General features: G+C 36.9%; 18 protein-coding genes, 2 long non-coding RNA genes, 1 other non-coding gene and 2 pseudogenes across 35 annotated transcripts; 15 read left to right on the top strand and 8 right to left on the bottom strand.

Annotated features, from left to right (window-relative positions):
* The first annotated feature begins 297 nt into the window (after nt 1-297).
* LOC113692385 (pyrophosphate-energized vacuolar membrane proton pump) lies at nt 298-6435 on the top strand. Its single transcript, XM_027210786.2, has 8 exons — nt 298-830; nt 2757-3331; nt 3412-3791; nt 4239-4325; nt 4414-4744; nt 5107-5517; nt 5765-5824; nt 5937-6435. The coding sequence occupies exons 1-8, from the start codon at nt 584-586 to the stop codon at nt 6141-6143; spliced, it is 2298 nt and encodes a 765-aa protein (XP_027066587.1). The 5' UTR covers nt 298-583; the 3' UTR covers nt 6144-6435.
* Nucleotides 6436-7454: 1019 nt separating this feature from the next.
* LOC140003848 (arogenate dehydrogenase 2, chloroplastic-like) lies at nt 7455-9753 on the top strand. The gene is made up of 2 exons (XM_072052528.1): nt 7455-8741; nt 9387-9753. The coding sequence occupies exon 1, from the start codon at nt 7586-7588 to the stop codon at nt 8723-8725; it is 1140 nt and encodes a 379-aa protein (XP_071908629.1). The 5' UTR covers nt 7455-7585; the 3' UTR covers nt 8726-8741; nt 9387-9753.
* A 1749-nt stretch (nt 9754-11502) lies between these two features.
* Nucleotides 11503-13529, bottom strand: LOC113692384 (protein LATERAL BRANCHING OXIDOREDUCTASE 1-like). The gene is made up of 4 exons (XM_027210783.2): nt 13202-13529; nt 12653-12900; nt 12180-12507; nt 11503-12051 (listed from the first exon to the last, which is right to left on the bottom strand). The coding sequence occupies exons 1-4, from the start codon at nt 13436-13438 to the stop codon at nt 11797-11799; spliced, it is 1068 nt and encodes a 355-aa protein (XP_027066584.1). The 5' UTR covers nt 13439-13529; the 3' UTR covers nt 11503-11796.
* Nucleotides 13530-18921: 5392 nt separating this feature from the next.
* LOC140008606 (uncharacterized mitochondrial protein AtMg00810-like) lies at nt 18922-19830 on the top strand. The gene has a single exon (XM_072053428.1). The coding sequence runs from the start codon at nt 18922-18924 to the stop codon at nt 19828-19830; it is 909 nt and encodes a 302-aa protein (XP_071909529.1).
* A 533-nt stretch (nt 19831-20363) lies between these two features.
* LOC140008397 (uncharacterized) lies at nt 20364-21744 on the top strand. Its single transcript, XR_011815784.1, has 3 exons — nt 20364-20695; nt 21293-21392; nt 21662-21744. It is a non-coding gene; the product is annotated as an uncharacterized lncRNA (long non-coding RNA).
* A 174-nt stretch (nt 21745-21918) lies between these two features.
* On the top strand, nt 21919-26877 carry LOC140004443 (probable anion transporter 6, chloroplastic). The gene is made up of 9 exons (XM_072051612.1): nt 21919-21995; nt 22521-22601; nt 22981-23042; nt 24353-24420; nt 24887-25002; nt 25751-25787; nt 25909-26004; nt 26451-26592; nt 26774-26877. Exons 1-9 carry the CDS (start codon nt 21991-21993, stop codon nt 26860-26862), a joined length of 696 nt encoding a protein of 231 aa, XP_071907713.1. The 5' UTR covers nt 21919-21990; the 3' UTR covers nt 26863-26877.
* On the top strand, nt 23501-24049 carry LOC113692865 (large ribosomal subunit protein eL43y-like; annotated as a pseudogene).
* Nucleotides 26878-27290: 413 nt separating the features above from the next.
* On the top strand, nt 27291-29524 carry LOC113692386 (uncharacterized). Its single transcript, XR_011815783.1, has 2 exons — nt 27291-29087; nt 29215-29524. It is a non-coding gene; the product is annotated as an uncharacterized protein (transcript).
* A 188-nt stretch (nt 29525-29712) lies between these two features.
* On the bottom strand, nt 29713-31748 carry LOC140008396 (protein LATERAL BRANCHING OXIDOREDUCTASE 1-like). Its single transcript, XM_072052526.1, has 4 exons — nt 31451-31748; nt 30902-31149; nt 30429-30756; nt 29713-30300 (listed from the first exon to the last, which is right to left on the bottom strand). Exons 1-4 carry the CDS (start codon nt 31685-31687, stop codon nt 30055-30057), a joined length of 1059 nt encoding a protein of 352 aa, XP_071908627.1. The 5' UTR covers nt 31688-31748; the 3' UTR covers nt 29713-30054.
* Nucleotides 31749-33029: 1281 nt separating this feature from the next.
* On the bottom strand, nt 33030-34921 carry LOC113697594 (protein LATERAL BRANCHING OXIDOREDUCTASE 1). Its single transcript, XM_027217276.2, has 4 exons — nt 34712-34921; nt 34352-34605; nt 33799-34129; nt 33030-33513 (listed from the first exon to the last, which is right to left on the bottom strand). Exons 1-4 carry the CDS (start codon nt 34904-34906, stop codon nt 33277-33279), a joined length of 1017 nt encoding a protein of 338 aa, XP_027073077.2. The 5' UTR covers nt 34907-34921; the 3' UTR covers nt 33030-33276.
* Nucleotides 34922-35304: 383 nt separating this feature from the next.
* LOC113692864 (probable anion transporter 6, chloroplastic) lies at nt 35305-43307 on the top strand. 2 transcript variants are annotated; one of them, XR_011815782.1, is made up of 15 exons: nt 35305-35859; nt 36141-36286; nt 36619-36718; nt 36988-37040; nt 37247-37321; nt 37847-37927; nt 38307-38368; nt 39687-39754; nt 40220-40335; nt 41083-41119; nt 41241-41336; nt 41783-41924; nt 42106-42158; nt 42732-42838; nt 42939-43030. XR_011815782.1 is itself a non-coding variant. In XM_072052525.1 (15 exons), the coding sequence occupies exons 1-15, from the start codon at nt 35446-35448 to the stop codon at nt 43038-43040; spliced, it is 1632 nt and encodes a 543-aa protein (XP_071908626.1). In that variant the 5' UTR covers nt 35307-35445; the 3' UTR covers nt 43041-43307. The 2 variants fall into 2 exon arrangements, 1 of the variants encoding a protein (XP_071908626.1); XM_072052525.1 differs by having other exon boundaries at nt 35307-35859; nt 42752-42838; nt 42939-43307.
* Nucleotides 38806-39383, top strand: LOC140008075 (large ribosomal subunit protein eL43y-like; annotated as a pseudogene).
* A 194-nt stretch (nt 43308-43501) lies between the features above and the next one.
* Nucleotides 43502-47397, bottom strand: LOC113692863 (heparanase-like protein 3). The gene is made up of 9 exons (XM_027211460.2): nt 46295-47397; nt 45735-45771; nt 45454-45634; nt 45214-45362; nt 44844-45074; nt 44579-44768; nt 44357-44482; nt 44128-44227; nt 43502-44049 (listed from the first exon to the last, which is right to left on the bottom strand). Exons 1-9 carry the CDS (start codon nt 46541-46543, stop codon nt 43681-43683), a joined length of 1632 nt encoding a protein of 543 aa, XP_027067261.1. The 5' UTR covers nt 46544-47397; the 3' UTR covers nt 43502-43680.
* A 15085-nt stretch (nt 47398-62482) lies between these two features.
* On the top strand, nt 62483-65750 carry LOC140004471 (triphosphate tunnel metalloenzyme 3-like). 3 transcript variants are annotated; one of them, XR_011815781.1, is made up of 3 exons: nt 62483-63717; nt 64832-64987; nt 65590-65750. XR_011815781.1 is itself a non-coding variant. In XM_027212166.2 (2 exons), the coding sequence occupies exon 1, from the start codon at nt 63104-63106 to the stop codon at nt 63710-63712; it is 609 nt and encodes a 202-aa protein (XP_027067967.1). In that variant the 5' UTR covers nt 62483-63103; the 3' UTR covers nt 63713-63717; nt 64643-64800. The 3 variants fall into 3 exon arrangements, 2 of the variants coding, with proteins under 2 accessions (XP_027067967.1, XP_071908623.1); XM_027212166.2 differs by lacking the exons at nt 64832-64987; nt 65590-65750 and adding an exon at nt 64643-64800; XM_072052522.1 differs by lacking the exon at nt 64832-64987 and having other exon boundaries at nt 62493-63717.
* Nucleotides 65751-67241: 1491 nt separating this feature from the next.
* Nucleotides 67242-68854, bottom strand: LOC140008395 (uncharacterized). The gene is made up of 2 exons (XM_072052524.1): nt 67923-68854; nt 67242-67832 (listed from the first exon to the last, which is right to left on the bottom strand). Exon 2 carries the CDS (start codon nt 67823-67825, stop codon nt 67502-67504), a length of 324 nt encoding a protein of 107 aa, XP_071908625.1. The 5' UTR covers nt 67826-67832; nt 67923-68854; the 3' UTR covers nt 67242-67501.
* Nucleotides 68855-69389: 535 nt separating this feature from the next.
* Nucleotides 69390-70663, top strand: LOC140007971 (uncharacterized). Its single transcript, XM_072051618.1, has 4 exons — nt 69390-69540; nt 69619-69685; nt 69955-70065; nt 70237-70663. The coding sequence occupies exons 1-4, from the start codon at nt 69447-69449 to the stop codon at nt 70439-70441; spliced, it is 477 nt and encodes a 158-aa protein (XP_071907719.1). The 5' UTR covers nt 69390-69446; the 3' UTR covers nt 70442-70663.
* Nucleotides 70664-77096: 6433 nt separating this feature from the next.
* Nucleotides 77097-80364, top strand: LOC113693611 (triphosphate tunnel metalloenzyme 3). Of its 2 annotated transcripts, XR_011815780.1 has the most exons (3): nt 77097-78331; nt 79257-79601; nt 80204-80364. XR_011815780.1 is itself a non-coding variant. In XM_027212165.2 (2 exons), the coding sequence occupies exon 1, from the start codon at nt 77718-77720 to the stop codon at nt 78324-78326; it is 609 nt and encodes a 202-aa protein (XP_027067966.1). In that variant the 5' UTR covers nt 77108-77717; the 3' UTR covers nt 78327-78331; nt 80204-80364. The 2 variants fall into 2 exon arrangements, 1 of the variants encoding a protein (XP_027067966.1); XM_027212165.2 differs by lacking the exon at nt 79257-79601 and having other exon boundaries at nt 77108-78331.
* A 1484-nt stretch (nt 80365-81848) lies between these two features.
* On the bottom strand, nt 81849-84223 carry LOC140008394 (uncharacterized). Its single transcript, XM_072052521.1, has 3 exons — nt 83910-84223; nt 82530-82588; nt 81849-82439 (listed from the first exon to the last, which is right to left on the bottom strand). The coding sequence occupies exons 1-3, from the start codon at nt 84027-84029 to the stop codon at nt 82109-82111; spliced, it is 510 nt and encodes a 169-aa protein (XP_071908622.1). The 5' UTR covers nt 84030-84223; the 3' UTR covers nt 81849-82108.
* Nucleotides 84224-95389: 11166 nt separating this feature from the next.
* On the top strand, nt 95390-101893 carry LOC113692666 (protein S-acyltransferase 24-like). Its single transcript, XM_072052520.1, has 13 exons — nt 95390-96017; nt 96570-96710; nt 96892-97004; nt 97632-97711; nt 97841-98004; nt 98864-99002; nt 99098-99197; nt 99566-99623; nt 99816-99893; nt 99977-100075; nt 100719-100797; nt 100934-101082; nt 101315-101893. Exons 1-13 carry the CDS (start codon nt 95727-95729, stop codon nt 101753-101755), a joined length of 1932 nt encoding a protein of 643 aa, XP_071908621.1. The 5' UTR covers nt 95390-95726; the 3' UTR covers nt 101756-101893.
* On the bottom strand, nt 100714-101506 carry LOC140008393 (uncharacterized). The gene is made up of 2 exons (XR_011815779.1): nt 101369-101506; nt 100714-101117 (listed from the first exon to the last, which is right to left on the bottom strand). It is a non-coding gene; the product is annotated as an uncharacterized lncRNA (long non-coding RNA).
* Nucleotides 101894-104566: 2673 nt separating the features above from the next.
* Nucleotides 104567-110807, top strand: LOC140008392 (uncharacterized). Of its 9 annotated transcripts, none has more exons than XM_072052514.1 (12): nt 104567-104966; nt 106277-106483; nt 106570-106698; nt 106785-106995; nt 107471-107617; nt 108139-108213; nt 108299-108370; nt 108812-108883; nt 109662-109733; nt 109828-109899; nt 110361-110432; nt 110594-110807. In XM_072052514.1, the coding sequence occupies exons 2-12, from the start codon at nt 106289-106291 to the stop codon at nt 110719-110721; spliced, it is 1245 nt and encodes a 414-aa protein (XP_071908615.1). In that variant the 5' UTR covers nt 104567-104966; nt 106277-106288; the 3' UTR covers nt 110722-110807. The 9 variants fall into 9 exon arrangements, 8 of the variants coding, with proteins under 8 accessions (XP_071908615.1, XP_071908616.1, XP_071908613.1 ...); XM_072052515.1 differs by having other exon boundaries at nt 106265-106483; XM_072052512.1 differs by having other exon boundaries at nt 104567-104985.
* Nucleotides 110808-114308: 3501 nt separating this feature from the next.
* LOC140004344 (triphosphate tunnel metalloenzyme 3-like) lies at nt 114309-117576 on the top strand. 3 transcript variants are annotated; one of them, XR_011815777.1, is made up of 3 exons: nt 114309-115543; nt 116658-116813; nt 117416-117576. XR_011815777.1 is itself a non-coding variant. In XM_072052509.1 (2 exons), exon 1 carries the CDS (start codon nt 114930-114932, stop codon nt 115536-115538), a length of 609 nt encoding a protein of 202 aa, XP_071908610.1. In that variant the 5' UTR covers nt 114309-114929; the 3' UTR covers nt 115539-115543; nt 116469-116627. The 3 variants fall into 3 exon arrangements, 2 of the variants coding, with proteins under 2 accessions (XP_071908610.1, XP_071908609.1); XM_072052509.1 differs by lacking the exons at nt 116658-116813; nt 117416-117576 and adding an exon at nt 116469-116627; XM_072052508.1 differs by lacking the exon at nt 116658-116813 and having other exon boundaries at nt 114320-115543.
* Nucleotides 117577-119062: 1486 nt separating this feature from the next.
* Nucleotides 119063-121437, bottom strand: LOC113691715 (uncharacterized). Its single transcript, XM_027209995.2, has 3 exons — nt 121124-121437; nt 119744-119802; nt 119063-119653 (listed from the first exon to the last, which is right to left on the bottom strand). Exons 1-3 carry the CDS (start codon nt 121241-121243, stop codon nt 119323-119325), a joined length of 510 nt encoding a protein of 169 aa, XP_027065796.2. The 5' UTR covers nt 121244-121437; the 3' UTR covers nt 119063-119322.
* Nucleotides 121438-121896: the final 459 nt, after the last annotated feature.

The following is a 121896-nucleotide window of genomic DNA, read 5'->3' as shown; positions in this document are numbered from 1 at the left end:
CCTTTGAAATTGTTCTTAAAACCAATCAAATCCATCGAAGGAAGTCATACTGTCTCGAAATAGCCAGATACATTCGTAAGAAGTTTGTTAATAATATTATTATTAGCTTTTGATTTATTAAAAAAAATCCTCCCAAGAAATCCAACCGTATGACGACCAAGAAAACCCCCCCCCCCCCCAAAAAAAAAAGGAAACAAAATCATACAACAGTAACAAAATGGGTATACGGAATATTCTTCGTCACACGATTTAGATTAATCTACGACGATATATCACGGAAAATGGTAAATCCATTTCATCCATTAGAATATCCAACAAAAAACCAGAACCACCTCCGCCATTCGGACCATATAAATACCGCTCCCCAATACTTAATCAAGCGCACAAACCGTTCGGTGCTTTGCGTCCAGCGTCCATTGGGCTACCGCAAATTTCGCCGTTAAAATTCATTCCTTCATTCTCCGATATCTTCTCGCCTTCTTCCTCCCTTTTTCTTTGTTTCAATTCCACGGCGTGAGACAGAGCTCATTTCCGTGGTTTAGGAATAAAAAATTTTTTAAAAAAAAGAAAAAAAAAACAGAGGATGGGGGCGGCGATATTGCCAGATCTTGCGACGGAGATTCTAATTCCGGTATGTGCCGTGATTGGTATCATCTTTGCGCTTGTCCAATGGCTTCTCGTATCCAAAGTTAAGCTCTCTCACGACAAGTTTGATGCTGGCGCCGACGGCAAAAATGGCTTCACTGAGGCTCTTATTGAGGAAGAGGAGGGCATCAATGGCGACAGCATCGTCCAGAAGTGCGCCGACATCCAAAACGCCATCTCGGAAGGTATAGCAACATAATCATTTCACTAACAATTCATGTATCTAGACTATCTCTTGTCACACACGTGTTTCATATAAAACATGCACAACCCGCATAAATATGAATACATACGCAATTTTATTGTGTAAAAGTAAGTGTTAAATTTTATTTATATACGTTGTAATGGATGTGCACGGTGAGGTGAGATTTGGATCTCTGACAGCTGATTTTATGGAAGTAATTTGGTGATCGCAGGTTTTTCTATGGTACCGGTATTTCTATTACAATTTTTTTGCCTTCTTTGAGCTTTCAATAAATTTAGAGGCAAAATTGGTTACGCATATGCCTGAAAATGATGATTTTTATTGGTGTAGTCTTCGATTCTAGTCTGAAAGTTAAAAAAAATTTACGTGCAACTATTTATTTTTTCGGTTTGCTTTTTCCCTGTAAAATATAAATTGTATAGGCTTCTGACCTGAATTCTTTGGAAGCTTGGGAACGTTCCAGTAGCTATAATATAATTAGCGGAAAAAAATGGAAAGAAAAAGGTTTTTTTTTTTCTCCCATTAAAAGGTTTGTATTTGTAATGTTTCGTTTCTTCCGCTTTTATGTTTTGCCTTAGAAAAAATATTTTATTTACATTTGCTGAGATTTGAAGATGTTCTGGGAAGGAAATTTTGAGCACTTATCTACTTTCTTTTTTTTTTTTTTCTTTATCTCCAATTATTTTTTTTCCTTTGGTTGATTTCAGATCCACCTTCATTCTTTTTTCTTTTCTAATTCTGGGGGTGTTAATAGTTGGTGCACTTGGTTGTGGTATATGTGGGGATGCCCAAAAAGATTCGTTTTCTTTCCTTAAATTTTATTGGTGGTTGACGCCATGATTGTCTGCTGGTTTGATGTCCATTTATTGGATAGATACGTGTGTGCAGACTTAGGCTTTAGTCTTTGGTCTTTTATTATTGTGTAAATTAAGTTTAGTGTGATGTTATTCTACCTAAGATTAATTAGTTGCGGAATGAAGTCAGTCAGTTCTTAATATCTCGGGCCCCTTTGGTAACTAAAGAACAAATTTTGCAACACTATTTCTTCCCATTAGTCTTTCCTGGTCAATGATTGTTGGTTTGATTATGTTTCTTATATCTAATTATTCGTGTTCATATTGGATTTTTATTGTTCTTGTTGTTAATATAAAACCATATTAAACGTCACCTTCATGCATGTCATTTATATCCGTAGCTAACTCCAAGTAGGAGTCAGATTTGTGGGCTGTCGTCTTTTCCTTTTTATAATGGATCTAGAAATGTAAAGTTTGATCTGAGCAGCTCCTTGGAAAAAGTTTGCCCCTATTTCACTTTCTTTGGTGCACCATGAGCATGGGGATAGTTGCATATGGAAAGTCTGAGGGAGAAAAAGTAACTCTGAAGATGTATGATGAAATAATAGTAGGCATTAGAAGATATGGCATTGCATGATATTCTGCTATTGTGCTTATCCTGGCATGAGCATGTCCTTTTCCAACTTAAGTGAATAATTTCAATCGGATGCATATATATGTTTTCTGGTATTATCTACTGTATAGTTCTTTAACATGTATCAATCAATGATCAAACAGCAGAATGTACTGTTCATTGCATTCTGTTGCCATCAAACTTTTAGAGGTTATATCTGAGCAAGGTTATCCTCATTCCTAGCTTATTGCATGAAAAATCTAGTGTATGTGCCCCTGTTTTCAAGTTTCAGCTTTTTTCCAGCATTTGAGTATGTGCCTCTGTTTTGTCCTTGCTGTATGGATGTTGTGATCAGGGATAATCCCTAGTAATCTGAGTTCTCCTTCTTCCAAGAGATTGTGCATGGATCTCACCCTTCGTCACCTTAAATCATTTATTGAGCTGTAACCTTTCTGGAGTATTTTACTTGTTCTGATTTTATTTTCTCTTCATCTGACAGGTGCAACCTCTTTTCTTTTTACCGAGTATCAGTATGTTGGTGTTTTCATGGTTGCTTTTGCCATTTTGATCTTCGTCTTCCTGGGCTCTGTGGAGGGGTTCAGCACAAAGAGCCAGGCTTGTACATATGACAGTTCCAAACTATGCAAGCCCGCTCTTGGAACTGCTGTCTTCAGTACCGTATCCTTCTTGCTTGGTGCTATCACATCTGTGCTTTCTGGGTTTCTTGGAATGAAAATCGCAACCTATGCAAATGCTAGAACCACCTTGGAGGCCAGAAAAGGAGTTGGTAAGGCTTTTATTACTGCATTCAGATCTGGTGCAGTGATGGGTTTCCTTCTTGCCGCAAATGGTCTTCTAGTATTGTTCATTGCCATCAACCTTTTCAAGTTGTACTATGGTGATGACTGGGAAGGTCTGTTTGAGGCTATAACTGGTTATGGTTTGGGTGGATCTTCAATGGCCCTTTTTGGAAGAGTTGGTGGAGGTATCTATACCAAAGCTGCTGATGTTGGAGCTGATCTGGTGGGTAAGGTGGAGAGGAACATTCCAGAGGATGACCCTCGGAATCCAGCGGTAGGTTATTTCTGATAAATGGCCCCTGGAATTTCATGAGCTTCTTTTCTTGTCCAGTGGTAACTTGCAGATCATTTCAGGTAATTGCTGACAACGTTGGTGACAATGTTGGGGATATTGCTGGAATGGGATCTGATCTCTTCGGATCTTATGCAGAATCATCCTGTGCTGCTCTTGTTGTTGCTTCAATTTCTTCTTTTGGAATCAATCATGATTTGACTGCAATGCTGTATCCTCTTCTGATCAGTTCCGTTGGTATTCTTGTTTGTTTGATCACCACTTTGTTTGCCACCGATTTCTTTGAAGTCAAGGCTGTGAAGGATATTGAGCCAGCATTGAAGAAGCAACTTATTATCTCCACAGCTTTGATGACTATCGGTATCGCAATTGTATCTTGGATTGCCCTCCCATCCTCCTTCACCATATTTAACTTTGGGGTCCAGAAGGAAGTTCAGAACTGGTAAGTTTGTCTCTCTTTGAGTTTTGAGAATTCTGGCTTTTACTATTTTGGATTATTTTTACTGCTAGTAGCTTTCCTTTTCTAGCTCGCTCACTCATTTTCTTAGCATTGTAAAGGACATTTTCAGTTGTCAAAACTGTTTATGTGGGGAGAAGACTCCACAAAAGCTTTAAAGTTTTGGTCTTGCTCATTCATTTGTTTGCTGTTTCCCTTTGTATTAAATTAATGAGATTTTATGTATTTCACTCAGCATTTATGTTTGTTGAGCACTCAGATTTGCTCGTTCTCAGTTCTCTTTTTGTTTTTTCTTCAAGTACTGGATTTTAAGTTATTTGCTTTTTGCATTCACATTTGTCAAGCACCCAATCACAATTCTTAAAGAAGGAAAAATAAATTAGAAATCTTCCAGAAGCAGCCTTCAATCTCTAATGTGATATAAATTTGCAGGCAACTATTCTTGTGTGTTGCTGTTGGTTTGTGGGCTGGTCTTATTATTGGCTTCATCACTGAGTACTACACCAGCAATGCTTACAGGTATCTATCCAGCATAGTAATGTTTAGGCTTCCTGTTTAGCTTGATATTTATATAGCCCTAAGTTGGTTGTTTTTTTCATCTTCTTAGCCCTGTGCAAGATGTTGCCGATTCCTGCCGCACTGGAGCTGCCACAAATGTTATTTTTGGCTTAGCATTGGGTTACAAATCTGTTATTATTCCAATTTTTGCCATAGCAATCAGCATTTTTGTGAGCTTTAGCTTTGCTGCGATGTACGGTATTGCAGTAGCAGCCCTTGGAATGCTAAGCACCATAGCTACTGGATTAGCCATAGACGCTTATGGACCCATCAGTGATAATGCTGGAGGCATTGCTGAAATGGCTGGTATGAGCCACAGAATCCGTGAGAGAACTGATGCCCTTGATGCTGCAGGCAATACCACTGCAGCCATTGGAAAGGTAAACGACACTCTTTTCTGTTGAGAACTTTCGATCTATAAATGGGTTATTTAATAAGGGGTTTGTTTGGATTGTGTTTTATTTTCCCAATTTTATCTGCTTACATCATCATTACAATTTCCAATACACCTTTTTATCTTCCCAATTATCTTTTTATCTCACACACATCACATCACAAAAAGTACTACAGTAAAAATATTCCAAATAAAACACAATCCAAAAGGCTATTAATGGATCCGTATAATTTTATTTAACCACTTATTTTCCATGGACTACCTGTTTTTCCCATTCTAGTCTTAGGCTTATGCATCAAAAAATTTTAAGATGACATGCTTGATCTGAATTCACTTCGTGTTTTGTAGGGTTTTGCAATTGGCTCTGCTGCTCTTGTTTCCCTTGCACTCTTTGGTGCTTTTGTTAGCAGGGCAGCGATTTCCACTGTGGATGTCCTGACACCCAAAGTTTTTATTGGTTTGATTGTGGGAGCAATGCTTCCTTACTGGTTTTCTGCCATGACAATGAAAAGTGTTGGGAGCGCAGCTCTGAAGATGGTTGAGGAAGTGCGCAGGCAATTTAATACCATACCTGGTCTCATGGAAGGTACTACCAAGCCTGACTATGCCACATGCGTTAAGATTTCTACAGATGCTTCTATCAAAGAGATGATTCCTCCTGGTGCTCTTGTCATGCTCACACCCCTCATTGTGGGGATCTTCTTTGGTGTGGAAACACTTTCTGGTGTTCTTGCTGGAGCTCTTGTATCTGGTGTACAGGTAATGTTAGAAATAATGGGTTTTATCATTTATGTACCTCTTAAGAGTATGCTGCAATATAGGACGTGCCTGCACTGAGGAATGTGCACTATAGAAGTTATTTCTCGCTGGTTATGAATTATCACAAGATAACTGCTTTAAATGGTGTGGTCCATCCATCTGGTTTTTGCCTCTTAATATTATAGCCCACTCCATCACCCATCTGCTTCTTCCATGGATGATTTGTTTCATGGTGTCTGGTATACAGATTGCTATTTCTGCATCTAATACTGGTGGTGCATGGGACAACGCCAAGAAGTATATTGAGGTAAATTTCCCGTATCGGATATCATTTTGTCGCTCTCTTTTTTTTTTAAAGTTTCATGCATGTATAGTATAGGTTCCTAATGCCATTGTTTGTAATGATTTTGCATTGATAGGCTGGTGTGTCCGATCATGCAAAAAGTCTGGGGCCTAAAGGATCTGATCCACACAAAGCAGCTGTGATTGGTGACACCGTTGGTGATCCTCTCAAGGACACATCTGGACCATCCCTCAACATTCTCATCAAACTAATGGCAGTCGAATCACTTGTTTTTGCTCCCTTCTTTGCCACTCACGGTGGCCTGCTGTTCAAGATCTTCTAGAATAGGAGCGCGAGCTTTACTACAGAGGATCTGCCTCTAATTATTGTCTGTCTGACGATCTTACCTGAAAGTCCCACTTCGTTGTCTTGCCCTCATCATCTTCTTCTTACTTTTGTCTTCCATTTTGGTAGTTTTCAAAATTGAAGAAATTTTTAAAGGCTTAGGTTTGCGGGCAGAAGTTTTTACTAGAGGTTTAATGGTGATGATGATGATAATTGTCAATCTCTGTGAAGAGCTGGGCCGGCATCAATATTCTTTTTCGAGTAAATGAACAGCTTAAATCTTTACTGCACATAGACTGCATTTATTTCTCTGTAGCGCAGTCGTGCTTAAGAGTCAGTCAGGATGCTTGATAACATTTGCACCACTGTCGGCAGCTTGTGAGATGTCATGATTGCACTCTCTACGGGAAAAAGACGGTGGGGTCTTGCGATTTGCTCTTCGTTGGTTGTGCCTTTTAGTATCCGACCGCTAATTACCCAACGTGTTTCACTCCTTGTTTTCATTTGATCGTGTTTGGCAAAATCTGTCCTACTCCCCGTCAAGCGTTTGATCCTCTTTTTTTTTTTTTTTCCTCCCCCCCCCCCCCCCGGCGGGGCTCCGCCTTCTCTTATTTATTCATTTCCCTGCTTAGAGAGAGGTACATACAAGCGTTGGTAAACCCACCTAACGCCGCCATGCCCGCGTGCAGTTATCAAAAGCATCGATTTCTTCCTCTCCTCCCATTCTGCATTAAGAGTCTGAACCGGCGCCAACTAACCGGGAATGCAAAGTTATGTTCCTTGAATCTCCGCCTCCCACCAACTAACGTACAAGAGTCATTCAAGGCACATTCCACCCTCCAACCAGAAACCAATGCCAGACACTCCTCCAAAGGCAATACACCTAATAGTATCAAAATTGAAGCAGTATGCATCAAAATCTACCCTTTTATTTCCATCGCTGAATAGCACGTGAAGATTGTTGAATTCACAAATTACTTCCAAACAAAAGAAAAGTATAATGGGATCATTCCGTGTTGTATTTTTGGGGGAGTGAGACTGTGTGTGGAGTCTTAATCGTTTACTCTTCCTCAGGGACACTTTTTTGAAACCCCAAAAACGAAAAAAAAAAAACAAAAAAAGTGTGTGAACTGTTAGGCATGAGGGACTGGATGATTAGTGGATCATTAATCCCAAGCACGTGCATCAGACAGACACCATCTCTGCGTATCCGGACAAAACTCTCTTCCCCCGCCCCCATATTTCTTTTTCTTCTTAGGCAGAACAAAACAAAACAAAACGCTGCCTGCAGAAACTAAAATCTACTAGTACTAAATTATGCGTACGTGTCCTTAACTTCCCATCCATTCAGGGTCGTCAACTTTATACAGCTGAGAACCCATGTCCTAATTTTGTTAATAGCTCATTGCCCCTGCCGCCTCCATTTCTGCACACGCCACCATGCTCTCCATTTCCCCTATACAGCCCACCTCCTCTCAATCCACAGCCCATTCCCCCCTCCTCCGCCAGCTTCCCCTCTCCCGTTCCCACCATTTGCATCACCGCCACAGCAGATTTTGTTTCCATTTACTCCAGCTCTCCCGCCGCCGCCACCCCTCGGCCCTTCTCATCCGTGCCCTCGACGCAGCTCAACCTTACGATTACGAAACCCGACTCTCCCGCCGCTTCTCTCAGTCCACGGCGCTCAAGATTGCCATCATTGGGTTCGGTAATTTCGGCCAGTTCCTTGCCAAAGCTTTCATCCGGCAAGGCCACACCGTACTGGCCAATTCCCGTTCCGACCACTCCTCCGTCGCCCAGTCTCTCGGGGCATCATTTTACGCCGACCCGCATGACCTCTGCGAACAACACCCTGACGTGATCTTGCTCTCCACTGCCGTCATCCACACCGAACAAGTTCTCAAAGCCCTCCCAATTCAAAGACTCAGACGCAATACCCTGTTCGTCGACGTTTTATCGGTCAAAGAGTTCCCCAAAAATATCTTCCTCCAGTACCTCCCTAGTCATTTCGATATCCTCTGTACTCATCCCATGTTTGGGCCAGAGAGCGGAAAGGATGGTTGGACGGGCCTCACATTTGTGTTTGATAAAGTTAGGATAGGGCCCCAGAAGTCTAGGGAGGCAAGGGTTGAGGATTTCTTGCAGATTTTTGAGAAGGAAGGGTGTAGGATGGTGGAAATGAGCTGCGCCGAGCACGATAAATATGCGGCTGGATCGCAGTTCATTACACATACAGTGGGAAGAGTTTTGGAGAAGTTGAGTTTGGAGACTACCCCTATTAATACTAAAGGGTATGAGAGATTGTTGGATTTGGTGGAGAATACGGCTAAGGATAGCTTTGATTTGTACTATGGGTTGTTTATGTACAATAAGAATTCCATGGAGCAGCTGGAGAGGTTAGATTTGGCATTTGAGAGTCTGAAGAAGGAGTTGTTTGGGCATTTGCATGAGGTTTTGAGGAAACAGTTGTTTGGGAAGGTGGAAGAAGGCGTGCAGGGGCCTGTGTTGTCGAAGCTGCCTAACAATGTGGCTGCGTTTCCACCTCCTAAAACGAATACTGTTGAAATTAATAACAACTAGGAGGAATTCTTTGCGGGTAGAATTTGCCATTTTTGGAAGTTGAACTTTTCATTATATCAATTATTCTTGATTATTTAGGGTGTCTGTTGCAGTTGAAGTTATGATCTTTCTATATGATAAACTGCTAGTTTTGCCACTTGTATTCTGTTCGTGACTTCTCGCTTTAGCGAACGATATTTCATCATAAAGTATCTAAATATGTGTATCTCGTAAGAATTTCAAGTAATTATGTTGCAATTTTATGTTCCCTTAACTGTCTGATGACGGGGTTGATGTTGCTACGTCGCGATGTATTTGCCACTTGTATTCTGTTCGTGTATTCTTGCTTTAGCAAACTACATTTATCTGAATATATTAATGTGTGTTTGATTGGGTTTCTGGGAATCTTGAAGATGGCAATTGCAAAGACTCGAATTCTACATTCACCCTTGCAAAGTAATCTTGCAGACTTATTATGCCACTGTTTTTGAAGGAGGAAATTGCACTTGCTATGTGCAAATGTATGTATGCACAAGTTTCACGTGCATCTGCCTCCTCCATGCCCGTGAGATTTGGATGACATTTGCTATATCTAGTACATTTAACATGAGTTAGTCTCAGTATGTTAGTCATCTTTTCAGTTGTTAATCAATGTTTGTTTGTCTTGACTATTGCATTGCAGATCCTGCCTTGTGTGTTTTCGATGCAATGGATGCAGTGGTCATCATTACATTCCAGTGGTGTGTGATGCCCTTGTATGCTACCTTCAACTAATCTTCCCACATAGTAGGCATACAGATTTTGCCCCATTTGTTGCACCTTCCACGTTCTGGGGGCTACATTCATGTTGGAGTTGTAGCGATGTTAGCTCCATTTGATTTTGTATCTTATTCGCCAATGGGAGTGGTTGTAGACTGTATGGAAATGAGAGTTGCTCATCATAGAGAGTATTTGAATAGAGTGCTTATTACTAGGTCCTGTATCGTCGGATTTTTAGAATTATGCTTTCTTCAACTGAATATGTAATTTTTCCAGGGCTTGTGGTTGGTGACTTGGTGCTAAGTATATGAGCTGTATTGGTGCTCTTTTCAGTTGGGGATTTGTCTTTAAAAAATTGTCTGCCGTGCTAGTATGGTGTTCTTTTCGACCCTCACTCGCATGTCATGTAGTTATCTATTAAAGCTGGTTTTGCTGTCCCAGGCAATGGACATAAAGATTGTTGTATTTTTGCTCGTCTATGTAGTAGTATGTAATCGTGGTGTGGTAGCCTTGTGATATAAATCCCACATTTGAAAGTTTGTGGAAGATGAAAAGGCATGTATTGCATCATTTGTGATTTTGCTGATGAATCATTCTGAGAACCAGCAATATTGGGTGGTCTGATTATTTTCGACTATTTTGAAATTGTGATTTAGATTTGTGATTGGTGTGAAAGTCAATAACTACCATGTGATGAAAGACATTTGTCTGACAAATTGGAATTGATTAAAAGAGGCAAATCGTAGATGCACTTTTTTTTTTCCTTCCTTTCCTCCACATATGTCTGCCTGCTAGTGACCTTGGTAACAAATGGTAGAAGTTTCTTTGGGTTGCTAGAGGATTGATTAAATTTGCTGAATCCATGGACTTGTTTGCGTACAGCTTTGGGCAGTATCCTTTGAATATACCTCAAATTACGGTATGCTTTTTTGTTCATCTAGTCTCCACTTGTGAAGTAACAGAGCCAAGGAGGTTTCTTCTTGGTGCTCCTGTTAACTGGTGTCAAGGTAGAACATCAAAAAGAAGCTTCAAGGAGCCATTCGGCTTAAAACTTTTCCAGGATCGTGAACTTGCAAACATCTGCGGGGTTCCTTGTGACATTATGCAAGAAAAATGAGAACTGTTCTGTCAAATAATCTCATGGGTCCTCTACGTGTATGCTCGGGTGTGTTTTTGATTGAGTTTCTGGGAATCTTGAAGATAGCAAATGCAAAGTCCCGAAGCCTGCCTGCATTCATCCTTAAATGGAATCTTGGAAATCTATTTTCATGCAACAGTTTTTGGAGGAGGAGATTTGCGCTTGCCATGTGCTTGTGTACGCCTGCATAAGTTTAGCATCCATCTGCCCGCGCAACGACAGAAGCCTGTAAGATTTTGTATGATTAATTTGCCGTTGCTGTGCCAGATACATTTAGTATGAGTTAGTCCTGGTTTGTTAGTCATCTTTTCAGTTGTTAATCCATTTATGTTTGTCTTGACTACTTCTATTGCAGATCATGCTTCGCGTCTTTCTCATGGGTATAGATCAGTCATCACATCACGATTGCATTCCGACATGATGCCCTTGTTGTATGCTACCTTCAACTATTCTCCCCACAATCCTGGAGACATACAGATTTTCCTCCTCCACCTGCAGCACCCTCCATGTTCAGTCATGCTATGTCCGCTTGATCTTAGAGAACGTCTTTGCAAGAAAATTTTGTTTCTTATTCGGCAATGGGAGTTTCCGCAGAATGTATCAAAATGCGAGGCACATATACTAGAGACTATAAATATAGAGTGCTTATTTCTACGTTCTCTATAGTTGCTCTTCACAAGTACTAATTTTTTCCAGGCCTTGTCGTTGCCTCAGTTGAAGACTCGATATGAAGCCTAGTAGTTTAACAAGACGATTTCTGCTCTCTCCTAGCTCCTATCTTCTAGGTAATTGTTGTTGCATTCCAAGCATTGCTGGCAAGCCCAACAGAGCATATGCTTTTCCTAGTTGTTGCTTATGCTCGAAAATCCAATATGATAGATAACAAGCCATTGTCTGTCAATGATAAAAGGAAAATGGATTCTTTTATATGACATGGAGAATAAACAGAAGGATGTCACACCTATTTAATTCCAGTTACAAAATGAGATTAGCAAATCCACAACCTCCTCGTCACCAAGATGTATAAGAACAGCATTAAAAAGAAGCAGCAACTGAAAAGAAATGATCAGACCAGGTCCACAACCTCTTCGTCCCCAAAATGTAGAAGAATAGCATTAACAACCAGCAACTCAACGTTGCATGACACTTGGTTCTCTGCACTTTTTCATGCCGCAAGTGCATGAAGGTTAGCTTTTTATGAGCTATATAGTTTAACAGCATCAATTGGCCTCTTGCCTTGCTGGTAGTACTTGAAGAAAATTTCAGGGTAGTCTTTCACTGTCTTGTATGTCTTGTATAATCTAGGATTTTTGTCATTGATGAGCTCCTCTACTGATCCAATCTCCTTTCCTACTTCTGGTGAACAGAACGTAGCCACGGAGATCCTCTCCTTCGCTGAGTTTGTCAAAGCCCTGTGCAACGGACTCTTGAAGATCCCATTGCTCATTACCTGCACTTATCCCCGTTGTCCATTGTGAAATGTTAATCAGAAACATCACCAAGCCACCAAAGTAGTCACTGAAGCTTGAATACGATGATTTAACTGTACAAATGCATAAAATAACATGTTGGCACTACCTCTATCTCATCACCGACATTAACTATAAGCGCATGAGGCCTGATTGGAACTCGAAACCACTGATTATCCTTGAGGAATTGAAGGCCTTCAACTTCTTCATCCTGCTGGAGTACGGTGATTGCTGAGCCATCGGCGTGTGGTTTCACTCCGTGAACAAGATCAGGCCTTGGACATGGGGGATAGAAGTTATATCTAGTATACATAACTGGCCTCTCTCCATATTGGTTCAGAAAACTGTTGTCTGGCAAGTTCAGTGCTTTTGCCATCGACTTGAGGAGAGTTTCAACTATCATTTTCACCCTTGTTGTATACTCCTCTAAAACTACCCTATTAGAAAAAGCAGCACCAACGAAAGCATCATGTCAATTCGATACTAGCATACTAGGTCATTTGGAAATGCAGGCATTTGCTGCAGACTGATTAAAAACATTGCTTTTGCCAAAAATTTAACTTAAAATTGAAAAATAATTACCTAAAGGATTTGGGATCTTCAGGCCAATATTGTAGCTTTCGGCCATCTTCTGGACTCACTAAAAGGTAAATTCTGTCTGTCCAATCCAGAGTTTGATTCTCATACAAAATCATGTCATTTCCATAACCTTCAATCTCACTTGCTGCTCTGGCATACTTCTGCTTGTCTTTCATAGGGAGCTTCAAGAATTGTCTGCCATTCTCTCGCAGTTCATCCAGCAAGCAAAATTCTATTCCATGGTTTATAACCTGAAACTCTATGCCATTCTTTCAGTATCAACAAAGAAATTCTCTTGACATCCATAAGAAAGGCAGAGGAGAAGGTGTAAACATATTCGCAAAAAGAGGCAGCAATTTGAATATGAAAAAGTTATTGCGCTATTTTCCATATACTTTCAACAGAATCAGGAGATGAAACTTTGCATATCAAAACTTCTGAGAGGCAGGCTAAAGGTGGCAAAAAAGACAAGCTTTGAACAAGCCAACTAAAAACAACAACAATATCCGAGATCAGTAAGTGCAGCAGGTTATTTTGACAATGAATTTGAACCTGAAAGCAACCCCATGAACTCAGAGCTGACTGAAGTTTTTCGAGTTCCTCATCTGTTGTAGCTGATGAAGATGACAAACGACTAAGATCAATAACTGGGATGTCCATCAACGGAAGAGAGGCTGTTATGAGCCCATAAGGAGTATCTTTGCATATAAATCTCTCTGGAATTTCATCACCATCCTCTGCCAATTCCTGAACCATCCTGTAGGGGTCAAGTTCTGAGTCTCCAGCCATGACGGTGCCGCTTGGTGCTTTGCAAAAGTTACAGATATGTATCAAAAGTATCTAAAGCCAAAGCCAGGCCTCTAATAAGGTGTATAATTTGGAAGGTAGAAATTTACATTTAAATTAGAAAAGGGCTAAAAGGTCAAATACTGATGTCAATTTTTAAATATGTAAAGATAGCAGGAAGTGAAATAATAAGTTTACAATCATGGCATGATTACCATACGATATATATATATATATATATATATTTATATATATATATATATATATATTTATCAATCGTCACTTTCATTTATAGTATTCTATATTATCATAATAAAAAAGAGAGATTCAACTGAATCTAAGAAATAGGGGAACTGTTAGGGACTGAATTACTATTAGATCAGACGAATACACTAAAATTTTTTAAGAAGCTACTTAATATGGCAATTAGTGGGATCGCCTCTCACCCCACCAAGTTTTAAATGATTTAATGGTGGCTAATAGCCACCAATCCAGAGGCTGGTGGTTAATTATCATATGACTCTCACACAGCTGAAATATGGTAGTATTTCTTTACTAGCAATACGTGTCAAACAGTATCTGGTTTAGCTTGGAGCGAGTAGAGAAATTGATCAACTCAAGATATCTTTTAACTGATTAATGAGCCCAGTTAATCTTAGCCACTAATTAACTATTGCAATATACAAGATTTACCAATATTCTAAGCATTGTTCTATGAAAGTTTTAGCTTAGTGTATGACACAGTTTTCGGTAGGGTTTATACTCCCTCCGCCCCACTTTGATAGTCCAGTTTTCCTTTTTTATCTGTCCCAAATTGTAATCCACTTTTCAATTGAAGAATGTAGTTGTATTTTAATTTTTCTAAAATACCCTTATTCAATGTAAGTTGTTATTATAAACCTACCCTATTTAATGAGTGTTGATTCTTTTTTTATCATCAATTCAAGTTTCCATAAAGTTGTACTCTAATTAATGTCAGGGAATTTTAGGAAAATAGTTACCTAAATTGATTGTTCCAACAAAGTTAACTATTTTTTCTTAAACTGTATGAAAAAAAAACAAAGATTATCAAAATGGGACGAGAGAGTATAATATTTCCTCGATTTCTGAAAATTGTGGATGAGTCGTCACATGGTGATGGAATGGCCCAAAATTTACACCTTGATCACCTTCCTGCACGGCCAAAGGCGAAGCGACTAGAGATGCTTCTTGTACTCTTCAAATGGCATATTTAGATGGAAAAAGCAGAAGCTAAGACCAAATAGAGCAGGCATTACTTTTCCCAGGAAAGGGCGGAGAGGTACCTCGAATCCATAATGTGAAAGATAAATGTTTATGGATTTGATCCCAGAAGTAGCTGAACATCAAATTTCCACTCATTCTACTAGAAACTAAACTTTTACAGTTACAATTGCTACCTCTCCTTTCTGAAAGCACTCACAGATTTATAGCACTATAATTTTTGACATTTCTATACAATCTTGCATGTTTCTCATCTAACAGTCCGTCGACCGGACCAATCTCCAAGTCCCGCTCTGCTTCGTTTCAGATGGACACTGATGTCCTCAGCTTTTCAGAGTTTGTCATTGCCCTCTGCACTGGACTTGTGATTATCCCGTTACTCATTATCTGCACACATGACATGACTCATAAGACAAAGAATTCAAATTACGCATCTTCTCTATTTTGCTGGTTTAGCTTGACATAAAGGACAGATACTGAGGGAAATAGATAGAGTTTGACGTATGAAGAAGTATAGAATTAAATTTCTGGAAAAACTATGGTCTACTTGGTTGTAGATGGAATCAGATTAAGCCTCGTCAAAACTGTCACATTGTCAATTACGAAAAGGATCAGAGCAAATTTTCGAGGAGTAAAGCTAAGAAAATGCACATGAAAACAGAGAGGAATAGCTACCTGCATTTGATCACCAATATGAACAGCTAAAGCATTAGATAGTGTGGGAACTTTGAACCACTGACTGTCCTTGAATATTTGGAGACTCCAACTTCATCATCTTGCAATAGTACAGTGACTCCAGATTTATCAGAATGAGGTTTGGGGCCAAGAACTTTATTTGGTCTCGGACAAGGTGGATAAAAATTCAATCTTGTAAGCAATAATGCACGTTCACCAAACTGATTCAGGAAGCTGTTTCATCCAAATTCAACAGCTTTAACTTCATTGAATATTCAAATATTCTCCCTGCAGCAAAACGCAATTTCCTTTAATTCAAGATGACTCAGAATTGAAACTGTAGGCATCACAAAGAAGAATCGAGTGAATTACTTCACAGCATAATAGTGGCAGATCAAAAGTAGGCGTCATCCTTCAACATTTGAATGTTAAAAAAGCACACAAGTGATAAACATGAATGAAGTAATACTAGTTGAGCATACTCTTGAGGGAAAATGATAATCTAAGTGAAGATAAAGCAAAAAAGAGAGTGTTCTTGTTGAATAGTATGATTTGTGGAACTGCTAACAGATTGCAGCAGTTAGTTTTCACTTTGCAATACGTATTCACTCTTGCTCTACCTTTTTCTGCCGTATTCACTCTTGCTCTACCTTTTTCTGCTCTAATACCCAACAAAGTGGTATCAGAGCTCTCATCTTGAGGGATCTGTGAGGATTGAGAGAGTTTAAACACTTACCCTTATTACAATGAATCCAGAATTTTCCTCTACTTATCAACTTGGACCTCCTATATTTGATGGAACAAACTATCAAATGTGGGCTGTCAGAATGGAAGCATATCTTGGTGGAAATGATTTGTGGGAGGCTGTAGAGGATGATTATGAAGTACTTCCTCTTCCAAACAATCCAACAGTTGCTCAAATGAAACACCATAATGAGAGGAGACAAAGGAAATCGAAAGCCAGAGCAAGTCTATATGCAGCTGTCACATCCACAATCTTTACCAGAATCATGACGTTGAAAATGGCACATGAGATCTGGAATTTCTTGAAGAATGAATATGAAGGAGATGAAAAAATCAAAGGGATGCGAGTGTTGAACTTGATTCGAGAATTTGAGATGCAAAAGATGAAAGATTCAAAAACTATCAAGGTCTATTCCGACAGACTCCTTGACATAGTCAATAAAGTAAGACTCCTTGGTACTGATTTTTCTGATTCTGGAATAGTTCAAAAAATTCTAGTTACAATCCCTGAAAAGTACGAGGCTACAATCGCGGCCTTGGAAAACTCAAAAGATATGTCGAGTATCACCTTGGCAGAGTTGTTAAATGCACTGCAGGCACAAGAACAAAGAAGGCTGATGAGGCAAGAAGGATCGGTGGAAGGTGCCTTTCAAGCCATATCACAATACAACAACAGGGGCAAGAACAAGAGCAACAACAAAAAGGTGCCTGGAAATAACAAATCTCAAGTTTATCCACTTTGCCCTTATTGCAAAAAAACCAATCATCCGCAGAAAAGGTGTTGGTGGAACCCAAATGTAAGATGTCACAAATGTGGTCAGTTAGGGCATGTGGAAAAGATATGCAAGTCTCAACAGCAACAAGAACAAGCCAAGGCTGCTGAGAATCAATCTCAGGAAGAGCAATTGTTTGCAGTTTCATGTTTTGCTACTAATAGCTCCATGGAAAGCTGGCTTATAGATAGTGGTTCTACAAACCACGTGACTTATGATCGAGAGCTTTTCAGAAAGCTTGATAAAACTACTACCACTAGAGTCCGGATTGGAAATGGAGCTTACCTTGCTGTAAAAGGCATAGGAACAGTGGCAATTGAAGGGTACACAGGTTTGAAATTAATTTCTGATGTTTTATATGTTCCAGAAATTGATCAAAATCTTTTGAGTATTGCTCAGTTGTTGGAAAAAGATTATAAGGTGCTATTTGAGGATAAAAGCTGCATAATTAAAGATCCAGAAGGAAGAGAAATGTTCAGAATTCAAATGAAGGGCAAAAGTTTTGTTTTGGATCTGATGAGAGAGGAGCAAGCGGCTGTACACAAAGAAATTAATGATGCAGCGCTTTGGCATAAGAGATTGGGCCATTTTCATCATGCTGCTCTGCTGTTCATGAAGAAAAACAACTTAGTAGAAGGTATGCCTGAGTTAGATGAAGAGCTTCCTACTTGTGCTGCTTGTCAATATGGGAAGCAATCAAGGCTTTCTTTTCCCCAAAGTACAACGTGGAGAGCTACACACAAGCTGCAATTAATACATACAGATGTTGGAGGACCTCAGAAAACACTATCTTTGAATGGTAGTAAGTTTTATATTCTCTTCATTGATGATTACACTAGAATGTGTTGGATTTATTGCATGAAATTCAAATCTGAGGTTGCTGACATCTTTTGGAAGTTTAAAGCTTGGGTTGAAAATCAAAGTAGTTGCAGCATACAGGTGATCAGGTCCGATAATGGAACTGAATTTACCTCAAAAAAATTCAACAAATTCTGTGAAGATGCAGGCATAGAGCACCAACTGACTGCCCCCTACACTCCCCAGCAAAATGGAGTGGTGGAGCGTAAAAATAGGACGCTTATGGAGATAACAAGATGCTTGTTACATGATAAAGGGCTGCCAAAGAAATTTTGGGCGGAAGCTATGAACACAGCAATTTTTATACTAAACAGATTGCCAACGAAAGCTCTACAGAAAAAGACGCCATTTGAAGCATGGCATGGCTACAAGCCAAAATTGCTTTATCTAAAGACCTTTGGTTGTTTGTGTTACTCTTATATTCCTCAGGTTAAAAGAGACAAGTTAGACAAGAAAGCAGAGTCGGGGATTTTTGTAGGCTATTGCTCATCTTCAAAGGCCTACAGAATCTACTCACCACAAAGCAACAAAATAATTGTGAGCAGGGATGTTAAATTCCTTGAGTCAGACAGCTGGAGTTGGAAAAATGAAGATAAATTTGAAATGCAGGTAGAGAATGATGATGTAGATGAAGAACCTGTTAGAGGAACCAGATTACTCTCTGATATTTATCAGAGATGTAATGTTGCTGTTATGGAGCCTGCAGGATTTAAAGAAGCTACAACTGATCAGAAATGGATAGTTGCAATGAAGGAGGAGCTCAAAATGATAGATAAAAATCAAACTTGGGAGTTGGTGGACAGACCTACACACAAAAAGGTGATAGGTGTCAAATGGGTTTATAGAACCAAATTAAATTCTGATGGTTCTATAAACAAGCACAAGGCAAGACTCGTCATTAAGGGATATGCTCAGATGTTTGGAGTAGATTTCTCCGAAACATTTGCTCCAGTTGCCAGATTGGATACCATACGAATGTTGTTGGCTCTTGCTGCACAAAAGGGCTGGCTTATACATCAATTAGATGTTAAGTCAGCTTTTCTAAATGGATACCTGGAGGAAGAAATCTTTGTGGAGCAACCTGAAGGATTTGCTGTTCAAGGAAAAGAAAATAAGGTGTATCGTCTAAAAAAGGCATTGTATGGTTTAAAACAAGCACCGAGGTCTTGGTACAGCAGAATTGATGCACACTTGATGAATTTAGGCTTTGAAAAAAGTTTGAGTGAATTTACCTTATATATCAAAAAGGTTGATGGTGAAATACTTGTGATATCTTTATATGTTGATGACCTTCTTGTTACAGGAAGCAGCAAGGAGTTGATTGATAAGTTCAAAAAGGAGATGGAAGATGTCTTTGAAATGACTGATATTGGTATGATGTCATTCTTTCTTGGTATGGAGATACAACAGAAGCAAAATGAAGTGTTTATATGCCAGCAAAAGTATGCAAAGGAGGTCCTGAAAAAAGTTAACATGGAAGGGTGCAAATCAACTGCGACTCCAATGAATCAAAAGGAGAAGTTTTGCAAAGAAGATGGAGCTGAAAAAGTTGATGAAGGGCTGTATAGAAGCTTAATAGGCTGTCTAATGTATTTGACTGCAACCAGGCCAGATATCATGCAGGCAGTGAGTCTGTTATCAAGATACATGCACTGTGCTAGTGAAATTCATTTTCAAGCAGCAAAAAGGATTTTGAGATACGTTAAAGGTACTGTTGATTATGGAATAAGGTTCAGTCAAGTTAAAAATTTCAATTTTCATGGTTTTTCTGATAGTGATTGGGCTGGATGTGCTGATGATATGAGGAGCACCTCAGGTTACTGTTTTACTTTTGGGTCTGGAATTTTTTCATGGTGTTCAAAGAAGCAGGATGTCATAGCTCAATCCACTGCAGAAGCAGAATATGTAGCTGCCGCTGCTGCTGTGAATCAAGCACTATGGATAAGAAAACTCATGACTGATCTACACATGAAACAGGAAGATTGCACTCAGATATTTGTTGACAATGAGGCTGCAATTTCTATTTCCAATAATCCAGTGTTCCATGGCAAAACGAAACATTTCAAGATAAAGCTTTATTTTTTGAGGGAAGTGCAAAAGTAGGGAGAAGTGCAGCTGATTTTCTGTAAAACAGAAGATCAAAGTGCTGATATCTTTACGAAGGCTCTTCCCAAGGAAAGATTTGAGTTCTTGAGGCAAAAACTTGGAGTATGCAGTTCCAAAACCAAGGAGGAGTGTTGAATAGTATGATTTGTGGAACTGCTAACAGATTGCAGCAGTTAGTTTTCACATTGCTATTTTTAGGCAATAGATAAGTCAAGTATGTGATATGATTCTGATTCTAGGATCTTATCTCTAGCAGATTTTTTTCTAGATTTTCTCTAATTCAATTTTCTTTATGCTATATAAAAGCATGGCTTATGCCTCAATAAAATTAGACTTCTGCAATACGTATTCACTCTTGCTCTACCTTTTTCTGCTCTAATACCCAACAGTTCTTAGTATATTAAAATGTCCACTTCCTGATTAAAAGGAAATGCGTGAAAATTCAGACAATTTGCCATTACAAAAGATCTGCAACAGTATAAATAAAGTCAAACCTGAAAACAGCCCCTTTAATTCTTCATCAGAAGATGGCTGATATCAATCGTTGGTATGGGAGCTGCTGGAAGAGAACGTTCCACTAACACAAATTGACTTTCTTTAACAAAGCAACGAGGTGGTGGCTCGTCACCATGAAGGAACATCTCCTGAACTGTCTTATGTGAAACCATCGCTCTCTTGACTGCACCATTGGCCATCTTACCAGTCTTCAAACTTCAGAAGTAGGAGCAAGTGCCATATACACCCGGATTTAATATCTTGTAGTGTAGAAGCAAACATATACAAGAGACATTCCATCAACTTTCTTGATCTGCACGAAGAAAGTGTGAACTAGCCGTACATGGAGCTTCATTTATCAACGAAAGTTAGGACCTCTTCAGCAATTTGCTACTTTTTTGTTTGTTTTTCTCCTGAAAGCTAGCTGCAACCAACCACATTTTCATTTTTAATTTTTTTTTTATCACCGGCGAGTCTTTTTTCACATATCTTTTTTCTTCCAACCTTCTTATTCTTCTAAAGGATCCGATCTGTAAATCACTTTCTTGTGGATCACAAAGTAAATCACTTCGTTGTTTTCGAGTTACGGGATTACCCCCTGACATTCATTTTTCATAATTTAGTACTTCCAACAAATTTTCACTCTAATGCAACCGAACTGTAAATTCATACAAAAATTTTTTAAAAAAAGGCTGTAAATTCATTCTTAATAAGTTAAAGAGGAAGCTGCACCTTTGACTTTGAGTAGCAGGCAAGAGGAAATTAAGGTGAAGATGTACTAGTATACTCAGATGTATTAAACTTAAAAGAAAGTTAATTTTTAAGGAGCTAGTTTTGAAAACTAAAATTGTGTTTTCAATTTGTTAAAGTCTCAAAGCTTCACGTCTGGAAGAGAGAGGTGAACTTTTGTCTAGCTGCTAGTGTCTTGTGATGCTGTACTGATTGGTAGGCATTCTCTTTGCAGAAAGGTACTTGAGGTTGGTGTTCTGGCCTGGTCATTGGCCACAGCTCTAGTTCCTTTTCTTGCTGGGTACATGCCTGGACTGGTTGCTTCCAGGATTTTGGTAATTCCATTTCCATATCTCCATTTTTGCTATAGTCTTCAAGTTATCACTTATACATAAATATGTGCTTGTGAAGCTACATGAGATATAATTTGAATAATCAACCAGGGCCGGTCATCATTTTGGTTATTTTGTAGCTATGGAAAATTTGTCTGCCTTTGGTATTATGTGCTGATTTTGTTAATTTTATTGAGTGCTCAGGTTAATTTCCTCCTGTTCTTTGTAGTTACCATCAACTCATTGATCTTTCATTGTCAATAATTACATAGGTTGGTATGGGAGAAGGTGTTTCACCATCAGCTGCTACCGATTTGATTGCCAGGCATGTATGACACTGAGCAGAGCTTAGAGGCATGCCTTTTTTATGGAGTTTGTTCATTAAGTTGTATCTTCTTTTGTATGATGATTAACTTTAGAAACTATGATGTCCTTTATGAGTTCTTCTGCCCTTTTCTGATATTGTTGCTTTGATGCATCTTATTATTAGTCTTGAGCATGATAATTCAAGTTCAATTCAAACTTTTGCAGGTCAATACCACTGGAAGAACGCTCACGGGCAGTATCATTTGTTTTTGGAGGCTTGAGTTTTGGAAGTGTTATGGGGTAACTTCCACGTAGAATATGATCATCATTGTGTTTAATGATATGTGTTCTGATATCAATATTCAATTCCTTTTTTTTCCTTGAAAAATATGGTATCTTTTCAGAATGAGGTTTATTGGTTCAATTACAGGGTTTTCAATGAACTTTTGTTAGATCCAGGCTGTGCCGCGAGTATACTACTTGCATGCTTCTTTCTTTATCTTGAAACCTTCTTCTTTGGCTTCCCCTTCCACACCCTAATCGAAAAGAAGAAAAGAGACTCTGAAACTATGAAAACAGTTTGCAGCCTCAACCTGTAGTTTAAGGTGGTCTTTGTTTCATCAATCTCTCTCAATTTCTCATATTAGAACTGCCTCCTTCAAATTCTTAATAGCCTGCTCATACATTCCTGAACCTGGACAGTTCTTCTGTTTCATGATGAGCCTGACTAGGAAATCTGTGACGCTGTCAGGCGTGTGCAAAAAATTTTTTTTTTTTTTTTTTTGGAATTTCTTGTCAGTAATTTTTACTTATGTGAACCTACAGGCTTCTTTTGGCTCCTCCATTAATCCAAAGTTATGGATGGGAGTCTGTGTTTATCATATTTGGCTTCCTTGGCATAGCCTGGTAAGTGGCAAGCATGGGTGATTATTATTTTCTTTTCTTCTGCGTAAGGATTAATGTAGGTTATTTTTTTATGTGTTGGTCTGCCATAATGATTAGGATTGCTGGTCATTACCATTCTAATACCCACTAGAATATTTCAACAAGTTATTTCTTTACATTATGAGCTCTTATTACTTAAAATTCCTTTTATTTGGGCGTGCACATTTTTGGAACTGAAAACTTTTTAGATCTTTTCTGTACCTAGTTGTTCAAATGCTCATACCATGACAACAATTCTGCTGTCCATGTTTTTGCTTCACTTTCTATATCTGTTGTTGGTTCATTAAACATTAGATTTCTTGTGTTATTTTTAGAGCAAAGTATCTAATCCCTGCTGCAGGTTCTTGGCATTTCAGTTTGTTAAGGATGGTGAACCTTCAGCAGGTGGTGCATCAACATCAGGTTAGCAAAATTTGCCTTTCTTCATCGTGCTTTCACAAAAGTTCTTCTTTCTTTCTGTAAATGACCTGGGTTGCCATAGTTTGAATGTAAAAATTCATTTTAGATTGAAGTTGACATTGCAATAATGTAGCTAATGTGTCCATCTCATGAAATTCAACGCTAAACAAAATGAACTAACCTGGACCACTGAAATTCATTAACCTCTTTCCCCAACCCCCCAACAAAAATTCCACAAAAAGAGAGAGAGAGAGAGAGAGAGAGGCTCAAATTTGTGAACCTCTAACGAAAATAGAATTGTAGAATTGTATCTGTAATGGGTCTTTTGACCCTGCAGTGGACCAAAACAAAAGTGTATTCCTTAAAGTTGCATGAAAGCTGTTAATACATTTCCACTTTCTGGTTTGTTATCTTCCGCCTTGTAGTAACAAAAGTGAGAGTTAACCGTGTAAAAAGGTTATTTACTGAGATATTGCTCTTCTTATTGGAATTCTAAAAGATACTGTTAATTCATTGGGCTTCCAAAAGTACAGGAATAGGTGACTTTCATTCTCCAGAAAATTTCTCCCTCCCTCTTCTTCGCTATCCTACAAACAATTCCCCTAGGACTATGATGGGAATCTGGGGGTTTTGCGCCTCCACCCTTCAACATCTCCTGCATGAAACATCCCAGCTTTTCAACACGAGTAAGAGAACCAAGAATGCAATGGTTGTTGGGAAATTTGATACCCTTAGTGGTGCTAGTCTGCAACGGCAAATTGAGAACATAGAAGTCTCTCAGCATAGCTTATACCTCTTCAAATTCTGTGGCAAGTATGGAGTAAAAAGGGAGGCTTTTGGAAATTTGGGGATGCAAAGACTGTGGGAAAGGTAAAGCCCAATACACGTTAAACACTTCTAGTGCTGTGACTGTCAGGAGTATCATCCAAAGGCTGAGGGAGCAGATTGGATGGATTCAGAAACCTGTAAAAGCTAATAATATTGTTTTAGATTCTAACAGAAAAAGGTAATATTCAAGTAAATAACCAGCATAAAGAGATAACTGCAAGAATCCTGTCTTGCTCAAAAAGCATGATGTAGCATTGCTTAGTTTCCATATTATGAGAGGTTCCCTGCTTAAAGTTATCTAATATTTGGTGATAATGTCTATATGTAAAAGCAACGGCACACACCATGGTGATTTAATGCTTGTATTGGCCATGCTTGACTATGATTCCATGTTGAATTTAACACTTAGCATCACTTTGTTTAAATCCACATATATGAATATGTATAACCATTGTGTCATATCGATAACAGTTTCCAATATCCAGGGCATCTATTCTTTTCCGAAAAGAATTCATGGATTGGGTCCTTGGAAGAATTGGAAGGATCACTGAAGGTATATAGCCTTTTGTCTTTTGCCACATCAACTGTAGGATCATTTTACCGTAGAAAATGTCTATATTGCATTCATACAAGTTGGACTACAATTTAGATATGATAAGGTTAGCATTATTTAGACTTGAAATGTTACAGTTATGGTTGAACACCATAGATTCAAGTCTTGAACTGGTTTGGCTTAACATTAAAGTTCTGGAGTTTCTCTTCCATAAGAGTTGCTCATTTCATTCTGGAATTAGATTGCTTGCTTACAGTGCGGCTTAGGACCAAGTTGCACACTAATCTTCTCCCCAGTAATCTTTCAAGTAAACTTTTCTTATTAAGAAACTTATGAGAAACGTATGCAGTGCCCCATAATGTTAATCGGTGTTGCAAGCAATGGTCTGGTGGGTTGATTTTAGTTTTTTTTTTTTTGGTTCTTGCTTACTTAATTAGCAATTTTTTTATATATACATATATTACAGGATGTCCCTTGGAAGGCCTTTTTCAAGAGTAAAGCTGTGTGGGCCATGATATATGCTCACTTTTGTGGAAGTTGGGGTCACTATACTTGTTTATCCTGGCTTCCAACTTATTTCAGGTATCTTTGAACTGGAATATTTCTGAAAAATGATCTCAGCATTTTTTTTTCCTTTGAAGACTTTTTTCATTGCTTTATGAGTGAAAGTCTTAGTCTACTTTCTAAAATACATAACAAATGCTAGTAAATGTGATCCCTCAAGCATAGGCTGTTATGTATACAAATAGTATATGACCAAAAAATCCAAGTGATATAAGACCAAGACTTTCAGTTGCTGGATGGGAAAAAGTAAATCTTTACATTGAAAAAGAGTGTTTCTGGAGCTGATACACTTTTTTTTGCTATCAATGAATGACATCAGTTGTTAAAACATAGGCTTGCAAGGTACAGCAACATGCAGCCAGAGAAAGTTGTTAAAACACAGAAAGTTGCCAATTTAAGCATAGGATTATGAACAACTAAAGAGTCTTGTGTAATCTTATCTTTCTTTCTTCAGATGGAGTAAACCCAGTATAGTTAAAGCTCCATTTGTCTCCTTTTTTAACGCTCTTTTATGTTTGAACTCAGAGACTTAAATTTTGAGAGTGACACAAAATAGATATCTAACAAAGTTGTTTCCAACTTGCCATGCACAAGCACTTGGTACATAACTTGTAAAAACCTTTTTATTTTCCTTGATGGCTATGTTCTTCGTTCTTCTTTCATTCGACTCATGAAACTCAAGAGTGTGCTACATTCGTTATTAGTTCGTCATCATTCTATGATTTATATTTGAAGAAACTGAATTGTCAGCTTGTGTAACCTGCAGTGAGGAGCTCAGTCTTAATCTGACAGAAGCTGCATGGGTGAGCTTATATGATCTTAGTATCACTGAATGCTTACTACAATGATGCGTTCTAGTTGTAGGATAGATATGCAAAGATAACATGTATTGAGGACCAAGTCATGCATAGGTATTTGTTTCAGGTTTCAGTCCTTCCTCCATTAGCTTCAATTTTTGTCACCAGCATAGCTGCTCAACTGGCTGACTACTTAATTACCAAAGGGGTTGACACCGCCAGGGTAAGTGCAACAATTTATATGTGCTTTTAGTTATGAATTTTGATGAATTATGGGCTTTACTATGTGTAAAAAGAAAGTACTATAGTATTTGGTTCCTGGGACAAGATTTTTACATCTTTTAGAATCCTGGTTTTTGCATGGCTGAACATGAAATTGCATGAAATCCTTGCATGGTATCTGTGTCTGTAGTGGTCCTTACTAAGTGAAGCTAAGAAGCAACGATATGCCGGCAGTGGGTCTTCTAGTTGATTGGAGAGGAAGATGAATACTAGTACGTAAATTCCTGAAAGAGTGGTGAAAAATTATCTTGCCTGTCTCATGGCATACAAGTAACAGGACTAGTTTAAGTGATTCTATCATTATCTCTGACAGAAGTCTACCAGGAGCAGTTAATTGACTTGCTGGTTCTTCTTTCTTGTTCATATATGCTTGTGTTATGCTAACAGGTGCGCAAAACTTGCCAAACAATTTCTTTCCTCTCTCCCACTTCTTGTATGATTCTTTCCTCTTTGGATTTGGGATTGCCTCCATGGGAGGTTGTAACAATTCTCACTGGAGGTTTAGCGCTTTCAAGTTTTGCATTATCAGGTATTTGATTGATTTCATTTTACTTAAGATTAGGTACTTAGAAAAGATACAGTCTTTTAAAATAATTGGAAAAGTGCTGATTTCTTATATATATATATTTTGTAAGTGAGAGGACTTGAACCCAAGAACTCTTACTTACAACCCTTCCCCCGGATTTCTTATATTCATTTCTGGCTTCTAGGTTTATACTGTACTCATCAAGACATTTCACCCGAGTATGCAAGCATACTTTTGGTAAGTGATGTAAACATACTTAAACGTAATTTTTGAGTGACCAAATACTGGTGAGGTTTGGCTGTTAGCTTCAATGCAATCAAGGAAAATACAATTTTCGTTTAGAAAATGTAGGAATAAAATTGAGCTGCAAATCTTGAATTTTTAAAGTTATTCTTTTGGCATGTCAGTTTACAACAGGAGTACCCTATTTCTTCTGTCTCCTGCCTCATTATTGACTTAACAAAGGTGTAACCATAGAGCGAAGCTAGCATCATGATTGCACTTTGTTCTCTGTTTAGTTGACTCTTATCAGTAATTATTCTGGAGTTATAAGATTTGTTTACACAACTTCTTTATTTGATTTTTGAAAAATTTCTTTTCCTTGGTTTTTTAACTGAACACTTTTGGTTCTGCCACCATTTCCACCTCTCACAAGATGTGTTGTAGTTACTTGAGTGTTCGAAATAAGATTTGAACTGATGACGGGGTTGATGTTGCTACGTCGCGATGTATTTGCCACTTGTATTCTGTTCGTGTATTCTTGCTTTAGCAAACTACATTTATCTGAATATATTAATGTGTGTTTGATTGGGTTTCTGGGAATCTTGAAGATGGCAATTGCAAAGACTCGAATTCTACATTCACCCTTACAAAGTAATCTTGCAGGAGGAAATTGCACTTGCTATGTGCAAATGTATGTATGCACAAGTTTCACGTGCATCTGCCTCCTCAATGCCCGTGAGATTTGGATGACATTTGCTATATCTAGTACATTTAACATGAGTTAGTCTCAGTATGTTAGTCATCTTTTCAGTTGTTAATCAATGTTTGTTTGTCTTGACTATTGCATTGCAGATCCTGCCTTGTGTGTTTTCGATGCAATGGATGCAGTGGTCATCATTACATTCCAGTGGTGTGTGATGCCCTTGTATGCTACCTTCAACTAATCTTCCCACATAGTAGGCATACAGATTTTGCCCCATTTGTTGCACCTTCCACGTTCTGGGGGCTACATTCATGTTGGAGTTGTAGCGATGTTAGCTCCATTTGATTTTGTATCTTATTCGCCAATGGGAGTGGTTGTAGACTGTATGGAAATGAGAGTTGCTCATCATAGAGAGTATTTGAATAGAGTGCTTATTACTAGGTCCTGTATCGTTGGATTTTTAGAATATGTAATTTTTCCAGGGCTTGTGGTTGGTGACTTGGTGTTAAGTATATGAGCTGTACACAAACAGAGCTATTTTCAGTTGGGGATTTGTCTTTAAAAAATTGTCTGCCGTGCTAGTATGGTGTTCTTTTCGACCCTCACTCGCATGTCATGTAGTTATCTATTAAATCTGGTTTTGCTGTCCCAGGCAATGGACATAAAGATTGTTGTATTTTTGCTCGTCTATGTAGTATGTAATCGTGGTATGGTAGCCTTGTGATATAAATCCCACATTTGAAAGTTTGTGGAAGATGAAAAGGCATGTATTGCATCATTTGTGATTTTGCTGATGAATCATTCTGAGAACCAGCAATATTGGGTGGTCTGATTATTTTCGACTATTTTGAAATTGTGATTTAGATTTGTGATTGGTGTGAAAGTCAATAACTACCATGTGATGAAAGACATTTGTCTGACAAATTGGAATTGATTAAAAGAGGCAAATCGTAGATGCACTTTTTTTTTTCCTTCCTTTCCTCCACATATGTCTGCCTGCTAGTGACCTTGGTAACAAATGGTAGAAGTTTCTTTGGGTTGCTAGAGGATTGATTAAATTTGCTGAATCCATGGACTTGTTTGCGTACAGCTTTGGGCAGTATCCTTTGGATATACCTCAAATTACGGTATGCTTTTTTGCTCATCTAGTCTCCACTTGTGAAGTAACAGAGCCAAGGAGGTTTCTTCTTGGTGCTCCTGTTAACTGGTGTCAAGGTAGAACATCAAAAAGAAGCTTCAAGGAGCCCTTCGGCTTAAAACTTTTCCAGGATCGTGAACTTGCAACTTCTGCGGGGTTCCTTGTGACATTATGCAAGAAAAATGAGAACTGTTCTGTCAAATAATCTCCTGGGTCCTCTACGTGTATGCTCGGGTGTGTTTTTGATTGAGTTTCTGGGAATCTTGAAGATAGCAAATGCAAAGTCCCGAAGCCTGCCTGCATTCATCCTTAAATGGAATCTTGGAAATCTATTTTCATGCAACAGTTTTTGGAGGAGGAGATTTGCGCTTGCCATGTGCTTGTGTACGCCTGCATAAGTTTAGCATCCATCTGCCCGCGCAACGACAGAAGCCTGTAAGATTTTGTATGATTAATTTGCCGTTGCTGTGCCAGATACATTTAGTATGAGTTAGTCCTGGTTTGTTAGTCATCTTTTCAGTTGTTAATCCATTTATGTTTGTCTTGACTACTTCTATTGCAGATCATGCTTCGCGTCTTTCTCATGGGTATAGATCAGTCATCACATCACGATTGCATTCCGACATGATGCCCTTGTTGTATGCTACCTTCAACTATTCTCCCCACAATCCTGGAGACATACAGATTTTCCTCCTCCACCTGCAGCACCCTCCATGTTCAGTCATGCTATGTCCGCTTGATCTTAGAGAACGTCTTTGCAAGAAAATTTTGTTTCTTATTCGGCAATGGGAGTTTCCGCAGAATGTATCAAAATGCGAGGCACATATACTAGAGACTATAAATATAGAGTGCTTATTTCTACGTTCTCTATAGTTGCTCTTCACAAGTACTAATTTTTTCCAGGCCTTGTCGTTGCCGCAGTTGAAGACTCGATATGAAGCCTAGTAGTTTAACAAGACGATTTCTGCTCTCTCCTAACTCCTATCTTCTAGGTAATTGTTGTTGCATTCCAAGCATTGCTGGCAAGCCCAACAGAGCATATGCTTTTCCTAGTTGTTGCTTATGCTCGAAAATCCAATATGATAGATAACATGCCATTGTCTGTCAATGACAAAAGGAAAATGGATTCTTTTATATGACATGGAGAATAAACAGAAGGATGTCACACCTATTTAATTCCAGTTGCAAAATGAGATTAGCAAATCCACAACCTCCTCGTCACCAAGATGTATAAGAACAGCATTAAAAAGAAGCAGCAACTGAAAAGAAATGACCAGACCAGGTCCACAACCTCTTCGTCCCCAAAATGTAGAAGAATAGCATTAACAACCAGCAACTCAACGTTGCATGACACTTGGTTCTCTGCACTTTTTCATGCCGCAAGTGCATGAAGGTTAGCTTTTTATGAGCTATATAGTTTAACAGCATCAATTGGCCTCTTGCCTTGCTGGTAGTACTTGAAGAAAAGTTCAGGGTAGTCTTTCACTGTCTTGTATAATCTAGGATTTTTGTCATTGATGAGCTCCTCTACTGGTCCAATCTCCATTCCTACTTCTGGTGAACAGAACGTAGCCACGGAGATCCTCTCCTTCGCTGAGTTTGTCAAAGCCCTGTGCAACGGACTCTTGAAGATCCCATTGCTCATTACCTGCACTTATCCCCGTTGTCCATTGGGAAATGTTAATCAGAAACATCACGAAGCCACCAAAGTAGTCACTGAAGCTTGAATACGATGATTTAACTGTACAAATGCATAAAATAACATGTTGGCACTACCTCTATCTGATCACCGACGTTAACTATAAGCGCATGAGGCCTGATTGGAACTCGAAACCACTGATTATCCTTGAGGAATTGAAGGCCTTCAACTTCTTCATCCTGCTGGAGTACGGTGATTGCTGAGCCATCGGCGTGTGGTTTCACTCCGTGAACAAGATCAGGCCTTGGACATGGGGGATAGAAGTTATATCTAGTATACATAACTGGCCTCTCTCCATATTGGTTCAGAAAACTGTTGTCTGGCAAGTTCAGTGCTTTTGCCATGGACTTGAGGAGAGTTTCAACTATCATTTTCACCCTTTTTGCATACTCCTCTAAAACTACCCTATTAGAAAAAGCAGCACCAACGAAAGCATCATGTCAATTCGATACTAGCATACTAGGTCATTTGGAAATGCAGGCATTTGCTGCAGACTGATTAAAAACATTGCTTTTGCCAAAAATTTAACTTAAAATTGAAAAATAATTACCTAAAGGATTTGGGATCTTCAGGCCAATATTGTAGCTTTCGGCCATCTTCTGGACTCACTAAAAGGTAAATCCTGTCTGTCCAATCCAGAGTTTGATTCTCATACAAAATCATGTCATTTCCATAACCTTCAATCTCATTTGCTGCTCTAGCATACTTCTGCTTGTCTTTCATAGGGAGCTTCAAGAATTGTCTGCCATTCTCTCGCAGTTCATCCAGCAAGCAAAATTCTATTCCATGGTTTATAACCTGAAACTCTATGCCATTCTTTCAGTATCAACAAAGAAATTCTCTTGACATCCATAAGAAAGGCAGAGGAGAAGGTGTAAACATATTCGCAAAAAGAGGCAGCAATTTGAATATGAAAAAGTTATTGCGCTATTTTCCATATACTTTCAACAGAATCAGGAGATGAAACTTTGCATATCAAAACTTCTGAGAGGCAGGCTAAAGGTGGCAAAAAAGACAAACTTTGAACAAGTCAACTGAAAACAACAACAATATCCGAGATCAGTAAGTGCAGCAGGTTATTTTGACAATGAATTTGAACCTGAAAGCAACCCCATGAACTCAGAGCTGACTGAAGTTTTTCGAGTTCCTCATCTGTTGTAGCTGATGAAGATGACAAACGACTAAGATCAATAACTGGGATGTCCATCAACGGAAGAGAGGCTGTTATGAGCCCATAAGGAGTATCTTTGCATATAAATCTCTCTGGAATTTCATCACCATCCTCTGCCAATTCCTGAACCATCCTGTAGGGGTCAAGTTCTGAGTCTCCAGCCATGACGGTGCCGCTCGGTGCTTTGCAAAAGTTACAGATATGTATCAAAAGTATCTAAAGCCAAAGCCGGGCTTCTAATAAGGTGTTTAATTTGGAAGGTAGAAATTTACATTTAAATTAGAAAAGGGCTAAAAAGTCAAATACTGATGTCAATTTTTAAATATGTAAAGATAGCAGGAAGTGAAATAATAAGTTTACAATCATGGCATGATTGCCGTACAATATTTTTTTTTTTTTTGATCCATCGTCACTTTCATCTATAGTATTCTATATTATCATAATCTAAAAGAGAGATCTAAGAGACAGGGGCTGGTAGGAACTGAACTACTATACTATTGGATCAGACAAATACACTAAAATCTTTTAAAAAGCTACTTAATGTAGCAATTGGTGGGATTGTCTCCCATCCCACCAAATTTTAAATGGCTTGATGGGGGCTACTGGCCACCAGACCAGAGGCTGATATCAATCGTTGGTATGGGAGCTGATGGAGGAGAACGTTCCACTAACACAAATTGACTTTCTTTAACAAAGCAACGAGGTGGTGGCTCGCCACCATGAAGGAACATCTCCTGAGCTGTCTTATGTGAAACCATCTCTCTCTTGACTGCACCATTGGCCATCTTACCAGTCTTCAAACTTCAGAAGTAGGAGCAAGTGCCATATACACCCGGATTTAATATCTTGTAGTGTAGAAGCAAACATATACAAGAGACAAAAAGCCATCCCATCAACTTTCTTGATCTGCACAAAGAATGTGTGAACTAGCCGTACATGGAGCTTCATTTATCAACGAAAGTTAGGACCTCTTCAGCAATTTGCTACTTTTTTGTTTGTTTTTCTCCTGAAAGCTAGCTGCAACCAACCACATTCTCATTTTTATTTTTATTTTTGTATCACCGGCGAGTCTTTTTTCACATATCTTTTTTCTTCCAACCTTCTTATTCTTCTAAAGGATCCGATCTGTAAATCACTTTCTTGTGGATCACAAAGTAAATCACTTCGTTGTTTTCGAGTCATTCATTTTTCATAATTTAGTACTTCCAACAAATTTTCACTCTAATGCAATCGAACTGTAAATTCATACAAAAAATTTTTTTAAAAAAAGGCTGTAAATTCATTCTTAATAAGTTAAAAAGGAAGCTGCACCTTTGACTTTGAGTAGCAGGCAAGAGGAAATTAGGTGAAGATGTGTCTTATTACTAATCCAGTTCTCGGAAATGGATGGAGTTTCAGATTCTGATCGATATAAATGAAATAGGGTTCTCGAATTTGGTTTACCCAATTGTGATGTTACAACTTACAATTCCTCGTAATACTTCCACTGCCACCATTAAAGAGAATGTACCACCAAGTTGGAGGATGTAAAACACCTTTCTCCAAATCATTCATAGGGAAATAATTGAGCTAAATTGGCAAAATAAGTATAACTAATCTGCAAATACCAACTTCCGTAAATGGTTATGAAAGCTGAGAGTTGAAATCATGAGCGCAAGCTATAATGATATTATAGGCAGATAGGCTTGCTCATATATCACATAGCAATCTTTTACTCGTATGGAACCAGCAAATTTAAAATATGAGCAGGAAATTCATTTTTTCAGCGCATCAATCACTCTGTTCCCTTCACGATGCTCAGGGCAAAATGCACCAACATAATCTACAACTGGTCTATATAAACTTGGCCTTTTTTCATCAACAAGTCCTTCTGCTGGTTCAATCACATTTTCCTTATCAGGGATAAAGAAAATGGATATGCTGATCCTCTCTCTTTCTGAGTTTGCCACAAACCTATGCAACAGGCTCTTGAATAGGCCATTAGTCATTATCTGCATGTATAAAAAGGAAGACCTGTGAAATCCCAATTCATGAAACCACAAGGAGACAATGCCTAGTGTTTCTGAATATCTAAGCATGGTCACGGATGGTTTATCAAAGCTGCAAGAAACACCTCATAACAATATTGATACAATTTTAGTACCCTTTTCTTCCTTTGTGTCAGCATTGATTGGGAACTTCTTGTACAATGTAGGCTAACATTAGTGAGTCTTTCAGGACTTCAAGGGCTTAAAATTCTGAAGTTTGCAGGGGAAAAGAGGGATTAGTAATTATACCTCAGCTTGGTCCCCAGGCATAACAAGTATAGCAGGATGAGCAATGGCAGGAAGTCTGAACCATTTATCACCTCTTAGGACTTGAAGGGCTTCCACTGGTTTGTCTTGTAAGAAAAAAGTCAATGTCGATGCATCCGAATGCGGTTTGGCTTCAACTTGGGGTCCTGATCCTGAACACGGATGATGAGAGTTAAATCTTGATAGCACCCTTGGGCTTTCTCCATATTGCTTCAGAAAGGTATTGTCTTCCAAGTTGAGCGAATTTGCCATGGCCTTGAGGATGAGCTCATTTAATTTTTGTAACTTCGCCCTACACTGGAGCAAAACTTTCCTACGCAAAAAAAGTTACTATTTGTATGAATGAGAGGAATTGAAGGGATTTTTTTCTCTCTGTACTATCAGATTTAATTAAATAACCATTTAAAAAAAAAAGCTACTTGAATTTGATGATGGGGAGCTGGTGGTCTATGTTGGAAATTTATCATTTTTGGGAGCCTATATGATCTTGCGATTTCACTTAGTAGTTACCGGATAGTAGACGAGCAAAAATTACCTGAAGTCGTTAGGATTGTCAGGCCATAATTTTAGTGTCCTTTGATCTTCAGGATACAAGTCGAGATACAACACGTCATTCCAGTCAAGGGTCTGATGTTGAGTGAGAGTTTGATCATTTCCAAAACCAGCAAGATCAAGATCACCAGCTGGTCGTGAATATTTGTGCTTCTCTTCCGGTGGAAGTAAAAAAAATCGTTTAGTAACATCATACAATTCCTCAAGGGGTGAAATATCTATTCCGTGATTAACAACCTGAGAAAACAATACATCACAGCTGAACTTCTAATGAATCATCTTGCATTACTAGAAAACAACAGAATTAGCACCAAGAATCTAGGATATATGTGAAGGATATAACCTGAAAGAAACCGCACACGGTCAAAGCAAACCGGAGAATCTTGAGCTCCTGAGTGGCTTCAGGTGATGATGGTTCACTATTGAGGACGCAAAGGTCAACCTGAGGTATCTGTAGCAGTGGAAAGATGGCTGCTGGGTTGTGGATATAATTTTCCGGCGGGGGATTGACTGTGGACGGTAATACGTTGGAAGCCATTTTGCAGACCTGTGAACGAGTGACCCTCTGCGATAGTTCTTGATTATATAAGAATAATACTAATATATAGACGTGGCTGGGCAGGGTGCCACTGATTTTAGTCAAAGTCAAAGTCAAACAAATTGGTGAGCTACTTAGTAGTTTCTGGGATGCTCACTTCACGGCATTGCAATTCTACAGTTCCAAGTCACAAACGTCGCAGAATAGTTTGTCTTATTAATGATTTTCTCGCTGCCCGAAAACTATTTTTTTTTTCCTTTTTGTAGCAATCTTTTTAACGTCTATATTTCTTCCGTCTTAAATACACTTAAAGTTAGGAATTGCGGGGAATCAATTAATTAAATTTCCAAGAATTCAGCACTTCGACCGGCGCCACAAATCAACAGTTCCGTGGCAACCTCAGGCTCATTCGTGGATCGTTTCTTTAGTGCTCATTTTTTTCTTGACTCTTGGACACTTTGCACGGTTCCCAGACTGCAATTTTAGCCTTCAATTTTCTTTCTTCTTCACAGTCACAAAAGCTTAGAAACTCCTTAATCATGGCTCGACTTGTAACTTTGAAGGCGGACAAAAGTTTATGGGCTGAAAGCCACTACAAAACACACCACCAAGCTTCAACTTTTAACTCCTATCTTAAGCAGTATTATCCCTTGAATGTTCTACCTTTTAAGCACACGCAGCACAACCTCAAATTCAAAGTTACTTGCAGAGTCAGGGACAAAGAAATAGAAAATTTAATAGAAGCCCAGAAAAAAGTAAACAGGTTTCGAGCAATTGAGGAATTGGACCAGAAGGAGGGACTTGTGAAGACTTTGGAGGATGAATTTGGAGAAGGAAAAGGGGATAAAAGTGCGGGTTTTGAATGGAATTGGCCGCCATTGAAGAATATACCTCAGAGATATAAGCTCATCGGAACAACTTCTCTTGCCTTTGTTATTTGTAACATGGATAAGGTAACTTGCTGAAGCTTCTCTTGTTTCTTCTTCAGCTGATAACAGGATAACTAACTGAAGCTTCTCCATTTTTTTTTTTTTTTCAAATAAGAGCATTTGCAACTGAGGAATTTCTTTTGGTTGTTTATCAGAATGATCTGTACATGTGATAATTGGTGGGATTCCTTTGGTCAATACTGTTAGCAACGATGCTAATATGGTGATGGCTATAGAAAATGTTGGTCATAATTCATTGCATTTTGATGTCCAATGTTGAGCTTATCTTTTTTCTCATTCAATAGGTGAACTTGAGTGTTGCTATAATACCAATGTCTCATCAGTTTGGGTGGAATTCATCAACTGCTGGACTGGTTCAATCATCATTCTTTTGGGGCTATGCTTTGAGTCAGTTGCCTGGTGGATGGCTGGCAAAGATTTTTGGTGGAAGGTTATTTTTCAAAGACCCACTGTAGAGCATCATAAGATAATGCTTTAGTATGTTGTTGTATTCTTAATGCACCTACAAGCTTACCAACAAATTTACATACTGCATCTAATAACAGGAAATCGGGTTATAAGTTTGTTGGGTGAGAGATAGTATACTCAGATGTATTAAACTTAAAAGAAAGTTAATTTTTAAGGAGCTAGTTTTGAAAACTAAAATTGTTTTTTCAATTTGTTAAAGTCTCAAAGCTTCATGTCTGGAAGAGAGAGGTGAACTTTTGTCTAGCTGCTAGTGTCTTGTGATGCTGTACTGATTGGTGGGCATTCTCTTTGCAGAAAGGTACTTGAGGTTGGTGTTCTGGCCTGGTCATTGGCCACAGCTCTAGTTCCTTTTCTTGCTGGGTACATGCCTGGACTGGTTGCTTCCAGGATTTTGGTAATTCCATTTCCATATCTCCATTTTTGCTATAGTCTTCAAGTTATCACTTATACATAAATATGTGCTTGTGAAGCTACATGAGATATAATTTGAATAATCAACCAGGGCCGGTCATCATTTTGGTTATTTTGTAGTTATGGAAAATTTGTCTGCCTTTGGTATTATGTGCTGATTTTGTTAATTTTATTGAGTGCTCAGGTTAATTTCCTCCTGTTCTTTGTAGTTACCATCAACTCATTGATCTTTCATTGTCAATAATTACATAGGTTGGTATGGGAGAAGGTGTTTCACCATCAGCTGCTACCGATCTGATTGCCAGGCATGTATGACACTGAGCAGAGCTTAGAGGCATGCCTTTTTTATGGAGTTTGTTCATTAAGTTGTATCTTCTTTTGTATGATGATTAACTTTAGAAACTATGATGTCCTTTATGAGTTCTTCTGCCCTTTTCTGATATTGTTGCTTTGATGCATCTTATTATTAGTCTTGAGCATGATAATTCAAGTTCAATTCAAACTTTTGCAGGTCAATACCACTGGAAGAACGCTCACGGGCAGTATCATTTGTTTTTGGAGGCTTGAGTTTTGGAAGTGTTATGGGGTAACTTCCACGTAGAATATGATCATCATTGTGTTTAATGATATGTGTTCTGATATCAATATTCAATTCCTTTTTTTTCCTTGAAAAATATGGTATCTTTCCAGAATGAGGTTTATTGGTTCAATTACAGGGTTTTCAATGAACTTTTGTTAGATCCAGGCTGTGCCGCGAGTATACTACTTGCATGCTTCTTTCTTTATCTTGAAACCTTCTTCTTTGGCTTCCCCTTCCACACCCTAATCGAAAAGAAGAAAAGAGACTCTGAAACTATGAAAACAGTTTGCAGCCTCAACCTGTAGTTTAAGGTGGTCTTTGTTTCATCAATCTCTCTCAATTTCTCATATTAGAACTGCCTCCTTCAAATTCTTAATAGCCTGCTCATACATTCCTGAACCTGGACAGTTCTTCTGTTTCATGATGAGCCTGACTAGGAAATCTGTGACGCTGTCAGGCGTGTGCAAAAATTTTTTTTTTTTTTTTTTTTGGAATTTCTTGTCAGTAATTTTTACTTATGTGAACCTACAGGCTTCTTTTGGCTCCTCCATTAATCCAAAGTTATGGATGGGAGTCTGTGTTTATCATATTTGGCTTCCTTGGCATAGCCTGGTAAGTGGCAAGCATGGGTGATTATTATTTTCTTTTCTTCTGCGTAAGGATTAATGTAGGTTATTTTTTTATGTGTTGGTCTGCCATAATGATTAGGATTGCTGGTCATTACCATTCTAATACCCACTAGAATATTTCAACAAGTTATTTCTTTACATTATGAGCTCTTATTACTTAAAATTCCTTTTATTTGGGCGTGCACATTTTTGGAACTGAAAACTTTTTAGATCTTTTCTGTACCTAGTTGTTCAAATGCTCATACCATGACAACAATTCTGCTGTCCATGTTTTTGCTTCACTTTCTATATCTGTTGTTGGTTCATTAAACATTAGATTTCTTGTGTTATTTTTAGAGCAAAGTATCTAATCCCTGCTGCAGGTTCTTGGCATTTCAGTTTGTTAAGGATGGTGAACCTTCAGCAGGTGGTGCATCAACATCAGGTTAGCAAAATTTGCCTTTCTTCATCGTGCTTTCACAAAAGTTCTTCTTTCTTTCTGTAAATGACCTGGGTTGCCATAGTTTGAATGTAAAAATTCATTTTAGATTGAAGTTGACATTGCAATAATGTAGCTAATGTGTCCATCTCATGAAATTCAATGCTAAACAAAATGAACTAACCTGGACCACTGAAATTCATTAACCTCTTTCCCCAACCCCCCAACAAAAATTCCACAAAAAGAGAGAGAGAGAGAGAGAGAGAGAGAGAGAGGCTCAAATTTGTGAACCTCTAACGAAAATAGAATTGTAGAATTGTATCTGTAATGGGTCTTTTGACCCTGCAGTGGACCAAAACAAAAGTGTATTCCTTAAAGTTGCATGAAAGCTGTTAATACATTTCCACTTTCTGGTTTGTTATCTTCCGCCTTGTAGTAACAAAAGTGAGAGTTAACCGTGTAAAAAGGTTATTTACTGAGATATTGCTCTTCTTATTGGAATTCTAAAAGATACTGTTAATTCATTGGGCTTCCAAAAGTACAGGAATAGGTGACTTTCATTCTCCAGAAAATTTCTCCCTCCCTCTTCTTCGCTATCCTACAAACAATTCCCCTAGGACTATGATGGGAATCTGGGGGTTTTGCGCCTCCACCCTTCAACATCTCCTGCATGAAACATCCCAGCTTTTCAACACGAGTAAGAGAACCAAGAATGCAATGGTTGTTGGGAAATTTGATACCCTTAGTGGTGCTAGTCTGCAACGGCAAATTGAGAACATAGAAGTCTCTCAGCATAGCTTATACCTCTTCAAATTCTGTGGCAAGTATGGAGTAAAAAGGGAGGCTTTTGGAAATTTGGGGATGCAAAGACTGTGGGAAAGGTAAAGCCCAATACACGTTAAACACTTCTAGTGCTGTGACTGTCAGGAGTATCATCCAAAGGCTGAGGGAGCAGATTGGATGGATTCAGAAACCTGTAAAAGCTAATAATATTGTTTTAGATTCTAACAGAAAAAGGTAATATTCAAGTAAATAACCAGCATAAAGAGATAACTGCAAGAATCCTGTCTTGCTCAAAAAGCATGATGTAGCATTGCTTAGTTTCCATATTATGAGAGGTTCCCTGCTTAAAGTTATCTAATATTTGGTGATAATGTCTATATGTAAAAGCAACGGCACACACCATGGTGATTTAATGCTTGTATTGGCCATGCTTGACTATGATTCCATGTTGAATTTAACACTTAGCATCACTTTGTTTAAATCCACATATGTGAATATGTATAACCATTGTGTCATATCGATAACAGTTTCCAATACCCAGGGCATCTATTCTTTTCCGAAAAGAATTCATGGATTGGGTCCTTGGAAGAATTGGAAGGATCACTGAAGGTATATAGCCTTTTGTCTTTTGCCACATCAACTGTAGGATCATTTTACCGTAGAAAATGTCTATATTGCATTCATACAAGTTGGACTACAATTTAGATATGATAAGGTTAGCATTATTTAGACTTGAAATGTTACAGTTATGGTTGAACACCATAGATTCAAGTCTTGAACTGGTTTGGCTTAACATTAAAGTTCTGGAGTTTCTCTTCCATAAGAGTTGCTCATTTCATTCTGGAATTAGATTGCTTGCTTACAGTGCGGCTTAGGACCAAGTTGCACACTAATCTTCTCACCAGTAATCTTTCAAGTAAACTTTTCTTATTAAGAAACTTATGAGAAACGTATGCAGTGCCCCATAATGTTAATCGGTGTTGCAAGCAATGGTCTGGTGGGTTGATTTTAGTTTTTTTTTTTTGGTTCTTGCTAACTTAATTAGCAATTTTTTTATATATACATATATTACAGGATGTCCCTTGGAAGGCCTTTTTCAAGAGTAAAGCTGTGTGGGCCATGATATATGCTCACTTTTGTGGAAGTTGGGGTCACTATACTTGTTTATCCTGGCTTCCAACTTATTTCAGGTATCTTTGAACTGGAATATTTCTGAAAAATGATCTCAGCATTTTTTTTCCTTTGAAGACTTTTTTCATTGCTTTATGAGTGAAAGTCTTAGTCTACTTTCTAAAATACATAACAAATGCTAGTAAATGTGATCCCTCAAGCATAGGCTGTTATGTATACAAATAGTAAATGACCAAAAAATTCAAGTGATATAAGACCAAGACTTTCAGTTGCTGGATGGGAAAAAGTAACTCTTTACATTGAAAAAGAGTGTTTCTGGAGCTGATACACTTTTTTTGGCTATCAATGAATGACATCAGTTGTTAAAACATAGGCTTGCAAGGTACAGCAACATGCAGCCAGAGAAAGTTGTTAAAACACAGAAAGTTGCCAATTTAAGCATAGGATTATGAACAACTAAAGAGTCTTGTGTAATCTTATCTTTCTTTCTTCAGATGGAGTAAACCCAGTATAGTTAAAGCTCCATTTGTCTCCTTTTTTAACGCTCTTTTATGTTTGAACTCAGAGACTTAAATTTTGAGAGTGACACAAAATAGATATCTAACAAAGTTGTTTCCAACTTGCCATGCACAAGCACTTGGTACATAACTTGTAAAAACCTTTTTATTTTCCTTGATGGCTATGTTCTTCGTTCTTCTTTCATTCGACTCATGAAACTCAAGAGTGTGCTACATTCGTTATTAGTTCGTCATCATTCTATGATTTATATTTGAAGAAACTGAATTGTCAGCTTGTGTAACCTGCAGTGAGGAGCTCAGTCTTAATCTGACAGAAGCTGCATGGGTGAGCTTATATGATCTTAGTATCACTGAATGCTTACTACAATGATGCGTTCTAGTTGTAGGATAGATATGCAAAGATAACATGTATTGAGGACCAAGTCATGCATAGGTATTTGTTTCAGGTTTCAGTCCTTCCTCCATTAGCTTCAATTTTTGTCACCAGCATAGCTGCTCAACTGGCTGACTACTTAATTACCAAAGGGGTTGACACCACCAGGGTAAGTGCAACAATTTATATGTGCTTTTAGTTATGAATTTTTATGAATTATGGGCTTTACTATGTGTAAAAAGAAAGTACTATAGTATTTGGTTCCTGGGACAAGATTTTTACATCTTTTAGAATCCTGGTTTTTGCATGGCTGAACATGAAATTGCATGAAATCCTTGCATGGTATCTGTGTCTGTAGTGGTCCTTACTAAGTGAAGCTAAGAAGCAACGATATGCCGGCAGTGGGTCTTCTAGTTGATTGGAGAGGAAGATGAATACTAGTACGTAAATTCCTGAAAGAGTGGTGAAAAATTATCTTGCCTGTCTCATGGCATACAAGTAACAGGACTAGTTTAAGTGATTCTATCATTATCTCTGACAGAAGTCTACCAGGAGCAGTTAATTGACTTGCTGGTTCTTCTTTCTTGTTCATATATGCTTGTGTTATGCTAACAGGTGCGCAAAACTTGCCAAACAATTTCTTTCCTCTCTCCCGCTTCTTGTATGATTCTTTCCTCTTTGGATTTGGGATTGCCTCCATGGGAGGTTGTAACAATTCTCACTGGAGGTTTGGCGCTTTCAAGTTTTGCATTATCAGGTATTTGATTGATTTCATTTTACTTAAGATTAGGTACTTAGAAAAGATACAGTCTTTTAAAATAATTGGAAAAGTGCTGATTTCTTATATATATATATTTTGTAAGTGAGAGGACTTGAACCCAAGAACTCTTACTTACAACCCTTCCCCCGGATTTCTTATATTCGTTTTTGGCTTCTAGGTTTATACTGTACCCATCAAGATATTTCACCCGAGTATGCAAGCATACTTTTGGTAAGTGATGTAAACATACTTAAACGTAATTTTTGAGTAACCAAATACTGGTGAGGTTTGGAATTGTTAGCTTCAATGCAATCAAGGAAAATACAATTTTCGTTTAGAAAATGTATGAATAAAATTGAGCTGCAAATCTTGAACTTTTAAAGTTATTTTTTTGCATGTCAGTTTACAACAGGAGTACCCTATTTCTTCTGTCTCCTGCCTCATTATTGACTTAACAAAGGTGTAACCATAGAGCGAAGCTAGCATCATGATTGCACTTTGTCCTCTGTTTAGTTGACTCTTATCAGTAATTATTCTGGAGTTATATGATTTGTTTACACAACTTCTTTATTTGATTTTTGAAAAATTTCTTTTCCTTGGTTTTTTTACTGAACACTTTTGGTTCTGCCACCATTTCCACCTCTCACAAGATGTGTTGATAGTTACTTGAGTGTTCGAAATAAGATTTGAATTGAGGACTTCCCATCCTCTTGGTCCATGCGGAAAAATCGGGATATCATGCTTTTGACTCAGCACAACTTACCTCCACTAGCCTTTTACAAGTTCCACCATGAATGATTTCAGATATGATTTTCCAAACCCAGGGTATCACAAACACAGTTGGGGCAGTACCTGGAATTGTTGGTGTTGCTTTGACGGGTTATCTACTTGATTCCACTCACTCATGGAGTGTAAGTTGCCTTAATAGTTGCCCATTAATTGTGACCATTGCTTAGTCGGTATCTGGGTAACACCATTTTATCTGAATTTCCTTGTTCTCATGGATTGTAGATGTCATTGTTTGCTCCATCGATATTCTTCTACCTCACGGGTACAGTTGTGTGGTTAACATTTGCGAGCAGCAAACCACAAACTTTCTCAAAGAGAGATTGACTCTTATCACTCAGTGCTAGAGGTGATCGGTAACTCTTGATTACTGACATCACATTAACAATTTTGGGAGGACGATTTATGCTGATAATAACATTTTCTGCTGTACAAACATAATTATAGGCTTTTCAGATTTTCCTTTCAAGGTTGATATATTTTGTAAACATATAGTACCGGTAAATCTTGTACATGTCCTTCGCTATAATTAGTTGTGTTTTGCATGTACAAGTTCCTTATTCTATTGAAACTTATTCTGCTCTCTCTCTCTCATGTTTCGGTGTTTCTGATTTTCCCCAACTGTGGAGGCCGCTTCTGATGTCACTGGAACAGTGACCATCTGATCGACTCTTGCATAATGTTAGGCACTTTAATTATCACCTCCTTCCGCGATGTGTTCTCCATCGAATGTGCTTATGTTCTGAGGATAGGGAAAAGGTGGGGAACCTGGAGTGTTGGAACCCATATTAACAAAAAGTATGTTTCTTTTCTTATCAAGAATAATCAAATAAAGCAAAACAGCTTGTATTTCTTGTCCTATATGATTATTTTTCAAATGGAACCCCTTTTAGTTCCATCTGTTCTCTCACCTACAATCTATCTGCAAGCCTTTTACAAACAAACATCTGCTTCTCTCACCTAGAATCTAGTTGCAAGCTTGGAGATTAAGGTATTCTATGTGAGCAAATACAATGGAGTAAGGAGCAACATTTATTGGCTCTGAAGCAGGGAAGATTTGAGGCTTCAGTTGAGGAATTTCCCCAGAGTTACCCACAGTTAGCTCATTCCCATTTAGCAGCATAGTCCGGCTATGCAAGTCACCACCCTTAGCCGTCAGGTGGTACTCTTCTCTTGTGGCAGATCCTATTTTTCTGGGTTGAGGTAATTGAATATACTTGGGTCTGGAGTGATGACGCCCGTGTTTGTGTCCGTGGAGTATTGTGCCATTGTATGCCACTTTGACCTGGACAGAATTGCTGCCATCTAGGTTGATCAGCAGCAAAGTGATGCCTTTCTGTAAGAAACATACCCTGTTGTTAGTTAACCAGTTAATGAATTATCGTGGAAAGATCGAATGCTGGAGCGAGCTTACGGATTGCTTTGCACAATGAGCATAGGCACGAATCTTCTTTGTGCCTCTGAAGTTCGTTGCTAAAACGTTTCTTCCCATCAACTGGTGCCAAAGCAGAGCACTGAGGAAGGCAGAATAGAATTTAGCCACAGAGTCATAGTGATGCCAATACAAGAATAATTAAACCAAACCGACAGAATGATAACTGCTGTTGGCTAACTCTAATTGGTTATGTAAGCGGTATCATTACCTGTAGTAATCTGGATTAGGTACAAAAGTTGTGGTATCGAGCAAGCCGTAGTTTCCCCCAATCAATGACTGCCTGCAGTAAGCCTTTGTATCATAAGCAGATGCCATGCCAAGCTGATCCAGATACCTAGAAGCCATTTCCGCAGAATCGTCAGAGAAAAACAATTTAACATAACCACTTTATATACGCATTTATTAGAAGTTGGAACGACTGCTTGAATACCAGAAGCTGTACACAAATGCGTTCGACACACCGTCTCGGCCGCTGTTGTATGCCCCTCCGGCCTCACCAACCCAAGCAGAGGCGGAAGTCCCAGAATTCTTGAGAACGCCCTTGAGTTTACTAAATGTATCAGCCTCACCATCGAGGTACGACGGACTTAGAATCTTTTCAATAAGGTGCTCATCCACTCCTGTTGATGTAAGATTTCGAGTCAAAACAGGACCAAACTATCCTTCCTCAAAAACCAGTTTTTCGGCTATATTACCTGGTCCTAGATTATATATGTGGTGGGTGGCTGCATTTACAGCGTTGTTGGTCCTGCGCAAAAAATCTGTAAACCAGTTGACATCAAAGAATCCACCCGGCGCTAAAACAATTGGCTTGTTTGCTACATCCTTGTAGATTTCTTGCACTTTGTTGCGTAATACGATTGTATCAGAAGCATACTGATCAGGTGCAACCCTTGTCCCAACTCCACCGCCGCACAGTTCATTCCCTGGCCAAAATAGATGATGAAAAATCACCATCTGAAACTAATCTCAAGCTATCTAAATCATTTTAAATAAAAAACTATCTGAAAACAGAGAAGAAGCATTTCTGCAGCAGGCTAACCATAGAAAGGTAAATGATATTACCAAGTTCCCAACCATATATGTTGTAGCCCTTTTCAACAGTGTAACGAATAAAAGCTTCAGCATTTGAGGAATCCCAAGCTCCAACAGCTGAACCATCAGACCTTATTCTCCTCCCATTCAGAGCATTCAAACCAAATATAATTTCAGCCCTGGAATGAAGAAAGTGATTCACTAATTTCAGATCGATGACAATAATGAAAAATAATTACCAGTCTAACCAAGGTGGTGCTTCTTACGTACCCAGATTTCTTGAAAAAGGAGTTTAATTCATCCCATCTGGACGAAGGAAGGCACCCTTGAGTGAAGCCAAACAACTCTGAGGAATTCTTAACAAATGAATGGCAGCGTTGATTACTCTGAGTTTGATATATGACATTATCTTGCAAGGTGCCCCCAAGTCTAATCTTTAATGGTGAAAAAGCTGCAAAATGAGGGGAAGATAGCTACTTGAGCTCCCATAACAGGACTATTACGTTAAAATGCCGTTTTTAATAATCAAGAAAGCCAGAAAAATTTAATACCTTTTACTGCATTTAAGAAAATTATGTTGTCAAGATCCTGCAAATAAAACAAGAAACAGATCGAACCAGTCCATTAAACACTAATCTTTTAATTCAAATTTGCCACGGCATATAATAGCCCAGAATCATTTTGGACAATTTGAAATTCGTTAACATCTCTCTCACAACACAATCAAGATCTTTTGGACTTTAATCAAAGAAGGCAAACAAAACAGAGTATAAATGATAAGCGACAAGTATTGTCTCCTTCCCCTTTTACTACTTCATTGCTGAAAGCATCAGAGTGGAATTCGTAGCCATCAAAAAACTTTTCTGACACACCGTCTAAAGCATAAAAATCGCATCTTTTTAACCGGAAATGAAGTTGAAGCCGAAATATACAGCTCAAACAAGCCATCATCCCCTTGTTATAAAAGACGGCACTGGTTCGCGTGGACTAAATCCATCAACAACTTCAGCATACCAACGTAGTAAGCTTGCAGGTAACATTAGAAAAAGCACACACAGAGACATAAACATGAAACTCGAAATAGCTGCAAATGCAGGAAAATGGAAAGTACCAGATTGAGAAGGGAAGCATGGTCCCAGCTACAGGTTCCATAGTCACATTTCTCAGGTGGCCACCAATCCAAGGTGGCACAAATGAAATCGTCATCTATTTCTCCAATGGCACTAATCCCATCTACAAATACAAAGCCTTGGGCTGTTCCAATGTCTTTTGCAATCTCAGAGTACACGAAAATAGAGTTATAACTAAACAAAGACAACCATATACACAATCCCACGTAGTACACTACTAAATAACCCATCTTTATGTCTTGAAGCTAATCTTCAAGATCTATCCCCCAGAAGAAAATGAATAGTTGGAATGCTACAATTTTTACTCCATTGCAGGGCTTGTTGGGAAGTTTATAATGGCAAAAGAGAGGACAACAATTAACAAAGATAGGAGGTATTAAGCTGAGGTGATGTTAAATGAGTTATAAATGCCAAGAAAGCAAATTTAGAGATAATTTATACTAAAGGCTCCAATCTTTTTTGGGACTGAGGCTATTTAAATAGAAGGTGCAAGAAAAATTCAAGATTTGCAGCTTGGGTTCTGAGTAAGAAATTTGATGCAGCTCTAATTGGGCAAATCAGCTGGGGAGTGGGGCCATTGTGGATGTGCTTTGCTTGAGAAAGGTGAAGAAGGATTGCTGGAGTGTTGGACAAAAGATAAGCACAGTTTTGAGTTGGGGAGGTGTGAGTTGGGGTCCATTCAGTGGTCTGGGGTCAAGGACAAGGATTCGGTAGATTATTGATTCAAGTATCAACACACAACTGAATGGAACCAGAGCATCATCAATAATCGAGTCTTGCTACTACCGCAAAATGCTATCATCCGCATGCTTGAAAATTTCGGGTGGATTTGGTGACAGAATAAGAAAGGTCGATCTCGGATAAAGATGTAGTCATGTAGTACATATGAGGAAAACGAACATTTCTTTACTTTTTCTTGCAGAATTACCTACATAGTACGTGAAAGCACCGCGCTGCTCCGACTGAATCTTGAAGTTTATAGTTCCTTTTGCCAATAGTTCCAAGAAAAATCATTCAAAAGTGACTTGGAGTTTATTTGGTTATTAGCTTAAGACCTTGTAAGGAGATGAACAGCAAGCATGAGAGTGATTAAACAAAAACGAGAACAAAAAAAGGGCGAGTATTAATTGTTTCCACCATTATGTGTTAGTTGCAAATTACCAAAAAAAAAAAAAAAAAAACTAGTTCAAATTAAAAGGGAAAATGAAGTTCAATTACCTAATTTTTTTATGTTGACTACTTATTAGTATTCCTATCGCTTTTCATCATTAATAATCCTATTTATAGAAGAATAATCTTGAAGCAACGAGACACAAACAACAGCAGAATCCAAAGTATGACAGTGGCCTCCACCTCCTTGTATTGAGAAATACAGAGCAGATTAGGAGGACCTGGAAATTTTTATACAGCTGTCAACTCATGGTGAAATATTTACGTAGCAAAATGATTATGGGTCAAAATCATAGACTGCATTAGCAACAGAACATTTATCCGAGCTCCAAAACTAACGGGACAAAAAAAAAAATTACTCGCAAGTGATTGTACACTCACTCAATTAATGCAACCCTTTATGGTACCCGACACAGCCCGTGAATATGTTCATATAATTACTACAACGACCCTGCGTACAAAGTACAAACGCAATTCTGCTGCAAAATTTTCACCACCTAAATTGGAAAGACTTAGGAGGCAAATTTATATATTTAGCTGCTCTGGAGTCCGGACTTGCAAAGTTCAAAATTTCCGGAATTCCTTGAAGCTGTCATAATTTTAGGCAACCGAGAAAGAAACTACCAGAACCTAATCCATTAGAATTAGCGGAGGAAAATCCTATCCTTTCTTTATTTGGTGGAAACTTGCGTTTCTTCCAACTCCCCTTTACCAACTTTCTGAAACTACATGCTTCCTTTTTTCGTGTTGTTAACAGCTACACAGTAGGTGTATAACGACGGGCAACATATGTCGTACACATGAAATTGCATCCTCAATCAAAACGAGTTTTTTTTTTTTTTTCCTTTTCGGGTTAGGGCTGGGGAAGTAGCGAAACGAGCTTAATTACTTTCTATCCGTTTATACACAGCAAAGAGGATGATGCAGGCGAAGTGGATAGATGTATGAATGGGTTTTGCACCATATTTAATCAAACTTTATATTGATTAAAGCTCTTTAATCTTTCAAACAAAGTATCCACGCTCAAGAGTTTTCTGCTTTACCATTAATCTATTTACTTTTTGCTACGTTAGGATTTTAATGTTTGCCATTTATACAAGTGCCATGCAGAAAAAAAAAAGGGGTCAAAACAAATAAATAAGCTGATGGTATAGTTTAATAGTTTCAGTTTCTTTCACCTTAATCATTTAGCTAGGTATAGATAAATGCAGAATTAATAAAATAGAGGAAGTTAAATGGAGAGAATCAATTGGCAACCCATATTTGTACTAGCTCATAACCTTACCAGCTGGTTGTGTTCAGTGTTTACCACTGTTGAGGACGGCGGATGAAGACAATAGCAAAGATTAATTGGCTCGTGAATCCATTTCCCCAGTCAAACGCTCCTGTCCCGGATGCCACCTTTTTGCCTTTGCCCATTTAAATTAATTGTCTGTATACTACTTTTCAGTGGCTGCATCTATCCCTTGAGTTTCTAGTAATGCTGTTTTTATGCTTTACCTAGCTACTGTTGCTTCTTTTTTTTTTCTTCCTGTTTTATTGTGGTCAAGTAATTTACTGAGAGTGCTATTTGACACTGTTGATGTGGTAATGGCTCGGACAAATACCAAGTATATTCTTCCTCAGTTGCTTAATGGAGGTTGGGCTTCAAATTCATTGCCTGAAAAGACAGCATCTTCAACTTGACCAAAATTTCCTTTTCTTGTTTGTCTGCATGTGTGAGCTAGCAGTCGGCACAACTGCAATACTACAACACACCGACATTTTCCGGCTGAATTTCTTTGGTATTGAAACTGATCATGAAGATTAAGATGCAGGCACGACCCTGTACAGAATTACGTGTCCAAGAATTTATCATGTCAACGCACCCCATCTAGTAGTTATCCTTGTTGGATGGATGGTTATGGTCTCCATCCCATGATTGGTTAAGCTTCCCAACACGCTTTCTACCAAACCAGCACGCTCTTAATGTTGCAGTTGGATCCAGGAGAATTTGTTTGGTCACCGGTTTTTATTTTAACTGATCCGAATCGATTGTTTATTGTAGTATGATTTTCTTTTCTTTTTGTTTTGGTCACTAGCTACCTTGACCGATCCTTAATGACCTTAACCCCGTTTCTCATCGGATTCGCTCTACATTAGGCTCTCTATTCCGATCAATTTCCAGATCAATCTTTAAACCTGTCCGACACTGTTAAACACAGGACTGGCGGGAACTAGTCGAGTGCAAGAAGTCTCATTCAGTGCCGTCTCCGTCCAGTCCCATTAGAAAACACTAGGCAAGACAAATTCAGCCGATGAGAACAGTAATATGTATTCAAATTATTACATATTGTTCACATCAACTTCCATAGGCATATGATTAGGTTCTACATAGTTTCTTTGTGATCACTTGTGCTTGTCGTACGTAAATGTCCTTTGCCGCGTTTAGGTTTATCCAGAAAGAAGGCTCAGCATTTGGAACCGCATATTACTTTTGGATACTACCAAAGCATTATTGGTAACAAGTTTTTTTTTCCCCTTTTCTTTTCTTCAATAGGGAATGTAGGTTTCTTTCATCTGTCCATTCCACCTCACCTTCTTTTGGTAAAAGAATGCAGTAAATTAAAGAATTTGACAAAAAGCATACAAAGATGATATATTTGTTTTTGGTTCATACGTAGTGGATCTTATAACAAACACTAGCTAGGTCATTAATTGAATGTCATTGTAGACTGATACCTCAAGAAAATGCAAAAATTATTCTGATAGTGGAATGGCCTCCCATAAATCTTGAGGTCATAATTTCCACCCTACATAGAATCAGGTTTGTTAGTCGATACAAAAAGAATTTTCTACTACAAAAAACATAAAGCAGAAAGAAATTATGTCCCTTGACTCTTCAAAAAATTAAAGAAAATGAAGGCGCTTTATATTATATTAATTATTGGTATTGTATTACTTGGATTGGGCTTGCAATTTCATATATTTGATTCTAGGGGACAATATTGAATTGAGAGAAAATAATAGAATGCAGATATGCAGCCCAGTGAACATCCTATACCAGAAGTAATTCATTCTAAGTTGAGAATATTTAATAGTGAGAAAAATGCAATTAATAGTATTCGAACCCACGAAATCAAACGTAAAACAGTCTCCAATTCATCTTTAAATATACTAACACAACAAAATGTGATGGCATCACCTAAGATTAACTAGTAAGTGGTATGTGATACCACCAAAGTTAAAATTGAAAAAAAAAAACCATGGAAAAAAAATAACTCATGCTTGAAAACATTAAAATTCATAAACTTTAGTTCTCTTTGATGGTCTCTCAACTATGGCCTATCTCCGAGTAACTTGTAACAATGGAAACCATAATAGTAATCAAGCATTGCGTGATCTTATTCCCAATAATAGCCTGTAAATTTGGAAGGCCGTGAGAACTCATGGATGCAATGGCTGTGGTGGGAGTAATTGTGTGTTGCAGAAGCTCTTGAGCAGTGGTGGGAAAAAAGGGTTAAACGGGAAGATTTTAGGCCAGCAATTGTCATCAATGCTAAGGGCAGACCTGCAACAAGCAGGACCAAGTATACGTGGCTGTAGACTGAAGAAAGTATTCACAATTTCATCAATACAGCCTTGGGTATTTACCACAGCTTGCAAGCATGGGATATTCCATGGCACCCCAATGCTTATCATAGCATCATCTCCAAAACATGGTGCAGCCAAGATGGATAGCCAAACAACAACTAGTTTCATGGTTGAGACAGCCATTTTTGTGGTTTTCTCTTCAAGGGATACTGCTACTTTGTAGTGGTGGGCTGATGAGGTTGTTGCCAACTTTGTGGGACTAAGGGTGTATTTATATGCTACTACTAGGAGAGATGCTTTTACATGGCTCTCTTTTAAGTCTTTGAGATTGTACCATCTTTTTTAAGTCTTTAAGTTTCAATTCCTTGAGAAAGATTTAATACATCATAATGCTTGTCTTACAAAGTCATAAAAGTGTTTTGCTTAAAGATGTAGAAGATGTTTAACGCATTTTAATGCTTGTCTTAGTTGTAACTAGGATCCTAGTTAACGGATTTGCAATTTTAATACATTCTAATGCTTGTTCATTTATGTATTGTAAAAGAGTTTTGCTTAAAGACGTAATGGATCTACAGTTTTAATACATTTTAATGCTTATTCATTGATGTAATAAGTGCGCGTCTATGGCCAAAATGACACCCCCTATTCCAAATAGTTCCAGCTCCTTAGCATTGTGTGCAATGTGATTTTTAGCATATGCCATCAAAACAAATCTGTACACAAAAATGGATCCTATCATTTGGCTAGTTATTCAGCATTTGAAAAATATGTTAACTCATCAAAATTTTTTTAAGGATGAAGGAATTTATCTCTTGGTGGAAAAATAATAATTTTTATAAACATTCAAGGATTCCTGACTGAGTTTTGACATTTAAGATGTTGAGAAAGAGGCAATCGAATGTTGAAACTACTCTATGCATTGTGCACATTCTTAACTCGGCTATATAATATAAGTATTGGCGACTTAATACATTTTAATGCTAATGGCTAACGTACAATGTTGTAACTCGTTAATGAACTATAGAAAGAGTATCTGGTAAACTTATTCTAATTAATTTGATTTGAGCAGAATATAACTCCCTAGACGGTAAACTGAAACCCATATAAACTATGTTGATAGTAACAATTAATATGAAGGACATGTATATATACACACACAGAGCACTCTACTTTGAGTCCTTTACATTCTACTGTCAAATTTGAACGTTTATTGGAACTATGATAGTAATAACTGAAACGGTGGTATGTTTCAGATTCTTAGGTCAATTTTCTATAATGTTTTTACTTTTTAGATCAAATAACATAAGGCCATACGTTTTTTGCTAATCTGGTTCAGAACTTTGCTATACAATTTATAATTTAACAAGTTTTTCTTGTTTTCTTTAATTTGCATAAACACACACACAGAGATGGAGCCACAACGGACCCATGGGAGCAATTGCAACCCCTAAATTTTTTTGAAACTATATAATAGCCCATAAAAATGTAGATGTTCTAATATTGCCCCACTCTTGCCCTTCCCCTCAAATTTGATACTAGTATATTCCCCTACCTCCACAATTACCTCCTCCTCCTCCCAAAAATCTTCAAGCTTGCCCATCGTTTCTACAATGAAACGTTGAAATAGAATACATTAAATGATGCAATTTTCATTTTCTTTCTAATAAATTTCATTTACTTAACATTAAACTTTTCTTAGGTGGTAAATCATATAGATTACAAGCGAACCAAACATTCATTTGGTAGTTTAAAGTGTACACATAATTCACCTACTGTATATACTAGAATATACATCTAGTAGTCTTGTGCATAATTTTAATTATTATGCATTTTTATGTAATGTTTATGCATACTTTTAAATATTATGTAATTTTATACCATTAGATCACCTAATTATTACAAATAAAGACAGGATTTAGATATTTTTTAATTTTTTAAATATTGAATAAATTGGTGTACTTGTAATAGACCATTAGCTGCACAAAAAATGTAACATTGTTGTAACTCCTGATCAAAGGTCTTGATCCCGCCACTGTGGCATAGGCTGTAATAATTACCCCCTTAATTTTTATAATTACCCTTCTCCCTAGACGTTACCCTACCTATGATTTCTGCTGGTTCTAGTGATATATATATATATATATATATATTTTTTCACCTTGCCTTTAGTCCCTCAGATACGGATTCTAGTGATATATATAAATTTCAATTTTGTTTGTCAGAAACTCTTGAGAAAGAGGTACAACGAGGACTCCTCGATCGTTTAACTAGTCCTAACATATCCTCCATTTAGGACAACGTATTAGCACACTGAGATGCAAACTTAGGGAAACTAGTGAACTTTCCATTTCTGTGGTTTATGAAGGAGCATTCCAACTCAATGAAACAAATAACTGAAAGAGATAGAGATGAAATTGAACATCTAAGGCTTCAAACTAATATAGATTTGGCCAAGAAAGATCCTTATCCCCAGTGCTTTTGTCGTCAACTGCTCCAAAGGGTGGAGGAGCCGAACCTCTGGCACATGCTTCCAGGATAGATCTTGTGACCTCGGGGTCAATACGGAGCTTGGCCAGATCGCATTTAGCTGCGATGTTAAAGATAGCTCCGCAACAATTCTTGCTCAGTGCACATTGGTTGGCGTTCTGGCGTCCCTCAAGAATGTTCAAAACATCAGCACCGCATTCTCCAATGGTCGGCAGGGCTGCCAAACATTCCAGTATCTTGTTAAAGTCAGTTGGCTTCACACCCTGAATTACTAGTTGTTGCTTTTGGTCTTGGGCTAGTCCCATTTGAAAGTACGTGGCTAAACTACCCACGATCAAGAACATCTGCATTGCTGAAAATGATGCCATCTTATGATTGTGGCTGCAGGTGTTGTTCAGAACCACTAAGAGAAAACTAGTACAGCTATGTAATAATTTCTGTTGATAATACACGGCTACTGGTGCTTGCCAATTGTTGCAGAATGAAAATGAAAGTGTGAGATTTATACTCGCATTCAGGATGGATTAGCAAGTGTACAAGTGCATATTTTTCTCCCTTCGGGAAGTCTATGTAAGGTCACTCAATCTGTGTGTTGGAAGATTTATGGTGGTAAGTTAAGGAAACCAAGGATACACGCATTAGATCAGATTTGTTGCAGTATGGGAAGTTAAGGAAACCAATCCCCAATTGATATGGAATATTTGTTTCCTTTGTGATTCGAGCACATGCACATACCTTTTGGCTATTGAGGTATATCAAGAAATACCAACAGCGTTAACTTACAAAATTTGATCTTATACAAATCATATAGTAGTACAATGATTCAAGGTTTGCAAATGCATTTTCAGTTTTCACCTTATACTTACCATAAAGAAAGAAATACTAACTTAATAGGGATTAGATGTGCGAGATACAAGAAAAGAACACGCGCGAGTCCGTTCAGTGCATGTCGGGGTCCTATTATGCGATGCTCTAATAACTTCTCGTTTTCCCTTTTGAAGATGGATGATTATCAGAATTGAACGTCAAACCCATTTTGTTCATCCGAGAGTAATAAATTCGAATTCTAGAGTTAACTAAGAAACAAAGAATACACAGACAATTTGGAGAAGTTGAAAAAAATTATCGACAGCAAAGGAAACGGTTTCATCTTTCAATTCAATAATCACTTATTACAGCCTTATCTTACACATACGTTAAGGGGTAGCATGATTACGACATTGTTTGGTGAGCAAAGGTGGAAATTGTGGTTGGAAAGGAAACATTCTAGACCAGCAACAGGGTTTGATTCTCAGGACACCCCTACAGCGTGCAGGACTGATCAGATTACGGAATTTTCCTTGGTGGAGTGAGTCGTATATTTGAGTAATACAACCATCTATTCTCGTCACTCTCGACCAGCAATGGGCAACATCTAAGAAAGAACATCTGGGCGGTGGCAGCAGCCCCGGCCCTCTAATCAGTCTAATGGTAACGATTGGCAGCTGGTCTCCGGGCGCCTTCGCCATTTTTGTTGCCAAAACACAGGCAGAGACGCTGATAACATGCACCATGAGGATTTGCAGTTTAAGAAGCATGGCTAGTTGCACTTGATTTATGAGATCTATACAATGGTCTTGGCTTGTAAATTCAACAAATTTGGATTGTCCATTTTTCCTCCAAAAGTTTTCAAGTCTTTTCGCGAGAATATTTTTTTAATTATTATTTTATCTCATATATGTCAAATCGCTACAATGTATTTATTTTACAAAAACTCTAAAAATAGCAATCCAAACTGACTATGACAAGTTTTTAGCAGCAAAATTTGTTGTAGAAGTAACGTCATTTCTCCCTGCAACTGAAATATAAATAAATGCGGTATACAGCATTTATTTTGCAGATTTCTTAGTGCAAAAAATGAATCACGTTTGCGGGCTTTGACAACAGTGATCCCTTCATTTGCAGTTGGCAAAGAAAATGAATATGAAAAAAAAAAATGGGTGAAGCGTGGCAAGTTCAGACGGCAACAACGAACGAAAGATATCCAACCCACAGCTAAAACTTTCGGGGAGGAGCCCAAAAGAGAGAGATCTTAAAAGCACTTTTTCTTAGGGCAATAAGTTTCAACTTTTAATATTTTAGTACTAAAATCTTATCCATACCTCATTTCATTTTTGGTTAACTTTGAGATAAACCCCAAAAATGAATTACTGAAAAAATGAAAGGTAGTTTGAATTTGAAGCTCAAATATACAGCTTAAACAAGCCATCATCCCTTTGTTATAAAAGGCGGCATTGGTTCACGTGGACTAAATCCATCAACAACTTCAGCATACCAACGTAGTAAACTTGCAGGTAACATTAAAAAAAAAACACACACACATAAACATGATACTCGAAATTGCTGCAAACGCAGGAAAATGGAAAGTACCAGAATGAGAAGGGAAGCATAGTTCCAGCTACAAGTTCCATAGTCACATTTCTCAGGTGGCCACCAATCGAGGATGGCACAAATGAAATCGTCATCTATTTCTCCAATGGCACTAATCCCATCTACAAATACAAAGCCTTGGGCTGTTCCAGTGTCTTTTACAGTCTCAGAGTACACGAAAATGGAGCTATAACTAAACAAAGACAATCATATACGCAATCCCACGTTGTACACTACTAAATAACTCATCTTTAAATCTTGAAGCTAATCTTCAAGATCCATCCCCCAGAAGGAAATGCTAAGCTGGAATGCTACAATTTTTACTCCAATGCAGAGCTCGTTGTGAAGTTTATAATTGCAAAAGAGAGGATAACAATTAGCAAAGATAGGAGGTATTAAGCTGAGGTGATATTAAATGAGTTATAAATGCCCAAGATAGCAAATTTACATATAATTTATACTCCCTCCGTCCCACTTTGGTAGTCTTGTTTTCTTTTTTCGTCTGTCCCAAATTATAGTCCACTTTTCCATTAAGAAATGTAGTAATATTTCAAATTGTCTAAAATACCCTTATTAAATATCTTGTTATTAATACATTGTTATTAAATACTAACCCACTACATTAAATACATTGAGTTTTTACAATACTAACCCATTAGCTGTAACTGATATTAATTGGCACTCTTCGTGATTAGCATAAGGGTATTTTAGGAAATTATTAATCTAAATTTATGTTTCCAACCAAATTAATTACACTTTCTTAATCTGTGTGAAAAAAAAAATCAAGACTAACAAAACGGTATGGAGGGAGTATTAAAGGCCCCAATCTTTATTGGGATTGAGGCTATTTAAATCGAAGGTACAAGAAAAATTCAAGATTTACAGCTTGGTTCTGAGTAAGAAATTTGAGGCATCTCTAATTGGGCAAATCAGTTGGGGAGTGGGGCCATTGTGAGAAAAGTGAAGAAGGATTGCTGAAGTGTGGGACAAAAGATAAGCACAGTTTTGAGTTTTGTTGGGTCGGGGTCCCGGGGGAGGTGTGAGTTGGGGTCCATTTATTGGTCTGGGGTCAAGGACAAGGAGTCGGTGGATTCTTGATTCAACACACAAGTGAATGGAATCTGAGCATCATCCATCATCGAGTCTTGCTACTACCGCAGAATGTTATAATCCACATACTTGAAAATTTCGGGTGGATTTGGTGACAGAATAAGAAAGGTCGATCTCGGATGAAGATGTAGTTATGTAGTACATATGAGGAAAACGAACATTTCTTTCCTTTTTCGTGACAAAATGCATACAAAGATGATATCTTTTGTTCATACATAGTGGATCTTATTACAAGCACTAGATCATTAATTGAATGTCATTGTAGACTTTATACTTTAAGGAAATGCAAAAATTATTTTGATAGTGGAACGGCCTCTCATAAATCTTGAGGTCATAATTTCCACCCTACATAGAATTCTCTACTATAAAAAATATAGACCAGAAAGAAATTATGTCTCTTGACTCTTAAAAAAATTAAAGAAAATGAATGTGTTTTATATTATATTAATCACTGGTATTGTATTACTTGGATTGGGCTTGCAATTTCAAATATTTGATTTTAGGGGACAATATTGAATTGAGAGAAAATAATAGAATGCGGATTTGCAGAATAGTGAACGTTGTCCTGTTCGAGAAGTAATTTATTTCAAGTTGAGAATATTTAATAGTGAGAAAAATGCAGTAAATAGTATTCGAACACACGAAATCAACCGTAAAACGGTCTCCAATTCATATTTAAATATAATAACATGACAAAATGTGATGGCATCACCTAAGATTAACTAGTAAGTAGTATGTGATACCACCAAAAGTTAAAACTGAAAAAAAAATAACTCATGCCTGAAAATATTAAAATCCATAATCTTTAGTCCTCTTGGATGATCTCTCAACTATGACCTGTCTCCGAGTAACTTGTAACAAGAGAAACCACAATAGTAATCAAGCATTGCATGATCTTATTTCCAATAATAGCCTGTAAATTTGGAAGGCCGTGAGAACTCAAGGATGCAATGGCTGTGGTGGGAGTAATTGTGTGTTGCAGAAGCTCTTGAGCAGTGGTGGGAAAAAAGGGTTAAAAGGGAAGATTTTAGGCCAACAATTGTCATCAATGCTAAGGGCAGACCTGCAACAAGCAGGACCAAGTATATGTGACTGTAGACTGAAGAAAGAATTCACAATTTCATCAATACAGCCTTGGGTATTTACCACAGCTTGCAAGCATGGGATATTCCATGGCACCCCGATGCTTATCATAGCATCGTCTCCAAAACACGGTGCAGCCAAGATGGATAGCCAAACAACAACTAGTTTCATGGTTGAAATAGCCATTTTTGTGACTTTCTCTTCAAGGGATACTGCTACTTTGTAGTGGTGAGCTGATGAGGTTGTTGCCAACTTTATGGGACTAAGGGTGTATTTATATGCTACTACCAGGAGCGATCTTTTTCATGGCTCTCTTTTAAGTCTTTAGATTGTACCGTCTTTTTCAAGTCTTTAGGTTTCAATTCCTTCAAAGATATTTAATACATCATAATGCTTGTCTCACAAAGTCGTAAAAAAGTTTTGCTTAAAGATGTAGAAGAGGTTTAATGCATTCTAATGCTTGTCTTAGTCGTAACTAGGATCCTAGTTAATGGATCTACAATTTTAATGCATTCTAATGCTTTTTCGGTTATGTATTGTAAAAGAGTTTTGCTTAAAGATGTAGAAGAGGTTTAATGCATTCTAATGCTTGTCTTCGTTGTAACTAGGATCCTAGTTAATGGATCTGCAGTTTTAATACATTCTAAAACTTGTTCATTTATGTAATAAGTGCGAGTGTATGGCCAAAATGACACCCACTATTCCAAATAGTTCCAGCTCCTTAGCATCGGGTGCAATGTGATTTTTAGCATATGCCATAGAAACAAATCTGTACACAAATATGCATCTCATCATTTAGCTAGTTATTCAACATTTCAAAAACATTTTAACTCATCAAATTTTTTTAAGGAAGAAAGAATTTATCTCTTAGTGAAAAATAATAATTTTTATAATTTTGACATTTAAGATGTTGAGAAATAGGCAATCGAGTGTTGAAACTACTCTATGCATTGTGCATATTCTTAACTAGGCTGTATAACTTAATACGTTTTAAGCCATTAACTTACAATGTTGTAACTCGTTAATGAACTATAGTAGAAGAGTATCTAGTAAATTTATTCAAATTAATTTGGTTTTAGCAGAATATAACTCCTTAGACGTTAAACCGAAACCCATAGAAACTATCTTGATAGTAACAATTAATATGAAGGATATATATAGGGAAAATCGTCCAAAACGTCCCTCACATTTTGTAAAATGACTTTTTTCGTCCTTGACTTTTAAAAGTGTAATTTTATGTCCTTTACATATTCACATCGGTCAAATTTAGTCCCTAACTAGGTTTCCGATCATTTTTTTGCCGGAATCCATCACGTGATCATTTTTTAAGGATAAATTTGTCAAATTATATTTTACATAATCTAATCTATAGTCCTCCACATTTTATAAAACAAATTTTTTCGTCCCTCACATTTCATAAAATGATTTTTTCATCCCTCACATTACACAAAATGAATTTCTCCATCCCTCACATTTCAAAAAATGAATATTTCCATCCCTTACTAATTATGTGTGTAAGGGAAACCCTAAAAAAAAAATATGTGTGTGAATACATTTTTATTTAAACACATATATATGTCTATTTGATTTTGCTTAATAATACGAATAGCATAAATATATGTATGTGTCTATTTGATTTCACTTAACAATATGAATACCATATATTATACGTGATCATTTGATTTTATCTGGTATTAGCTAGTAAAAAATCTTGCATTCATTGTCAAGTTGGCCAATAAAGCTATTTTCGGTCAAAATACAATAAGAATATGCAAATTAAGGTTCTATTGGTAAATATTAGTCATAATCATACAAAAAGAGAAGATAGCCCACAAGTTGGGCCCAATTACATACATGTGTTTATGTTATTATTATTAAGCAAAATCAAATAGACATATACATGTGTTTAAAAAAAATGTATTCACACACATAATTAGTGAGAAATGAAAAATTCATTTTTTGAAATGTGATGGATGAAAAAAATTATTTTATAAAATGTGAGGGACGAAAAAATTTATTTTATAAAATGTGAAGGACTATAGATCAAATTATGTAAAATATAATTTGACAAATTCACCCTTAAAAAATGATCACGTGCCTTGCACATGATGGATTCCGGCCAAAAAATGATCGGAAACCTAGTTAGGGACTAAATTTGACCGATGTGAATATGTAAGGAACATAAAATTACACTTTTAAAAGTGAGGGACGAAAAAAGTTATTTTACAAAATGTGAGGGACGTTTTGGACGATTTTCTCATATATATATATATATATATATATATATATATATATATATATATATATATATATATATATATATATATATATATATATATATATATATATATATATAGACACACACACTGCACTCTACTTTGAGTCCTTTACATTCTACTGCCAAATTTGAACGTTTTGTGGAACTAGAATAGTAATAACTGAAACGGCGGTAAGTTTCAGCAGATTACTTAGGTCAAATTTCTAGTTTGTTTTTCATTTTTAGATCAAATAAAACAAGCCCATACGTTTTTTGCTATTCTGGTTCAGATCTTTGCTATACAATTTTTAATTTAACAAGTTTTTCTTGTTTTCTTTAATTTGCGTAAACACGCACACAGAGATGGAATTTTCCTTGGTGGAGTGAGTCGTATATTTGAGTAATACAACTATTCTCGTCACTCTCGACCAGCATTGGGCAACACCTAAGAAAGAACATCAGGGCGGTGGCAGCAGCCCCGTCCCTCTAATGGTAACGATTGGCAGCTGGTCCTGCCTTCGCCTTTTTTCGTTGCCAAAACACGGGCAGAGACGCTGATAATATGCACCATTATTAGGATTTGGAGCTTAAGAAACATGACTAGCTGCACTTGATTTATGAGATCTATACAATGGTCTGGACTTTTAAATTCGACAAATTTGGATTGTCCATTTTTCTTCCAAAAATTTTAAGTCATTTCATTAGTGCATTTCTTAATCATTTTTTTATTTTACATATATTAAATTACTACAGTACATTTTTTTTTAACAAAAGCTCAAAAAATGGCAATCCAAACGGACTATGGTAAGTTTTTTTCAGTAGCAAAATTTGTTGTGGAAGTAACGTCATTCCTCTCTACAACTGAAATATAATTAAATGCGGTATACAACATTTATTTTTGTAGATTTATTAGTGCAAAAAATTAATTACGCTCGCAGGCATTGAGAATACTGATCACTTCATTTGCAGTCGTCAAAGAAAATGAATATGAAAAAAAAAGGGTGAAGCGTGGCAAGTTCAGGCGCCAACAACGAATGAAAGATACCCAACCCACAGCTAAATCTTTCGAGGAAGAGCCCAAAAGAGAGAGATCTTTCTTTCACCTTCTCGAGAAACTTCAAGAGATAAGTTAAACAAACCTAAAGCCCCAGATCAATCGTTAAAAGTCGGCAACTTTTGACGACGATTCAGGAGACTTATCTAGAGATCTTAAAAGCACTTTTTCTTACGGCAACAAGTTTCAACTTTTAATTTTTTAGTACTAAAATCTTATCCATGCCTCATTTCATTTTGGTTAACTTTGAGATAAACCCCAAAAAAGAATTACGGGAAGCTGAAAGGTAGTTTGAACGCCAAAGCCATTTGATTGACTAAAATCGGTACTTCACAAGTGCTTTACCAATGAACCATTTGACAGGCACAGGGCCGGTGGCCGGCAATGTTTTTAAATCCGGATCGGAAAGTGAATCGAAATATTTTCTGATTTACGGTTTCACCAATTTAATCGGCTTGACTACGATTTAAAGATTTAATAATTTTTTATTTATTTTAATATTACAAATTTTGAATAAAACTAAAATATTTATTTTAAAAAATAAATACTTAATAATATTGATTGAATCTTCTAATTTTTATCGATTTTTACCGGTTCAACCGATTTTGATCAATTTAATTATTTTTGTGAATTTTTAATTGAATCGGACCAAAGACATAATCGATTTACGATTCAACCGATCGAACTGATCAGCCCGATCTAATTTTCAAAAATTGATCCTTGTATTTCATGATCAATCCTTGAACTTTCGTTACTACTATTAATTTAATAAAGAAATATCATATTTACTACTACAAAGTTTGATTTAAAAAAAAAAAGAAAAAAAGGATAATTTTGTATCAACTAATTAGGGATTTTGTAAAAGGGATACAAATAATATTTTTAAAATATCTTATTCATGCACACATGACTTTTTAGGTTGACTAAAAAATGATTTCTGGAGATAAATATAAGAAATATCATTGTCCCTTATTAAAATTGGACATTAGATAAGGTCGGATTCTGAAGGGGGACTCCTGCATATTATTGATGCATTTCCAAAAATGATCATACAAAACAAAAATTGACGCATTTGACAATGAAATCAATTATAGCTATTTATTTATATTATTAGTATTATTATTGGCAAAAATTACAATTCAATTCACAAGTCAGACCACTAGCCAGTCCGTTCCAGCAAAGGTACTGGGCTTTCACCAGTAGTGCCACCACCACTGGTGTGGTTGTGAGAATCAGAATAACGAAAAGTTGAGGCTGGGGTAATCCAGATAAGCGGGTGCCAGCCAGAGAGATGCTGAGGAGAAAAGCCACCAAGATCGAAGTGAAACTCGACGACAAAGAAGAACTCGAAGAATCCCGTAAACGCGCCTCCACCGCCGCTTCCTCCACCTCAATTTCATCCTCCACAGCCACCGCCGCCTCCTCTCTCCTTCAGCACTTCGACCGCTCCTCCCTTAATCCCTCCACCAAATCCCACCGCATCGGCCTTTCCCCTTGATTCCCGATATTTATTGTTTTCTTTATCTTTAAAAATTCTACTCCTTGCTTCATATTTTATGTTTTAAGAAATAAATTAGAATTAGAGGAACATCAAATCTTTGGGCGGCTCATATCCTCCGAAGGATAACGACCTCATTTGCTAAGCAAATGGAGGTCGAAGTAAAGCTTAGATTACCAGATTCGGCCGCACACCGGAAGGTCCTTTCCTTACTTTCCCCCTTCCACACCAAAACCCACCACCAAAGGAACTCGTTCTACGACGGCGCTGCTGGCGAGCTGAGTTCTCGCCGGGCAGTTCTCCGCCTCCGATTCTACGAGAACTCTCAACCCCTCAAATGTTTCATCTGCCTAAAGGCAAAAGCTGTGATCGTCGATGGCGTTAGCCGGGTCGAGGAGGACGAAGAAGAAGTGGATTTCGAGGTGGGTTTGCAGTGTTTGGAAGATGCAACCAAGTTAGTCGATGTAGATTCCCGGGTGGCGAGGAGGGCTCGCGAGGAGTTTGGTGTGAAGGCGGGATTTGTGGGGTTGGGGGGCTTTAGGAATGTGAGAAATGTGTACGAGTGGAATGGGGTGAAATTGGAAGTGGATGAGACGGTTTATGATTTTGGGACTTGCTATGAGATCGAATGCGAGAGTTCAGAGCCAGAAAAAGTTAAGGGGATGATCGAAGAGTTCTTGAAGGAGAATGAGATTGAGTACTCATATTCGCAGGTGTCAAAGTTTGCGACTTTTCGGTCTGGAAAGTTGCCTCAGTAATTATTGTAAGTGTTTTACGATATAAGATTATGGTGTATTTTGATTCGGAAGTTGTGTTTCTATCTTGATCTTCTCATTGCTTTGTTTTTAATGTTGCGTTATGTGCTAGCAGTGTGAGTTATTTTGATGAACTAGCATATTGAGCATCGCCTGGATTGAATGTTAAAGGTCTTGTAGCAATTCGTTTTTGCAGGTGATGAGCTTATGATAAATAAGGTTGGGTGGTTGGTTGTAATTTTGACTTAAAGCAAATTGTTGTGTAGGTTGTTGATCTGTAAATTGATGTGCAAATTTTCTGTTATGCAGGATATGTTAATTGTGTGGTGTATTTTGTGTTTGTTTCTGCATTGGAACCTGGTAAAAGGTGTATTTATTGTGTTATTACCCAATAATTAATATTGGCTCTGCAAAGTCTGATGGTTCATGTTGGCTGATGGTACAGACTCATAAAATACATCTTCATGCGCACAGATTGAATGGAATTACGTCATACCTCTTCAAAACTCATAACATGTTTGTACTCTTTGTTGGGTTTTCAATTAAAAGTGGTTTAGCCAAACCTGTTTGATAGTTGACAGCAAAAAGTTGGGACCTTAGCGAGTAAGAAACTTTGGGGAGGATAACAGTTCCTAGGTTTTTCTAAAGATGGTTTGGAAGGGAGGCAGTTTTGTTAACTGGGAAATGCATGTTACTAGATGTGCTTGACTCATTTTTAACTCTTTTCCAAACTCTACCATTTAAATTTGTTCAACTGAGTTTTCCTTTCTACTCTGCCTGAACAAGTCATCTTAAAACTATAAAGCTAGCATGATAACTTTATTTGTGGAAAGAGAACAGCCGTCCTTCCCATTTATGACACCTGGGTTGTTTTTGTTGTATTGGTGATGATAGAATGTAGTGAACTGATGGAAGCCTTTGGGTTTTCTTTAGGGTGAAATTCTTGGCAAACTTCTCCTACAGGCTACTTTCAAGATTGAACTAGACCACCCACTTTGTTGTCTCAAACAAGTATAAAGTATTGTGTTGGTGTTATGTGGTTGAGTGGTGTTATGTTGTTTTTACTCTTTTATGATGAGACAGTATTGTCATGGGATTTTGGATGTTGCACTTCAAGTGCAGTGCAGAATGGCAGAATTGGGGAGGGGAAAATAAAGGAGGAGAACAAGGTCCACTTCTTACTTGTTCTACAACATTGGAGCATAGATTTTGTTAGTCTATAATGGAAGTAAGAAATCCTTGAAAATCCTTGCTCAGTCAAACTTAAGCATTTACTATGTAAGTATTGAGTTTCTTTTGTCATTTATTCTTTATTCTAGATGAACTGTGGGTAGAAGTTCTTCTACAAGTAGACAAATATTCCTTTGCCATCAAATGTTTCTAGGGTATTCGGAATGCATACCGTGGTCTGAGGTGGCTTCTCAGATTCGCATGATGTTGTCATCTGGTAGTGTCTTGAGGGGCCTTGTGGTACAATTGGTTGATGCCAGGGCTAAATGGACAAGAAGGAACTACGAAGTGCACTTGCCTTTGAGATTTAAAATTTATAGGGGGGAAGAAAATGCTATAGTGATATTTTGTAATATCCTGCAGATGTTTAAATTAAATGACTATAGGTTTTACTAAAAGAAGGTGAGCTTCTTGTCATGCTATTCCCTAGACGATACCCAGTTCACGGTCAGTTGTTCAATTCTAAGGTAGAAATGCTGCACTGAGGTGAAGTAGATCATATTAGCAGCAGTTTTCACTTCTCATGAACAGAATCTGTTTCTCTCTGCTTTTTATCATCTTGAAGCCCACATTTGCACAAATTAAGTCATGCATTCACCACCTTGGATTTGGACACTGGTAAAGCCACATTTCTTGTCTCATTCCTGCAGGTCATGTTGGCGGATGTTTACTGATTCCAGTGAAGAAGCAGAAGGTTGATGCAGCAATAAATCAAGCATTTTGATGCTTGACTGCTTCAAATATACAGCTGTTACTCTTAATACTTTCTGGACCTGAAGATGAAATTTAAGAATTTGAGTGTTTTGGGTTCTTTTGTCTTTGGATTGGTCAAACTTTTTGATATGCCTGCTTTACATGTGATCCCTACGTTGAGCATCCAATCTTTGTCCTGGCATCTAAACCAGAAAGGCATTAACACTCTTGACTATTTGATTTCTACCGCTATTCCAACCAATTTCTGAATTATTTTGTGAATATCTTTCCTGGACTCAACCATACATTTGAGTTTGTTGATTAAATAATGTAATGTTTATCCCTTAACTTAGTTCAAAGAAGGGGAACCAAAAGAAAAAGAAGAAGGGTGTTTTGGTTATTGAGTGCAAACTTCCAAAAGAATAGCAATAATGGATGGGTAGCTTGCTCAACCATAGCAATTTTTGATGGTAGGTGAAAGTTCAGGTCCGAAATGGCTCCAAGTGAATTGGGATGGCAAATTAATTGATATGTTCGGCATATTTCCTGACGCTTTTTACATACTAGAAAATGTGCCAAAGTGTACATCTTACCGAAGGGGTACAACAACCTCGAATCGAGAAGACCTTTGAGCACAAAAGTTTTGCATGTCCAACCAGTTGGCCAAATGCTGAGTTAGGGTCGATTTCGATCATATTGATTGGATGGTTGTGATATAAGACTCTGGTTCCAATTTTAGTTAGTGCTTGGCTTACAGACGGTCAGGTATAGCGAAAACTGTGAGAAGTTTAGAGAATGAATCTCCGGAGTATCATCCATTGGTAAAGAAGACCTTTGATCGCAAAAGCTTTGCATGTTTAACCAGATGACGAAATTCTGAGTTATGGTAGTTCTTGGTAAATATTATTGTTTGCCTGGTGGTGCGTGATTCCAATTCTAGTTTGTGCTTGGCTTACGAAGACAGCAAAACTTTGAGAAGCTTTATTACCCCCCCCCCCCCCCCCCCCCCCCCCCCCAAAAAAAAAAAAAAAAAAAAAAAAATGGCGCCTTGAGACAAGTTCAAGAATTTATCTCCAGGGTATCATCCCTTGAACTACATGGCCCCGTTTGGCGGAGGACGGGGTTGAGGTTGAAACCTTGAAGGTGCTTATCTTTTATTTGGTTCCTTGTTATGACAGTCACAGAAGCAAGGCCTTGAAGACGCAGACATGCAAGCACCGAGTAACAATTGTTTTAAACGAAAGAATGAACTGAGTTGGGCGAAGAGTTGGGTGTATATGTGGATGTTAGGGAAAGTGAAAAGTACCATCTCAAGCGGAAGTCCACTACTGAAAGGGACGTTAGTGAAATTGAAAATTCAATAAAAAAAAACAAAAAAAAAAAAAGACTCGCACAGTGGATACTAAAACAGGAAAATGCATCCGCGGTAGACCTCTATAGCGGTATATATTTCTTGTCTGGAGAACAACCAAACTTGTACGGTTGTACTCCTTGCCCCAAATATAGATTTGATGAATTCAGCAAGACTCCATATGATGTAGTATCCATGACAGGAGAAAAAGAGAGACAGAAACACTGTACATCAGTGCTATCCTTCAAAATAGCAACATTTCAAAACCAAATGTCAAGCACTAATCACATTAAAATCAACCTTCAAGAACAATTCCAAATATCCGTTAATTCTACAAATTGGAAGCTGTAAATGTCTATAACGTTATAAAATGCAGTAAATTCTAAACAAGGACTGTGACTTCCCTAATCTAGGACTGTGACTTCCCTAATCTAAGAAGACACAAACATCCTAAACGTCCTATTTCCTATTAAACATACCCAGCCGAGAGAAAGAAGCAGAATGATCACCTAATTAATTTACTTTCTCTTCTTAGCAGGGGGTTGTTCTTCTTCATCTTCATCTTCCTCTTCTTCATCTTCCTCGTCATCCTCATCCTCATCATCATCACCGTCATCATCGTCTCCGTCCTCGTCATCACTGCCACCGTTACCATTAGCCTCGGGATCGTCCTCAGGATCCCCTTCTTCATCATCTTCTCCACCCTCGTCACCTGAGAAATCCTCATCACCTGCATCATCATCATCCTGATCATCATCATCTTCTTCTTCTTCATCATCATCTGTGTCACTAGCATCTTTATTGTCAGGTTCTGGCCGCTTCTTTTTATGAAGCTCTTCCATAGGGAACCTGTAGACAATGCATAAATTCTATTTTTCAAAGGCTCCCTCTAAATGTCAGTGTGTAATGCAAATGAGACAACAATGACAAATTCATTACCCTTTATCAGCTAAGAAAGATGGGGATAAATCATCAACACCCTTCAGCAGAGATCCTGTCTGAAGACATAAACAAAAATTTCAATTATCAAAGGCATGCAATGAAGGAAAAATTAAGGTGCTTTAGAACAACTAAAACCGAGGAGCAAGAACAGCAAGTAGATCAGTTCAAAAAGGCAATGCAGAGTATACGGACTGCAATCAAAAGAGTGGAAAGCACAAACACACTGAGTCAAAAAAAAAATTTTAAAACAATATTAGCAGCATCATAAAACTTAAAAAAGGAAAAAAATTGTACGTTATTTTTTCAAAAATTTGTAGATTGAGCAAAAAAATTGAGAATTTGAGTTTTACATTACTGAGATCCATTAAAGAATTATGAGACAGGGCATGCTCAACTAAAGAGTTAGTATCAATAGGACATGTTTAACAAAAGCAAAGCGTACTAGCATGACCATCATTCCAACAAGCTAAACTGAATAAGAGACACTTCATTGAACCACGTAAATAACACGAACAACTAAGTTATCAGTATTGTGCCAACTTTCCTCAATTTTCTAGGTAGATTTCTTCGTGCAAGAAAACCTTAAATAATTCATAGACCAAGGAATTAAATTCAACACGCCCACAAGAATTAGCCCATACTTGTCATACAAATTAAAAGCAGAAAAAGGAAAAAACATTTTTATTTTACTTTAAAGCAACAAAAAGGGAACCATTCAACATCGATAAAATGGAAAATCTCCTACCCGTAACAACAATTCAATTAGGCATAAGTAGAATAAGTTGCAATTAGACATTATATTCGTAACAATTAAATCCTCAAGATGGCTACACGAATGCTTACTCCCAATTTCTACAACAAATAGTACAAAATTAGTACTTTTATAGAATAATAAAGAGGAAAAGCATTAATTTTAAATCTCCCTCTGGTACTTGCATAAAAAGCACGGACAACATGGCTATGCTTTATGAAGCGCACAAGCCAAGGATAAACAGGATTTCAGTGTAGCAGCAAACCCGTTCAGTTGAAAAAAACTCTACTCCTAAAAACAAGTTATAAAAGTGAGGGACGAAAAAAGTTATTTTACAAAATGTAAGGGACGTTTTGGACGATTTTCACTAAATAAAATGAAGAAACTAGTTGTGGATACTAAATTCATATAAATGATGGACTAAATTAGTAAGCTATGATAAATTTAACAATGACCCCTAGGCTTTAAGTCTGTTGTCCACGTACCCATAAACAATTTGAATTACACATTAGACTCCAGTACTTGTCATAATCCATTAAACAGTAGACAACGCAGAGGAGACTAGGATTTTTATGTCGAGACGAAACATGCTTTATTTACGTTCACTCAGCGACTAAACCAGAAAACCCCGCCGCCGGCAGTGTGCCACAAGCCAGGGGCATTTTGGACATCTTCAGAATCTTTCAAGCCACCTACATTCAAGCTGTCGGGCTAATTCCGATAAAGACGACGCCAAATTTAAGATCTGACGGAGATTTCACAGTAACGATATGGCCAAAGAGAACAACTCCTCCGCTATGGATGTGGACAACCAGAATTCGGAATCCGTTGATCAGATTAATAGCCCTAGGTTCTCTATCAATGGTAATTTACTCTCCCATAAAGCTCTAGACAGCTAATTTTGAGGTGATAATTTAGTTTTTTTTTTTGGTGAATTTACAGTTTTACAGCTCTTGAAATCCGCTCAGATGCAGCATGGATTGCGGTTTGGCGATTACGCTCGTTACCGGTATAACCTACGCTTGTACACTTATGGTATATGTTTATGAGTAATTTGGTACGATGAAGTTCCGGGAAGTAGGTTTAATTTTTGTAAGAAATGCCGTTTGATATTTTTTTTACCAGTATATAAGCGTAAGTGTGCTCTATATAGGTTTATGAGGGAATTTATGACATTGATCATTAGAGGTGGCAGGGTTAAATTTGTGAAAAATGTGGTGTGATAGAGTTGTACTATTGAGGGAATGTGAAATTGACCAGTTTTTGTAAATTTTTTAGGAGGTACTGTACTGCTCGGCTCAGGAGATTGTACAAGTCGTTGAAATTCACGCATGGCCGTGGTAAATATAGTAAAAGGGCGATTACAGCTTCTATGGTCACTGAAGTGAGGTAATAGATTGCCAAGAACAATGGTTGAATTTGATTGACATTACAGTTGGTAAATGTTTTAATTTCGCTTTTGCTATTTGAAGAACAAATATGCTGTTTTGTCTCTCATTAATAATTTCTTAATGGTCGTTAATCTATCCTGATTCTGCGTGGTGGTTGGGGACACTGTAGGTATCTTCATGTGGTTCTTTATACAGCAGAAAGAGCTTGGAGCCATGCTATGGAAAAGAAAACGCTGCCAGATGGTCCAAATGCACGTCAGCGTGGCTATCTGATTGGTAGGCTGCGAAAAGCAGTCAAATGGGCTACTTTGTTTCAAGACTTGTGTTCCATTAAGGGAGATTCTAGGACATCTTTGGAAGCAGAGGTGTGCTGATTAATTCATCATTTTGCACAGCTGCTGTGCCCTGTATACAAATAAAGCTATTTTCGGTCAAAATACAATAAGAATATGCAAATTAAGGTTCTATTGGTAAATATTAGTTATAATCATACAAAAAGAGAAGATAGCCCACAAGTTGGGCCCAATTACATACATGTGTTTATATTATTATTATTAAGCAAAATCAAATAGATATATATATATATATGTGTGTGTGTGTGTTTAAAAAAATGTATTCACACACATAATTAGTGAGAAATGAAAAATTCATTTTTTGAAATGTGAGGGGTGGAGAAATTCATTTTGTGTAATGTGAGGGATGAAAAAAATCATTTTATAAAATATGAGGGACGAAAAATTTATTTTATAAAATGTGGAGGACTATAGATGAGATTATGTAAAATATAATTTGACAAATTTACCCTTAAAAAATGATCATGTGCCTTGCACATGATGGATTCCGGCCAAAAAATGATCGAAAACCTAGTTAGGGACTAAATTTGTCCGATGTGAATATGTAAGGGATATAAAATTACACTTTTAAAAGTGAGGGACGAAAAAAGTTATTTTACAAAATGTAAGGGACGTTTTGGACGATTTTCACTAAATAAAATAAAAAAACTAGTTGTGGATACTAAATTCATATAAATGATGGACGAAATTAGTAAGTTATGATAAATTTAACAATGACCCCTAGGCTTTAAGTCTGTTGTCCACGTACCCATAAACAATTTGAATTACACTTTAGACTCCAGTACTTGTCATAATCCGTTAAACAATAGACAACGCAGAGGAGACTAGGATTTTTATGTCGAGACCAAACATGCTTCATTTACGTTCACTCAGCGACTAAACCAGAAAACCCCGCCGCCGGCAGTGTGCCACAAGCCAGGGGCATTTTGGACTTCTTCAGAATCTTTCAAGCCACCTACATTCAAGCTATCGGGCTAATTCCGATAAAGATGACGCCAAATTTAAGATCTGACGGAGATTTCACATTAACGATATGGCCAAAGAGAACAACTCCTCCGCTATGGATGTGGACAACCAGAATTCGGAATCCGTTGATCAGATTAATAGCCCTAGGTTCTCTATCAATGGTAATTTACTCTCCCATAAAGCTCTAGACTGTTGGGTCGGGGTCCCGGGGGAGGTGTGAGTTGGGGTCCATTTATTGGTCTGGGGTCAAGGACAAGGAGTCGGTGGATTCTTGATTCAACACACAAGTGAATGGAATCTGAGCATCATCCATCATCGAGTCTTGCTACTACCGCAGAATGTTATAATCCACATACTTGAAAATTTCGGGTGGATTTGGTGACAGAATAAGAAAGGTCGATCTCGGATGAAGATGTAGTTATGTAGTACATATGAGGAAAACGAACATTTCTTTCCTTTTTCGTGACAAAATGCATACAAAGATGATATCTTTTGTTCATACATAGTGGATCTTATTACAAGCACTAGATCATTAATTGAATGTCATTGTAGACTTTATACTTTAAGGAAATGCAAAAATTATTTTGATAGTGGAACGGCCTCTCATAAATCTTGAGGTCATAATTTCCACCCTACATAGAATTCTCTACTATAAAAAAATATAGACCAGAAAGAAATTATGTCTCTTGACTCTTAAAAAAATTAAAGAAAATGAATGTGTTTTATATTATATTAATCACTGGTATTGTATTACTTGGATTGGGCTTGCAATTTCAAATATTTGATTTTAGGGGACAATATTGAATTGAGAGAAAATAATAGAATGCGGATTTGCAGAATAGTGAACGTTGTCCTGTTCGAGAAGTAATTTATTTCAAGTTGAGAATATTTAATAGTGAGAAAAATGCAGTAAATAGTATTCGAACACACGAAATCAACCGTAAAACGGTCTCCAATTCATATTTAAATATAATAACATGACAAAATGTGATGGCATCACCTAAGATTAACTAGTAAGTAGTATGTGATACCACCAAAAGTTAAAACTGAAAAAAAAATAACTCATGCCTGAAAATATTAAAATCCATAATCTTTAGTCCTCTTGGATGATCTCTCAACTATGACCTGTCTCCGAGTAACTTGTAACAAGAGAAACCACAATAGTAATCAAGCATTGCATGATCTTATTTCCAATAATAGCCTGTAAATTTGGAAGGCCGTGAGAACTCAAGGATGCAATGGCTGTGGTGGGAGTAATTGTGTGTTGCAGAAGCTCTTGAGCAGTGGTGGGAAAAAAGGGTTAAAAGGGAAGATTTTAGGCCAACAATTGTCATCAATGCTAAGGGCAGACCTGCAACAAGCAGGACCAAGTATATGTGACTGTAGACTGAAGAAAGAATTCACAATTTCATCAATACAGCCTTGGGTATTTACCACAGCTTGCAAGCATGGGATATTCCATGGCACCCCGATGCTTATCATAGCATCGTCTCCAAAACACGGTGCAGCCAAGATGGATAGCCAAACAACAACTAGTTTCATGGTTGAAATAGCCATTTTTGTGACTTTCTCTTCAAGGGATACTGCTACTTTGTAGTGGTGAGCTGATGAGGTTGTTGCCAACTTTATGGGACTAAGGGTGTATTTATATGCTACTACCAGGAGCGATCTTTTTCATGGCTCTCTTTTAAGTCTTTAGATTGTACCGTCTTTTTCAAGTCTTTAGGTTTCAATTCCTTCAAAGATATTTAATACATCATAATGCTTGTCTCACAAAGTCGTAAAAAAGTTTTGCTTAAAGATGTAGAAGAGGTTTAATGCATTCTAATGCTTGTCTTAGTCGTAACTAGGATCCTAGTTAATGGATCTACAATTTTAATGCATTCTAATGCTTTTTCGGTTATGTATTGTAAAAGAGTTTTGCTTAAAGATGTAGAAGAGGTTTAATGCATTCTAATGCTTGTCTTCGTTGTAACTAGGATCCTAGTTAATGGATCTGCAGTTTTAATACATTCTAAAACTTGTTCATTTATGTAATAAGTGCGAGTGTATGGCCAAAATGACACCCACTATTCCAAATAGTTCCAGCTCCTTAGCATCGGGTGCAATGTGATTTTTAGCATATGCCATAGAAACAAATCTGTACACAAATATGCATCTCATCATTTAGCTAGTTATTCAACATTTCAAAAACATTTTAACTCATCAAATTTTTTTAAGGAAGAAAGAATTTATCTCTTAGTGAAAAATAATAATTTTTATAATTTTGACATTTAAGATGTTGAGAAATAGGCAATCGAGTGTTGAAACTACTCTATGCATTGTGCATATTCTTAACTAGGCTGTATAACTTAATACGTTTTAAGCCATTAACTTACAATGTTGTAACTCGTTAATGAACTATAGTAGAAGAGTATCTAGTAAATTTATTCAAATTAATTTGGTTTTAGCAGAATATAACTCCTTAGACGTTAAACCGAAACCCATAGAAACTATCTTGATAGTAACAATTAATATGAAGGATATATATAGGGAAAATCGTCCAAAACGTCCCTCACATTTTGTAAAATGACTTTTTTCGTCCTTGACTTTTAAAAGTGTAATTTTATGTCCTTTACATATTCACATCGGTCAAATTTAGTCCCTAACTAGGTTTCCGATCATTTTTTTGCCGGAATCCATCACGTGATCATTTTTTAAGGATAAATTTGTCAAATTATATTTTACATAATCTAATCTATAGTCCTCCACATTTTATAAAACAAATTTTTTCGTCCCTCACATTTCATAAAATGATTTTTTCATCCCTCACATTACACAAAATGAATTTCTCCATCCCTCACATTTCAAAAAATGAATATTTCCATCCCTTACTAATTATGTGTGTAAGGGAAACCCTAAAAAAAAAATATGTGTGTGAATACATTTTTATTTAAACACATATATATGTCTATTTGATTTTGCTTAATAATACGAATAGCATAAATATATGTATGTGTCTATTTGATTTCACTTAACAATATGAATACCATATATTATACGTGATCATTTGATTTTATCTGGTATTAGCTAGTAAAAAATCTTGCATTCATTGTCAAGTTGGCCAATAAAGCTATTTTCGGTCAAAATACAATAAGAATATGCAAATTAAGGTTCTATTGGTAAATATTAGTCATAATCATACAAAAAGAGAAGATAGCCCACAAGTTGGGCCCAATTACATACATGTGTTTATGTTATTATTATTAAGCAAAATCAAATAGACATATACATGTGTTTAAAAAAAATGTATTCACACACATAATTAGTGAGAAATGAAAAATTCATTTTTTGAAATGTGATGGATGAAAAAAATTATTTTATAAAATGTGAGGGACGAAAAAATTTATTTTATAAAATGTGAAGGACTATAGATCAAATTATGTAAAATATAATTTGACAAATTCACCCTTAAAAAATGATCACGTGCCTTGCACATGATGGATTCCGGCCAAAAAATGATCGGAAACCTAGTTAGGGACTAAATTTGACCGATGTGAATATGTAAGGAACATAAAATTACACTTTTAAAAGTGAGGGACGAAAAAAGTTATTTTACAAAATGTGAGGGACGTTTTGGACGATTTTCTCATATATATATATATATATATATATATATATATATATATATATATATATATATATATATATATATATATATATATATATATATATATATATATATATATAGACACACACACTGCACTCTACTTTGAGTCCTTTACATTCTACTGCCAAATTTGAACGTTTTGTGGAACTAGAATAGTAATAACTGAAACGGCGGTAAGTTTCAGCAGATTACTTAGGTCAAATTTCTAGTTTGTTTTTCATTTTTAGATCAAATAAAACAAGCCCATACGTTTTTTGCTATTCTGGTTCAGATCTTTGCTATACAATTTTTAATTTAACAAGTTTTTCTTGTTTTCTTTAATTTGCGTAAACACGCACACAGAGATGGAATTTTCCTTGGTGGAGTGAGTCGTATATTTGAGTAATACAACTATTCTCGTCACTCTCGACCAGCATTGGGCAACACCTAAGAAAGAACATCAGGGCGGTGGCAGCAGCCCCGTCCCTCTAATGGTAACGATTGGCAGCTGGTCCTGCCTTCGCCTTTTTTCGTTGCCAAAACACGGGCAGAGACGCTGATAATATGCACCATTATTAGGATTTGGAGCTTAAGAAACATGACTAGCTGCACTTGATTTATGAGATCTATACAATGGTCTGGACTTTTAAATTCGACAAATTTGGATTGTCCATTTTTCTTCCAAAAATTTTAAGTCATTTCATTAGTGCATTTCTTAATCATTTTTTTATTTTACATATATTAAATTACTACAGTACATTTTTTTTTAACAAAAGCTCAAAAAATGGCAATCCAAACGGACTATGGTAAGTTTTTTTCAGTAGCAAAATTTGTTGTGGAAGTAACGTCATTCCTCTCTACAACTGAAATATAATTAAATGCGGTATACAACATTTATTTTTGTAGATTTATTAGTGCAAAAAATTAATTACGCTCGCAGGCATTGAGAATACTGATCACTTCATTTGCAGTCGTCAAAGAAAATGAATATGAAAAAAAAAGGGTGAAGCGTGGCAAGTTCAGGCGCCAACAACGAATGAAAGATACCCAACCCACAGCTAAATCTTTCGAGGAAGAGCCCAAAAGAGAGAGATCTTTCTTTCACCTTCTCGAGAAACTTCAAGAGATAAGTTAAACAAACCTAAAGCCCCAGATCAATCGTTAAAAGTCGGCAACTTTTGACGACGATTCAGGAGACTTATCTAGAGATCTTAAAAGCACTTTTTCTTACGGCAACAAGTTTCAACTTTTAATTTTTTAGTACTAAAATCTTATCCATGCCTCATTTCATTTTGGTTAACTTTGAGATAAACCCCAAAAAAGAATTACGGGAAGCTGAAAGGTAGTTTGAACGCCAAAGCCATTTGATTGACTAAAATCGGTACTTCACAAGTGCTTTACCAATGAACCATTTGACAGGCACAGGGCCGGTGGCCGGCAATGTTTTTAAATCCGGATCGGAAAGTGAATCGAAATATTTTCTGATTTACGGTTTCACCAATTTAATCGGCTTGACTACGATTTAAAGATTTAATAATTTTTTATTTATTTTAATATTACAAATTTTGAATAAAACTAAAATATTTATTTTAAAAAATAAATACTTAATAATATTGATTGAATCTTCTAATTTTTATCGATTTTTACCGGTTCAACCGATTTTGATCAATTTAATTATTTTTGTGAATTTTTAATTGAATCGGACCAAAGACATAATCGATTTACGATTCAACCGATCGAACTGATCAGCCCGATCTAATTTTCAAAAATTGATCCTTGTATTTCATGATCAATCCTTGAACTTTCGTTACTACTATTAATTTAATAAAGAAATATCATATTTACTACTACAAAGTTTGATTTAAAAAAAAAAAGAAAAAAAGGATAATTTTGTATCAACTAATTAGGGATTTTGTAAAAGGGATACAAATAATATTTTTAAAATATCTTATTCATGCACACATGACTTTTTAGGTTGACTAAAAAATGATTTCTGGAGATAAATATAAGAAATATCATTGTCCCTTATTAAAATTGGACATTAGATAAGGTCGGATTCTGAAGGGGGACTCCTGCATATTATTGATGCATTTCCAAAAATGATCATACAAAACAAAAATTGACGCATTTGACAATGAAATCAATTATAGCTATTTATTTATATTATTAGTATTATTATTGGCAAAAATTACAATTCAATTCACAAGTCAGACCACTAGCCAGTCCGTTCCAGCAAAGGTACTGGGCTTTCACCAGTAGTGCCACCACCACTGGTGTGGTTGTGAGAATCAGAATAACGAAAAGTTGAGGCTGGGGTAATCCAGATAAGCGGGTGCCAGCCAGAGAGATGCTGAGGAGAAAAGCCACCAAGATCGAAGTGAAACTCGACGACAAAGAAGAACTCGAAGAATCCCGTAAACGCGCCTCCACCGCCGCTTCCTCCACCTCAATTTCATCCTCCACAGCCACCGCCGCCTCCTCTCTCCTTCAGCACTTCGACCGCTCCTCCCTTAATCCCTCCACCAAATCCCACCGCATCGGCCTTTCCCCTTGATTCCCGATATTTATTGTTTTCTTTATCTTTAAAAATTCTACTCCTTGCTTCATATTTTATGTTTTAAGAAATAAATTAGAATTAGAGGAACATCAAATCTTTGGGCGGCTCATATCCTCCGAAGGATAACGACCTCATTTGCTAAGCAAATGGAGGTCGAAGTAAAGCTTAGATTACCAGATTCGGCCGCACACCGGAAGGTCCTTTCCTTACTTTCCCCCTTCCACACCAAAACCCACCACCAAAGGAACTCGTTCTACGACGGCGCTGCTGGCGAGCTGAGTTCTCGCCGGGCAGTTCTCCGCCTCCGATTCTACGAGAACTCTCAACCCCTCAAATGTTTCATCTGCCTAAAGGCAAAAGCTGTGATCGTCGATGGCGTTAGCCGGGTCGAGGAGGACGAAGAAGAAGTGGATTTCGAGGTGGGTTTGCAGTGTTTGGAAGATGCAACCAAGTTAGTCGATGTAGATTCCCGGGTGGCGAGGAGGGCTCGCGAGGAGTTTGGTGTGAAGGCGGGATTTGTGGGGTTGGGGGGCTTTAGGAATGTGAGAAATGTGTACGAGTGGAATGGGGTGAAATTGGAAGTGGATGAGACGGTTTATGATTTTGGGACTTGCTATGAGATCGAATGCGAGAGTTCAGAGCCAGAAAAAGTTAAGGGGATGATCGAAGAGTTCTTGAAGGAGAATGAGATTGAGTACTCATATTCGCAGGTGTCAAAGTTTGCGACTTTTCGGTCTGGAAAGTTGCCTCAGTAATTATTGTAAGTGTTTTACGATATAAGATTATGGTGTATTTTGATTCGGAAGTTGTGTTTCTATCTTGATCTTCTCATTGCTTTGTTTTTAATGTTGCGTTATGTGCTAGCAGTGTGAGTTATTTTGATGAACTAGCATATTGAGCATCGCCTGGATTGAATGTTAAAGGTCTTGTAGCAATTCGTTTTTGCAGGTGATGAGCTTATGATAAATAAGGTTGGGTGGTTGGTTGTAATTTTGACTTAAAGCAAATTGTTGTGTAGGTTGTTGATCTGTAAATTGATGTGCAAATTTTCTGTTATGCAGGATATGTTAATTGTGTGGTGTATTTTGTGTTTGTTTCTGCATTGGAACCTGGTAAAAGGTGTATTTATTGTGTTATTACCCAATAATTAATATTGGCTCTGCAAAGTCTGATGGTTCATGTTGGCTGATGGTACAGACTCATAAAATACATCTTCATGCGCACAGATTGAATGGAATTACGTCATACCTCTTCAAAACTCATAACATGTTTGTACTCTTTGTTGGGTTTTCAATTAAAAGTGGTTTAGCCAAACCTGTTTGATAGTTGACAGCAAAAAGTTGGGACCTTAGCGAGTAAGAAACTTTGGGGAGGATAACAGTTCCTAGGTTTTTCTAAAGATGGTTTGGAAGGGAGGCAGTTTTGTTAACTGGGAAATGCATGTTACTAGATGTGCTTGACTCATTTTTAACTCTTTTCCAAACTCTACCATTTAAATTTGTTCAACTGAGTTTTCCTTTCTACTCTGCCTGAACAAGTCATCTTAAAACTATAAAGCTAGCATGATAACTTTATTTGTGGAAAGAGAACAGCCGTCCTTCCCATTTATGACACCTGGGTTGTTTTTGTTGTATTGGTGATGATAGAATGTAGTGAACTGATGGAAGCCTTTGGGTTTTCTTTAGGGTGAAATTCTTGGCAAACTTCTCCTACAGGCTACTTTCAAGATTGAACTAGACCACCCACTTTGTTGTCTCAAACAAGTATAAAGTATTGTGTTGGTGTTATGTGGTTGAGTGGTGTTATGTTGTTTTTACTCTTTTATGATGAGACAGTATTGTCATGGGATTTTGGATGTTGCACTTCAAGTGCAGTGCAGAATGGCAGAATTGGGGAGGGGAAAATAAAGGAGGAGAACAAGGTCCACTTCTTACTTGTTCTACAACATTGGAGCATAGATTTTGTTAGTCTATAATGGAAGTAAGAAATCCTTGAAAATCCTTGCTCAGTCAAACTTAAGCATTTACTATGTAAGTATTGAGTTTCTTTTGTCATTTATTCTTTATTCTAGATGAACTGTGGGTAGAAGTTCTTCTACAAGTAGACAAATATTCCTTTGCCATCAAATGTTTCTAGGGTATTCGGAATGCATACCGTGGTCTGAGGTGGCTTCTCAGATTCGCATGATGTTGTCATCTGGTAGTGTCTTGAGGGGCCTTGTGGTACAATTGGTTGATGCCAGGGCTAAATGGACAAGAAGGAACTACGAAGTGCACTTGCCTTTGAGATTTAAAATTTATAGGGGGGAAGAAAATGCTATAGTGATATTTTGTAATATCCTGCAGATGTTTAAATTAAATGACTATAGGTTTTACTAAAAGAAGGTGAGCTTCTTGTCATGCTATTCCCTAGACGATACCCAGTTCACGGTCAGTTGTTCAATTCTAAGGTAGAAATGCTGCACTGAGGTGAAGTAGATCATATTAGCAGCAGTTTTCACTTCTCATGAACAGAATCTGTTTCTCTCTGCTTTTTATCATCTTGAAGCCCACATTTGCACAAATTAAGTCATGCATTCACCACCTTGGATTTGGACACTGGTAAAGCCACATTTCTTGTCTCATTCCTGCAGGTCATGTTGGCGGATGTTTACTGATTCCAGTGAAGAAGCAGAAGGTTGATGCAGCAATAAATCAAGCATTTTGATGCTTGACTGCTTCAAATATACAGCTGTTACTCTTAATACTTTCTGGACCTGAAGATGAAATTTAAGAATTTGAGTGTTTTGGGTTCTTTTGTCTTTGGATTGGTCAAACTTTTTGATATGCCTGCTTTACATGTGATCCCTACGTTGAGCATCCAATCTTTGTCCTGGCATCTAAACCAGAAAGGCATTAACACTCTTGACTATTTGATTTCTACCGCTATTCCAACCAATTTCTGAATTATTTTGTGAATATCTTTCCTGGACTCAACCATACATTTGAGTTTGTTGATTAAATAATGTAATGTTTATCCCTTAACTTAGTTCAAAGAAGGGGAACCAAAAGAAAAAGAAGAAGGGTGTTTTGGTTATTGAGTGCAAACTTCCAAAAGAATAGCAATAATGGATGGGTAGCTTGCTCAACCATAGCAATTTTTGATGGTAGGTGAAAGTTCAGGTCCGAAATGGCTCCAAGTGAATTGGGATGGCAAATTAATTGATATGTTCGGCATATTTCCTGACGCTTTTTACATACTAGAAAATGTGCCAAAGTGTACATCTTACCGAAGGGGTACAACAACCTCGAATCGAGAAGACCTTTGAGCACAAAAGTTTTGCATGTCCAACCAGTTGGCCAAATGCTGAGTTAGGGTCGATTTCGATCATATTGATTGGATGGTTGTGATATAAGACTCTGGTTCCAATTTTAGTTAGTGCTTGGCTTACAGACGGTCAGGTATAGCGAAAACTGTGAGAAGTTTAGAGAATGAATCTCCGGAGTATCATCCATTGGTAAAGAAGACCTTTGATCGCAAAAGCTTTGCATGTTTAACCAGATGACGAAATTCTGAGTTATGGTAGTTCTTGGTAAATATTATTGTTTGCCTGGTGGTGCGTGATTCCAATTCTAGTTTGTGCTTGGCTTACGAAGACAGCAAAACTTTGAGAAGCTTTATTACCCCCCCCCCCCCCCCCCCCCCCCAAAAAAAAAAAAAAAAAAAAAAATGGCGCCTTGAGACAAGTTCAAGAATTTATCTCCAGGGTATCATCCCTTGAACTACATGGCCCCGTTTGGCGGAGGACGGGGTTGAGGTTGAAACCTTGAAGGTGCTTATCTTTTATTTGGTTCCTTGTTATGACAGTCACAGAAGCAAGGCCTTGAAGACGCAGACATGCAAGCACCGAGTAACAATTGTTTTAAACGAAAGAATGAACTGAGTTGGGCGAAGAGTTGGGTGTATATGTGGATGTTAGGGAAAGTGAAAAGTACCATCTCAAGCGGAAGTCCACTACTGAAAGGGACGTTAGTGAAATTGAAAATTCAATAAAAAAAAACAAAAAAAAAAAAAGACTCGCACAGTGGATACTAAAACAGGAAAATGCATCCGCGGTAGACCTCTATAGCGGTATATATTTCTTGTCTGGAGAACAACCAAACTTGTACGGTTGTACTCCTTGCCCCAAATATAGATTTGATGAATTCAGCAAGACTCCATATGATGTAGTATCCATGACAGGAGAAAAAGAGAGACAGAAACACTGTACATCAGTGCTATCCTTCAAAATAGCAACATTTCAAAACCAAATGTCAAGCACTAATCACATTAAAATCAACCTTCAAGAACAATTCCAAATATCCGTTAATTCTACAAATTGGAAGCTGTAAATGTCTATAACGTTATAAAATGCAGTAAATTCTAAACAAGGACTGTGACTTCCCTAATCTAGGACTGTGACTTCCCTAATCTAAGAAGACACAAACATCCTAAACGTCCTATTTCCTATTAAACATACCCAGCCGAGAGAAAGAAGCAGAATGATCACCTAATTAATTTACTTTCTCTTCTTAGCAGGGGGTTGTTCTTCTTCATCTTCATCTTCCTCTTCTTCATCTTCCTCGTCATCCTCATCCTCATCATCATCACCGTCATCATCGTCTCCGTCCTCGTCATCACTGCCACCGTTACCATTAGCCTCGGGATCGTCCTCAGGATCCCCTTCTTCATCATCTTCTCCACCCTCGTCACCTGAGAAATCCTCATCACCTGCATCATCATCATCCTGATCATCATCATCTTCTTCTTCTTCATCATCATCTGTGTCACTAGCATCTTTATTGTCAGGTTCTGGCCGCTTCTTTTTATGAAGCTCTTCCATAGGGAACCTGTAGACAATGCATAAATTCTATTTTTCAAAGGCTCCCTCTAAATGTCAGTGTGTAATGCAAATGAGACAACAATGACAAATTCATTACCCTTTATCAGCTAAGAAAGATGGGGATAAATCATCAACACCCTTCAGCAGAGATCCTGTCTGAAGACATAAACAAAAATTTCAATTATCAAAGGCATGCAATGAAGGAAAAATTAAGGTGCTTTAGAACAACTAAAACCGAGGAGCAAGAACAGCAAGTAGATCAGTTCAAAAAGGCAATGCAGAGTATACGGACTGCAATCAAAAGAGTGGAAAGCACAAACACACTGAGTCAAAAAAAAAATTTTAAAACAATATTAGCAGCATCATAAAACTTAAAAAAGGAAAAAAATTGTACGTTATTTTTTCAAAAATTTGTAGATTGAGCAAAAAAATTGAGAATTTGAGTTTTACATTACTGAGATCCATTAAAGAATTATGAGACAGGGCATGCTCAACTAAAGAGTTAGTATCAATAGGACATGTTTAACAAAAGCAAAGCGTACTAGCATGACCATCATTCCAACAAGCTAAACTGAATAAGAGACACTTCATTGAACCACGTAAATAACACGAACAACTAAGTTATCAGTATTGTGCCAACTTTCCTCAATTTTCTAGGTAGATTTCTTCGTGCAAGAAAACCTTAAATAATTCATAGACCAAGGAATTAAATTCAACACGCCCACAAGAATTAGCCCATACTTGTCATACAAATTAAAAGCAGAAAAAGGAAAAAACATTTTTATTTTACTTTAAAGCAACAAAAAGGGAACCATTCAACATCGATAAAATGGAAAATCTCCTACCCGTAACAACAATTCAATTAGGCATAAGTAGAATAAGTTGCAATTAGACATTATATTCGTAACAATTAAATCCTCAAGATGGCTACACGAATGCTTACTCCCAATTTCTACAACAAATAGTACAAAATTAGTACTTTTATAGAATAATAAAGAGGAAAAGCATTAATTTTAAATCTCCCTCTGGTACTTGCATAAAAAGCACGGACAACATGGCTATGCTTTATGAAGCGCACAAGCCAAGGATAAACAGGATTTCAGTGTAGCAGCAAACCCGTTCAGTTGAAAAAAACTCTACTCCTAAAAACAAGTTAAAATTTTTCCTAGTTGAAAATCAAAGCAGAAACTTGGACAGAGCCCACAATAACTTTTTTTCCCCTCTTCTCAATCTCTCTGTGCTGTCTGCATCAAGGAAGAGAGTGAGGAGACAAGCACCCTTCTGTATAACCCTAGCAACCCACCCAAACATTTAAAAAAGGAAAGGGGGAAAAACCAAGATTAGAAAATCTCATGACTCAAAGGAGCGTAAAAGGCAGAAAGAGAGCATAAAAGCTAAAACCCACGTCATAAAATTCAAACTTTACAAGAAAAAATGTGTACGAGTAAGCGAGTACTAAGTTAATAAATGTTTATACCAGCAAAAGAAGCCAAACAAGAGATCTCTGAGCAGCCAAAAGGGTCTCAGCCACCAGAGTCTTGACCACTACTGTTTTCACCATAGCATGAACATCAGAGCTGGAGTTGCTGACCTCCATTGAAAACCTTCCCGGTAAAAAATTACAGCGGAAGCAAGGCTATAGTACAGAGCAGAGAGGACAGCGGTGATAGGGGTAAAAGAAAATCAAAAAGAAATAGAGGCCTTAAATAGAGAAAATCAAAGATTTAGGGGGGAGAGAGACAAGAGGGGGTGTGGACTGTGGCGGAGTAGGGTTGGCCTTTGAGTGTCCAAATCTTAAAAAAAATTAAATTAAATTAAAATTAAAGAAAAAGGGAAGGGTAAAAGAAGAGGCTAGGGTTTTGTCATGTGCGAAAGGGTTTTGTGGGGGGTGAAATTGAATTTTGACTTTTTGTGGGGGGAGCAATTTCCTAACTACTGCTATTTTATTAATTATATTTTCTAGACATAAATTGACTTTGATTCTAGTAGGACAATCTAGATTCTAGATCTAGACTCTAGAGTTCGTTTTGACCCGCGGGTTAAGGAATACTACTATGCTCTTATCAAAAAAAAAAAAAAAAAAAAAAAATAGATGGCTTGCATGTTTGAATAATTAGTATGTTAAGTAGTTTTTACAAAAGTAGAAAAAGACGATTTAGCTGAACCAAATTTAAATGGTTTTTATTTAATAAATTTTCTTCCTATTTTAGCCTAGTCTGGATCGAAAAATTTTTCCAATTCAACGAATTTCCTAATCAATAATATAATTTTTGTTGTTTAAATCTTGCTATTGAAATTTTATTTTGGTTCACCTAATGGATAGGTCTCACATGTTAATTTTTTTAATAAACTAAATCAAATCAATAAAAACATCTAAATGCAAAGGAGGAACTAAATATGAATTTGTGAACATGGGTCCCTAAAAAAAAAAAAAAAAGCTCGAATGTATATAATGCCGCATAGATTCAGCTCGAATGATTATACATAGTGACCATAAGGTTCTTGGGTTTAATTTCCAGATCTTCTCAATAAGACTTGAAGTCTCCTATTTCCCTTATAAAGAAAACAAATAAATAAATAGAATTGTATTAAAATGTGCCTATTTATTGGAGTCTTCTTTAAAACCCAAAAAAAAAATGTGTTCCAACATTATAACATGCGCTTATTGATGAGAACTTGTCAATGGAATCCATTTTTATTACACGATTTACATCACGCAAACTATGATTGGTTTGAGCTGCATCCAGAGCTTTTTATATCAACAAAAATTGATGTAGTTATATACGATTTATAGTGTGATTACTTTGATTAGGCACATAATACATATATTAATTTAATGCTATTTATCAGTGGATTTCATTATTGCAACATGTGTAAAAGGAAGATGCAGTGATTGATTAGATTTTGAAAATTTTTATATATTTTCAAATATGCTTATAATTTTTTAAAATCTATTATGTCTGTTAAATCACAAATGTGTTATTTCTAGTATATATTTAACTTGAATAGGATGACGATATAAGTCAAATCGTGCTAGATGAATTTCAACAATCCATTAATGAAATTTACTTTTTTTTTTTATAAAAAAACATATATTAACATATTTAATCCCAATGTCCAAGAGTAAATTCAATGGGTAAAAAAGTTATCAAAGTAAAGATATATAAATCCTGAATAGGTGAAATAATAAAGCAGAAAAATAAGGGGCAAATTTAAAATAAGTTTGAGTTGGATCCAAAATAAGTTAGTGCACAAAAAAATTATCCTATTATGGAAATTAAACTCCCATGAAAGGTTTTTTTTTCTGTTTTTATTCACTTAGCATTTTCTTGGATTTTTTTGTAAAATAAATTACTATAGTGATTTGATGTATGTGAATAAAAAAAATTATAGAAAAATAGGATCACGAAAACGATGCAATTTTTTTGGCGGAAAATGGCTGTCTAAACGGGCCTTATACTTGGTACGGTTTTAATGCTTTTTACGTAACGGCTCTTTCCTGAAAAGAAATTCTTTAAATTGGTGGGTCCCCGGTCCCTCAACTGGAGAGCCGGATTCCCACGGGATCAATAAACATGTCCCAGTTTGGTATAATGGTAACGTTTAAACGATGTCGCTTCTTGGACGAAGAAGGCGGTGGATCAAGATTGGATTTTTCTGAACCAACTGCCAGAAGAGCCACAAGGTTTTAACCAGCAGCTGCAGAAACATTCATCTAATTTGGTAGTAATTCAGTGCCCTTCAAATTTTTCCTTAATTCATTTGGATCCACTCCACCCCCTCCCAGTAGTATAACATAGGAATAGGTATAGAATGAAAATTATTGTGTTGACAAAAAAACAAAAAGACTACATTTTTCTGAATTTATTTTGTAAAAAAATTAATGTAACGATTCGATGTATGTGAGGTAACAAGATAATTGGAAAATGTGTTCACGGAAAACGTAGAAAAATTGCTTTTCAAACAGAGCCTGGATTTTCCTAGCATCACGCTTGTTAAAATATTTTAAAAGAATATTTAACTTATTATGTAAATATATACATATTGCCTTCTGCATTTTAATATTTTTGTAAATTAATTTTATTTTTATCAAAAAATTAACACTTAAACCTATATTGACGAGTGTCCCTACGCTTATTAGCCAAATTCCTCAAGATTTCCATCTTGTTTCTATCCAAACACACTCAAATTTTGTTTCTACTTGTGTAAGAGATGATTAAAAAAAAAATTTTTTTTTTTGTGGGTAAAAAAGTTGTTCAGGGAAATAATGAAAATCAGACATTTATTGGAAAAGACTATTTTGCAGTACTACAAATTAATTAATACAGCATCCAGTCATACGGATCTTGCACTGGGCCGATTAGGGTCCTCCCTATCTTCTGCAGAAATGGGTGGGGAAACCACAATGCAACTCTTAGTTAGATTTGTTTGGGCACGGGGCCTGTATTTTCGGGATAAACCATTCAACTTGTTATAGTTTAAGGCCTTAATGCCACAAAGAAGAATACCTGTGGTGGTTGATGAGATTAACATGTGGATGGATAAGCAAGTAAATTTCATCTTTTACACTTAGATTTGTGGCTGTAATCTTATGTTTATCTTCTTAACCGCATTAATACATAACCTCGACTCCGACCAATCCCCTGGAAATGGGATGACCAAAGAACCCTTGGGAATGGAGTAATTTACTATATAGTATGATGATGTATAAAAAGGCATGAACAAATAGATCAAAAGTAAGGCGAGCTGAAGAGTTAGCCCACCTATGCTTATACTATAGAACAAAAAATAAATCATAAATTCATTCGGACACTCAGAGAGGAAATATGTATAAGCTCCCGATCGAGAGACACGCTTCTTCCTTCCTATAGCTGCTGTCAATAAATCAGCGATCTATACACAGCACGTTCAATCTTAGAAACAACGGCCTGATTAGATAGTGGGAGCTGCATCCTCAGCGAACTGCAATGATAACTCAATATGTAATTTTGCAAAGATAGAAAGTATTTTAAATATTAGAATTCAAAAAAAAAAAAGAAAGCATTAATATGTGACTAACCTGACCGACAAGAGATCTAAGCTCATCATCTAGAGAGTCATTCCTTTGATGGCCATGGACATCTGTGTCTGAAAACTGCATGTAATTAATATGCTCATCTCCTATTAATCCATCTACCTGAGCCTGCATATCTAATACAAGGCCAGTTGTTCCAGCTTTCCCTCTGGAATCTGTGCCTCCATTGCCATTATAAGTTCTTGCCTCGTGGTGTCCTAGAGATCGAATGGAATTAGAGAAACCATTCATGATATAATAGTATACAAATACAGGATGCAATAACGATTTCTTCCATAAAAGGAGGGTCCATGCAATTTTAGGAGAATTTACACGCCCCAACTTAAAACTTTATATATCCACATTGGATTCAAAGATCAAAAAATTACCTGGCAAAGAAGTTGCTTGACCTTTAGGATCGTGATTACTGTTACCAATATGATTGATCAAGGCTCCAGGTGCAAGTGGGCAGGTTGCAATCTCGTTGATCGATTTACCTCTCAAGGTATTCAAGAAACTCGAATGGTGTGAAGCACTGGTATGTATTGCTCCAGACAGAGGGATTTGGAGTGACACTCGTTCCGAGTCAATAATTGTATTTTTATTTCTTCGGCACTGAATTGGGTGATACTCTATAGAGTTGAACTCAGGTTGAACATCAGGACATATTGTCACTAATGGAGTCGGCGTTAGTACCTGTTGTTGAATGTGATTCATATCTCGTGATTGCGAGGGTACTAGACCAACATTTTGTTGGAGAAAAAGATCAGACAGCTGGTGATTAAGAGTCAGAAGCGAAGGATTATTCTGACTTCTTAAATTGTATCTCCCATAGGCAGCAGAACTATTGGAGTGACTCACTGCATGAAAACGTTGGTTCTGAGAAGATGATGCCCGGATATTAGCATCATCCAAATGCCTCCTCATGTTTGCATCACAATGATACTCAATCTGCTGCCTTGCGTCTTCCTTTTGCTTTAGAGCCGCTTTCCTGTATTTCTGGAAGTCAAGGGGTAGTTGTAAGCTGTTGTCATTGCAGAATATCATAAATTTTTCAGTACTACACTTTTTGATACTTTGAGGAAGGAGTATGAACAATGTTGATTATATAACATGCAATTAGCTCACATAATAATTACATTCTTTAAATTTCAAAGTAAATCCCAAAAGTTCAAGGGATAAGAACAAATGCCAAACTTACTTGAAGGTGACTTGCTACGTTTCCTCTGGTTAGGTGGGGCTCATTCATGAGTTCAAGAACCTTCTTTGGAACCGCTGCAGCAGAGGACAGAGTGCAAATACAGAATTAAACGACAGGACTCCTAATCTAAACATGGAGTATCATTTTTGTCCCTTGAAACATCTTACGTATGCAAAAAAAACACGTTCTCGTCATCCATCTTTCATCACTTAGTTAAGGCTATATCGCTGCCTATTATCTTTAGAATGCCAAAACCATGCATGCCTTCAAACATAGATAACTCTGCCTAATAGACATCAAGAGAATTATCTGGACGAGCGCGCGAAAGCGGATGGAATAAATTACGCCTAGGATTTTATGAGATCACATACACAGTCCTCTCTATAAATATGACAAACTCTCACCAAATTTTCAAGGCAAATACAATGATGATGGATGTAAATTTCAGAAGTATAATGAGATGCGTGTCTCGATATGTACTAGGAAACAACACTTACCCTCTTGACCTAGTTGTTGCACAGCAGCCACAAACTTTGCATGTAATTCCGGTGTCCAGGTGACTCTGGCCTTCTTATGCTCCAGGAGGGGTGGTGCATCATGGGGTTGAACAGCTTGACCATCTTCCACGGTGTGATTCTTTTTGTGGAGCACTCTAGCACTTCTTCTGATTGCCCTATCTGCTTCCATTTTTTGAGCTGGTACCCGACTTGCCATATTTGCTTCAATTTGTTGAGCCGGTATCCTAATTGCCCTATTTGCTTCGATTCTTTGTGCTGGTAGAGGATTATACGTTGTTTTTCTTATCACATGCTGCCAAATATTTTTGAGGATTTCAAGCCCAACAGGCTTTACCAGGTAGTCGCGTGCGCCATGCATAACACCCTTTTCGATGACTTCCAAGTCATTATTTGCCGATGTCACTGCAATCAATTCAATATACAGAGATTAAATGAGTTCTAATTTGTTTAAAAAAGGCATTAATCAAACTGCATGATTCCTATGACTAATTTGAGACTACTACTGAACACAAATCTTATGGAGAAGATCGAGGTTGGCTCATCACTTATAACGGGGATGTCCATCTCCAGGCCTATGATCTCCAGAAGTTTGAAAACATCCATGTCAGACCGCATGACATCTGTAATTACGATATCATAGCTATCTTTGTTCTTCCTCAATATCTCAATAGCTTCGGCTGCTTTTGTGGTGGCTGTAACTGCAAATCATCAAATACTCGTCATCATGGAAGTGGGAAAAAAAAATCAGCAAATAATCAGATTCGAGTCTGCTCTAATTTATGTAACGGATATCATGTTCTCTATCGCTAGGACCAAAAATGTAAGCGCCAACTCAACAATGAATATATAGAAGAGGTACCTACAAATACACACATTAAAAGTAGGAAAGGAAGTAAGGGTAAGTAAATTTCTAAAATTGCAGAATAATATCAAGGAATCTATGAGTTTTGACTTCTCTTAAATTTAAGACTTGCTAGAGCAAATAACCATTAAGATTTTTTTCTTAAGAAAAAAAAAACCCTGAATTTTCGCCTTGCAAAACCCTACGCCCTCGTTTGCTATTCCTAGCCTAAAACACAAGAAAACATAAAACCCCTAATAACTCAACCAACTTCCTTTTCTCGCCAGACCCCGCCCAAAACTAGAATTTCCCTAGTAAAAAAAAAAAAATTCACCCCCTCTTCTCTCACGAAACCAGAGAAAAAAGAAAGTAAAAAAAAAAAAAAAAAAAAATCGCCCCTCTCCTCACGAGACCAGAAGAAAAAGAGGTAGGGCAAGGGAAAATAAATAAAAGGATCCCACATGCATGTAAAACTCGTACTGCCTTGTAATGCAAGTTTAAACTACAGCAGACCTTGATAGCCACATTTCTGAAGTTCAAAAGCGAGCACTTTGAGGCAGACGACATTATCATCAATGGCTAGAACTCTTAACCCTTGAGAAAAATGATTGTCGCGCTGTTGAAACGAAGGCTGAGAAGCCAAGTGAGCGTTAAACATCTTCCCGGACATATATATATGTATTGCTTAGCAACGTAATCTTTTTTGTGTAGATATCACAGTAATTTCGTGATTCTGTTGAAAAGCTGGAGAGGTTTAGGAGGTTTATTGGGATAGAATTTCTAGGACTTGGTTAAATATCATATTGTGGGGATATATATAGATAAAGAATTGTACTTTGATTTGAGAAACCATCACATATTAAGAAAGATTTTTTTTTACTGAAATATATTGGGTTCAAGGTCTTATTACAGAAATCATATAAAGTTAAAAGAGGAAAATGTATCATTCGCAGTGAAACTTACCGTGTTGCCGAGTTTCCTAATGCTTATTTTCTTGAGTTTCTATATAAAAACCCATTCGAAAAGGAAAACCTTGAGGGAAAATAGATGTTTTCACTTTAGAAAGAAAAAAAGTGTATCCACCAAGGGCCCCTTGCTTTTAGTCACTTTTCAATTTATTGGGATTTTTTTTTTTTTTTTTATCGATAACCAACACGATTGGTCTCGTTAACAGCAGCCATGATATACCTGTTGAACAAACAAAAAACAAAATTAAATGATGTTGGAAAAGCAAAAGCTTTAATTATGCTTTAACTGGGACTACATCACATCGTGCATGAAACTATGATGACATAATTACTAAGAATATATAGCTCATTGATGCAGTTGCTTGGCTATTTTCTATAAGTCGTTTTCCTTTTTATGCACTCCCTCCCTTTTTTTATAACTGACGTTTAAGATTTTGCACATCAATTAAGAAAAGTTTTTCATTGCTTAAATCTGTACACTACTTTCCTTTTGTACCCTCATTAATTGTCCAATTCACCCATATTTTCTCTCACTAGAGTACTAAATGGTGCTGTTTTACTAGGCCAAAAGCAATGCAAACTAAATAGAATAGTAATTAAGAACCCTGTATTGGAAAAAAGAGATAAAAGGGTAAAATTGTAAAAAAAATAATTAATACTGTATGGGAATAATAAAACGACAGATAAAAGTACACTAGAGCAAATTTCTTAAACGTCCGTTATAAAAAAAGGAAGGGAGCACTAGGGAGGAGTGTCCGCGCATCGCGCGGGTGTTTGGTGTTTGTGGACAAGGAAGATTTTTTGTTGAACAAACAATAGTACATTGTGAGAAAAAATAAAACTTAGTATGAAAAGATAAATAATATAATCAATCAATTCATACAGCGTTATAATAAAATTGGATCAAATTGAAGGTCGTTGATAATGCAGAAAGGCAGAACAACACAGAAAGCTAACTTTATTCTAGAATCTCCACCGAGAGCTCTTTCTTGCTATTGCTCCAACTCTATAAGATTATAACCAACCCAAACCAATTGAAGTTAGACAACACAAAAAATGCTATCTTGCAGCTAGGCAACGCGATAAGAGTCGCTAATTGTAGGTACTGAGAACATACCGATAAAATTAAGGGAGAAATTGAAAAATTGGGGGGGGTGAAATCTAACCTCACGCTGAACCACTAAGAGTAGCTGGGACTGAAGAGCATTCTGAGCTGATTAGTTTGAAATCAGGTAGAATTATCCCAATTCTAGAATGCGAACAGGGAGAAACTGATAATCAACCGTTTAGGCATTAATATACCAACAGTTCGGCAATTGAATTGGATGTAATTAATGACGAAATAATAGGTAATTTCAGAGTTGAGCTCGGATGGAAGAGAAAACAATGAGGCAAATCGTTGTAGACAAAGGCAAAAAGGAAAAATTTAACTCATGAAGCTGAAAGAGAATAAACTGACCAAAGTTTGTGATTCATAAATACAAATTATAAATGATAGAGAAATGAGTTCCTACCATTGATAGAAAAATCGTTGGCTCATTTCCTAAATCCGATTGCCATTCAAACATTTTAGACAAAATAACATCTCAAATGGTCATCTATGGCTGAAAAGGGGAATTATTGGTCGCTATGGGATATTCCGGTAATTACACTAACACACAAACATATACGAGTTGTAGAAAATGCAAAAACAGTTGCACACTAATTACATATTTCATCAATACCCAGATGGCTCATCAATGATAACTTTAAATGTATTAAAATGGGGTCATTTCAGTAAACATACCCAAAAACATACTTCCTTAACTTGTACTTAAAATTTTTAAACTAATATACAACATTTCACATTCCCAAAAAGCCCCCACCTATGCGGTTGAAATTCAACCTATTTTTTGATCAAAACTCAATCTTATATAATATAAGGATATAGATCATCTGATGCAGTTGAATTTGGCTATTTTCTGAGTCTTTTTCTTTCTTATATATTTTCGATATGTCTTTTTCTTTCTTATATATATATATATATATATATATATATAGCTCATCTGATGCAGTTGAACTTGGCTATTTTCTTAGTCTTTTTCTTACTTTTTTCAAGTCTACTGTGGGGGATTTTTTTTTTAATTTATAACAAACATATTTGTTAGATTTATAAGTAAAGAATTATGTTTCATATTGGTTTGAGATACAAGACAGAGTAATTAATATGTAAGTAAGTTCCGAAATTGAATAGCTTAAACTTTTGAATTAGAGTTGGATTCCTGACTTATACATTGGACTCCTTGATGGACTCTCTCTAAGTATTTCTTCCTTACAAGTGGTATCAACCCTTCAAGTTGTATGACTGGGTTACTCATGAGCAAGTGAATTTTTCTCGGAGTTGGACTGGTAAAAATTCTCTTTTTGGTGATGGATCGAAATACTAAGGAATTTGGTTGGTATTAGATCAGATGCACCATAGGTTTGGTGGGGGGTGGATCCATGATTAAGAAAAGATATTATGTCTCACATTGGTTCGAGAGACGAAAAAAGAGTGATTAATATGTAAATAAGGACCCGAAACCTAATTGTTTAAAATTTTGGATCAGAGTTGGGTTTCTGCCTTACATATTAGGCACTTTAATGAACTTTCTCGAGACGTTTCTCTATAATATATATTACTCCCACAATTAGTTTTGGGGTTAAGAGCGATCACAATTTTAACTTTTTATTAAAAAAAAAAAATGCAATGGGTATGTTTCCGGCAAAAATAGAAAATTCTGATGTTTCGATGAGCGCCATGTAAAAATTAGTCCTTAGTTCTATTGACTTTTTTTTTTTTTTTCTTTTGTGTGTAGGAAGTTAGACAGGTTAAATTGAATAGATTAGTCCAATTTTTCAATTTCTCTAAATAGCCCACTTAGACAGATGATGGGCTATACAATTGCATGATCTAAGAATTTTTTTTTTTTTCTCTCCGTAGTGTCAAAGATTCTTGATTTTAAACTCTCCAAAGATCCGTAAAAAAATTCAATCATTTGCGCGGATGAAGTCTTGGTAATAGTCGGTTGGCTCAGATGATGTTCTGAGTTAATTTACACACTCCTCATGAATGAAGAAGGTCTCATTTATGATCAACACAAGCCCTTGACTTGAGGTTCCCTTTTTTTTTTTTTTTTTTTTTTTTCTTCTTGTAACTAGTACTTGACTTTGGTGCCATACATATATCTCCTAAATGAACACAAGAAGACTTGAAATTAAGCTCTCTTAATCATATATTACCTGACTTAACACTCCAAAGTCCATATCAAACCTACCGTATCTACATGTCCAAACAAAAATAATAATGTCTCATTTGGTCACACAGTAAAAAGCTCGTAATGAAATTGTTGACCCAAATCTTGTTTTAACCGCAAAGGCCGAACCAATAATATCTCATATATCCAACTTTTTGCTGGCATCCTTGGATTGGCCTTTAACTGAAATTAAGAGGTTTTTTCTAGACTATGCCTTAGGGGCACAAGATAAGAGTAATCACATTAGCTAAGAAAAAAAAATTAATATGATGTATGTGAGATTTTAAAAAAATGATTGAAAAATGTGTAAAAAAAATATTCATGACAAATGCAAAAGATTTTTTTACCATCATTCACTCTTAAAATAGTCACTTTATATTTTTTACAAAATCAAATAAATAAATTTTGGTCACAACTTGGATTTTCAATCACTTTTTATCTTAAATTCATCATATGACCTATATATGATTATTTTTCTTAGAGGAAAAAAAATGTTAGATCTCATTTATAGTTAAACAAATGATCGTTCCATATTCATTTTTGCCTTAAAAATATTGGATCTGATCCAAATCATCTACATTTTTTTCCTCCAAAGAAGTGGAATTTGACCAAATTCATATTCATTTTTGTTACTGAAAAAGGGATCTAATATTTTTGTAGATAAAAAATAATTGTATGTGAGTCATGCAGTGATTTTAGACTAAAAAATGATTAAAAACTTTAATCGAAATCAAATTTTGATAACTTAAATTTATAAAAAAAAACATAAAATTAATATTTAAAAAAATAATTAAAAAATTTATTTAATAAAATGTAAACACTTTTTGAACGATTTTCCTAAAAAATACATGCCCAGGGGGAGGCCGCTGCACTGAGTGCACTATGGAGGCCTTCCGCTATGCACATCCCGACATTGGACATGGCGTTAATACTTTGGACTACTACTAAATATTATTTTATTTACTAGAATGAAAAATCTTTTCTTGCTCTATTCATCAGAAAATGAAACAAAACCAATATTTTGTTCCAAAAAACTTATTGGAATTTGGAAGAAACAAAATAAAATAAAAATATATAAAATAAAAGCAAAAGTCCCGGAATACCCACAAGCGAGAAAACGAGTAAAGTGGGGTTTCTGGTTCTGGCTCCGGCTTTCATCCCATCTTCAGAAAAATCTAGTCTCCAACGTCGCCAACCATCGTACCCAGTCAACACCACCCCCCCCCCCCCCGGCCCTCCCCACCCACCAACCACCTCAGTTTATCTTCTCCTCTGTCTCTCCTGCCTCGAAAAACCCTAGGCCGATTATTATTATTACATTTATATTATAAATATTCCTTTGTTATACATACATATTTGTTGATTGATTGACTTTCTGCATTTGTCCCCAAGAGAGTTGTTTGACTATTGTTGTTATTGTACATTAGTAGTTGCTATTATGTCTTCGGAGATCGAGGTGGTGGAGGAGGTCGAAGAATCCAGAGATCATGGTCGATCATCGCCTACCTCCGCCGTGTCCACCACGGCCAAAGGCACCGGGGGTGAGATAGAGGAGGAGAGCTTGAGGAACGATGTGTACACGGCTGCGGCGTATGGGGATATGGAGAAGCTGCAGAGATTGGTGGAGAGCGAGGGCTGCTCTGTCTCCGAGCCGGACTCCCTCGGTCACTACGCCCTCCAATGGGCCGCCCTCAATAACCGCACTGCTGCTGCCCAATACATTATTGAGGTCAAGATTGATTTTTTGTTTTCTTGTTTATCACTCGGTACCTCACTATTGGTGCCTTAAGTACTTTTTCCCCGAAATCATTCAAGTATTGTATCGCGTTTGTCACTCCAATTAATCCGCAGTTGATTTTCTGGCTATTGTTGTTGGACATAGTCAATTCAAGAGTCAATAAAGATGTGAAGGTAACGAGGATATGTGAATTTTTATTGTAAAAATGTTACTGAAATTTGCACGGTCAACTGGGATTCTGATCTCGTGGTATATGGAAAATGAAGAACAAATCAGATGAGGCATGAAAAATTTGAAGTACAAACTAGATTCTTCTTGAAATGAGGCATGCAGTTGTACTTAGTATTCAAACACTAATCCTAAAGCTAGTGTTGCTTGGATTTCAATTATTTCTAGGGGCATCATATGATATGGTTTCCTTTCGTTGAGTTGAATATGAGATGGACTGGCATTGAAACTACCATTATTATTTTTTTAAAATGCTGTAGTTGAAACAATGGCCTCAGTTTGACTGATAGTTCTGTTGTGACACATTGCTGGCAGCGTGGTGGAGACGTGAATGCTGCAGATCATACAGGACAAACGGCACTCCATTGGAGTGCAGTTCGGGGTGCTATCCAGGTGGCTGAAGTTTTACTTCAAGAGGGTGCTCGGGTGAATGCAGCTGATATGTATGGCTATCAGGTTTGTTTTCATTCAAAAACTTTGCTTTATGTACCATTTTGCTGTTTAAAAGACTGAGTCGTGTACCTTAAGACTTGTATGGTTTTGTCATAAATTGTGATCTGTACTCTTATGTCTCTGAGCAAATACCTTGTCTTCATGTTGAATATTGAATTCTGGATACTTGCCATCTTTGTTGCAGACAACTCATGTTGCTGCGCAATATGGTCAGACATCTTTCCTTTATTACATTGTAACAAAGTGGAATGCTGATCCTGATGTCCCTGATAATGATGGAAGGAGCCCTTTGCACTGGTACTTGAAAAATGTAATTTTTATTTTCTAAAATCAGAGGAAAAGCTTTTGTTGCAATTTTTTTAACACTGTTGACAGCTAGGCATGTAGGTATTTGAACACCCATAATTTTTTTTTTGTTGAATTATCCAAGTCTTTCTTATACTATGTCATCCCTTAACTTTAGATGTTATGAAAACTTTGAGGATTTCTTCACCCCTGATATGCTATTATTGGTTTCTTAGCTTTCTATCAGATCTTAGTCGTGTTTTCAGCAGACACATACTTGCCAAGAACTTGCTAGCTGTCCAGCATGCCTATGAGCCTGACATATTTCATCAATATGCAATCTTTAGGCTATCCATGTGAAATTGAAGTTAATTCAGATTCAACCAACATTTTAAAGTGTGTGGTTGGAATGTTGTTTTGCCTTTTACATCTCTTTAAATCTTAAATATGTATTCAGTATCCGATGCTGAATACTTCCCTTCTTTGATACTGGTATCAACAGCAAAGGGGAATATAGAGCTCCAGTGCATCAGTTGCTTTTTGCCTGCAGATGCTGCCAGCTTTTGAAGTTTTACCATTTATCTGTATAACAATAATATGTATTGAGTGCTCTATTTTCACTTTGGAATGTAATTGTAGGGCTGCATACAAGGGTTTTGCAGACTGTATACGTCTTCTGCTATTTTTGGATGCATATAGAGGAAGACAGGATAAAGAGGGTAACTTTTAAATGTTTCTGTTCCCTTTTTCCTTTGCTGTAGACATGAACTATGAGTTTGAAAAGTACTAACAAGTGAGAATATACTGCTTAAATTTAAATTGATCTCTCATAATGCTTCCACTTTTAGGCTGTACTCCTCTACATTGGGCTGCTATCAGAGGTAACTTAGAAGCATGCACAGTGTTGGTACAGGCTGGCAAGAAGGAAGATCTCATGTTGACAGATAATACTGGCTTTACACCAGCACAACTTGCGTCTGATAAGAATCACAGACAAGTTGCATTTTTCCTTGTAGGTATCTAATAAACTATTACATGTGATGTCAAACTTACATCAACATACTCTACTATTTGTTGTTCTTCATATTTTGTGCTCCAGAAAATTAGACTTCAAGTTTTTATTTAATTTTTTAAAATTTTTGCAAACAACTCTCCAGAATATTATTCGGTATTGACCATTTATGGCAATTAAATTGGTTAATTGCTACCGTTGTCCGCAGTTAATCCACCTGTTTAGGTTGTCAGCTTGTCTTGTTCAAAAGCATTGTGTTAGCAACACACTATATTTTGGCCAACTTGGTGCAAATCTATAAGTCTGAAAATTTGTTAGCAACGAAATCTTTGATTACTATGGACACTGATGATGTGATATTTTGCCCTGTGGATTCTTTTTTTTACAGAAGCTTCCTTTTGCTTTAGATATATATTTTGTCAGTAGCATGGGAATATGCATGTTTCAGATTGTGAGAATCATTTGCCTGGACATTGTCTCAGCCTTCTAGAAGTCTTTTTGGACCACATAGTCATGACGACCATGATATCTTCTTTCCTTAAGTTGGCACAAATATCACTATTCCCAGAAGTATCCCTACATTTATATGTGAGTCATTTGAATTTCATGTGGATATGCCTTGGAAAATGCAAAATTTCACAACGGATCAGTGAGTGGTGATTGTTTCAGAAACCTGGTAATGCAGGCTTTCCACATGGTGAACTTCCAATAGAGCTGTGCTTATCTTTTTATCTTTTTGATTCCTAGATCGAAGCCCACTATCATTTTGCAGTACATGAGCAGTAGTTCTTTGAACATTATTGGCTTCTGACAGCTTTTCGCATCCATGTTTCTGAAGTATAAAGCTTGTGTTTTGCAGGGTAATGCCAGAAAGCTGCTTGACAAACGTTGTGATGGAAACAGCCGTCTTGGGAAACTATCAAAATTGGGGCTTGCTCCTGTTCTTTGGTGCACAATATTTTTGCTTCTTGTGACCTACACTCATTCAGTAATCATGGGTACCTTTCCTACTAGTTGTTGGTTTTTCATTTGGGCCTTACCTGTGCACGTTATATTGCCTCTAATATGCTGTATTACGTTCGCTTGAGTGCAGCTCCAAATCTGCCAAAATTGACAGCTGGCTTCGCTCTTCTCGCATGGCTGGGTGTTTTCCTAGCAACTTCTGGATTAGTTTTGTTTTACAGATGCAGCAGGTACTTCCTTTTTTCTTTATATAGTTGGCGACCTAAAATACAATCTTTCATATGCTTCTGTAGACTTGCTGCTGGATAAGTAGTTGTGATACTTAAAGGTGGTTCTTATAATTGTCAAAACTATTACAAAATCTTGAAGTTCTTAATCTTTCCAAAGCTGTAGGACTCTTGTTATCAACACTGTTCTTTTCCATTGATCATCTCTTTGGTTGAGCCGATGTGGTGAATTATTAGGCCGACCAACATTGAAACTGCCCATTTCAAGATTTCCATTTTGTCATTTGTTGATTTAGTTGAGCACTAGGACTAGCTTCAGAAATGCTTTTACTTGCAATAGGCTTAAAAGTGTGGGGCTTTTTTTATTGCAGCACAGATCCAGGTTATATTAAGGTGAATATGCATGATTCCCAGAATACAAGAGATGATGTAAGTTGCCCCAACCCCTTTTCTTCCTCTTGGTTCTCTATTACAACCTTAATAATGTATGGCCTTAAGTTGTTCGAACTAATGCTTCCTTCATGTTAAATCTTGCTCTCTGACTAGATGCATGTAACTTGCATTTCATTTGAGAGATATTCTTGAAATCTTATCAGTATTTCATTTGTAATTTTCTGTTAGGAACCCTTGCTGAAGATGGAAATAAATCATCCTGCATTACTTGCTGGGAACTGGGCTCAGCTTTGCTCTACCTGCAAGGTGCTATCTATTTCTCACTCTTCTCATTTGGACTTTAGTTTTATATTTGTTGTTTTTAACCTAATTTGGTCATCTCATATCAGATTGTTAGGCCTCTTCGTGCAAAGCACTGTTCCACGTGTGATCGGTGTGTTGAACAATTTGACCATCATTGCCCTTGGGTGTCTAATTGCATTGGCAAGGTTGGTTTTTTTAACCTTTTGCATTTATATCCTATGAATTCATATCTGTTTGGATACTTCATCACTCATTACACGTAGCATAAGCAAGCCAAGTGTTTGAGAAAAAAAGAGCATGGTGGTGGCAATAGTTTTAGGCTACTGTTGCATTGGCAGCTTAAGATAATGATAAGGTCTTTTTTTATCCTGCTGGTCCAAGATTGGTTAAAGTTGCTGCAGTTGAGAAAGCATAGAGCTATATCCAGAACCATTATTTGCAGTGTGCTTGCAAAACATAGATCTGGTACACCTAGAAGTTTGATGATTCTTGAGGGCCTTGAAAATTTCTGTATTACCTGACTTGTAAATGTAGGAGTTACCTACCTGCATAGAGTTGTGCACGTTATGGGTTTCAATGTAGGAGAAATGGAAACCACCAAATACAAGCTTTTTTTTTTTTTTTTTTGTGGTGGTGGTGGTGGTTGTAATAACTACTAAGACAGGTAATTTCTTAGCTGGTTTGGTCGATAAATGTGGGGTATATGATTGTCTCGTGTAAATGTTTAGTAGATGTGCTGTTCCTTTTGCAAATGTATGTGGCTCTGAATCTACAGCTTGTTTAAAATAAAACGTACATCTGATTTATGCTGGCTCTGATCTCATTCAGAAAAACAAATGGGATTTCTTCTTATTTCTTGTTGTGGAAGCCTTGGCCATGGTGATAACTGGTGGTGTTGCTCTTACAAGTAAGCCATTTTTTACCTTTTATGCATGTCTCGTTCTCTTCCTCATATCACGCATTTTTTTCCTGCTTATTATCTCGTTATGATTTGCCTCCTGTTCTTCTGCAATGCTATATATCGAGCGTGCTTTATGCTGCAGGAGTCTTGACCGATCCACTAGCTCCATCTTCATTTGGGGGATGGTTGAGCCATGCTGCAAACGAACATGTTGGTGCTATTGCATTTATTGTCTCAGACATTTTCCTCTTCTCAGGAGTGGCTATCTTGACTGCTGTTCAGGCTTCTCAGGTATCTTTGCTGAGTTCCAACGTTTGTAGAAGACCCTGTAGGAGGAGATGAAATTTCAGTAATGTTTGTCTTGTGAACCTAAATGATTTTACAACTCAACGGCTGCAGCGAACGGGCTTTAGTTTTTGCTCGGTCTTCATCAGTCTTTTAACACGTTCACCCTTTTGGTTGGGAGAAGTATCATGTTGTTTCTCGACTAATTCAGTATCTTAATTCCTTTTTGGTGCCACAGATCTCTCGTAATATTACGACGAACGAGGTAGCAAATATAATGCGGTATAGCTACCTGCGGGGGCCTGGGGGGCGGTTCAGGAATCCTTACGATCATGGGTGTAAGAGGAACTGTTCAGATTTGTTGATAACTGGTTACAATGAAGACATCGAGCGTGACGAGGAATCAAGTGAATCGGAAGGTCTCAGGATGATGCAGATTGGGAGGGCGTCAAACCTTCAAAATGGGGCATGCCATTCTCATCAAACCAATGGCAACACCGAGGGGAATGGTGGTCATGTTGTAGTTAACGTGAATAAGAGCTCAAACACCCATCAGTCTCATGTTCATTCTTCTTACTGTACTCATCATAAAAACAACCAGAAAACTGATAGCGTTCCTGTAGGATTAGGAATTGGGCTAGGTGGTCGGAACAGCGGGAGATCTGTGATCGCGTCATGATTAGTCCTCCTGGGCTCTGCTGTAACGGGGGGTGGATTGAGAGATTAATTGCTTGTTTGTACTTGCTACGGTTTGTAAGCTACAAGGCAATGGAGTTCCCTCAATAGGTAAAATTCAAATTGATTTTGCTTCGTCCAACTCCGTCCTGTCGGTAGTCTTTTCTGAGGAAGACGAAGAGGGAGCGAGATACGAACTCTTCGCGCGCGCTTCATATCCGTAATATGATATATATATGGCCGAGAAATTTCTTTCCGTGCTATTTGTTTATTATTATTATTATTATTTTTTTACACTTGAATCAGGTTCGGTCTGATGTGTTATTTCGCTTTCACATTAAATGTTGTGCCTCCGCGGTTTAGGTCAGAGAGACAGGATAAGAGAAAAAAGGTCCTTCACAGTGGAATTTGATAATATTATTGCTCCCGTGTCCTTATCTTCCTTCTTTTTTCTTATTAAAAAAGAAAAAAGAAAAGGAGAATACGGCGATGCGGATTTTCCTCGAGACAAATAAACATTTTTAAAATTAAAAAAAAAAAATTTTTTTTTGGGCAAAGTTGTGCGCTTACCCCGGAAAAAGTTGGAAACCAAAGGATGAGAACCGAAGAAGGGAAGGCGGTCAGATTTTAAAACTGCTCCTGGTGTTGTGTTTGAAGACAAGAGAAGAAGAAGAAGATACACGCGCACACGGAACGGAAGTGGGGGGAAGTGTTTATTTAGAGAGAAATTGATTGAATAAGAAAGAAGAAAACAAAGATGATTACCTCACTCGCCTGTAGTTGGAGGATAATAATGTCAACAGGTAATACTAGTGGGAGTTGATGATGGGCACTTGACGCTGATGGGTGGATCGCTTTATCTGGCCATCAATGACTATGGAAAATTCTTGGACTCTCTCGGCCCGGCGGTGAAAGCGTCCCCACACATCCAATTTTGTAAAGAAAGAGAAAGGCCTCATCTCATCGTTCCTCAGGGCCACAGCCAGCAGATTTGTGAAAACCGAAAAAAGCACAAACCGCCAAAACAGTTTCTGTCATTCAGTTGCTTTACGGAGTAGTCCTGAATGGATGAATCTGTTGTAAATGGATAATCTCAGGATAATCAGTGACCATCAATTTTTCCCGCGAAAATTTTAATGATAAGGATCGATTTATATATTTATTTATATACAATTCTAAGTCCCACCCACTTTCGGCATCGACATGCGAGTGCGACCGCTGCTACGTATCTGAGCGGTTTTTTTTCCCCCTCGGCCAGAAAGAAGAAGTAAAGCTGAAAACAATTAAACCCCAAAACAAAAACAAAAACAAAATCAAAATAAAAAATCCTCCCTTCTTTTCGTCCAAGCTTCAACGAATTTCCTGACACACTGCCAAATGCAGCACCGCCTTTTTTTTTTTTTTTTTAACAACAAAGTGTGCTTTTGGATTTTGCTGCTCCTCCTCTTCTCTTCCGCTGAGGAACCGATCCGGCGACGACGGTTAATAAAACGACAGCGTATGTTGTATCCATATATCCTTGTTTGTTTATTATTTTTAGGGATAATTTTAGAAACGCCCCTGAGGTTTCTGATAAATTCACCAATCTCCCTTGAAGTTTACAAAATTGCACAAATGTCCTCTGAAATTAAAGTGTCATTAGGTATATTAATTGATTTTATTTTATAATTACAAGTCATCGTTCATTATTAATAGAATTTCCAAACAGTTATTTCAATTAATTAATTACTAATAGTTAATTAGTACTCTAATTACTTAATCATTAGAGATTATTAAAGAAGAAAGGAGGGAAAACAAATGCAAAATTTACAAATTTTTTCTGTTCAAAATCACAAGAATTATAGCAAATATCATGTTAAAAGAGATGACAAATCTATTTTATTGAATCTTGTGATCATCAGTGTAGTTCTATTGCTTATTTGTATTGTCTGATTTATTAAATAAGAACTTTGGAATAGTGAGATGTGTGTATTGATTGTTTCTAACTTTAATTATTTTTATTCATTTACTAATAGAACTTATATATATGCATAAGAGGTATTTATGGAATAAAAATTTCATCTCTCTCCTTAAAGTATTTTTTTAATATTATTTTTTCTAATTGGACTAATTTTGATACAAAAATCTTCAATTTAGAGGAAGTTTATGTAATTTTATAAATTTTAGGGGAGACTAGTGAAATTGTTAAAAATCTCAGAGGAGGTTTTTGAAATTATCCCTTATTATTATTATAATTATAGATAGATGTACAGTAACTCGATACAATGGGTGTGTTTGGATGAAACAATTATTTTTTAAATATTATTTTTTGTTGCATCATAAATATACGTTTTCTATCCAGCTTTATGTATTTTTAAGATTTTTTTTTATTTCACTTACAATCAAATTACAAAAAAAGAAGAAAAAAAAAAGAAAGAGGGAGTTCTACAATAATTATTCCTTAATAATCCACTACCAAATACTAGATTTGTTTGAATATCTCATTTTTTTTAAATAATATTTCGCTTGCATTATTATAAACATATTTTTAATTATTTATTATCTCATATACATCACATCATAAAAAATATTACATTAATTATTCTAGATAATATTTTGGATCATACTCTATCCAAACAAATCCACAGCTAATCTCTATCCAGTATTTGGCAATTTGTTACCAAAAAAACAAAAAGAACGTCCCGTCACCACCCGCAGATAAAATTCCGCTGTAGCACATCCACTAATACTCCTGAGGCGGTAATTTTGACAATTATGACCACCCTTTTTTTTTTTTTAATTACTAATAAAGTAAAGAATTCCCCATAATCATAATGCAGGTCGCCTCACCTTTCCCCTCCAGTGCCCTCCCCTCTGCCCTCTGCCCTCTGCCCTCCCGAAAGAAACCAATAACTTCCTCCCTTTCTTATCTGAACTGGGGTTTTCATCATTCAAATGCCACGCTCCGAACATCAAATTGAGCCACGTTATCTGCATCTCATGGCTAGGCCCCACCACCGTTCCGATGCCTCTGCGCTCTTAATAACCCCCGCGATCTTCTTGCCTTCTGGTTCAACTCCCTTTCCCTCAATTCCTCCGTCGCTTTTTCTCATACGCAGACAGTTTCATCTCACTCAGTTAACATCCCAACTTCAATAACGCACTCTTGATTCATATTCCTTCTTTCGACGATACAGGAATTAAAATTAATCCCTCCGAGATTCTGCTCTTTTCAGGTGTCTCAACCTATCTAAGGTCCGAGTCTGTAGTATCATATCATGGCACGCCTCTGTTTCCACGTGAATGAAATCAACATGCAATTGTTGCTTCATTTCGTATCTTGATCATTTTGTTTCCTGAGTGCTTCTTGTGCGAATTGGTTTTTTTTTTTTTTTTTGAATTTTATTCCCCGGTTGTTTTTGTAAGGGGTATGCTTTAAAATTGGAATCTTTGTTGCCAGCTTAGCTGTCCCAAGTGTGTTCTTTTCTTCGTTATATGTCACAGGTACTCCATACGTCTGGATTTAGTCCATAATAAAACTGTTGAAGGAATGGTTTTTTTTTTCCTGGTGTACTTCGCGGTAGGTGGTTCTGACGTAAACGTGATGAGAAAGTTGAGCATGATGGGAAACCATGGCTCATTTATGGTGGTCATTATTTTTTTGTTGGACTACCAATGACTCGTTCATTGGTTCGTTTGTGTCTAAAATGTGTCCTCGTTATACGTACCGACGTTGGACGCGTATACGTGATCCTTCTTTAGCCGATGGACCGATCTTTATGGTCAGACAAGATATCTTGCTAAATCCCAAGTCATGGATTAAGATGAGGGGGATAAGATTCCTTCGATAGTTTGTAGGTGGTGAATGAAAGGGGAAAGATGAGTAGTTCTTCCGTTTTAGTTTAGTGCTGTTGTAAAAATTGATGTTTTCAGCAACAATGACTTGCGTATATGTTTTTTATTTTTGTTAATCCATTTGCATGCGCATTTTTAAAGTTTTGCTTTTCTTTCCTGGATTGGATATAGCATCATGATGGTGGTCTTTTTTATGGTTAAAAATTTTCACAAGACAGTATTCTTATTTGGCTTGTCTTCCATTTTCTTGCCTGGCTGGCCGTGCTGTGTTTGAGTGTCATCGCTCTTTCCTCGCAGACAAACCGAATTGAGGAGAAGTTTTTATGAGGTTGACTGAGAAAGATATTCTGTTTCACCTTATAATAGTTTGAAAAAGGTGCCAAATTTGGCAAGTACGATTGATCAAAAGAAAATTATTGTTAGCCAGATCAGAAAGAGAACTAGGAGAATAAGTTGGAGGTCTTTTCAATTTTTCCTTTTTCTTTATCAGGCTTTAGTTGACAAAGACGGGCAAAATAACTTTTTTTTAAGCTGAGTGCTATTGGATTACTTTTATCAGTGATATTGTCGGAGAGTAGCTTCATTTTGAGGTGCTGATAATATGGTGTTCTGATTAGTAACTAACTTTTCTAATCTCCCTCTCTCTCTCTCTCTCTCTCTCTCTCTTTCTGATCTCAAGCTGTTCTTCCAGGAAAATTTTCTGATGGGAGGCGCTTGTTCTTTGAAGAGAGATTATAGTGCTGATGGATATGGACTCCATAGAGGCATTTCCGGCATGTACTTCAAATGTGGATATTCGAAAGAGCGAAGGGCCTCGGTTCACTCAAATTCTGGTTGCCCCCCACAAGGAGGTAGCTGTCCATCGCTCATGGAACTTTGCATTTACAAGATACGCCAGGTGCTTGTTTCTTTAATTGCGTCCCTGTTATTTAAAAATGGTGGTCGTTTTTCTCATTCAATTCTTGGCCTTTTGAAATTCCACAGGAAATTCACAAATATACTTCATTCTATATGCTGCCAAGAGATATAAGCCAGTTGATATTTAATGATCTGGCTTCCTGCCACGCTCTTTCAGATTGTTCCATTAAAGCTTTCAGAGACTGTGCTCTGCAGGTGATTGATAGGCGGAGGTTTTCCTTTTAATCCTGCTTAATCATTTTACAGCCTGATTGTCTCATTGTTCTGTCTGATGGTGACAGGATATATGCCTGGCAGATTATCCACGAGTGAAAGACAGTTGGATGGATGTCATTACTTCACAAGGATCATCTTTACTTACCATTCAGCTGTCAAGTTCTGGTCTTACAGATGTAGGCTTGGCTCAGCTTAAGAATTGCTCAAACCTCCAAGCACTATTGTTTGATCGTTTTGATAATGTCTCTGAACATGGCCTAAAGCAACTTGATGGTTGTAAGTTTTGCATTCTAACATACTGTTCTATATGTCAGCTTTTGCTGATAGCGGTCATAATTGATTTCTCTAAGTGAGTGTGTGTACTGAGGAGGTTTTATGTTGTTTCACTATTACTCGGAAATATGGAATGCTTGATCTTCCATGACCTGCTAACTACAAGATCTCATAGAGAATTCGAGTTGCGTTGGCTAGTAAATGTATATGCAAGTGCTTTGTGCATTATATGCAGTGTATATACATTGCTGCTACAGATGTATCTACATGTCTATTCATATATATGCATATTTAGGCTTAAAAAATGGAGTATGGTGCATAAACAATCACATCACATAAAATTGAGGGTGACAAAATTTCTGACTGTCATTCACCAACTGCAAATTGTCCTAGTGTATTTTTTTTGTTATATTTTGCTGGTAAATACATGTCATATGAATTTGTTGAAAATTCTGAAGTTTAAGGTATCTTGCTTCAGGTCTTTCAAACTTGGCATATTTGGGTTTTATCAAAAGCAATGCCCTTACCCGTGAAGGAATGCAGGCTTTATCCAGCCTGTTTAATTTGGAAAAGTTGGATTTTGATAGGTGCCCTAGGATTCATGGTGGACTTGTGCATCTAAAAGGTTAGCTTTCTTTCTAAGTATCTAGCTTTCAGGAAAAAGGACTCCTGCCATATCTATTGAAACCTTTTACACTCTTGTCATCCCTCTCCCTTCCAACTATCCATCCCTCTCTCTCTCTCTCTCTCTCTCTCTCTCTCTTTCTCTGTGAGACACACACACACAGAGTGTATAATAACTGAAGTATGCTAAAATTTGTATTTGGCAAATCCTCTGGTAGACCATGATATTGTTGTGTAATTGGCATTTATACTCCTTGAGTTGGGTATGGTATCCATGTTTTTCCATGTTGAACAAAGTGTTGTCAAGTTTTGGACTAGAAGAATATGAGAGACCCTCACAGGAAAAAGAAAAAAGGACTTTTGAACCACAAAACAAGTCTTTGATAGGCGGTTTCTTGCACTGGTACAAGTTCAGTCACTGGTTTTAGTTCTTATGCTAATTTTATTAAGTGCTGATTCTGTCAAAGGGATTGTTAGTTTATTGCTTGCTTTGATCTCAGCATAGAAGTCTTCTTCTTACAGGTCTGACAAAGCTGAAGTCTCTTAAGATCAGGTGTTGTAAATGCATTACAGATTCCGACATGGAGTCTCTTGCAGGTATTTTTGGGAGCACCGTCTGCTTTGCGTTGCAAGTGCTCAACTTTTGGTGGAATTTGTTGATCTTCAAATTTTCATGCTTCAGGGCTTATAAATTTGAAGGAATTACAGATTTCATCTGTTAACATTACGAACATTGGAGTTTCATATTTGGAAGGTACGGCTGAGTATTTCCTATGTCATTTCTTTTTTAGTAACGATGAATGACTATCTACTGTATTTCTGTAAATCACATTCTACTAAACTGGCTTAGTCTGAGAGTAACATTTAGACAGGAAGCTCTATTGAGAGATTGGAAGAAATTTAACTTTAAAAGAATTGTATTTGCACCCAAAAATACCTCTGCTAATGTAGAACTTGAAATATTTCTAGAGGTTCTCATGTCTCTCTCTTCTTTCAATCTGTAATCAATACTGCGATAAAGTTAAACTTGCTCACTAAGCTATCACAGGTTATTGGTTCCTTTCAGTTATCCAATTTGTTAAAATAAAGTTTCTATATATTGTTGATTTTGTGTGTTTTGTTAGTAATTACATCTAATTTTCATTTATTAATTAGATCAAGCATGGCCTCCTAATGACACCACATGCTGTGACAGGTTTAAGCAATCTCATCTCACTCACTGTGGAAGGATGCAATGTTACTGCATCATGTTTGGATCCAATTTCAGGTTTCTTCCTCTATATTTTTCCTGATCCTGTAGATGTATTAGATCAAGGGAAACAACAGTTGGATTTGGAGATTTATATTGAATTGTACTGCATTTATTTGATAAACTCAAGTCAACGATGTTGAATGAAGAAATTGCATGTTTTGATCTTGGGAATATTCTATGGCAGTTATCAGAAATCTGTTGCAAGTGATCCACTGGGTAATTAATTTGCAAGTTATACGCCAAATCTATATTGCTGGGTGTTTTTGCAAATATTCTATTTCTAGTGATTAATGACGCAAAAAGAAATAAGCAAAAATCTATCTTATGTAGGAGAACATTAAGTTGTTTATATCAATGCAACTGCCTTATTTGTATTGGAGTAGGATTTCTGTGATTCACTTTCATACCTTAGTCATTGCATTTAGAGCTGCAATGAGGATTTCCATTGCCTACGTCTGAATGGGGATTAAACTATTTATGTTCCTTACTTTGATGGTCCTATCTCATGCTTCAGACTTATTTCATAGGGCTATTGACTTTACGCAACATATATAGTGTGTATTTCACTACTTTAGGAGTGAACCTTAACACTGGGTTAGGTTTCTCCACTATGACGTGGGAGGTCAATGAGTTGGGACATAGAACACCCTCTCCGATTTTAGTAGTAGATTTGGATGCAACTAGTTGTCCTTAGACCTAATCACCAAGCAGTTTTTCCTTGTTGGTTTTACGACTTCCATTCACTTTTATACTGGTGGCCTTTTATTCTTATTGTTTATTATCTTTTTGTCAGCTCTTATTTCGCTGCAGCATTTGGATCTGAATAGGTGTTCTCTTTCTGATGATGGATTTGACATAATTTCAGGTGATTTTTTAAGGTTATGCACTTCATGTGACTGTCTTCAAAATGCAAGATTATTTTTTCCCTTGAGCTTAGAGTTTTATTGTCGATCCTGCAGCATTCAGACATTTGAAGGTGTTGAATTTGGGGTTCAATGATGTTACAGATGCATGTCTAGTGCATCTGAAAGGTTATTTCCTTGCCTTCCGTGTACAATTTCACCTTCTAATATCTATAGATCTAGCAAAACATTCATTTGAATCTATGTAATAGCATTATTTTGTTTTCACATATTACGAATGTATATTTGTTGCTTTTACCCAATTGATGGATCTGCAGTGGAACATGTTCCATGACATACCTAGTTCATTGATCCATCTGGCTAATTAAGGATTTGGATAATATATAAGATTTCTTTGAATTCTACAAAGGTTGATTCTATTTCAGAGTTAAATACTTCAAGCTATATAAACTAAATAAATCTTTTGAATGTTATGCCAAGTATTGCACTTCTCTGAATCTAAAACCAAAATGTTTGCTTTGTATGGTGTGTCATCCAAATATCCTTACAGGCACATGCAAATGTGATATATTTTGCTGTTGTTTCATGGATAATCAGAAATTTTCACTTTGTTATTTGTCTTTTTTTAGGTCTAACAAGATTGGAAAGTCTAAATCTGGATTCCACACGTGTTGGTGATGGCGGACTTGCTAACTTAGTTGGTAGTTACTTGTTTATATTTAATGACAAGTAGGTGTTTTCAACGAGTAAAACAAACATTCTTTTGTCTGACCCGTTAAAGTTGGTAACTCATGTCTTCATGAGTAAATATTGAAGTGAAGATTTCTATTGACTTAAATGAGACTGTATTTGAATATTTCAGGGCTACAAGGTTTAAGAAAGCTTCACCTGTCAGATACTGAAGTTGGTAATGAAGGGCTTCGCCATCTATCTGGTAGGATGTTGTTCTTACACCGCTGTGTGGTACTTTCCGAGGTGCTTGATGAGTAATTTAGAACTCTTTTTTTAGCAGAGCTATGTTTTGAATGCCCTCTCATATCTTTCAATGGAAAGCACAATTGCTGCTCTCTCATGCATATGACTCTTTTAGTTGTATTGTTTCAAGAATTTATTTAATAATAATTTTTATAATTTTGACATTTAAGATGTTGAGAAATAGGCAATCGAGTGTTGAAACTACTCTATGCATTGTGCATATTCTTAACTAGGCTGTATAACTTAATACGTTTTAAGCCATTAACTTACAATGTTGTAACTCGTTAATGAACTATAGTAGAAGAGTATCTAGTAAATTTATTCAAATTAATTTGGTTTTAGCAGAATATAACTCCTTAGACGTTAAACCGAAACCCATAGAAACTATCTTGATAGTAACAATTAATATGAAGGATATATATAGGGAAAATCGTCCAAAACGTCCCTCACATTTTGTAAAATGACTTTTTTCGTCCTTGACTTTTAAAAGTGTAATTTTATGTCCTTTACATATTCACATCGGTCAAATTTAGTCCCTAACTAGGTTTCCGATCATTTTTTTGCCGGAATCCATCACGTGATCATTTTTTAAGGATAAATTTGTCAAATTATATTTTACATAATCTAATCTATAGTCCTCCACATTTTATAAAACAAATTTTTTCGTCCCTCACATTTCATAAAATGATTTTTTCATCCCTCACATTACACAAAATGAATTTCTCCATCCCTCACATTTCAAAAAATGAATATTTCCATCCCTTACTAATTATGTGTGTAAGGGAAACCCTAAAAAAAAAATATGTGTGTGAATACATTTTTATTTAAACACATATATATGTCTATTTGATTTTGCTTAATAATACGAATAGCATAAATATATGTATGTGTCTATTTGATTTCACTTAACAATATGAATACCATATATTATACGTGATCATTTGATTTTATCTGGTATTAGCTAGTAAAAAATCTTGCATTCATTGTCAAGTTGGCCAATAAAGCTATTTTCGGTCAAAATACAATAAGAATATGCAAATTAAGGTTCTATTGGTAAATATTAGTCATAATCATACAAAAAGAGAAGATAGCCCACAAGTTGGGCCCAATTACATACATGTGTTTATGTTATTATTATTAAGCAAAATCAAATAGACATATACATGTGTTTAAAAAAAATGTATTCACACACATAATTAGTGAGAAATGAAAAATTCATTTTTTGAAATGTGATGGATGAAAAAAATTATTTTATAAAATGTGAGGGACGAAAAAATTTATTTTATAAAATGTGAAGGACTATAGATCAAATTATGTAAAATATAATTTGACAAATTCACCCTTAAAAAATGATCACGTGCCTTGCACATGATGGATTCCGGCCAAAAAATGATCGGAAACCTAGTTAGGGACTAAATTTGACCGATGTGAATATGTAAGGAACATAAAATTACACTTTTAAAAGTGAGGGACGAAAAAAGTTATTTTACAAAATGTGAGGGACGTTTTGGACGATTTTCTCATATATATATATATATATATATATATATATATATATATATATATATATATATATATATATATATATATATATATATATATATATATATATATATATATAGACACACACACTGCACTCTACTTTGAGTCCTTTACATTCTACTGCCAAATTTGAACGTTTTGTGGAACTAGAATAGTAATAACTGAAACGGCGGTAAGTTTCAGCAGATTACTTAGGTCAAATTTCTAGTTTGTTTTTCATTTTTAGATCAAATAAAACAAGCCCATACGTTTTTTGCTATTCTGGTTCAGATCTTTGCTATACAATTTTTAATTTAACAAGTTTTTCTTGTTTTCTTTAATTTGCGTAAACACGCACACAGAGATGGAATTTTCCTTGGTGGAGTGAGTCGTATATTTGAGTAATACAACTATTCTCGTCACTCTCGACCAGCATTGGGCAACACCTAAGAAAGAACATCAGGGCGGTGGCAGCAGCCCCGTCCCTCTAATGGTAACGATTGGCAGCTGGTCCTGCCTTCGCCTTTTTTCGTTGCCAAAACACGGGCAGAGACGCTGATAATATGCACCATTATTAGGATTTGGAGCTTAAGAAACATGACTAGCTGCACTTGATTTATGAGATCTATACAATGGTCTGGACTTTTAAATTCGACAAATTTGGATTGTCCATTTTTCTTCCAAAAATTTTAAGTCATTTCATTAGTGCATTTCTTAATCATTTTTTTATTTTACATATATTAAATTACTACAGTACATTTTTTTTTAACAAAAGCTCAAAAAATGGCAATCCAAACGGACTATGGTAAGTTTTTTTCAGTAGCAAAATTTGTTGTGGAAGTAACGTCATTCCTCTCTACAACTGAAATATAATTAAATGCGGTATACAACATTTATTTTTGTAGATTTATTAGTGCAAAAAATTAATTACGCTCGCAGGCATTGAGAATACTGATCACTTCATTTGCAGTCGTCAAAGAAAATGAATATGAAAAAAAAAGGGTGAAGCGTGGCAAGTTCAGGCGCCAACAACGAATGAAAGATACCCAACCCACAGCTAAATCTTTCGAGGAAGAGCCCAAAAGAGAGAGATCTTTCTTTCACCTTCTCGAGAAACTTCAAGAGATAAGTTAAACAAACCTAAAGCCCCAGATCAATCGTTAAAAGTCGGCAACTTTTGACGACGATTCAGGAGACTTATCTAGAGATCTTAAAAGCACTTTTTCTTACGGCAACAAGTTTCAACTTTTAATTTTTTAGTACTAAAATCTTATCCATGCCTCATTTCATTTTGGTTAACTTTGAGATAAACCCCAAAAAAGAATTACGGGAAGCTGAAAGGTAGTTTGAACGCCAAAGCCATTTGATTGACTAAAATCGGTACTTCACAAGTGCTTTACCAATGAACCATTTGACAGGCACAGGGCCGGTGGCCGGCAATGTTTTTAAATCCGGATCGGAAAGTGAATCGAAATATTTTCTGATTTACGGTTTCACCAATTTAATCGGCTTGACTACGATTTAAAGATTTAATAATTTTTTATTTATTTTAATATTACAAATTTTGAATAAAACTAAAATATTTATTTTAAAAAATAAATACTTAATAATATTGATTGAATCTTCTAATTTTTATCGATTTTTACCGGTTCAACCGATTTTGATCAATTTAATTATTTTTGTGAATTTTTAATTGAATCGGACCAAAGACATAATCGATTTACGATTCAACCGATCGAACTGATCAGCCCGATCTAATTTTCAAAAATTGATCCTTGTATTTCATGATCAATCCTTGAACTTTCGTTACTACTATTAATTTAATAAAGAAATATCATATTTACTACTACAAAGTTTGATTTAAAAAAAAAAAGAAAAAAAGGATAATTTTGTATCAACTAATTAGGGATTTTGTAAAAGGGATACAAATAATATTTTTAAAATATCTTATTCATGCACACATGACTTTTTAGGTTGACTAAAAAATGATTTCTGGAGATAAATATAAGAAATATCATTGTCCCTTATTAAAATTGGACATTAGATAAGGTCGGATTCTGAAGGGGGACTCCTGCATATTATTGATGCATTTCCAAAAATGATCATACAAAACAAAAATTGACGCATTTGACAATGAAATCAATTATAGCTATTTATTTATATTATTAGTATTATTATTGGCAAAAATTACAATTCAATTCACAAGTCAGACCACTAGCCAGTCCGTTCCAGCAAAGGTACTGGGCTTTCACCAGTAGTGCCACCACCACTGGTGTGGTTGTGAGAATCAGAATAACGAAAAGTTGAGGCTGGGGTAATCCAGATAAGCGGGTGCCAGCCAGAGAGATGCTGAGGAGAAAAGCCACCAAGATCGAAGTGAAACTCGACGACAAAGAAGAACTCGAAGAATCCCGTAAACGCGCCTCCACCGCCGCTTCCTCCACCTCAATTTCATCCTCCACAGCCACCGCCGCCTCCTCTCTCCTTCAGCACTTCGACCGCTCCTCCCTTAATCCCTCCACCAAATCCCACCGCATCGGCCTTTCCCCTTGATTCCCGATATTTATTGTTTTCTTTATCTTTAAAAATTCTACTCCTTGCTTCATATTTTATGTTTTAAGAAATAAATTAGAATTAGAGGAACATCAAATCTTTGGGCGGCTCATATCCTCCGAAGGATAACGACCTCATTTGCTAAGCAAATGGAGGTCGAAGTAAAGCTTAGATTACCAGATTCGGCCGCACACCGGAAGGTCCTTTCCTTACTTTCCCCCTTCCACACCAAAACCCACCACCAAAGGAACTCGTTCTACGACGGCGCTGCTGGCGAGCTGAGTTCTCGCCGGGCAGTTCTCCGCCTCCGATTCTACGAGAACTCTCAACCCCTCAAATGTTTCATCTGCCTAAAGGCAAAAGCTGTGATCGTCGATGGCGTTAGCCGGGTCGAGGAGGACGAAGAAGAAGTGGATTTCGAGGTGGGTTTGCAGTGTTTGGAAGATGCAACCAAGTTAGTCGATGTAGATTCCCGGGTGGCGAGGAGGGCTCGCGAGGAGTTTGGTGTGAAGGCGGGATTTGTGGGGTTGGGGGGCTTTAGGAATGTGAGAAATGTGTACGAGTGGAATGGGGTGAAATTGGAAGTGGATGAGACGGTTTATGATTTTGGGACTTGCTATGAGATCGAATGCGAGAGTTCAGAGCCAGAAAAAGTTAAGGGGATGATCGAAGAGTTCTTGAAGGAGAATGAGATTGAGTACTCATATTCGCAGGTGTCAAAGTTTGCGACTTTTCGGTCTGGAAAGTTGCCTCAGTAATTATTGTAAGTGTTTTACGATATAAGATTATGGTGTATTTTGATTCGGAAGTTGTGTTTCTATCTTGATCTTCTCATTGCTTTGTTTTTAATGTTGCGTTATGTGCTAGCAGTGTGAGTTATTTTGATGAACTAGCATATTGAGCATCGCCTGGATTGAATGTTAAAGGTCTTGTAGCAATTCGTTTTTGCAGGTGATGAGCTTATGATAAATAAGGTTGGGTGGTTGGTTGTAATTTTGACTTAAAGCAAATTGTTGTGTAGGTTGTTGATCTGTAAATTGATGTGCAAATTTTCTGTTATGCAGGATATGTTAATTGTGTGGTGTATTTTGTGTTTGTTTCTGCATTGGAACCTGGTAAAAGGTGTATTTATTGTGTTATTACCCAATAATTAATATTGGCTCTGCAAAGTCTGATGGTTCATGTTGGCTGATGGTACAGACTCATAAAATACATCTTCATGCGCACAGATTGAATGGAATTACGTCATACCTCTTCAAAACTCATAACATGTTTGTACTCTTTGTTGGGTTTTCAATTAAAAGTGGTTTAGCCAAACCTGTTTGATAGTTGACAGCAAAAAGTTGGGACCTTAGCGAGTAAGAAACTTTGGGGAGGATAACAGTTCCTAGGTTTTTCTAAAGATGGTTTGGAAGGGAGGCAGTTTTGTTAACTGGGAAATGCATGTTACTAGATGTGCTTGACTCATTTTTAACTCTTTTCCAAACTCTACCATTTAAATTTGTTCAACTGAGTTTTCCTTTCTACTCTGCCTGAACAAGTCATCTTAAAACTATAAAGCTAGCATGATAACTTTATTTGTGGAAAGAGAACAGCCGTCCTTCCCATTTATGACACCTGGGTTGTTTTTGTTGTATTGGTGATGATAGAATGTAGTGAACTGATGGAAGCCTTTGGGTTTTCTTTAGGGTGAAATTCTTGGCAAACTTCTCCTACAGGCTACTTTCAAGATTGAACTAGACCACCCACTTTGTTGTCTCAAACAAGTATAAAGTATTGTGTTGGTGTTATGTGGTTGAGTGGTGTTATGTTGTTTTTACTCTTTTATGATGAGACAGTATTGTCATGGGATTTTGGATGTTGCACTTCAAGTGCAGTGCAGAATGGCAGAATTGGGGAGGGGAAAATAAAGGAGGAGAACAAGGTCCACTTCTTACTTGTTCTACAACATTGGAGCATAGATTTTGTTAGTCTATAATGGAAGTAAGAAATCCTTGAAAATCCTTGCTCAGTCAAACTTAAGCATTTACTATGTAAGTATTGAGTTTCTTTTGTCATTTATTCTTTATTCTAGATGAACTGTGGGTAGAAGTTCTTCTACAAGTAGACAAATATTCCTTTGCCATCAAATGTTTCTAGGGTATTCGGAATGCATACCGTGGTCTGAGGTGGCTTCTCAGATTCGCATGATGTTGTCATCTGGTAGTGTCTTGAGGGGCCTTGTGGTACAATTGGTTGATGCCAGGGCTAAATGGACAAGAAGGAACTACGAAGTGCACTTGCCTTTGAGATTTAAAATTTATAGGGGGGAAGAAAATGCTATAGTGATATTTTGTAATATCCTGCAGATGTTTAAATTAAATGACTATAGGTTTTACTAAAAGAAGGTGAGCTTCTTGTCATGCTATTCCCTAGACGATACCCAGTTCACGGTCAGTTGTTCAATTCTAAGGTAGAAATGCTGCACTGAGGTGAAGTAGATCATATTAGCAGCAGTTTTCACTTCTCATGAACAGAATCTGTTTCTCTCTGCTTTTTATCATCTTGAAGCCCACATTTGCACAAATTAAGTCATGCATTCACCACCTTGGATTTGGACACTGGTAAAGCCACATTTCTTGTCTCATTCCTGCAGGTCATGTTGGCGGATGTTTACTGATTCCAGTGAAGAAGCAGAAGGTTGATGCAGCAATAAATCAAGCATTTTGATGCTTGACTGCTTCAAATATACAGCTGTTACTCTTAATACTTTCTGGACCTGAAGATGAAATTTAAGAATTTGAGTGTTTTGGGTTCTTTTGTCTTTGGATTGGTCAAACTTTTTGATATGCCTGCTTTACATGTGATCCCTACGTTGAGCATCCAATCTTTGTCCTGGCATCTAAACCAGAAAGGCATTAACACTCTTGACTATTTGATTTCTACCGCTATTCCAACCAATTTCTGAATTATTTTGTGAATATCTTTCCTGGACTCAACCATACATTTGAGTTTGTTGATTAAATAATGTAATGTTTATCCCTTAACTTAGTTCAAAGAAGGGGAACCAAAAGAAAAAGAAGAAGGGTGTTTTGGTTATTGAGTGCAAACTTCCAAAAGAATAGCAATAATGGATGGGTAGCTTGCTCAACCATAGCAATTTTTGATGGTAGGTGAAAGTTCAGGTCCGAAATGGCTCCAAGTGAATTGGGATGGCAAATTAATTGATATGTTCGGCATATTTCCTGACGCTTTTTACATACTAGAAAATGTGCCAAAGTGTACATCTTACCGAAGGGGTACAACAACCTCGAATCGAGAAGACCTTTGAGCACAAAAGTTTTGCATGTCCAACCAGTTGGCCAAATGCTGAGTTAGGGTCGATTTCGATCATATTGATTGGATGGTTGTGATATAAGACTCTGGTTCCAATTTTAGTTAGTGCTTGGCTTACAGACGGTCAGGTATAGCGAAAACTGTGAGAAGTTTAGAGAATGAATCTCCGGAGTATCATCCATTGGTAAAGAAGACCTTTGATCGCAAAAGCTTTGCATGTTTAACCAGATGACGAAATTCTGAGTTATGGTAGTTCTTGGTAAATATTATTGTTTGCCTGGTGGTGCGTGATTCCAATTCTAGTTTGTGCTTGGCTTACGAAGACAGCAAAACTTTGAGAAGCTTTATTACCCCCCCCCCCCCCCCCCCCCCCCAAAAAAAAAAAAAAAAAAAAAAAAATGGCGCCTTGAGACAAGTTCAAGAATTTATCTCCAGGGTATCATCCCTTGAACTACATGGCCCCGTTTGGCGGAGGACGGGGTTGAGGTTGAAACCTTGAAGGTGCTTATCTTTTATTTGGTTCCTTGTTATGACAGTCACAGAAGCAAGGCCTTGAAGACGCAGACATGCAAGCACCGAGTAACAATTGTTTTAAACGAAAGAATGAACTGAGTTGGGCGAAGAGTTGGGTGTATATGTGGATGTTAGGGAAAGTGAAAAGTACCATCTCAAGCGGAAGTCCACTACTGAAAGGGACGTTAGTGAAATTGAAAATTCAATAAAAAAAAACAAAAAAAAAAAAAGACTCGCACAGTGGATACTAAAACAGGAAAATGCATCCGCGGTAGACCTCTATAGCGGTATATATTTCTTGTCTGGAGAACAACCAAACTTGTACGGTTGTACTCCTTGCCCCAAATATAGATTTGATGAATTCAGCAAGACTCCATATGATGTAGTATCCATGACAGGAGAAAAAGAGAGACAGAAACACTGTACATCAGTGCTATCCTTCAAAATAGCAACATTTCAAAACCAAATGTCAAGCACTAATCACATTAAAATCAACCTTCAAGAACAATTCCAAATATCCGTTAATTCTACAAATTGGAAGCTGTAAATGTCTATAACGTTATAAAATGCAGTAAATTCTAAACAAGGACTGTGACTTCCCTAATCTAGGACTGTGACTTCCCTAATCTAAGAAGACACAAACATCCTAAACGTCCTATTTCCTATTAAACATACCCAGCCGAGAGAAAGAAGCAGAATGATCACCTAATTAATTTACTTTCTCTTCTTAGCAGGGGGTTGTTCTTCTTCATCTTCATCTTCCTCTTCTTCATCTTCCTCGTCATCCTCATCCTCATCATCATCACCGTCATCATCGTCTCCGTCCTCGTCATCACTGCCACCGTTACCATTAGCCTCGGGATCGTCCTCAGGATCCCCTTCTTCATCATCTTCTCCACCCTCGTCACCTGAGAAATCCTCATCACCTGCATCATCATCATCCTGATCATCATCATCTTCTTCTTCTTCATCATCATCTGTGTCACTAGCATCTTTATTGTCAGGTTCTGGCCGCTTCTTTTTATGAAGCTCTTCCATAGGGAACCTGTAGACAATGCATAAATTCTATTTTTCAAAGGCTCCCTCTAAATGTCAGTGTGTAATGCAAATGAGACAACAATGACAAATTCATTACCCTTTATCAGCTAAGAAAGATGGGGATAAATCATCAACACCCTTCAGCAGAGATCCTGTCTGAAGACATAAACAAAAATTTCAATTATCAAAGGCATGCAATGAAGGAAAAATTAAGGTGCTTTAGAACAACTAAAACCGAGGAGCAAGAACAGCAAGTAGATCAGTTCAAAAAGGCAATGCAGAGTATACGGACTGCAATCAAAAGAGTGGAAAGCACAAACACACTGAGTCAAAAAAAAAATTTTAAAACAATATTAGCAGCATCATAAAACTTAAAAAAGGAAAAAAATTGTACGTTATTTTTTCAAAAATTTGTAGATTGAGCAAAAAAATTGAGAATTTGAGTTTTACATTACTGAGATCCATTAAAGAATTATGAGACAGGGCATGCTCAACTAAAGAGTTAGTATCAATAGGACATGTTTAACAAAAGCAAAGCGTACTAGCATGACCATCATTCCAACAAGCTAAACTGAATAAGAGACACTTCATTGAACCACGTAAATAACACGAACAACTAAGTTATCAGTATTGTGCCAACTTTCCTCAATTTTCTAGGTAGATTTCTTCGTGCAAGAAAACCTTAAATAATTCATAGACCAAGGAATTAAATTCAACACGCCCACAAGAATTAGCCCATACTTGTCATACAAATTAAAAGCAGAAAAAGGAAAAAACATTTTTATTTTACTTTAAAGCAACAAAAAGGGAACCATTCAACATCGATAAAATGGAAAATCTCCTACCCGTAACAACAATTCAATTAGGCATAAGTAGAATAAGTTGCAATTAGACATTATATTCGTAACAATTAAATCCTCAAGATGGCTACACGAATGCTTACTCCCAATTTCTACAACAAATAGTACAAAATTAGTACTTTTATAGAATAATAAAGAGGAAAAGCATTAATTTTAAATCTCCCTCTGGTACTTGCATAAAAAGCACGGACAACATGGCTATGCTTTATGAAGCGCACAAGCCAAGGATAAACAGGATTTCAGTGTAGCAGCAAACCCGTTCAGTTGAAAAAAACTCTACTCCTAAAAACAAGTTAAAATTTTTCCTAGTTGAAAATCAAAGCAGAAACTTGGACAGAGCCCACAATAACTTTTTTTCCCCTCTTCTCAATCTCTCTGTGCTGTCTGCATCAAGGAAGAGAGTGAGGAGACAAGCACCCTTCTGTATAACCCTAGCAACCCACCCAAACATTTAAAAAAGGAAAGGGGGAAAAACCAAGATTAGAAAATCTCATGACTCAAAGGAGCGTAAAAGGCAGAAAGAGAGCATAAAAGCTAAAACCCACGTCATAAAATTCAAACTTTACAAGAAAAAATGTGTACGAGTAAGCGAGTACTAAGTTAATAAATGTTTATACCAGCAAAAGAAGCCAAACAAGAGATCTCTGAGCAGCCAAAAGGGTCTCAGCCACCAGAGTCTTGACCACTACTGTTTTCACCATAGCATGAACATCAGAGCTGGAGTTGCTGACCTCCATTGAAAACCTTCCCGGTAAAAAATTACAGCGGAAGCAAGGCTATAGTACAGAGCAGAGAGGACAGCGGTGATAGGGGTAAAAGAAAATCAAAAAGAAATAGAGGCCTTAAATAGAGAAAATCAAAGATTTAGGGGGGAGAGAGACAAGAGGGGGTGTGGACTGTGGCGGAGTAGGGTTGGCCTTTGAGTGTCCAAATCTTAAAAAAAATTAAATTAAATTAAAATTAAAGAAAAAGGGAAGGGTAAAAGAAGAGGCTAGGGTTTTGTCATGTGCGAAAGGGTTTTGTGGGGGGTGAAATTGAATTTTGACTTTTTGTGGGGGGAGCAATTTCCTAACTACTGCTATTTTATTAATTATATTTTCTAGACATAAATTGACTTTGATTCTAGTAGGACAATCTAGATTCTAGATCTAGACTCTAGAGTTCGTTTTGACCCGCGGGTTAAGGAATACTACTATGCTCTTATCAAAAAAAAAAAAAAAAAAAAAAAATAGATGGCTTGCATGTTTGAATAATTAGTATGTTAAGTAGTTTTTACAAAAGTAGAAAAAGACGATTTAGCTGAACCAAATTTAAATGGTTTTTATTTAATAAATTTTCTTCCTATTTTAGCCTAGTCTGGATCGAAAAATTTTTCCAATTCAACGAATTT

The sequence above is a fragment of the Coffea arabica genome, chromosome 6c (assembly GCF_036785885.1).
Source record: "Coffea arabica cultivar ET-39 chromosome 6c, Coffea Arabica ET-39 HiFi, whole genome shotgun sequence".
NCBI classification, from domain to species: Eukaryota; Viridiplantae; Streptophyta; class Magnoliopsida; order Gentianales; family Rubiaceae; genus Coffea; species Coffea arabica.
Note: the sequence above shows the minus strand (reverse complement) of the source record. Positions and strands in the feature narration are given on the sequence as shown.

What these genes read in the sequence shown, in the direction of transcription:
- LOC140004471 (XM_072052522.1), top strand. Translation starts at nt 63,104, where the DNA reads ATGGAGGTCGAAGTAAAGCTTAGATTACCAGATTCGGCCGCACACCGG.
- LOC140003848 (XM_072052528.1), top strand. Translation starts at nt 7,586, where the DNA reads ATGCTCTCCATTTCCCCTATACAGCCCACCTCCTCTCAATCCACAGCC.
- LOC113692863 (XM_027211460.2), bottom strand. Translation starts at nt 46,543, where the DNA reads ATGGGTTATTTAGTAGTGTACTACGTGGGATTGTGTATATGGTTGTCT. An exon ending in TTTCTTAAATGCAGTAAAAG is followed by an intron (nt 45,635 to 45,734) that starts GTATTAAATTTT and finishes CTCATTTTGCAG; the next exon opens with CTTTTTCACCATTAAAGATT. An exon ending in CATATATAATCTAGGACCAG is followed by an intron (nt 44,769 to 44,843) that starts GTAATATAGCCG and finishes TTACATCAACAG; the next exon opens with GAGTGGATGAGCACCTTATT.
- LOC140008392 (XM_072052511.1), top strand. An exon ending in TGGACTTGTGCATCTAAAAG is followed by an intron (nt 107,618 to 108,138) that starts GTTAGCTTTCTT and finishes TTCTTCTTACAG; the next exon opens with GTCTGACAAAGCTGAAGTCT. An exon ending in CGACATGGAGTCTCTTGCAG is followed by an intron (nt 108,214 to 108,298) that starts GTATTTTTGGGA and finishes TTCATGCTTCAG; the next exon opens with GGCTTATAAATTTGAAGGAA.
- LOC140008606 (XM_072053428.1), top strand. Translation starts at nt 18,922, where the DNA reads ATGAATTTAGGCTTTGAAAAAAGTTTGAGTGAATTTACCTTATATATC.
- LOC140008394 (XM_072052521.1), bottom strand. Translation starts at nt 84,029, where the DNA reads ATGGAGGTCAGCAACTCCAGCTCTGATGTTCATGCTATGGTGAAAACA. An exon ending in TTGTTTGGCTTCTTTTGCTG is followed by an intron (nt 82,589 to 83,909) that starts GTATAAACATTT and finishes TTATGTCTTCAG; the next exon opens with ACAGGATCTCTGCTGAAGGG. An exon ending in TCTTTCTTAGCTGATAAAGG is followed by an intron (nt 82,440 to 82,529) that starts GTAATGAATTTG and finishes CATTGTCTACAG; the next exon opens with GTTCCCTATGGAAGAGCTTC.
- LOC140004443 (XM_072051612.1), top strand. An exon ending in ATCTGACAGAAGCTGCATGG is followed by an intron (nt 25,788 to 25,908) that starts GTGAGCTTATAT and finishes TATTTGTTTCAG; the next exon opens with GTTTCAGTCCTTCCTCCATT. An exon ending in TTCAAGTTTTGCATTATCAG is followed by an intron (nt 26,593 to 26,773) that starts GTATTTGATTGA and finishes TCTGGCTTCTAG; the next exon opens with GTTTATACTGTACTCATCAA.
- LOC140008396 (XM_072052526.1), bottom strand. Translation starts at nt 31,687, where the DNA reads ATGGCTGGAGACTCAGAACTTGACCCCTACAGGATGGTTCAGGAATTG. An exon ending in GAAGATCCCAAATCCTTTAG is followed by an intron (nt 30,757 to 30,901) that starts GTAATTATTTTT and finishes TTTTTCTAATAG; the next exon opens with GGTAGTTTTAGAGGAGTATG. An exon ending in ACGTCGGTGATCAGATAGAG is followed by an intron (nt 30,301 to 30,428) that starts GTAGTGCCAACA and finishes GGATAAGTGCAG; the next exon opens with GTAATGAGCAATGGGATCTT.
- LOC113692384 (XM_027210783.2), bottom strand. Translation starts at nt 13,438, where the DNA reads ATGGCTGGAGACTCAGAACTTGACCCCTACAGGATGGTTCAGGAATTG. An exon ending in GAAGATCCCAAATCCTTTAG is followed by an intron (nt 12,508 to 12,652) that starts GTAATTATTTTT and finishes TTTTTCTAATAG; the next exon opens with GGTAGTTTTAGAGGAGTATA. An exon ending in ATGTCGGTGATGAGATAGAG is followed by an intron (nt 12,052 to 12,179) that starts GTAGTGCCAACA and finishes GGATAAGTGCAG; the next exon opens with GTAATGAGCAATGGGATCTT.
- LOC113692666 (XM_072052520.1), top strand. Translation starts at nt 95,727, where the DNA reads ATGTCTTCGGAGATCGAGGTGGTGGAGGAGGTCGAAGAATCCAGAGAT. An exon ending in GGAAGGAGCCCTTTGCACTG is followed by an intron (nt 97,005 to 97,631) that starts GTACTTGAAAAA and finishes ATGTAATTGTAG; the next exon opens with GGCTGCATACAAGGGTTTTG. An exon ending in TGGTGGTGTTGCTCTTACAA is followed by an intron (nt 100,798 to 100,933) that starts GTAAGCCATTTT and finishes TTTATGCTGCAG; the next exon opens with GAGTCTTGACCGATCCACTA.
- LOC140007971 (XM_072051618.1), top strand. Translation starts at nt 69,447, where the DNA reads ATGGCCAAAGAGAACAACTCCTCCGCTATGGATGTGGACAACCAGAAT. An exon ending in CCCTAGGTTCTCTATCAATG is followed by an intron (nt 69,541 to 69,618) that starts GTAATTTACTCT and finishes GTGAATTTACAG; the next exon opens with TTTTACAGCTCTTGAAATCC. An exon ending in TCTATGGTCACTGAAGTGAG is followed by an intron (nt 70,066 to 70,236) that starts GTAATAGATTGC and finishes GGGACACTGTAG; the next exon opens with GTATCTTCATGTGGTTCTTT.
- LOC113693611 (XM_027212165.2), top strand. Translation starts at nt 77,718, where the DNA reads ATGGAGGTCGAAGTAAAGCTTAGATTACCAGATTCGGCCGCACACCGG.
- LOC113697594 (XM_027217276.2), bottom strand. Translation starts at nt 34,906, where the DNA reads ATGGCTTCCAACGTATTACCGTCCACAGTCAATCCCCCGCCGGAAAAT. An exon ending in CCGTGTGCGGTTTCTTTCAG is followed by an intron (nt 34,606 to 34,711) that starts GTTATATCCTTC and finishes TTGTTTTCTCAG; the next exon opens with GTTGTTAATCACGGAATAGA. An exon ending in GACAATCCTAACGACTTCAG is followed by an intron (nt 34,130 to 34,351) that starts GTAATTTTTGCT and finishes TTTTTTGCGTAG; the next exon opens with GAAAGTTTTGCTCCAGTGTA.
- LOC140004344 (XM_072052508.1), top strand. Translation starts at nt 114,930, where the DNA reads ATGGAGGTCGAAGTAAAGCTTAGATTACCAGATTCGGCCGCACACCGG.
- LOC113692385 (XM_027210786.2), top strand. Translation starts at nt 584, where the DNA reads ATGGGGGCGGCGATATTGCCAGATCTTGCGACGGAGATTCTAATTCCG. An exon ending in CCAAAACGCCATCTCGGAAG is followed by an intron (nt 831 to 2,756) that starts GTATAGCAACAT and finishes TTCATCTGACAG; the next exon opens with GTGCAACCTCTTTTCTTTTT. An exon ending in ATGACCCTCGGAATCCAGCG is followed by an intron (nt 3,332 to 3,411) that starts GTAGGTTATTTC and finishes AGATCATTTCAG; the next exon opens with GTAATTGCTGACAACGTTGG.
- LOC140008395 (XM_072052524.1), bottom strand. Translation starts at nt 67,825, where the DNA reads ATGGAAGAGCTTCATAAAAAGAAGCGGCCAGAACCTGACAATAAAGAT.
- LOC113691715 (XM_027209995.2), bottom strand. Translation starts at nt 121,243, where the DNA reads ATGGAGGTCAGCAACTCCAGCTCTGATGTTCATGCTATGGTGAAAACA. An exon ending in TTGTTTGGCTTCTTTTGCTG is followed by an intron (nt 119,803 to 121,123) that starts GTATAAACATTT and finishes TTATGTCTTCAG; the next exon opens with ACAGGATCTCTGCTGAAGGG. An exon ending in TCTTTCTTAGCTGATAAAGG is followed by an intron (nt 119,654 to 119,743) that starts GTAATGAATTTG and finishes CATTGTCTACAG; the next exon opens with GTTCCCTATGGAAGAGCTTC.
- LOC113692864 (XM_072052525.1), top strand. Translation starts at nt 35,446, where the DNA reads ATGGCTCGACTTGTAACTTTGAAGGCGGACAAAAGTTTATGGGCTGAA. An exon ending in GCAAAGATTTTTGGTGGAAG is followed by an intron (nt 36,287 to 36,618) that starts GTTATTTTTCAA and finishes TTCTCTTTGCAG; the next exon opens with AAAGGTACTTGAGGTTGGTG. An exon ending in TTCAAGTTTTGCATTATCAG is followed by an intron (nt 41,925 to 42,105) that starts GTATTTGATTGA and finishes TTTGGCTTCTAG; the next exon opens with GTTTATACTGTACCCATCAA.